Below are 127,933 nucleotides of genomic sequence, written 5' to 3' on the forward strand. Positions count from 1 at the left end.
GATTTAGTCTATAAATTTCAAAATGATGTAGATAGAACATAGCCTTTGAAACAAAGTATCTGACCGTATTATAAATAAAAGCAAATATTAATTTACACAGAAGACAGTAAAGTTTGTAGCTCAGAGCTCTCAAGAAGGGACATATTTCTTCTTTCAATAATATTTTTTGAGCACATAATTCCTCCAGGTATTTTTCTAGACACTGCATCTAGATACACTGTTTATAAATACAAGGTATCTAGAAACAGCAGTAGGCAACAGACAATCTCAAAATCTCTGCTCTCTTGTGGAATTTATGCTCTAGGGGAGACAGACAATAGAAAAATAACATAGAATAACATAGGTAGAGCTACCATATGATCCAGCAATCCCACTCCTGGGCATATATCCAAAAAAAGCAAAAACTGTAATTCAAAAAGATACATGCACCCCAATGTTCACAGCAGCACTATTTACAGTAGCCAAGACATGGAAGCAACCTAAATGTCCATTGACAGACGAATGGATAAAGAAGACATGGTATATATATATATATATATAGAAGGTATATATAGACATGGTATATATATATATATGATGGAATATTACTCAGCCATTAAAAAGAATGAAATAATGCCATTTGCAGCAACATGAACGGACCTAGAGATTGTCATACGAAGTGAAGTAAGTCAGACAGAGAAAGACAAGTATCATATGATATCACTTATATGTGGAATCTAAAAAAAATGATACAAATGAACTTATTTACAAAACATAAAAAGGCTCATAGATGTAGAAAACAAACTTATGGTTACCAAAAGGGAAAGGAGGAGGGAGGGATAAATTAGGAGCTTGGGACTAACAGATACACACTACTGTTCATAAAATAGAGAAACAACAAGGACCTACTATATAGCACAGGGAACTATATTCAATATCTTGTAATAACCTATACTGGAAAAGAATCTGAAGAAGGATCTGTACACCTGAAACTAGTACAACATTGTAACTCAACTATACTTCAATAAAAAAACAACAACATAGGTAGAATAAATTATTTGGAACAAGAAGGATTTGAAAAATCGAGAGTGGTAGATTCAATGGTTGCCACTACCCATTTCTCATGCTATTAGGGAAGCCATCACTATTCAAACAGGGCATTTTTTTCCTTCTAAACCCAATATGTCCTCATAATTTTTCTTAATGCACTGCTTTAGGCACAGATATTGGAAGGTATGGAAACCCCTAAAAGTGTCTGTAAAAGGAATACGTATGTATGCAGTGTGTGTACATTTACTGGGGGAGGAGAGAGAATTCATTCATAGCTTTCATCAAATTTTCAAGGAGGTCCATGACCTCAAATGAATTAAGAGTTGCTAATGTAGAATAGAGTCTCTTCTTGATGATATAATGATGGATTTTCAGTAAGTAGGAGGACAGTTGCCATATCCTTCTAAAATATCTTCCAGCATCACAGTCAGGGTTGGGATCTACCTGAAATTACCATTTCTCATTTTCTTCTGTTGCAGTTCATTTTTCACATGTATTTTTATCTGATGAGAAAACTGAGATTAAGAGATTCCGTCAAGAAGATTAACATGGCAGACACCCCCCTTCTAGCCCATGCTGACAAAGGTGTGTTATGTACCAAGGCTCCCATCTCCATATCTGAGCTTCTGCAAGTGTACAAAAATGCCTGCCATGGTAGTAATATGCTCTTACTCTAAGGACCTTAGCTCTGTAATGCCAAATAAAATCAATGGAACTGGGAAATTTGCACAGGAATTTCCGGAAAACAATCAAAACTTTTAAGTATTTTCCAGCTTTCCTTTGCTGCTATAAGGATACTGAAATGTAAATTCTAGGCAAATTTTCCATGGTACCTTCGCCGTGAGCCTGAAAAAGTGACGGATGACTGCAGACTGTTGAAACTTCCCCTTTCTGCAGACACATATTTCATTTTTTTTTTAATTTAAAAAGCATATATTAAGCATTCTGTTAACCAGCATTTTTAAAGAACCTTCTAGGGGCATCATATGATACTAAATGAGGCCTTCCACAGACTTAAACTAGATGCATTTGAAATTAAATAGATGTAAAGTTCTATATCTAAATAAATAGAAAAAAGAAAAGGAAGTTCTAAATGTTGAGAATAAAGAGAGTTGAGATTGTCTTGGCAGTTACTCCCAAGGCTGTAGAAGACAACAGATTTAGCAGACAGTCAATAGTGTGATGTGTCAGATGGTGGGAGGGTGGACAATTCAACTTTGGACTCTCTCAGTAATACTGTCCTGATCACATGTATATATTGTACTATTAGAATGTGGGTTAGCCATGCTAGATGACACATGGAGTGTTATGTTAATGCAGACACAGTATTTCAAGAAAAATGTTGGCTAACTACATACGTTCTAGATGAGACCAACAAGCTTGGTGAGGATGTGGAGGAGGGCTGACAAGAGGGAAAATTCTAGAAACTATCAGAATAATTACTGAAGAAACTAAGGATGTTTAAGCCAGGAGAAGAGAAGTTCACAGTGTTGGTGAAAATGCTATTGACATTGCAGAAATCACCAAAATCAAGTCTAAATACATCCGTCATGACCAAAAATTGAGCTCAAAACTAGCATTATTCTCTCATCATTCGATGGAGTAAAAACTTGAATGTTTTATTTCCCTCCCTTCCCCCCAAATTAGACCATGCACTGCTAGGTCATAGCACAGGGCCTGGGGTCTAACGGCTTCTTGCCTTCAGAGGTGCCATCAGGATCTGTGTCTGAGGACTGAACTTGTTCTTAGGGAGTCTTCTCTCTTGGCCTGGTGCTTTTATATTACACAGAGAAGAAGAATGACAATTCAGGGGGCTAACCTCCCCTGCAGGGAAGAAATTTCTCTCTGCCAGTGACAAGTTCTGAGAGAGTCACAGAGTGGTAGGCACTGTCATTTTGAACCAGAGCTTTTACCTCTTTGGAGCAGTTCCTCAGAGCTATGTGAGAGGCTGACTCCCACCCTACAGTCCTCAGTAAGATCCCCGGATAAAACTTAACTCACAAATCTTAGTCTGCACAAATTTTCTTCAGTTGACAGACATCTCAAAGGAACTCTTCAACTTCAGTCCTCAAAGAGATGTGGGATTTGCATCCCACCATTGCCTCCACCCACCTGCACAGATATATTTCTTGGAGGCTACAAGTAGGGAAAATAAACTCTCAGGGGAAGACTTTCTGCCCCAAGAGCTATTCATTCTGCAATGTGTCCTTGAGGCCCAAACAGCACCTGGGGTGGACGGGAGAGCTGCAGGTCAGGCAGATATGCTGGATCTGTGTCTCCCTGTCCTTGTATCCTTAAGACAATGGTTTCACTCCTCTGAGCCTTAGTTTTCTCTTCTGTAAAAGAAGGCTGATATCAAACTTCGGCGTTCCTGGAAGGGTTGGAAATAATGTGTGAGAAATCATATAGCAGCATCCCTACTTCAGAGTAAGTGCTCAATAAATGGTCCAGCCTAAGAAAATCATCACCACCATCACATTCTGATCCTTATTACTGCAGAGCAGATGTTAGAATAACTAGAAAAGAGTCAGTTTCATCTCAGTGCTTATAATCAGCCTGCATGCATATCCAATATTACCTCTTTCGTTGAACCTTTCCACTGCTGAGCCAAAACAAGTGTGTAGTTTTTTTCTGAACCCCTAGAGTGTGCACTGTTTATACAAATATAATTTAGTACCTTAGTAAACACTGCCGTGTGTTATTTAGTGATTATTTTATGAATATTAGTCTCATTTCTCCACCCAAATACAAATTGCAGGAGGAAAGGTCTGTGTTTTACATAACTTGCAGTCTTTGGAATGCCCAGTGTAAGACTTGACCAAATCATGCCAGAATTGAAGTTCTTTAGTAGAAGTATATCTATCTAAACTAGACAGAATTACCTGCATTCTACCCCTGATTCCATCTCCTTCCTGTGGTGAGAATATTGCCTTGCAGAAGGATGAGTATGAGTATGGTCACGTGTCTGCTGGGGTCAATGAGACCAACCTTTCTTTTTCTTCCTTTCTTTCATATATATGACATTTTAACTACGTTATTCAGGGTTCCATAGCCTTGGCATAAAGACTCATTTCTTTTTTTTTTTTTTTTTAAAGATTGATTGATTGATTGATATGTTGGGTCTCCGTTTCTGTGCGAGGGCTCTCTCTAGTTGTGGCAAGCGGGGGCCACTCTTCATCGCGGTGCGCAGGCCTCTCACTATCACGCCCTCTCTTGTTGCGGAGCACGGGCTCCAGACGCGCAGGCTCAGTAGTTGTGGCTCATGGGCCTAGTTGCTCCGCAGCGTGTGGGATCATCCCAGACCAGGGCTCGAACCTGTGTCCCCTGCATTAGCAGGCAGATTCTCAACAGCTGCGCCACCAGGGAAGCCCCAAGACTCATTTCTTAATTCCACAAACCCTTAATCTTTCCCAGTCCACACCATGCCACGACCTGTGCACAGGTACAGAGATAAACAAGACACAGAACTAGACCTGTGCAGCTAGTTCTAGTTGCCAGCGATGTAATGGGGGAAAACAGAAATAAACAAATGGAAAACTTTTTGTGAGCTTAGGAAAAGTAATATACATGGGGTATTATGAGAGCACTAAGTAAGGATATCAAAGAAGGCTTCTTGGAGGAGGTGACTACAATGCTCAGTCTCAAAGGATAGTAGGTGTTGGGGTGTTGACATGGGGAGGGTTGGAAGGGGAGGAGCAGGCATTTGAGGAAAGCGGAAACATGAGCAAAGGAGTGGCATCCTAAAATAATGTGGTATGTGCAGGGGATTACAAGGAAGCAGCTCAGGGTGGCTGGACCTCAAAGTGCACATTACATAAGGAGGAGAAGCGTGCCTGGAGCGGGGTAAGTGCAGGTCCAGGTCACAGTGGACCCCTTACACTATGTAAACAAGGAGCTTGGCCTTGATCCTGTCCGCGATTCAGAGCCATTGAAAGTGAAGGAGGGACAGGATCGATTTTGTGTTTTCCTTTGCAGTTTACTCTGGTAGCTGTGTAGATGGATTCGATGAGAACAAAACCAGTTTGGAGACTGTTTAGGCCTGAACTAGAGACAGAGGTGATCAGACTCGAGAAAGATTTAGGTGAAGTTGGCATGGCTTGGTGATTAATGAGACGTGAAGGATGAGGGTGAGGAGGGGTGTGGAATCACTGATGACTTATGAGTTTCTTGCTAGGATGAGTGGGTCCTTGGTAGGAATACCAGCTGAGATAGAGAACACAAAGGAATGAACAGAGGTATTGGGGGAGTAATGACTTGAGTTTGGACATGTTGAGTATTGAGTTTGAAAGACACTGGGTCATTTCTAGGAAGTGATTTCAGAAAGTAAGTGTGATGTATAAAACTGGATTTCAACCTTAAGTTAATGATTTACACTTCATCAGGCTATGGGCAGTAGTTTAAACCAGGTCACGCAAAGTGCGGTCTGAAGATCAGCAGATCAGCATCACCCAGGAATTTGTTAGAAATGCAAATCCTTAGGCCTGATTTCAGAACTATTGTATCAGAATCTCAGGGGTTGGGGCCAGGAAGCTGTTTTAAAAAAACTGCAGGTAAATTGTAAAGTTTGAGAAACACTGGTTTAATTATGTAAATGGATGAGATCTCCCATTGCTGAACTCACTTATTAGTTTTAGGAAGGTTTTAAAATATAAGTCCTTAGGATTTTTCTAACCATGTCATCTGTGAATAGAAACAGTTTTTTTCCTTTGTTTCCAGTCTTTGTGGTTTCTATTATTTTATGCCTGATTGCACTGGCCAGAACTTTCAGTACCGTGTTGATAAGAGTGATGAGAGCAGACATCCTTGACTTGTTCCCCATCTTAGAGAGAAAGCATTCAGCCTTTCATAATTAAATATGATGTTAACTGTAGGTTTTTTGTAGATGGTCTTTATTAGTTTCCCTCTATTTCTAGTTTGTTGAGAGTTTTTATCATGAATGACTGCCGGATTTTGTGAAATGGTTTTTCTGCATCAGTTAGTTTGATCATAGAATTTTTCTTCTTTAGTCTGTTGATATAGTGAATTATGTTGATTGAGTTTTGGATATTGAACAAATCTTGCGTATATGGAATAAATCCCACTTGGTCTTGATGCATTAGTATTTTTATATATTGCTGTATTGGATATGCTAATATTTTAAGGATTTTTACATCTAAATTCATGGGAGATATTGGTCTGTATTTTTCCTTTTTACTCTTTTTGTTTGATGTTGGTGTGAAAAAGTTTCATGAGGGTATGGGTGAAGGGGTCAGTTGTATGGTGATAGATGGTAACTAGATAACTAGACTTGTGGTGATCACTTTGTAGTGTATACAGATGTTAAACTATAATTCTTACACCTGAATCTTACATAAAAATAATTTTAAAAACTCATGAGGGTAAAACTGGCCTCATAAAATGAGTGGGGGAAGTCTACCTTTCTTTCTATTTTCTGAAAGAGAATATTGTGTTTTTAATGAAGTTATTTTTTCAAGATTAATAACGTTGTTCTGGAGAATCCCTTAGCATGGTAGGGTGTTGAGGGAAGGAGGGACCGGCCTTGTGCATTCCTCCTTCACATTTAGCGTGTTCCTCTCTAGGGTCCATTGTGCATTAGTAGAGTGGGAAGCTCAGCCTAGGGGATTCAAAATGTGGAGGAGATGCATTTTTGACGTGTGTCTTCCGACTCACTGGTATTTTAAGAAACACTAAAGAAAGATTCGAGATTAGCACTTGTGTAAGCAGCTTATAGGACAGCTAAAATCTTAATTACTTTCTAATTACTTAGTACTTGCCCTTTAACTCTTTTCCTGTATATAATTAATAAGACTTTCCCATCCATCAGAAAGGATTAAGTACCAAAGATTACAGAGCTATGGAACAAAGATTATTTTTTTAAAAAGTATTTTATGATATTTAGATTTAAAATTGACATATAGGAAGACTCACTCTCTGTGGTGTACAATTCTATAGGTTTGGCCAAATGCATAGAGTTGTATATCCACCACTATGATCTAGATACCAAATCATTCCATAACCCTTCAAAAATTCCTTTCATTTCCCTTTTTAGTCAACTCCTCCTCTCAACCCCTGGCAACCACAAATCTGTTCTCCAGCCCTATAGTTTTGCCTTTTTGAGAATATCATAAATAAAATCAGACAGTATAGAGTCTTTTGACTTTGGATTCTTTCACTTAGCAAAATGTGTTTAATATTCATCTATTAAATAATGTTATTCCATTTATGTCACTCCATCCATCTATAAATCTTCTCTCTCTTTTTCTTTTCCCCCAGCAAGGTTCCTGCTGGCTTTGTTTCTTTTGTCTGTGAAATCCAGGCACACCCAAGGTTCTTCCAGGAAATTACTTGGTTATTGATCACCTTGTTTATAGCTGTGTGACCCTATTACCTGATTGATAAGATCTGAGATAGATAACTGACCAAAAGTTCACCACACTAGGCAAGGCAATGACCAATGAAGTGACCTGGTAGAAGAGCTCTGTCCAACAGAGGCAGGGGGTGTTGATTGACTGGCTAGTCTACTCCAATCCTCTAAGACTCAGTAGAAGTAGAGTCTACTCTACTTCTACAGTGGAGGCAGAGCAGAAAGTGCAGCCACTTGGAACAGGGAAACACGATGCACCTCCTTAAGATACCAGGTGACCAGGTCTTTAGAACTGCAGGGTCTTGAACAATGTTTCATTCTCCACATAGCCTTGCTGAAGCTGACTGTGTTCCTTGTCTTTCATACTCCTCCTTGTATCCCATACTTTTACTCTTTTCATCCTTGTTTCTTTCTAGATGTTCAACATTTTCTTCTTCTGTCATTTCCTTTCTGTTTCAAGAACTTCCTTTACTATCCTTTTAAGGTATTTTGATGACATATGCTTTTAATCTTCCTTTGTCTGAGGATGTCTTTATTTCCCCTTCATTCCTGAAGGATCAATTCACTTGATAATAGAATTCAGAGTTGACAGTTCTTTTCTTTCAGGATGTGAAAAATGTGCCACTTCCTTCTGGCTTCCACTGTTTCTGATGAGAAGTCCTCTGTCCTTCACCAAAGAAATGGAGAATGTGGGAGGGTTTGACAGATAAGCATCAAGACATCCATGGGTCTGGTGTGTAGGGGTAGAGAAAGATGTGAAAAGTAATGGAGACAAAGGAGGGAGTGGAAAGACCCATCCAGAGACAAAACACCCTGCTGGCTCTGCAAGGTGTTTGCTGTCTTCAGAATTCCTCTAATTTTGGTAAATACCAAGGGGAAGATTACTGAAAAAAACCCTTAAGCTGGTTAGCTGCCTATGTAATCTGCTTGGGGCTGCAGGTTAAGAATCATCCCCTGCCTAGAAAGGATAAATTGACCTTCTTTCTCTATAATCTCATGGAGTGCAATTCTCCTATAAGTAACAATTTAGAGAAGCGCACTGTAGTTCACTAGCAATGCATGAGAGTAACCAGCAACACAGGCATCTCGGTCCAGGTCTGCTTTGCTGTAGTAGAGTAGAAAGATAGCTGAATAAACAAGATATTTGCAGGGTTGGGCCTTGCTCCTGGCTCCCCTACTCACTTTATATGCAATCTTGAATAAATCATTTAATTTCTTTATGACAAATTTGTCAAAAGAGCTTAATGATGCTGGCATATTAGTTAAGGTCTATTCAAAACTGTATAAAGTGATGTACAAATTCATATTAGTGGCTCAATGCAATTGGAAGTGGTGTGTCAAGTGTCCCACTGAAGGGGATTGTAGTCTGGACCCTACACCCTGAAGCATTTGGTGTGAAAGATCCAGCAATCAATTCTCAAATAAATATCATGAGTTAAGAGTTCCCAGCTATCACTTGTGCTCTTTCTCTGTCACGTATCACTGAATTTTAGGTTATTCCTGATTTGTGGTTTCATCTGTCTGAGAAAATGCATATAACACTGATTAGGGAGAGATACTGGTATTTCTCAATGGCACTGCTCACATGATCAATGTCTCCAATGAAGCAGGGGACACTGTGAGAATTACGTGATCATCTGTGTGCGTATATGTGCGTGTGTGACAGAGAGAGAGAGGAGAGAGAGAGACAGTATGCAAGGGCTTGTGTGTGTCAGGAAAAGGGAAGAATGGGGGGTAGGGACTAAAGGTAACAATGGAGAAGGAAAAAAGATTTTGAACTACAATCTGCAAGTCTCCCCTTGGAAATCAACACTTTGTGTGTGTTTGTGAATTCAATATCTATTTATGGGCAGGAGAGAGCCCAAGTCAGTTTGTAAGAACATCCAATTAACAGAAAAGCCTGTCCCAGTCTCACCCCACACTCTTCCAGCTTCTTTGTACCTGGGCTTATGCTCCTAAGCCTATGATGATGCACTTAGATAGCATGAGTGTATTACAGAGAGATAAATCAGGATGCAAAGGTCCTTTATTCATCTACTGTGAAGAAGGCAACCGGATAGCTCATTGGAGAAACACTCAGCTCTGTGAGTATTCCTCAACTTCTGGAGAGTTTAAGCAGGATATAATCAAAGGGCTTTTGTTTGTGGGGGCAGGGGGGGGTTTGATTTGGCTGTAAAACAAAGAAATGGAAGAAAAGAACACACTGAACCTGTGGGCCTGGACCAGGTCTGGGGATGGAAATGGGAGAAAACATGGAGGAAATACACCAAAACTTCCTTATAATGCCATGTGACAAGCTCATAAGTGAAATTTGATTATTACAAGGTCATTGCAAACCTTGATTACTAAATTCACTTAGAAGCAACCCAAAACTGACCCTCCCTTTTGGTGGCTCCATAGCAAACAGTTTTCTGGGAAAAGAGGGATCTGGGGCACTAAATGACCACAGAGCAAACAGTTCTTTACTCCCAGGGTGTGCTTGAAAACTTAGTCCAGGCACCAAGAGGCTGATGTGGGAGCGTAGGATGAGGGGAAGGAGCCCGGAACCAGGAGGGGAATGACCGCAGTGCAGGGCAGGTGTGCTAAACCTTCTCCCTCCGAGCTTAAAATGTTTGTTTGTTCCTAGCTGAAGCAAGGTACTTGCTGGAATTTTGTTTTTGTTTTTTTCACGGCTTTGGTTTGGGTCTTCCTTGGCTCTCCAAATTATTAGATTCTCTCTGCCTCAGTGGGACCCTGGGTGACATTTATAGGTCCAACCACATCAGTGGAGGAAATTGCTCCTTCGCCTATATTCTCCCCATCCTCATCCATCAACAATGGAATCGTCTATCTGCCCATATCTATGCTGAGAAAGAGGGAACTCGAAGCCTAGGGCGATAATAGTAGCATTAGAGAACCTGACTCAGGAATCTTCAGAAACTGCCCTTCCTTAGCTGGAATTTATGAAGTATCATCTGTAGCTTCCTACAGCCGAGCTCTGCTGCCTGGGGTCTAAGGCAACAGTAACCTTAGTTCCCTCAAACCTATGCCTTGAAAGCTTACATTGCTGCATCCACTTTCTGCAGAGGAACAGCTTGTAATTTTCAAAAGGGGAAGGGCTAACAGTGTTTTAAAAACAGGGAAAACATTCTGTCTCACAAAGGAATGAATTACTAGATACTTGGGGAGGCAAAAATGTGAAACCTCTGCTTGCAGCTAAAATCAAGTCTGATACTAGATTCAGGATTATTCAGCTTCCAGGGATGCCCTTGGAGTTCTTCGGAAAGCACGGTCAGGATAAGTTCAGCTGTAGGTGATACCTGTGGCTGACAGGACTGATTTCCAAGGCAGGACAAGGTCATATTTGTTCTGCTCATCCCAAAGATGTTACAGGGAACACTGGAGGGTAAATCTATGACAGAAACACCCTAGGGATTGGTTGACTGTCCTAGGTACTCAAAGATGAAATATTGTACACGAAATGCTCAGTAAATGTAAAAACAGTTATTATTCATAGTGCAAATCCCGAGGGCCATGAGGATTCAGGGATTAGCCAGGCAACTGTTACGTAACTCTTTCCAAGGACAATTCTTTTATGTAACGCATCACACTTGGAATTAGACAGGAACTTGGTCCAGGCCTAGAGAAACTTGCAACTGCAACTTCAGAATTATATAAACATGCAAAAGAAACTCGCCAGAGAAAAGGGGAAGTGTAATCAGGGGTACATAGAAGTCAAGTGTGAATTTTAAGTTCTTTGGGGTTGCTGTTAGGGTTGTCAAAGGGATCCAAAGAAGTCTTCTTAAGACAGAATTTTGAGAGCAAAAATAAGTTAATAGTTGGGGCATTTGAAGGATGCAGAGGATTACCCAGCAAGTGCAGGTAGCAATTACCTCTCTGGTGCTTGACAAGGACCCTTCAGCAGATGGCCTGGAGGAAAGGGTGTGGGAGTCCAGGTGAACCTATGTCGAAACCATAAATTTGTTTGCAGGGCTTCCTTGTCTGCCAGAAGGTCTACTATAAAAAGGTTACTCCTTTTTGAGTATTTTTCACCAAACACTCTATATTATTCCCTCTTATTTTCCCCATTACCCTAAAAAGAAGATATTATTTGATTCATTTTATAGATGGAGTGAGACCTAGAGAGGTTTTGCAACTTATCCAAGGTCACATAAACAGTTTTGTGGAGCAGGAATTTGAGATTATTTCTATTTGATTCTAAAGCATCTACTCTTTACACTGTTTTGCCCCCTGAAGGGTGATTTGACTGATTAAGGTTACCTTAGACCCTCACATTACAGACTTTGGATGTAACATAGTAGGATTTCAGTTAGAGTTGCCAGATAACATAGAAGATGCCCAGATAAATTTGAATTTCAGATAAACAACAACAAGACAAGTTTCTAAGTATAAGTACGTACCATGAAATATTTGGGATATACTTATACTAGAAAAAAAATCATTTGTTGTATAGCTGAAATTCAAATTTAACTGGTTGTCTTATATTTTTATTTGCTCAAAGTGGCAATCCTAAGCCTAGGAGGCTCTCTAGATTAAAGAAAGGAAAGTTTGTAGTTTCTTACTGCTTTGAAAGAATTGGGAAGTCCAAAAGCTTGATCTGAGGGAAATTCTCCAATTTTCCTCTGTGGCTTTGGCAGAGTTGGGATGTGTCAGTTACTGGTGGCACAGTCAGAGAGTAACACTGCTACTGGCTGCCCGCCAAGACATTCCCATGGTCCCAACCACACTTGGGAGAGGCACAAACTTTGCCTGTTTACCAGGGAAGTAGAGGGCTCGCAGCACAAGAACTGGATTCAGTGAGCAGAGGAGTTGGCAGCATATTTTCTAAAGCCACTGAGGGCTTTATGAGGTGAAGATCAGCTGATGCTTTACCTACGGTTTGACGGAGAAGGTCACAGGGTCAGGATCTCAGGACCCAAGTTTCAAAGCATTAGTTCTCTTTATTTATTTATTCACTCATCTGACAAATATGTATATGGCGTACCTACTATGGGCCGGGTACTGTTGTAGGTTCTGAGGCTACAGAAATGAACAAAGACTGAAAAAGCAGCCTCCTGGAGCATATTCCAGTGGGGGATTAAGACAAGGTCCATTGCATGTGAAGTTGATCCAGGACCCTGGCCAGTTTCACCATCCCTGGTTCCAGCTCACAGAGTAGTCAATGTGTTTTTATTGAACAAGTTGAGGACTGGCCAGGAGAGAATTAAAATAGTAATTGGGGAAGAGAAAATAGGGAAAAATATCTTGGAGGCAAGGATTTATTAATAATTTTACATGATTTTGAGAGTAGTAAGAACAAGTTGATAAAGTTATACAATATAAGTTTTGAAGGATGTGCAGTGTGGCAGAGAGAGAGAAAAGATGGTTAGCGTGAGCCAAACATTGTTGGGAACAATTGAAGTTAAGAATATTAGCATAAATCTATAATGAATGAAATATGGAATTCTATGAAAACAAGCTCCCAGGCGGTAGATTATGGACGGTTTGGCTCCAGGTGGGAGATTAAGGCTGTTTGGAAGTTCTGTGGAGTTTTTTCAGAATCTTCCTTCCCAGATTAAGTGCTATCGACTTTTGTGATAGAAAAGGAGAAAGAAGAATATTCTTTAGCTTAGCATAAATCATGCTAATTTCTTATTACATGTTATTGTAACATGTAATAAAAATCTGTTATGTTCTTTTATTCGTACTTGAAGAATGACTATGTACATTTCTGTAGCTAAAATGAAAGTCTGGGAAAATCATATTGGATAGCTCCTTGATTTAGATAGGAGAAAATGTTGAAGATTTCTGAGAAATATGTGGCTAGGAAACTTTATATCTGGATGTGGAGTTAAAGCACACACTTACTACTTAATCACCCCACACTGTCTTCTGTGTGTTTGTGTGTGTGTGTGTGTGTGTGTGTGTGTGTGTATTGGGATGTATTGAACACTTCTGTGGTGTTGGTATACCAGGTTCAGAGTTTCCCCTATCCAGACTACTACACTGTCATCTCTAGAACTAGGAAAGAAGTCTCTGGATCACATGAGAAGTAAATAAAATAAGGACCATAAAGAACAAAGGCCATAAAAAGTGGGTCAGTAAACATTTAGAGTCAGGTTATTTTATAGCTAGATGGAAAAATATGTAAAGCTTAAAGAATTTTTCAGTGCTGCAAAGACTATAGATATTCTTTAGTTCATTTCTCTCCCTTTATAGATGGTGGAACTGGTGATCAAACAGAAGGACATCATTATAATAAATTCACATAGAAAGTTAGTGGCAGATTTATTGGAACAACAAATCCACCTAGATTTTTGAACTCTATCAGGTGCCAGTTTATATCCCACTATACTGAGCGCCTCCCTTGATTTATACCACATTCTCTTAAAAATCCCTTTAAAAGATGATAACTTCTCCCTTTTGGTGTCAACACAAGATACTGAGCTTCTTTATCAAGGTGCTTTTCTCCCCACCTCCAGTTTATCATCGGGGTCCAATAAGTAATGGTTCTCATACCTCGAAGGGTCTTCTTTTTTTCTCTTACTGTCTAAGGAGCCTGAAAGAAAACCATCAGCCCCCCAAGGACCAGCAGAATGAGTGACAATTCTACTTTGGCCCCTCCAACTTCAAACCAAGGTCCCACCACCCCACGCAAAGGACCCCCCAAGTTCAAGCAGAGGCAGACACGTCAGTTCAAGAGCAAGCCTCCTAAGAAAGGTGTGAAAGGGTAAGACCAAGATTAAAAAGAAGACTTTCTATTGTTTTTATCCCTCCATATAGCTGATTCACTTTGTTGTACAACAGAAACTAACAGAGTATTTTAAAGCAATTATACTCCAATAAAGGTCTATAAAAAAAAAAGAGTGCTTTGGTTTTAAGAAATTAATGCTCACAATATTAAATAGACTTATAAAAATTTCCAACCCCACCCTCTGTTTTCCTATCTAACAGAATCTTTGCTGAATCATGTTTTCAGTCCTGGAATCCTTTCTCCGTCAGCTCCCAGATCTACAGTCAGAATTAACATGGAAAATGGAAACTTCACAGTGACCTTCGACTTGACCTTTCAGACTTTTCTTGACCACTCTCCTTCGTTGATGTAATCTGTGCTTTAATCTGGAACACAGAAACACTGGCCACTTTTAGAACACACCGTCTATTTTTATGCCTTCAAATCTTCTCTCTTCAGTTCTTTGTTTTTCTCTTTCTCTTCTTGGCAAAATCTTGCTTATTTTCAACACACACTCATGTTAATTTCTTCTGAAAGCCATTGCTGACTCCCTTAGACAAACATTATCATTACTTCCATGTTTGCATTTTCTACATTCAGCGATGGTAACTTGTGTTATTTTATATTACATTTATTTCTTGTCATCTGTTCCCTGAGACTGAGATCCCTCAGAGAAAATTTGTGTGTTTGTTTTTTTCCTTAACTCCCAGGGCCTAACACAATGCCAGGGACATAGTAGATGCTTAATATGTACTTTTGGATAAACTAAACAAATGGATAAATTAATCATTTTAATGACTTTCATATTGCTTTCTCATTCCAATTTCTATTTTAAAAAGTGGAGCTTAACTAAATTGCCCCACTGATTTCTTTTTTTTTTTTTTTCTGGCTCTCAATTGTCTTGAGTTAAATTTTTACAGAGGGGAAACTATCCCTCCTCTGGGACACATTGTCTAAAACCTGCCTGAGTGCCATTTCCTTTGCCCCAGTTCAATGCAGACAGAAGGGGTTTCTCAAATACAAAAACTTAAACTTCTTCTTCTTTCCGTTTGAATCTGGAAACTCTTCACATGACTTATTCCAGGATCCTTTGGCTCCGATATCAGCTAATTTCTCTTGTATTTTTTTCCATAGGTTTGGAGATGACATTCCGGGCATGGAGGGACTAGGAACAGGTGAGCCACCCAAAGATTTCAGTGAATTTTACCCTTGGACTTTCACCCTTTTTTCTACTTCAGGCCACATGGGGCAGTTGAAAGTTACCAGAAATACCTCAGGCAGCAGATTTTTAAAGACCTAGAAAAGTGGGGTTTTAATTTAACTTCCTAAATAAGTATGTGTGTGCCCAGAGGCTAAAACTCTAAAAGAAATCAGACTTGCCCCAAAGTTTAATGAATCTTTGTGTTTTGTTAAATACTCTTGAGGGCGTACAATGATGAATTGTAGTCTTTCACGGTAGAAGGATTCTTCGAGTGAGTCTAGACCAACTTTATTTTTCAGAAGAGAAATCTGAGACTTAGAGGAATTAAGTGACAATCTGAGGCCACAGAGTGAGGTACTGGAAACAAGGGTGGGGCCAGGAGAGCCTTTTCCCTCTACCGGGCCAACAACTCCCTCACCTACTTCCTTTTTTCACACATCCTCTGGCACCCAGAACAGGGCCCTGCATACTGAAAGTATCCGGTACAATATTTTTGAATTGGCTAGAATTTTTATTTGTTGGCTAATGCATGCAAATTACTGCATATCCTTTTTAAAAATTTTATTTATTTATTTTTGGCTGCACTGGATCTCTGCTGCTTCACACGGGAGCTCTCTAGCTGCGGCGAGCGGGGACCACTCCTCGCCGCGGTGCGCGGGCTTTTCATTGCGGTGGCCTCTCCCGTTGCGGATCTCGGCCTCTAGGGGCGCGGGCTCAGCAGTCGTGGCTCGCGGACTTCAGAGCTCAGGCCCAGCAGTTGTGGCTCAGGGGCCCAGTTGCTCCACGGCATGTGGTGTCCTCCCAGGGCTTGAACCCATGTCCCCTGCACCTGCAGGCGGACTCCCAACCACTGCTGCAGCAGGGAAGCCCCCTGCATATCCTTTTGAAAATTAATAGACGTTATTTTTTAGAGCAGTTTTAGGTTTATAGGAAAATTAAGCAGAAAGTACAGAGTTCCTATAGACCCCCTCTGCCACCTTCCTCCCCCTGTACATCGTTTCCCCTATTATTAACATCTTGCGTTATCGTGGGGCATTTGTTATATACTTCATGAACCAATATTAATACATTGTTATTAACTGAAATAGCTTGTTCATTCTTTGTGTTGTCCAGTTCCATGGGTTTTGACAAATGCACAATATCCTGTATCCACCATTACAGGTTCATACAGAATACCTTCACTAGCCCCCCAGATCTCCTGTCCTCTACCTGTTCATCCCTTTCTCCCCGTAAACTTCTGACAACCACTAATCTTTTTACTGTCTCTATAGTTTTGCCTTTTCCAGATGGTCCTACAGTTAGAATCATATAGTATGAGTTCTTTCACTTAATAATAGTTATCTAAGCTCCCTCCATGTCTTTACATGGTTTGATAGTGCATTTCTTTTTATCACTGAATATTTCATTATCTGGTTGTATCACAGTTTATTTATCCTATTGATAGGCATCTTGATTGCTTCCAAGTTTTGGCAATTATGAACAAAGCTGCTATAAACTTCCTTGGGCAGGTTTTTGTGTAGCCACATTTTTCCAGCTCATCCAATACACTTTTGATAAATGGTGGCACTCAGAGCAATCAGTGTCCTTTCCGGGCAACTCTCAGCATATCTACTTTTTATTGTCTAATGCCACTCCTCGGATCTCAAATAGAATTTCTAGCCACTTTTATAAAGCTCATATGCTACTCTTTTAAATCAAATGCTTCTCTATTTTGGCCAGGTGTGTATAAGACCAGCAAGTTCACTTTTGACTCTGGAATATATCCTTAACTCTGCCAACGTCTTTGGAATAGTGGCAAAAGGTTTATACTGATGGAAATTCTGAAGTCTTTGATCTGGTTCTAGTTCAGTCTCTACAACTGTGAGATTTTTTGCTGGGTGTTTAATCCCTCTGGGTATCAGCCAGCTTCCTTGTAATTGAGGAACAATAATATCTTATTGCTGATGCAAGAGACTGGATGAGATGATGCCTTGAGATCACTTCCCAGTAGGCGGTGGGATATAGGCATTTCAGAACGTAAAGGAGCTTAAGAGCAGTCAGAGAAGCCCAAGGAACACATCTGGATTGGTAAGGAGTAAGGAGACTGGATTTCCAGACCATGGGAATTTAAAGTGGCCCTATTTCTTTCTTACTTTAACCCTTGGCCTAACTAGAATTCCACCTCTGTTCCCTCTTGAGTGGTTTTGTGAGACTCCGTGTGATCAGAGAGCTACACTCCCCCAGGATAGACCTAGTCAAAAGCCTTGAATCATGTCCCCAAAAAGGATGCAGAATAAAACCAACACAAATACCTTGGGAGCCTGTTCTGGGGGAATCAGAGCCCTGCAGAGGATTAAACAACTGGTCTGATCCTTCCTGGGCTGAAGGGCCATTCTAGAGAACTTCCCCGTCATCTGGACAGCATATGGAAGGGAGGGGTGAGGGGTCTCTGCCTGAAGGATGCCCTTTTGAGCAGAAGAGGCTCTCCTAGGGGTGAGATTGGCTTATAAGTTCTTCTTTTTTCCCTTGCAGATATCACGGTAATTTGTCCTTGGGAGGCATTCAGCCACTTGGAGTTGCACGAGCTCGCTTAGTTTGGGATCATCTGAGGCACCAGAGGTTCCGCCACTCTCAACAGCATCTGCTGTAACTTTGGTTACTTCTGCCCTATTGACCTGCCAGAGTCTTGACATACAGCTGTCGGAAATGGTTTCTTTGGCTTATGCAGTCATTTCCCTTAAGTTACTACTAAGAGTTCTCTTAGTGTCAGACTCTCTCATGCAGTATAGTTTAGCTCAGAATAGCGGGTGAAATCAACTTTTGATAGGGCCTTTCAAACATTACCACTTTTTCCTATCAGCTGGTTAGAAGTCATCCGTACTTCTCTAAAGTTTAAGTCCTTCAAATCTGTTTTTGCTAGGCATTCATTATGATTGGTATTAGACTTTTAAGATACCATTTATGTCACTCCTCTACCTTTTTCTTTAATAAAGGAGATACCTCGAATCTCATGATGAAGTTCTATTAAATGTTATATGCAAATATCTGATGCCCTGTTCTGAGACCCAATTAAACAAAGAAGGCACAATCACACAGGAAATAAGCACAGTGCATGCAAAAGAGCATAGGATTAAGAGTCAAGTTCTGATTCTGCTTTGTAACTTTGTAAATCATGGCCTCTCTGGGTCTAAATTTTACTGGACTAGGTTATCCCTGAGATCTGATGCAGCTTTAAATTGTACAGTTCTGAGTTGGTGGCAAACTGGAGATTTAAACTCAAGACTCTGAGCCTTCTGAGTGCCTTGATTCAGTTGATTGAAAAGATTTGTATCCTTTAAAGTTTAGACTCAGATGCAAAAGATAGGTAGTGGAATCGGAAAAATAAAATAATGGTTTGCTTCACCACTGAAGTAGTGTCAAATGTAATGTACACATAGCTATCTTTCCCCGATACTTTCAGGGCAATTGTGCAATTCAAGGGCTGCCTCTGTCTGACTTGGTTGCTTTGGGTACTAGCAATATTAACTTCTTCATTTCAGTTTTGTAATTTGTGGCAAAAGAATGGAGTAAATTAACTGAAAAGAGAGGCAGCATGATAGAGGGGAAAGAGATTTGGGTTCTAATCCTGGCACCATCATTTTGGGCAAAGATCTCACTCTTGGGATCCTCCAGTTTGCCTGAATTAAGTAATCTAAGGTTCACGGTAGCAATAAATCCTGTGACTTTGTCTGAGCATGGGAATGAGAGATGCTCAGCCCTGGAGAACATTTCTTCGGCTGAAGGCTCTGCACTCACTGTTTTGCACAAATGACATTGTTGCCTTCCGGCCAGAAATCTAAAAGCCCAAGGGACACATCTGGATGGGAATGGGGTAAGGAGACTGGGTTTCCAGATCATGGAAATTTAAAGCATGCCTATTTTTCATTTTAACCCTTGGCACACCTAGAATTCCACTTTGTTCCCTCCTCGTGTTACCGAGTCCAAGCTCGTGTCGCTCACTGCATGACAGGCCAAAAAAGGGGCAAGGAAGAGCGACTTTATTCAGAAAACCAGCAGACCTAAAAGATGGTGGACCAGTGTCCCAAAGAACTATCTTGTCCAGGTTTGGATGCTAGTTTCTTTTAAATTGGGGTACAGTTGTTTTACAAGGTTGTGTTAGTTTCTACTGTACAGAGCACTGAAGTGGAGTTCCCTGTGCTATACAGCAGGTTCGCATTGGTTATCTATTTTATACGTGTTAGTGTATATATGTCAATCCCAGTCTCCCAATTCATCCCACCGCCTGCTTTGCCCCCTTGGTGTCCATACGTTTGTTCTCTACATCTGTGTCTCTATTTCTGCCTTGCAAACAGGTTCTTCTGTACCATCTTTCTAGATTCCACGTATATGGATGCTAGTTTCTTTTCTAGAACAAGGTGGGGGAGGTGTGAGGAGGTAAAGTAAAAGAGGTGATAAATTGTTGCAAATATTTTCTGGTCCTGGCCAGACTCTGGAGGGGATTGTTAATTTCTTCTTTCCTGTAGCCATTCACAGGTGGCCTAGTCAGGATGTTTCCTCTGAGCTTAAACAAAGGCATTTTAGCCTAACATTCAGGCATGGGAGCCAGGGTTCGGAGACGGGCCATTATGCATACTTTAAGTTATAGGCAACATCCCTTTAGTGATGAACTTGTAGCAAAAGCAATAAAATACAAAGGTTAAAGTAAAAGAAACAGATCCAGTATGGAGTCAGATTTGTTCTTCCCTATAACACTTAGTGAAAAATAGAAAGTATAAAAGAAAAAGTAGGGTATAAATTCAAAAATGAAACCATGACGTGCAAGGAGTGTAGTGGTAAGGATGTTTTCCCCCCAGCAGGAGCTCACGCCTCCACCCATGTGCCTGTCTTTGAGCAGCTGCTCCGTTTGGCAGCCGGAACCTTCAGTCTGCCCTCGCTCATCCCAGTGGAAGGGTGTGCCTTTCACTTAGGGATGCCTGTGCTCTTCTCCAGCTGGGGAGATCTGTCCACATTTGGCTTACTTTGCAAATGTTTCCTAAACATCAAGCAATAATGCTGACACAATAGAATTCACCCAAAGGAACGTAGCCAATGGCCAGGATGGAGAAGGATCTAGAAACCATGCTATGTGAAGAACTGTTGAAGAATGCATAATATTTAGTCTGAAAGAGAAAATGTTCATTGCCAATAAATTTTTTAAAAGTTGCACTGAACAGGATGGAACAGACCTATTTCATGTAGGATTCTAGTATTTAGTAGTAAGCTAGAATAGATATAATTATTTATTTGTTTCCAGTTTTATTGAGATATAATTGACATACAATAATGCATAAATTTCAGGTGTACAGCATAATGATCTGACTTACATACATCATGAAATGATTATCACAATAAGCTTAGTGAGCAGCTGTCATCTCATATAGATAGAAAATTAAAGAAATAGAAAAAAAATGTTTTTCTTGTGATGAAAGAACTCTTAGAAGTTACTCTCTTAACAATTTCCATGTATAACATACAGCAGCATTAATTATATTTATTATATTGTACCTTACATCCCCAGTACTAATTTATCTTATAACTGCAAGTTTGTATCTTTTGACCACCTTCATCCAATTCCCTCTCCTCCCATCCCCCCACCCCCCCTTGGTTACCACAAATCTGATCTCTTTTTCTATGAGTGTGTTTGCTTGTTTGTTTGATTTTGAAGTATATTTGACCTACTACACTATGTGAGTTCCTGTTACGAAGCATAGTGTAGAATAGACACAATTTAAAGCTTATTCAAGCACTAGAATTTCGTTCTTTCTATTCCTAAATTCTAATTCTATCTTTTCTATTATTTTTAATAAGATACAAGAAAACCTTTATTACACAAATAACACATGTGAAAGAGATAAAGGTAAATTATTATCCCCATCAAAATCCCGGGAGCAGAGATACCATACTCAAACAGAGTAATTGGGGAAATTTTAACAAAGGGACTATTTACAAAGGCTTGGGAAGGATTAAGGAGAATCTACAAAAGCTAATAGAGTAACTTGGGGCTAGCAACAATTTTGGGGCTACGTGACCAACCTAGATCTGGAGGAACCCTAAGAGGTCAGCTCTAATCATAAGGAAGTGCACCCCCCAACCCCGAGAGGGAGGTGGTCTTCAGTAGTAAGATACAGCCAACCCACCGTGATCCCATGGATAATCAAGAGGGGTGGGAGTGAGGCTAATTAATACCCCAATGTTGTTCTCCCATTCTCTACTTTTCTGTTGATGCCTTCCATTGGATAAGCCTAACTTGAAGTCAGGAGGCAAAGGAACCCATTGCTGTGGTGAGTAGGGTTCACCTTCAACACCAAAGATCAGGTGGAGAAGGGTGGAGAATGGATGTAAAGGGGCAAATTGGACATAGCCAGCAGAGCAATAGTATCAAAGAACAGACACTCTTTGTCAACCAGTGATCTTTACTTAGAGCTGGGAAATAGCATGGATACATTTAAAACCTCCAAAGTTGATTCTAATATAAACCCCAGAAGCGGAGGAAGCACAATGTCAAATAGTAAGAACACAATAGATGAAAAAGAGCAATTGCAGAAGGGAATTCTCCTAGAAGTTTAGGGTTTGGAGGATTTTTTGAAATCTCTGACACTTCCTTGATAATAACAGCCACTGAGAACCTTTTGTTACAAACACATGCAATTTGAACCTCACACCAGGTTTTCTGAATAAGAATTTCCAAGGAAAAGATCTTAGAATCTGTATTTTTAATATGGGTCCCCAATGATTCTTCATTTGTGTCAGTTTGAAAACACTGATGTGGTCCAAGCCTATATTTTAAACATTGGGAATTAGCGAATTCTTAGTGTATTGCCACCCAGTGACTGATTTAACTGGCTCTGAGGTAGTAGGTAGATGTGCCCCTGGGCTGAACAGCTGGTGTTTGTCAGGTGGAGTAAAATGGAAGCTTTGTTCGCACCCAGACACTCCAAGGACAAAGCTAGTGGCAGAAGCTGAGCTCTGCTGAAGTAAAGAGATAAGGCGCCCACATCTGGGGTCAAGGAAGACTCCCCCGTCTGCCGATGCACAGGAAGCCTCCTTGGGGGTCAAAAAGAGAGGGAGCGCCACCCCATAATAAGGGTGGACATGCACCCACAGGCCTCTGCGGTGGGATCCATCCTAGCAAAAAGTTGTGCATGCATGTTGGGGAACATCCTAGGGCAGGTCAGGTGTGAAAAAAGAAACAGGATAATTGGCCAAAGGTAAACAAAGACCTGGAAGAACCGACCTATATAAGGGATTTAAATCACCTCTTTACTGCCCTTCTCCTCATTAGGAAGGACGCCCATACCCTTTCTCTCTGGGTGTGTATTTCTGCCTAGCTTCTGACTTTAAATAAATAAACTGCTTCTCTGTGGGCTCTTGTGTATTTCTGCCTAGCTTCTGACCTTAAATAAATAAACTGCTTCTCTGTGGGCTCTCCCATACATTGTGCTGTGTCTCTATTAATATACTTTGTACCTGTTTTTACAGTTTTTGCCTTCTTGAAATATTCTTACTTTCCCTTGGGGGTAAGAGCCAGGGGAAGTTTGCTTCAAGCCTCTTGCCCCTGGTGGTCTAGTGGCTAGAATTCCTGGTTTTCATCCAGGCTACCCAGGTCCAATTCCCAGGCAGGGAACTAAGATCTCTCTTCAGGAACGCTCACTGCTTTCTCTCCGAGATCAGTGCCACTTGCCCCCCAAAACATATGTAATATGTGTGAGAACAGGGGCTAATAGTCGTGTGTTCTGACTCTCAGCCCGTTGTGTGGACTAATAAGATAGACGATGCCTCCCTCCTCCACACCTAACCCAGTTAAGTGCTTCTTCAGTTGCAGAGAATGTCAGAGAGTTCAGAGTCTAAGTGCTGGACAAATTCCAAGAAGCTAGAGCCAAACAGCCACCATTATTCCCAGGGGTGACTTCTTGCCATTGCCTGGCGTGGCCACCCTCCCTCTGCAGCCTCTGTCACTCCCTGTCCTCATCTGCTTCCTCTGACGGGAGTAGGTAGACCAGGGAGAATGAGAGCTTTTTCTGGGCAGGTGAGGCAGTGACCTTCACTTACCCTCCACCCCTTTCCTATTTGTTTGCTTCCTTGGGTAGAAGTTGGGGTTGATGGTGCTGGTGATGTAGACACCAACCCCCATTCCAGAGCTCCTAGCATTACAGTTAGAGCAGAAGACTGTATATAAGGAGAAAGTGCTCCTCTGGTGTACACACCCTAGGCAAAGAGACACAGTTGCTATTAAACAATTGCCGCTGTGCTGTTGTAAAAAGATCAAGAATCACCATAAACTGAGGAAAGGAGAGCGTTTTCTCGACAACTAGAGAAACGAAGGGAAAAGATACACAGACAAGTATAACCAATAAGTCCAATATTTAGCGCAAGGAAAAATAATCACACAAGACTGAGCAACATAAAAACTAATATTATGAGAACTGAGCAGATATGACACTGAATTATTTCAAAGAGAGAAACAGAAGAGAACTTCTGTTTTATAAAAGGCCAGAGGGGAAGGCTTATACAGGCCATAAAAATTGTGTGTTTGTGTAAACTAGCATGTATTTTTTTTTAACATCTTTATTGGAGTATAATTGCTTTACAATAGTGTGTTAGTTTCTGCTGTATAACAAAGTGAGTCAACTATACATATACATATATCCCCAAATCCCCTCCCTCTTGCGTCTCCCTCCCACCCTCCCTATCCCACCCCTCTAGGTGGTCACAAAGCACCGAGCTGATCTCCCTGTGCTATGCAGCTGCTTCCCACTAGCTGTCTATTTTACATTTGGTAGTGTATATATGTCCATGCCGCTCTCTCACTTCGTCCCAGCTTACCCTTCCCCCTCCCCGTGTCCTCAAGTCCATTCTCTAAGTCTGCGTCTTTATTCCTGTCCTGCCCCTAGGTTCTTCAGAAGCATTTTTTTTTTTTTAAGATTCCATACATATGTGTTAGCATACGGTATTGATTTTTCTCTTTTTGTAACTTGAAATGAGCTGCTTGACTTCTCGCTTCATTAGGGCAGAATCAGGCTGCTGAAAACTGAAATTTAAAGGCGAGAATCGTGTGGACAATTGTCCACACCAGTGGACACCATCTCCTTGGGGCAAAGCAGTCAGGAGCCCTCTGTTGTGCCTGGCCCTGCCGCACAGCACCTACTAGGTAATCAGCTAATTTACTCGTCTTCTTGGGGCTCAGTGTTTGGGGATTAAAGCAAGGATATTGGATGAAATAATTGTCAAGGACCCTTCCAGTATAAAGCTCTAAAACTCAGGTAATAAATCTAAACATATTTCAAACATGAGCAAACCATTCTCTTTATGGCCAGAGGTCCAAGGCACTGAGACTGTTTCCAGCTTTTTTCAGAATGAGTGGTTAACTATTTTCCTTTCACATTTCTCCAGGGTCCCCTAAACCAAATCATGCATAGTGCTGCCACCTGCTGTCATGAATGAACACTTCATGAACCTTGGGAAGACCATTTCTATTAGACTTTGGAATCCATTGAGCTAATTCTGAATTCATTCCCCCTTATTGACCAGTTTAAACTGTTGTGCTACTTGGCTGTCCATGTTTATCATGTACATGTTTGCCTACGCACAAGATAAACATTAAAAGAGTATACAAGTGAACATAGTACAACGTTAAGTCTCTTTTCTACCCAATGCCCTATGCCCATAATCCAATATGACTGTTGTCCTCAAGAAAAGGGGAATTTGTGGCTTAGTAGTATTCCATTAAATATATATACTACATCTTCTTTATCCATCCATCGGTCGGTGGACATTTAGGTTGCTTCCATGTCTTGGCTATTGCGCTGCAATGAACGTCGTGGTGCGTGTATCTTTCTGAACTATAGTTTTCTCTGGATATATGCCCAGGAGTGGGATTGCAGGATTATCTGGTAATTCTATTTTTACTTTTTAAAGGAACCTCCATAATGTTCTCCATAGTGGTTGTACCAATTTACATTTCTGCCAACAGTGTAAGAGAGTTCCTTTTTCTCCACACCCTCTCCAGCATTTATTATTTGTAGACTTTTTGATGATGGTCATTCCGACCAACGTAAGGTGATACCTCATTGTAGTTTTGATTTGCATTCTCTAATAATTAGCGATATTGAGCATCTTTTCATGTGTTTGTTGGCCATCTGTTATGTCTTCTTTGGAGAAATGTCTATTTAGATCTTCTGCCCATTTTTTGGATATTACTCAGCCATAAAAAAAGAATGAAATAATGCCATTTGTAGCAACATGGATGGGCCTAGAGGTTATCATACGAAGTGAAGTAAGTCAGACAAAGACAAATATCATATGATATCGCTTATATGTGGACTCTAAAAAAAAAGCTACAAATGAGCTTATTTACAAAACAGAAAGAGACTCACAGACATAGAAAACAAACTTATGGTTACCAAAGGAGAAAGGGGGGGGAGAGGGATAAATTAGGAGTTTGGGATTAACAGATACACACTACTGTATATAAAATAGTTGATCCACAAGGACCTACTGTATAGCACAGGGAGCTCTACTCAATATTTTGTAGTAACTTATAAGGGGAAAAAAATCTGAAAAAGAATATATATATATTTATATATATCTGAATCACTGTGCTGTACACCTGAAACTAACATGATATTGTAAATCAACTCTACTTGGATTAATAAATTAAAAAAAACAATAGAAAAGATTAAGAAAAATTAAAAAAGGGAATCGGGACACAGACACAGACATACACAGGGAAGACGGCCATGTGGCAATAAAGGTAGAGACAGAAGTTATACTGTCATAGCTAAGAAACATCTGGTACTATCAGAATCTGGGTGAAGCAAGGAAAGATGCTTCCCTAGAGGTTTTGAGGGAATATGGCCTGACCAACACCTTCATATCAGACTCTAGCCTTCAAAATTGTGAGAGAATTAATTTTCATTGTTTTAAGTCACCCAGTTGGTGACGCTTTGTTACGGAAGCCTGATTTGCCTTTGTTATGGCAGCGTCGTAGGAAATGAATATACTTGGTTAAGTCTTGAAAGGAATACAAAAGATAATTATTTCTTCAGTCACCAAATTTTTCGGGCACCAATTTATGTCAGGTGCTCTTGCTAAGTGCTGCAGACATAATAAGGAACAAAACCAGACATAGTCCCTAGCTTCGTGGTAATTACCCTCTAGTTGGGAAGAAATACTTGAAACAAAATTGACATAAAAAAATATTTCAACTGTGGTAAGGTCTGTAAGTATTTGTGGCACATAAATCTATAGGTGTATATAGTGGGGAAATAACCGGGTAACGTTGTCAGGACAGACTTTCTTGAAGAAATGACAACTGAAGTGAAATCTGGAGGGAAAATACAATTATCTAGATACCGGGGTAATGAAGGCGTGGCTGATGGGAGCACACCAGACAGAGAGAAGAGCACGTACAAGGGCCCAAGGCAGGAGAGAAGCTGGCAACGACAAGGAATTGAACAAAGCAATTAACCAGTGTAGGGGGGGCAGTGGGAACACAGTGCAAGACCAGACAGAAACAGAAAATGTCAGACACTTTGTGTCTCATAGGCCACGCCAAGAGTTAGACCTTTATTTATCCATTCTAAGAGAATGGAGGAGAAAGTCAAGGTATACAAGTTTAGTCTCAAGAAAACAGCTGGTGGCTGAGGGTGGGTTTGTACATGAATGTGTCCTGGGTTCTTCTTCCCACTCAGATTATCCTGTGTCCTGAGAGCCAGGGAAGAGAGGCCGTAACCAAAGACCATGTTGCTGAAATCTGGGTGAAGAAATTAAGAGGACAGGGAAGCACGAGGATATTCAAACCCTTGGGCGCTGCAGCTTCAGTAGTTCAGAAGGAGAGCTCCAGACACCCCCAAAGTAAGCAGCACCAGCAACATCTGCATCTTTGGGAGCTGACATTGCCCCCAAAGAACCCATCCCCCCCAAGAGGGAGGAAAGGAAAATGGTACAAAAACTGTGATGGTCAGTTTTAGGTACTAACTTGGCAAGGCTACAGTGTTGAGTTATTCAGTCAAACACTAGGTATGGCTGTGAAAGTATTTTGTAGGTGTGATTAACATCTACAATCAGCCGACTTAAATAAAAGAGATCATCCTTGCTAATTTAGGTGGGCCTGACCTAATCAGTTGCAACACTTTCAGAGTAGTAGTGAAGTTTCCCTGGAGAAGAAACCTGGTTGTGGACCTGCTTTAGAGTTTCTAGCCTGCCCTAAAGATTTCAGTCTTGCTAGTCAACTCCCACAATCATGTACATTAATTTCTGCCATAAAACTATTTATTTATTTATTTATTTATTTGAAATACAGTTGATTTACAATGTTGTGTTAGTTCCACATGTACAGTGAAGTGATTCATATATATATATATAACATATATATATATATACACATATAATATATATATAATATATATATATTCTTTTTTAGATTCTTTTCCTTTATAGGTTATTACAAAATATTGAGTAGAGTTCCCTGGGTTTTACAGTAGGTCCTTGTTGGTTATCTATTTTATATTTAGTAGTGTGTGTATGTTAAACCCAAACTCCTAATTTATCCCTCTGTGTTTATATCCTAGTCGTTCTGTTTCTGCGGCAGAACATTGGCTGATACAGAAATGAAGGTGTAACAGGTTTGGCTGATAAAGCACCTGCCAGGAATCTCAGAAATAGCTGGAAGGCATAGGGGAATGAGTAGCAGACTGCATTTCCTGCTGTGATAGTGGAGGTCCAAAGCAGAGAATTTGGTTTTGTGATCGTTATTTAGAGCATGTTTACACTCAGGCTGTTAGGACTTGGGACAATGCAATTCACATGCCGTTGGAGAGGTTTGGTAAATGGTTGAAGGTTGGGGGAGGTAAGCCTGGTCTCTGGGTGTGGTTGATGGCCATACTGAACTTTTCCTCAAAAGATTTCTCTTGGTTCTTTACGCTGTGTACTTTCTACCAGCAAGTCTAAGACAATTATAAAGCAAAATAAGGGCAGATTCTTTATAGAACTGGACTTATACTGCCATCTTGTGGATGTTTAGATTTGCAATCTAGTGCTGACGAAAACAAATATGTAGACAAATAAATATGCACATACCTTCTTAAGATATGTGAAAACTGGAAGAGACTTTAGATTATTCACTGATGCCCTCATTTTACAGAAGAAAAAGCTTGAGGTCCAGAGGGTGAAATGACTAGTCACTCATGATATTGAGTTACATGAAACATTTAAATAGCAACGTATTATAGTTTTTGTTTGTTTGTTCGTTTGTTTTTTGGCGACTTGCAGGATCTTAGTTCCCTGACCAGGGATCAAACCCCTGCCCCCTGCAGTGGAAATGTGGAGTCCTAACCACTGAACCACCAGGGAATTCCCTTAATACATTATTTTACTACAAAATTAGTGTTATAAAACCAGTGTAAAAATGCGTTTCATAAAACTAAAGAGCTTATTCCAAACAACAAAGTACCCATTATACTCTTTCTGTTCTCCACTTCCTAGAGTTGACTCTTTAACTGCTTCTATTTTTCATCTTCTTGTAGTTACCACAACTTTAAGTAATAGATTTATACCTTTATTTAATTAAACAACATTTAGAGACTCCTTGCTATAAAAGATGAGATATTAACTTATAACACTGGCGACTTTCCCCATCCATTCTTGTTCCCTAAATTCAATCCTTATTATTTTTAGGTCTCATTGATTATCACTATAATTTTGAAAATATAGTTCAAGTGGTATTTCTTCTTCCATCAGCTTCAGTCATTGTCTTGAATCTTTGCTTATTTAGGACGAGACTGTTAGTGTCTTTATGCCTCCCTCTGACTTTCCTTCCTCTTTTCCCCATTCCGTCGCCACAACTTTTCTTTTACATTCTCACGGTTTTTAGCATTAGTTTTCTGTTCACTAGCCCTACATGAACCTTATATATTTTTTCCTATAAATTGATTCTAAAAGCAGAACTAATCAACAGCAGTTCCATTATTAGGACCATATAATTTTATTTGTTTCAAAGCAAGGCCAAGTAGCATGCTTTAGAAAACATTCCCTCCTCCATCCATTCAATGTCTACATTTCCAGGCTGCTCAGGGGAACATCTTCCAGGACTAAGGTCAAAAGGACTCTCTTTCCTTACATGTCATCAATTACTTAAAGTCCTGTAAAGTTTTTTGTTTTGATTACTTGTTTATTTCTCATGTTTTTCTAATTTTTTTTTTTGGCAAAAGAATGATATGCCTTTGTCATACCCTCAAGTTTATCTGGCTTCATGATTATTTTGTTTATTGCACCAAGTCTTCTGACTGTTTTGGGGAAGTCACCCCTACCGGAGCCTCTGTCCTACTGGACCACTCTGGACTCATTGTTTTCCAACTTTGTTGCATTGCTATGTCATCCCAAACACACTCTTATTTTAGATCACACTTGTGTTTTCCTTTCTGGAAATGTTTACAATTATCTTTTATCATTGGTGCTCTAAAATTTACAAAGATTTTTCACAGATCCCACTCAGCTATCCGGGAACCCTTCTAGGTTGAAAAGTTCTGTCTTTCTAAGTTTGGGAATCTTTTTTTTTTTTTTTTTAAACTGTTTCTTTGATAATATCCTCTCCACCATTTTCTCTGTTCTCTTTTCTCTGGGATTCTCAGTCAAAAGATGGGTTCTCTATTTCTCTTATATTTTTTCTCATATTATATTTCTCTTTATCATTTTGCTTGCATTTTTGGATGATTCTCTCTTTTATTTTTCTACTATTTTATTGATTTTTATTTTTTGCAATCCTGTTTTTAACCTCTTTAGTTTTCTCTGCTTGCTTCTTTTTCTTCACATCCTATTCATAGATGTAAAATCTTTTTGAATACGCAAATTCTCTTTTTTTTCCCCCGTTGGTTATGTTTTTCTTTTTGTTTATCTTCTTTTTTTTCTTTGTAACGCTGGTTGTTCTCTCATGTCTGGTTATCTTTGGTTTGTCTCTTCATATTTAAGAATGAAGGATGAGATCCGGTATAGGCATCTCCTCTGCTATACTGGTTTCCAATGGCTTTGCAGATAGGCTGCTCCATGGAGTGGAAATTCTGAGACAGAGTTCTGTTTACACAGGCAGGAGCTTGTGGAATGGCAAGCTCAGCTTTAACATGAGACGACGTGGAGATGGCTCTCAGGTGGGGTTCCTTTAAAAGTCAGAGTGAGAAAACTTTACTGTGGGTGCCCACATCCCACTAGAAGCCCCAGCTCCCCAGATGGCTTGCAAATGTCAGCAGGGAGGGAGGTGGAGAGAGGAGAATTGAACCGGCATACCTCTTCTCTGTTTATAGTTTCAATACTCCATCTGTTTCTAGGCCCCAGACCAGTCCCTCCCCCTGAGTCCAGAGTGTCTCTGAGATTGTAGTTGGCAGATCCTGGCACCCCCATTCCCCTCTCAGCCCCTTCATGGAAATTTCCAGGCTATGACTTCCTTCGCTGTGGTCCATCCATATACTCCCACCTGTTTTCTGTCTTCCAACCGCTCATCTCTCGGTTACTATTGTCCCTTATCCCTGCTATTTTCTTGAGAGTGTGTGTGTGGTGTGTGTGTTTCTGAACTATGTCAGTGTGTTCTGGGAGATACAGCATATAAATGCGTGTACCTAGTCCAGCATCTTGAATGGTTGAATGGTTGCTAGATTCCCTTTCATGTTAAATTGTTCGACTTTATTAGCACTAGTGTGGTTTTCTGATTCTCAGTAAAATATTCGTCTTCTCATTTGCTTTTTAGGATGTTGGATTCATGATACGGAAGTTATTTCACATCTACTTTTTAGAGTAGGGATTCACAAAGGAACTTGGAGATAGTTTCTGTTTCTTCCAATTAACAAATCAAGGACTGGCTGAGGACCTTCATGTGCTCTGGAACAGGATGTGCACTTTGGTTCATAGAAAATATAGCATATTGTTATCGCCTTCTGGGAGTTTGAATGACAGCAGGGACAAAATTATTCAAGAAAACCAGAAATTAATAAAAGAGATTATGTAATTAAATCCTAAATTGTATGAAGTAGGCTGATTGTCCTTTGAGCTCTTTTAGCAGAGTGAGAACCATGAGGCCTGGAGATTGCATGGACAGCTCCTTAGGGGAGCTAGAACCTGAGCCGGCAGGATGAGGGACCGTAGTCAGAGAGAAGGTGGACAGGTGTGAATGATCAGGGCACATTCAGAGGCCCATGAGGCCCATGAGGACCCAGTGGAGGCCAACCTATTATTGTCTGATGAATGAGACAAAACCCAATCAAATCTGTGGAACCACTTTTTCAGTCAATGAACATTAATTGAGCATCTACTATGTGTAAAGTACTGTGTCAGGCACTGGATAATTTAAGCTGAAAAAAGAATGTGAGAAAGCAATCTCTGTCCCTTATTAGTTTATGTAAATAAACACAGATGTTGGAAACATGAAAACATACACAAAGATGGCTCTCATTTTAGGTCTCTTGGTTTCCTCATTTGCAAAATAAGATTGTATCAGGTGATAGAATCTCTAAGCCTCCTTTTAATGATTATTCAATAAGTTGTTGTCCTATTTTATTTTGGATCCAGAAGTTTTCAACCTGCTAGAAATGAACGGCAAGGACTTGCAGGGTTGAATTAATCAATATTCATTAGTTTTTCAATGATAAATACTAATGGATAGCAATATGATTAATCTTTTAGCTACTGTAATTGCTTTTATAACATTGTAGCAGGGCAGTAAAGCACATCTTACTAAGATAGCTTTATTGTGAAAATACAGAAGGACTATAGTTTTGGATGGGGCTAAACTTATTATTCTTAGTCAATTAAACAGATGCAAAGGCCTCTGAGGACATGGGAAAGGGAGGGAAATTGTACCCAGAAGTTTAGCAACCTTCTCTACAGTGAAAAGGAACTTAATTAGAGGCTTCCATCTCAGAGAAATGGAAAAGTAAAGTTCTACCTTTTCATTTTCCAGAAGGGTAGGTTAATTCTTAGTGTATGTCTAGGAAGGAAATCATCTAAAGATGGTAGAGAAAATTCAGAAAACGTACCTTGGTTTCTAACACCCCAGTCTTTCAGGTCCTTGGATTTAAATACATTTATATTCCCTATTCCTACAATGTGCTTATCAGAGAGACTATATTCCAGAGTTGTATAACTTTAACATTTGTTATTTATTGATTAGTAATGTGTTCAGCTGCAAGTCACAGCACGTTTGTCTGTTAGTTTAAACCTTTTTTTTTTTGAACTTCACATTTTTTTTCATCATAAAAAGGAGAGTGAAAGTATGTCGATTCTAGTGACAGTTCAATTGCTTAAAGATGTCAGGGCTGCTCAAAGATGTCCTGGCCTGGATTTTCAGGTCCTTTCTTTCATGACTTCAAGATGGCTGCTTCAGCACCAGCCATCACATCCATGTTTAAGATAGGATGAGGAAAATAGAGGAAAGTTCCAAATAGCCAGAGAATAATACACTTACGCCTATCCTCATTCCAGTAGACTTCTGCTTATGGATCAGAACTGTATTACATGGTTACCTCTAAGCAAAGGGGGCCATAAAGATTTCCAGCTGCTATACAAGGAGACCACTAGGATGAAGGGGCTGGGAATGACTTTTGGGTCCAGTCACTAGGGTCTGCCTCATTTTCCCATAAATTAGCAACATAATTTAAACAAATAAATGCCTAAGCTTACAGATTTTCCCCACAAGTATTTGCCAAGATAGTTTATGGATTGATATTCATCCCCTAATTTATTCAACGAATATTTTAAGCCTTACTCTGAGCCAAGTGCTATCACAATGATAAGTAAATAAGACATAGTCTTTTCCCTCAGGGACCTTCCAGTTGAGATAGATAAACTGGAACAAAGGGAGAACACCTAAATCAGGTTGAAGCTGGAAGGGCATGGGAGGAAACACACCATGTGCCAGGCAGTGTTTGAAGTACAGGAAATACAAAGACAAGAGAGACTCTTAATCCAGTGGAAGGAGAAAGATAAGTGGGATAAGAGATCTAATTGAGATCTTGTTGCCTGAGTTTTTTCCATTATAAGGCCTGCAGGCCCAGGGAATCATTGCTTTTCTTATCCATTTTAAGACAGGAGTCTCTTAGATGTTTTGTAGGTCAAGCATCTTATGTAGTTCAAAGCTCAGAGCCTCAGAAATAGTATTCTTTCTAATCTGTACAGATTTCCTTAGTTAGGTTTTCTGGTAGAAACACACACACACACACACACACACACACACACTTCCTTTATCCTCTAGTTTTATGTCTTCTTTCTTCATTCTACCTTTTCTTTCTCTTCTACATCTTCCCTTCCCTCAATAGTTACCTTGAACTCATGGAGTTTCACTACTCCTTCAACCTAAAGTGTTCAGCTAGGTCTGATATTTAATTGATATGGCCATATGGATTGTTCAGATATTGATATTTCCACAACATAGGCAAGTAACGACCTCCTGAGCCCCCTAAGTGTTCCCTGCACCCCGCCACCCTAGCCTCTTCTCCACACAATCATAAACCAAGGGGTGAATGCCTAACATTGCCTGAGACCTTTAGGAACTCACTCTATTGTCCGTGCCTTACTGGGTATTAAATATTTTTAATACTTCTTCTAAGCTCTTCAGTAGAATGCAGAGTCTGCAAAGCTCAAATGCCTCCAGGGGCCAGTATGTACAGAAACTGGGTGAAGCTGCCTGAGCAGAACCAGAGACTGTGCTACATTTTACATGACATCAACAAAGCAGTGGCCACTGGGAATTCGGGCCCAGTATTCCTAGATTCTCAGAAGAGGAGTCAGAATATGAGTTTTAGTGTTAGGTATGAGAAGGAAAATGGTGAGAAGAGTTTTTTTTTTTTTTTTAATTTATTTAATTGATTTACAGTGTTGTGTTAATTTCTACTGTACAGCAAAGTGATTAGTCACATATATAGATATTCTTTTTTATATTCTTTTTCATCATGGTGTATCACAGGATATTGATATAGTTTGTGTGCTATACAGTAGGACCTTGTTTTTTTTAATCTATTCTATACATAATATTTTGCACCTGCTAATCCCAAACTCCCAATCCATCCCTCCTCCAACCCTCCTCCCCCTTGGCAACCAGAAATCTGTTCTCTACGTCTGCGAGTCTGTTTCTGTTCTGTAGATAAGTTCATCTGTGTTGTATTTTAGATTCCACATATAAGTGATACCATATGGTATTTGTCTTTCTCTTTCTGACTTATTTCACTTAGGATGATAGTCTAGGTCCATCCATGTTGCTACAAATGGCATTATTTCATTCTTTATTATGGCTGAGTAGTATTCTATTTTATATATATACCACATCTTCTTTATCCATTCATCTATCGATAGACATTTAGGTTGTTTCCATGTCTTGCCTATTGTAAATAGTGCTGCTATGAACATAGTGGTGCATGTATCTTTTCGAATTTGAGTTTTTTTCAGATATATGCCCAGGAGTAGGATTGCTGGATCACATGGCAGAGAAGAGTTTTTTTTAAGTGCTCTAAAAATAATTAAGATTTATATCCATGGCATTTAAAAAAGTTAGTATACATAATCTGTGGATATTGCATAGAGTTTAAATTAGTTAAGGATTAGTAAATGTACGTTATAACCTCAGTTATTTTTTCTAACAGAGGTTACCACAACACACATACACACACACACACACACATTTATTAATTTTCTCCATATTTTAATAGTCATGGTGCCTAGAAGAAGCAAAACAAGTTGGAGTGAAGGCATCTGTAATATATCTTTTTCCCACGGTAAAAATAAAGTTAAAAGAATCATCTTATGATATTATTTTATCTAGGCAACTAACTGTACGCTAAGCTACAAATAGGTGATTTGCCACTGAAGCTTTAAAAGAAGGATCAGTCCCTGAAACATCTCCTCTAGGTTCTAATTTCTCCTACAAAATCTGTGCCTGCAGCTCATCGCTAAATCTCTTTGAGAGGGATCATTTCAGACACACACAAGATATGTCTGGGACACCAGAACATCTTCAAAGAGAGTTTCCTGCAGCCCACCCACCTCAACGAGCTGCATTTGAGCTGATGTGTCAGTATTTTGGCTCTTCCCAGAAAGCAATAAATCTTAGATGTTGTTTTATCAGGTACACGATGTCAGTCAGGCTGCTTAATATGAGCCACTTGACAGTTGAAATGATGGCTTATGACAGAGAGAATGTTAATGTAAAATGTCAATCCAGGTAAAATGGAGCAATTATTTATTTTTATAAAATCTTCTGTGTGTTCATCACATTAGGAAAAGAAAGTGGATTGAATACCCTCTTTTCCCCATGGACCTAGCACCACTGGCCATTGGTTATGTATTTGTTTGTGGTCCATCTACCCCACTGGAATGTTAGCTCCATGAGGACAAGGAATTTATCTGTCTTATTCACTGTTATAACCATCTCAGCACCTTGAAAAATGCCTGGAAAGAGAAGGACGTCAATAAATACTTCTTGGGTGAATAAATACAAGAATAAATGAATGAGATGATTTTGTGCATGTGAAACCATGCACCTCAGATTGGGACTTGAACCCATGCAGCCAGGACTCGAATCCGGCCAAAACCCAGCTTGGTACTTGAACCCATATGGCTGGGACTCAAACCCGGCCAAAATTCACAGTCTTCCAACTGAGATCACACACCTGGTTTCAGGACTTAATGAAGCTCAGGTTCTTGATGTCTCATTGCAGAAAGAATTCAGTGAGAGACAAAGTGATAGGTAAGAAGTGGATTTATTTAGAGAGAAACACACTCCACAGACAGAGTGTGGGCCACCTCAGAAGGTGAGAGCGGCGCCAGGGTATGGGGTTGTCGGTTTTTATAGGAGTGGGTAATTTCATAGGCTAATGAGTGGGAGGAGTATTCCAGCTATTTTAGGAAGGGGTGGGGATTTCCAGGAACTGGACCACCACCCACATTTTGATCCTTATGATCGATCTTGGAACTGTCATGGTGCCTGTGGGTGTGTCATTTAGCTTGCTGATATGACCGTATACTGAGGCTCAAGGTCTAGTGGAAGGTGACTTGTTCGCCATCTTGGACCCATTTGGTTCTAATCAGTTTAAGTCATGTCCTCGGGCTATGTCATTGTTTCAAAGGTTGTGCCCTGACTCCTTCCCTCCTGTTTTCACATGGATGGTTGTGAAGCCGAATCTGGCCTCTGTACCCCAACACCAAATTAAATCTCAGAGACAGTTTTGGGTGAAGTAGAAAAGAATAGTTTTATTGCTTTGTCAAGCAAAGGGGGTCACAGTAGGCTAATGCCCTCAAAACTGTGTGTCCTGACCTAGAGGGGATAGTGAGGAGTTTTATAGTAATGGTTCAAAGAGGGTGTGATCAGCTCTTGGACATTCTTCTGATTGGTTGGTTGTGAGGTAAGTGGGAGTCAGCCTCATCAACCTTCTGGTTCCACCTGGTCTGGGGTTTAGGGGTCTACATGCTTGTGGGCAACATACAGTTAATTTCTTCCACCGGGTGGGGTTTTCAGTAACTGCAAAACAGCTCAAAGATATTGTTATGTATATCCCTTGATGGGGAACCAGGACCCTGCCCCAAGGCTGCACTATTGTTTCTCTTGACTGTTTGTTTCTCCCTTGTCTCTGCATCCTCTCCCTTCCCTAATTAATGGAACTCAGGGAAGGTCATGGAGGCCGAATGAAGCCTATTTCCTGTCGTCAAGAAATGGGGGACACAGAAAGGCTTTTGTGCCCAGGAGCCCCACAGGGTCCTGCTCGGTTTCAGTTGCAAAGATCAATATGGCATAAACAGTGGCATTCCTTCTCTGGATACAGCAATGCAAACTGCAGATGCCGGTTGAATTTTAACACATTTCAGTGGGATCAATGTTCTCTTACTTTTACTCCTGCTGTGATTTGTGATTCTGCCTGAGTTTACTTGAAGGGGTTGCTAAGAAGATACTGTGCTGATTTATGAAGTTACTGTCTCTCTACTCTAAACCCACCATTCTGTCCTCAGCTTTGAGTGATGCAGTGGGAAAGTTCAAGCCATCAGAATGGAGTGCTGCTTGCCCAGTGGAGCAGGAATCAATTCACTTCTCTCCGTCGCACCAGTTATTGTAGCTCCCATCCTTCAAGTGCCTCTTAGGTGCAAAGCACTATCCTAGGCGCTTCAGACTCCTGTCTCTGTTGATTCTCCACAAACCTGTCTTGCAGGTGTTATGATGACATCATTTATCATGAGACTTGAACCCAGAATTTAATGCCCCACAACTAGAAAGTGGTGGATCTAGTTCTTGGTGAAATCTAAGTCTAAAGCCTGATGGTTTGCCTTTTTTCCTTCTTCTACTATGTGCACAAGAATAATCTTGCAGTGGCAATTTTCCTGTTTTCCATTAATGAGGGCTGCAGAGCACTTATGTCTTCACTGCTTCTAATCTGCATGTCTCTCACGGCTTCTTTTTTATTTGCATCATCTTTCCATTTTCAAAAACAGCTATCATGCCATTTCTTATATTTTCCAAAAAATTTTATAGCCTCAGTCTTGATTCTTAAAGATGTTCCTTAGAGTTTCAGGTCTGAAGCTATTGATCACTCAAAATTCCTCCTCTATTTAATTTTAGTGCCACATTGGTCTTTGGAATTTCAGGTTTCATGTTTCCTCTATAAGTAGATTTCCAGTGGAAGACGGGGGCTTCCTTTACTGTTTTTCTAAAATTATGTAATTTGGGGGTATTTTGCTTTGCAAACATTGATAGAACATTTATTGTATGTTTGATACTGGTGTGCAGTTCTTACGGCAATATTAACCTAAAATAGGTAAAAACAGCTGTTTATAAATAAGAGAAACTGAGGCTTTCGAGGTAATTAATCAATGTAACTAACTAGATGAGAAGACAGTGGAGTCATGCCTCCAATCCAAGTCTATTCGAAGCCAGAAGCCTGTCCATCAAAACATTAAAATCCACTGTGTTCTCACCATCACCCAAAACTTGTCTCAGAGCCATAGTTTACAGAGCACATTGCTGGTTCTCTGGTGCCTCTGTTCACTCCAGAGCCAATGGTACCATGTTGATGCCTGCAGAGCACTGATCTGACTCTACTGTAAATGACTGTTTACTTCTGTCACCCCAACTTGACAGGAAGGGTCTTTTTCACTGTTTCCTTCCAGCACTTGGCATAGTGAGGGGCACGTAGCTGGGGTTTAACAAATATTTATTGAATCAATGGATGAATGATTCTGGGCTCACCAAACATATGCTCAACTTTGCCTTCTGTGCCTGCATCTACCTTGGGGAATTTCCATCTGCTTCAACCCCGTCAGATCTCCATCATTAAACATGTGGTGGTTGTCACGTCGTTAACAGATATTTGTTGTTGACGAAGCTGATAAACTGATGTGGAGAAATAACTTCTCTGATTACCTACAGGAGCAGTGAGAAATGCCCTCGAGTGGACATTGTTATAACTGTACATTTTACTGAGATTATACTGGCTGTGTCGTCTCTTGTTGCAAGTGGCATCAACCCAATTCACACTAGCTTAGCCAAAAGTATATTTATAACTTTTAATATATAACTGGAAAATGGAGTGTTGAAGCTGGCTTCAGACCCTGATGGGTCCCAGAGCTGAACAATCTTGTTTCTGTTTCTGTTGGTGTGGCCAGTCCTTTCTCTTGATTTTGTGTGTCTCACTCTGGTTTCATTCTGCAGAAAGGCTCTCCCCGTTTGAGCAAAAAGGAGGGAGCGGGGTAGGAAGACCATAAATCAGTGGTTCTCAAAGTGCTCCCAGCACAATCTGCATCACCTGGATTCTGGTTGGAAATGCAAATTCTCAGGCTCTAACCCAGACCTATTGGGTAAGAAACTCTGATAGTGGGAACTAGTAATCAGTGCCTTTTCAAGCTCTCCAGGTAATTGTGATACACACTAAAATTTGAGAAGCACTGGTTTAAGAGTGGGAACTGGGTCCTGAAATAAAAGGACTTCACCCAGTGAGCTTTAATGTACAGAAATGGAGGAACACAGAGGTGGCCCCAAATGAGAGCTGTACATCTGGAATTCATCTGAGGTACACGGCACGCATTTGCGAAGAGCCTAATTCATTCACCCTAATTATGTCCTTATCCCTATTTTGAAGAGTCTTTAAAAAGAAAAGGATTTGGAGAAGATTTAGTGATGGATGCTATTTTGGTAGGTTCCACCTTTAAGATGGACAGAAGAACTGGAGGACAGAGGGGTCTGTATTCCATGCAAGAAAGGCATTCAGGGTCAAAACCCCAGCATTTCATAAGAACTTTGAGAGCACTGCAGCTTCCCAATTTTACTTTTTGTTTGAGAAATGTTTTTTAAATGTTTTAAAAATTTAAGCACCATTTTTTTTTTTTACTCTATAGTAATAGTAATCAAATTCTTGGATGAAAAAGTGTTGTTTGTTAATTTGGGGAGATAGCACAAAAAGGGAAAGTTCGGGGAGAATTGTGATCCACCCTGGAACCAGTCTTGAGGAAACAGAAATCCCAGTAGATGAAAACAGAAGCCACAGATCAGAGGAGGAGAAAACTGCCTAAATTCCTTGTATTTCCAGAAATAGAGCCTCCCTCTCCCCAACCCTGCAGACGCCAAAGGCTCCCTGGGGACCTCAGTTTCCTTAGCACTAGTAACAAGTCACTTTGGAAGGCTGTGTTCTGAATCATCTTTCTTTTCAGATTTAACTGTTTTTATTCTTGTTTGGTCTTTTAATGAAAAAAAAAAGAGATTTTCAGGACAGTAAAGATGATGGCAGCAGCTTGGCAGTAGCTGAGCTGAAATAAAGGTTGCAAGAGCTAAGAGAGAGCTAAATAATAATTCTAAATAATAGAACAATTCAGAATGAAATAACTCTAATAATTATTCTGAAGAAAAATAACTCAATAATAATAATAATAGTAACATAATAATTGCAAACACTCATTGATCTCTTATGATGTGCTAGGTCCTTCTGTTGTATTAACTCATTTAGTCTTCGCAACTACTGCCTGTTTTGCAAATGGAAAAGACTGACACAGCTTGTCCAACTCAAAGAGTATTTGAATATAAACCTGTGAAGTTCTGTCCTCAGAGCTTATGCAGTTTATCATTCCATAACGTTATCTCTTGAGAGAAAGTGAATCTCCTCATAGTATACAGAAGTTTCCCAACATTTCACGCTCTTTAGTGTTGGGAAGGCCACTGCACACAGTTTACCTTAGGAGTTCCTCCAGATGAGGACGGGATCCAACAACTGTCCTATCCTCATCCTGACCCTGTCATTACAGCTAAGACATCAGAGTGGAAATTAACTTCTTACTGAGAAGCATTTCCATCTGCTGACCTTCTACAGGGGTCAGTAGAGCTACCTGTGATTTATATTCTTTTTACAGTTCCTTGAACTCTTCGCTGTGAGGATTAAAGGCTCTTTCTATTGAAATGATTTTTTTTTTTTTTTATGGGAAAAGCTAACTTGAGCCTAATTTGGGGAAAAAAAACACGTGAACCTTTGGAGGCGGGATAACCTGCAACCTGACTGCTTCACAAAACAATTGACATTCACATGTTGAGTTTCACTGTTAATCTATCCTGATTCTCCAAGACTGCTCAGAATGTTCATTGTATTTTTGATTTCACTGCTGGCTTAGCTGAAGAGCTTGATTGTTCTTATCTGAGCGGCATTAGAGTCTAGCAAGATCTTACATCATTCTACAGGAATCAATTTATAAGCTTTGTTTACGTCGAGATTCTAGTTGACACATAACTTTAGCAGCTACAGAATTACAGATAGCGTTACCAAAAAGCTATTAGCTATTCTCTTAGAGATAATATTTATAAATGAAATATAATTACTGCCTAAAAGCACGCTGTTTCCAGAGCTAAAAGCAATAAAGCTAAAGTAATAAAGAGTTTACAGTTAGTTCTCCTGGGAGAAGGAGGCCTCCAGCAGAATGGGAAAGAGGCTGGGGTGAGGCCTGGGGCCAGGAAGGGGAAAGTAGAAAGAAGAGAAGGGGATCACGAGAGGAGCTAGGCTTTTCCAGACAGTGGGTATATTTCAGGCTGCGCTAAGAGAGCAGACACTGGCGCCCAGAGAGACTGAAAGTTTTCTGCCCTCACTGGGGGGAAGATTTTTTAAAGTACTTTTCCAACCTGATAGAAACTTTCTCGTGGGAATGCTTTCTTCACAGATGTTTTCCCCAATGATTTCTCTTATTTTTCCCGGACAACAGGATTTTAGAAACATTTAAATGAATGCAACTCCAGCAACCTGTAGAGTATATAGCCGTTGTCCTTGATGTTTACGTTCAGGTCAGTAAATAATTATTGAGCAACTACTATATGCAAGATCCTTTTCTAGGTATTTTGAGAGATACCAAGATGAGCAAGATATGATCCTTGTCAAGAAGCTTAAAATTTCAAAGGGGAGAGAAGACATGTAATACCGCAATCACTGATATTAGTTACTCTGTGCCAGGTATTGTTCTCAATGCTTTAGATATGTTAACTCATTTAATCCTCATAGCAGCCCTACAAGAAGATGGCGTTATTTAATTTAATTGCTGAGGAAACTGAGGTAGAACGTTATTATATAACTGGTCGAATGTTACACAGCAGAAAGTAAGTTGAAAGGTGAGACAGCGGGAGATGAAATATTTGCCTTAAAGTCATACAGTAAATCACTGTCAGATCCTGGGCTATAATTCAGTTGGAGTCTTCTGATTCTCTGCACAAGGCTCCTTTTATTAAACTATGAAGTCCTTTTGTTTTTTCCTTAATAATGAATGGGACTAGAAAGGATTTCCATACTCCATCCAAGACTCCTGCTTGCTTATTCTGAGAAAGCAATTAACTTTAACTCAAACTTTGTTTTTCTGAAGAGCCCCGAAAAGTATCCACTAAGGGTTTTATGAAACCTTAAGCAAAGAACTGTGTGTACTAATACCATTTTGAAAGTGTTTTCTGGCTAAAACTAATATAAACGTACATTTACTGTTGACTTTAGGAAGGTCTTCATATGAATATCGGTTTTTGAAGTTTATTTATTTAAAAAAATATCACTCATTTATCTAAAAATGTATGTTTTGGTTTAGCATATTGGAATCAAAGTTTGTTAGATAATGTTTTTATTGGGAAAACTGGTTTTATTTACATAAAATATCTAAAGCATAACTTAAAAGAAATACACTAATTTTAAAAACATCCTCGGGGGCTTCCCTGGTGGCGCAGTGGTTGAGAGTCTGCCTGCCTAATGCAGGGGACACGGGTTCGAGCCCTGGTCTTGGAGGATCCCACATGCCGCGGAGCGGCTGGGCCCGTGAGCCACAGCTACTGAGCCTGTGCTCCGCAGCGGGAGGGGCCGCGATGGCGAGGGGCCCGCGCACCGCGATGAGGAGTGGCCCCCACTTGCCGCAACTGGAGAAAGCCCTCGCACAGAAACGAAGACCCAACACAGCCAAAAATAAATATAAAAATATATATATATAAAAGTCCTTTAAAAGAAAAAAACGAAAAAAAAAATCCTCTAAGCGGTTATTATATTTAGTGAAATAAGTCAAAGACAAATACTTTGTTATCACTTATATGTGTAATCTAAAAATTAAAACAAATGAATGAATATAACAACACAAAAAGGGACTCACAGATATAGAGAACAAAGTAGTGTTTACAAGGGAAGCGGGGAGGGGTGAGATAGGAGTATGGGATTAAAAGACACAAACTACTATGTATAGAATAAATAAGCAACAGGATATATTGTACAGCACAGGGAAGTATAGTTATTATTTGGTAAGAACTTTTTAAAAAATTAATTATTTATTTTTGGCTGCACTGGGTCTTCGTTGCTGAACGTGGGCTTTCTCTAGCTGTGGCGAGCAGGGGTTACTCTGCGCTGCAGTGTGTGGGCTTCTTACTGCAGTGGCCTCTCTTGTGGAGCACGGGCTCTAGGCGTGTGGGCTTCAGTAGTTGTGGCACACAGGCTCAGTAGTTGTGGCGAACAGGCTTAGTTGCTCCATGGCATGTGGGATCTTCCCAGACCAGGGCTCGAATCCATGCCCCTGCATTGGCAGGTGGATTCTCAACCACTGCGTCACCAGGGAAGTCCCTTGTAATAACTTTAAATGGAGTATTATCTACAAAAATATTGAATCACTATGTTGTACACCTGAAACTAATATATTGTAAATCAACTATACCCCAATACAAAAAAAAATCCTCTCAGCATGTTAATTTTCCTAATTTATTTTTAGGAAATTGGTAGGACTGATTACCATCACCTGGGACCCTTAGACAAAAGTGAACAGCAAGTGGTTTCACGTCAATATCGTATTTTTGACCTGTCCTTTTCACCTTATCTGCTTTCTCAGTTCCTGGATCGCTGTATTTCCCCTCCAACCATTTGGCATGTCTTGCTTCTGTGCTTTCAGCAGCTACTGAAACTTGACTATTTTCTATTTCAGTCTTTCACATTCTATGCTTTTTCAGTGTTCAAGGGGATAACTATATGGATAAATCAATTAGTGATGAAGGTTCTGTTAGTTCTCTAGGTCTGTCGTAACAAAGTACCACAAAATAGGTGGGCAGAGATTTATTCTCACTGCTCAAGAGGCTAAAAGTCCAAAGTCAAGTATTGGCAGGTTTGCAGTCCTTCTGAAGGCTCTAGGAGAAGAAATTTCCTTGTTTCTCCCTAGCTTCTGGTGGCTGTCAGCAATCCTGTGTTCCTTGGCTCAGAGAGATCACTCCCATCTCTGTTCCCTAAGTTCCATGTTCCTTATGCCTCCTCTGTGTTTTTGTGTCTGAGTCTCCTTCTCTCTTCTCTTATAAAGACACCAGTCACTGGATTTAGGGCCCGCTATAATCCAGTATGACATCATCTTAGCTAATTACTTCTGCAAAGACCCTATTTCCAAATAAGGACACATTCTAAGGTTCCAGATGGACATAAATTGGGGGGACACTATACAGCCCAGTACAATGGGTTAGTAAGACAAAGCAGGAGGGAAAGTCTGCTCATCCAAAGAAATATTGTTTAATTTGAGAGGAATTGCAAGGTTTCATCTGCCCAGAATTACTTCAACTATTCTGTCATAGTTTTAGTTTCCCTTTACGTCTGATTAGAAATGTCCAATGATCTCCTTGAACCTGACACCATCTCCAAAAACCATGGTGACAAATGCCCATATGACTCGGGAGAAGAGGGAGGGTTACTTTGCTCAGATTAGATCAACTTCGCTAATTATCTTCCTGAAGAGCAAACAGAATTTTGTATGTCTTGAAAGGAAATGATTGTTAAAGAGGAGAGAAGGCAACTTGAGCATAGTGAAAAGACTCTAGTCTTTAGTATCAGACAAAGCAGTTCGAGTCTCAGTACTGCCATGTACTAGTTTCCTAATCATGGGCAACTCTCTTGGCAGCAATCTCTGGGGAATTAAATTTACATCTAGGGTTGGTTATTTTTAGGATTAAAGAAAGACACAGTAGGTATTCAAAAACAATGTTTCCTACATTAACAGTAGTAATACTAGCAGTAGTAGTAGAGCAAGGCTGCCAAAAAGGGATAGGCTGCTAGTTAAAGAGATGACATCAAAAATGTATTTTACCTTTATACAATTTTGAAGAAGTTAAGCTTATATTCCATACCCAAAAAGGGGACAGTAGGCTACCTTAGAATGCTGAAACAAAAGATTCAGTATTTACTGGCATGGTCAGACCTCCAAACTCCTCATCCTTTGTATGCTGGATTCAGCTTACCCACATCTCATCTCTGGCAGAGCGCCGATGTCGGACCTGCGAACTCCCAGGGCCCAGACTCAACCCTTCCCAACGTGGCACAAATTCAACACCTTTTCTCACAATAATTTTGTTGTGCAGAGAAGGTAATGTGTCGAAGTTGGAGTGTTTCTCAATAGCCAGCCAGCTCTTTCAGATAGCACCTTTCAGGATTCTGATCATATGTAAATTTCAGGTTTGTTTCTTTTTTTACCACCAGCTGGTAGGCCAACTTCTTTCTTACTGCCTCTCAACCCCTCCCATTAGCCCCTGCTGTCCAACATAGAGTGCTGGGGTGATTGTTGGAACTTGTCATGGCTTAAGCCTGGCTGGCTTAGTCCACAAAATCTATGAATGCATCAGAGAAACTTCTGAGAAGTAGCCATTCCACACCAGTTTTGGTCTCTGTATATCTGTCTCAGTCTCCTTGGTGGATTTCTTGCCCCTCCACATCTCCCGCCAACATCAGCACCATCATCACCACCAACTTGGCCCCATGGGCTGTGGCCCCACCTCCAGCTTGTGGTAGAAAACGTTCAGGCAGAGATGTCTTTTTAGCAAATGCTCACTAGGGAGCAGCACATTGAAAGGTTTAAAGCCTTTGTATATACTTTCACTGGGTGGATCCCTTTAACCTTCTAAACAGTATTTTATTATAAAGGTGAAATGTATACTTTCTCATGAAGTTTTCTTAGACTTTCAGGACAAAAACAGACTGGTGATAATACTGAACTGACACTGAGTTTTTATAGAAATTTAACGAGGCTCTGTGGGACGGTAAAGTACATACAGTGTTTACTTTGTAGAGGTCAAAATACACCTTATTTTTCTCATCCTCAGTGACCCATATCCTTCCATTTTGAGGAAAAAAATCAAGAAAAATGTTCTGTCACATAGTTCTCTCCACTTCCTTCAGAGAACTGAAATATCTGCTACTGCCAACAGCAAAGGATTTTCTGAACAAAACAAAAACTTGTCCTTGCCAAAGGATAAAAAATAGTTGACCATTGGAAGAGACTCCAGTAGTGAATGGAAACTAACACAGCCCTAAATCCCTCTTCTCTTAGCATGATCCTTATAAGCTTGGGACCTTGAAGTGGAAGAGCAGGGGGTCATTGTGTTATGTTGTATATATTACACTAGCCAGTGACACAGGTAGAAACTTATTTAAGAAAAAGGACTTCTATCACCTTTAAATACCTGAAAATAATCTTCTTCTTTCTCTCTTTTTCTGATGGTCTCACACACACACACACACACACACACACACACCCCACAAGTAGTTTTGCTTTAAATTGATTATGGAAAGGAGAAATGTAGAAGAGCTCCAGCCTACTTATCTCAGTCGAAGAATCAGTGAATCAGACTGTGACAGGTGGGTTGTAGTTAATTGGGATGAAAGCTCAAAATAAATGCAGTTTTCCATGAGTAGTGGTGAGTAGAACTTTTATACCCATATAGTTTCAATCCTATAATACAAAAAGAAAAGAAGTGATGTGTGTACATGTAATGTTCTGGTAACATAAAGAAGCAATAAGAGAGGAAAGATAAAAACTAAATGCCTCTGCAGTTGAAACTGGAAAGCAGTTAGGTAGAGAGTATGGAAAAGCATCAAATGTGAAACAGGGGTCAAGAAGGTAGACAACAAAGATTGGTCCCAGGATTTAGCTAAGTGGGAGGGAAGAAATTACTTCGGATTGGGAGAATTGGAGTCAGAAAATAAGAAGTTTAAGGAAAATGTTCTTTGAAAAAACGTTAGAATTAAGTAATCATAGCGCATTCAAAATATTGTGAATACATGTCATGAACACGAAAGTGGAGGGACAATGGGGTGAAAGGACATCTTTGTCCTTTGAGCTGGTTCCACATGAAGGTAGACAGGAGGAACCAAGAACAGAATTGATGATGTCAGAGAAGGAAGAAAGGATGCTTGCGGCTGAGAGTAAATTGTTCTTTGTTCCTGAGATGAAATGGAATTTTGCACTGCTAGTTAGAAATTTATATGACACAGGTCTCAGAATGAATTTTTATAAATATTTTATTCTGTAGATGGAGTGGAATTAGATGACCTCCGGCTCTGATAGACCCAGCAAAAGCAGACCATAGATTTCACATTCAAGTTCTCATGTCTGGTATGTGTTCCTCACCGTGGGATACTACATCAAAAATAATTTTTGTCTTTTAATTCTCAAGGCTTTGCCCATCAAGTAATCATTTCCTGTAGTTGCTTGGGACTCATTTGCCCAGAACTCACCTCTGGAAGCAGGAGATCCATTGCGAGACTCACACAACAAACCTTGAGTGTCTCTGAGATGGAGAACTCCATGGTCACATTCCCTTTTTTGCTTTCCTCTCATGGCAAGGCTCTGCTATGTTGCCAGAAAGCAGCCCTGCAAGTTTAACGTGGCTTTATGGTGTCAAGAGCGATCAGTTCATACAATCCAACTAGGCTACTACTTCCGTGACCTCACTGAAAATACCACACCCTCTTGCCACTCCCACTCCCCACTCCGTTGAATCCTATTATCTTCTCCAACTACCATGGTGACAGAAAGTCCTGATGTTGGTCATTCTTTTGGGAAAATGGTTGTAATAAATATTGTGGGGTGGGTTATTGCTCTAAGCCAAGGTTTTTCAATCTTGACATTTGGGGTACTATTGACATTTGGGGCACTATTGACATTTGGGGCACTATTGACATTTGGGGCTAGGTAATTCTTTGTCCTTGGGGGTTGTCCTGTGCATTGTAGGATGTTAAGCAGCATCTCTGGCCTCTACCCATTAGATGCCAAGAGCACAAAATGTCTCCAGACACTGCAAAGGGCACCTAGGGGATAAAATCACCCTGATTGAGAAGCACTGCACTAAACCACTACCTCCCATTAATTACTTATGAATTGGTCCCAACAGTCTAGCAGGGCACTGAGAAAAATGAGAGGTATCTAGAGCTCAGGAAAATCATCAGCTCAGGAAGTCTCAGGGAGTGGCTACAAAGGGTAAATATGCACTGGCTCTTATGAGGCAGAGGTAATTTCCAGAGAAGCATAGAAGACTGATGAAGGGAAGACAGAGATGAGGGGTATAGAGAAAGACAGCTGAATGGAAGAAGAAATATGAAGAACAATGTTGCTTTCACTCTAGGTCTTACACAGATAACGAGAAGGAAAACCACAGTCAGGAAACCAAGGATCTGGTCTCCACTCTGCTCACCTCTTTGTTTTTAGACCTTGGGCTTATCCTTAGTTTCCCGATCTATAAAATGCGGCTATGTTTCCAGACCTGGGTATCTCAGATTGTTGTGTTAAGGTAACACATAAGAACATACTTCGTAATTGTGTTCTCTTTAAAAGTGTCAAGAATCACTATTTTTGTACAGCTGTGCCTCATGTATAAGTCAGAAGGCTGGGAGGATGTTTGGCAAATCTGTAGAGGGCTTGGGGCTAAAGAGAGTCAGTTTCATCCTAGAGCAGAATCATGTAGTTTGGCAAAAACCCAAGTCATACTTCATAACCTAACTCTGGATTCTTGGGCATAGGGAACCATTATGAAGGGCATTAAAGAGCATATATATCTGAGTAGATAGGATAGTAAAATTCAACTGTTAACATCTTCCATATAAAGGAATATCTATTAATTTCAATGTACACTTATGGGTCTTCTCAAAGGGAAAACCTTAGTAAATACTAGTACTAAGGCCGCAATACTGTTTGTACTGCTTGTGTTCTATGGTAGAAAGAAGAATACTTGCCTGGCAAAAACTTTTTAAAAAGATAGTTTAAAAAAAAAAAAAAAGATAGTTTAAGTAACTGTATACAGAGTAATTATGGAATTTTTTCTCTTATTTTATATGGAGAGCTGATAAAATCTTTCTCAAAACAATTTTTTTTTAAAGATGAGGATTGCTGGTAGACAGCAGGGGAACAAGTGAAAACACCAGATTGAAAACTTAAGGCAAGAAAACCTTTTGGAACTTCCTAAAAGGTTATGTTGAGGATCAGCTCAAGTTTTAAAGAAAGATTTAGTGCTTATTTGTTCAACCCTGGTAAAAATAACTAAACATGTTTGCCTTCGGGAGACTAGACTATTGTACCTGGCCAAAAGGAAGAACGACATTAGCTAAGATTAACCCAGTTCTTTCTGGAATATATGTGTGGCAGAATTGAGAAGTGTAGGTAGAAGCACAATGACTGGATTATCTTCATCTTCTATTTACGTAGGAAGTTAGACATCTTCCTTTCTCATTTTCAGCTTTTCTGTTGACCAAACTACAAATGAAAATGTGTGGAATATGCTTTAGGCTTTCTGTATCCGAAATACCTTTGGAAATTGCAGTCATGCTAAATTGGATACTGAGAGCTTAATTATAGTAAAATCTGGTAAAGTAGGAGGTAGCCTTCAGCAGCTGAGATAGCAGACAGCTTTTTGTTTCTGTCTGGTCTTTGGGGATAAATTCAAACCTTCCTCTCTTATACTTCTCTCTCTTTTCATTCCCCCAAGCCAGAAAGCTTAAACTTTTTGCAAAACATTGTTACTTCAGTCATCTCATGGGGGATGATTAATCAGTAACCCCAGTTTAATGATACAAGGAATAGAATGGCTAGCTGCCAGAAAGACAAAGGTGACTTGAAGGATGTTATGAGGTTTTGAGGAAAATCAGTGCTCTAAACTGGCATTAGATCGCTGCTTTATTTCTGTCAGATTCTAGGATTTCAATAAATGCCTCTCCAGAACAGTATAGAGAGTAGAGTAGTGGTAACTTTCAATGGTGAGGTATATTAAAAAATGGGGTAGGCACCCTCAAAGTTTGTGGGTTCCCTATCACTGAATGATTTCTGATAGGAAGAAGAATTTCTTTCCCTGTTCAAGAAACACACAAAACAGATGGACAAACCCTCATGATTCCCACTTAACTTGAAATTGTATAATTTATATGTGGTGTTAGATTCTTAGAACTTTTGGGAGAAAAGTACTGAAGCTATGTTTAAAAAAACAGGTCCATTTTATGGGATACAGCATGGTTGACGCTTGAGGACAATAAGCCCATCACAAAAAGACAAATACTGCATGATTCCACTTATATGAAATACCTAAGTAGCCAAACTCATAGAAACAGAGAGTATAATGGTGGTTGCCAGGGGCTGGGGGAGGGGGAAATAGGGAGTTGTTCAACTGATAATAGAATTTCAGTTTTGCAAGGTGAAAAAGTTCTATAGCTCTGTTGCACAACAATGTGAAAACACTTAACATTAGGGAACTAAGACATAGAAAAGTTAAGATGGTAAATTTAATGTTTTTTTTTACCACAATTAAAAATTTTAAAAAGCATTAAAAATTTATTTTAAACTGTTTGGCAAAGAAAAGGCCTTTGTTTTAAAATTCTATCAAATAATTGAGTAGGAGCACAGAATGCAAAGTGTATAGCTGAGCGCATGTGATTATGTTAGTCTAACAGATAAGCTTTCAGATCAGAGAAGGAGAATCCCTAAATTTTGAGTACAACAAAAGAACAACAATTCTGCTGCTTCCTGTCGGTTAAGTGACTTAGAAAAAGATACATCATGCAGTCATTCAATAAATATTTACTGAACAAAGAGGAGGGCAAATCATTGTGCTAGGTGATGGGGATTCAGTGATGAATAAGACTGATTTCAATTTCATACCTCAGTCTACTGCAAATTCCCCTTGCTGAGGCTGTCAATGACCTTCTAGTGAGGAGCTACATTAGAAGCATTTTTTACAGAGCCTCATTGATTATTTCCTTGTTCTTTAAACTTTCTTCTCTATTGGCTTCCTTGACTTCACCTTCACCTGGTTCTTTTTCTACTAGAGCTGTTTCCTCTAGCTACTCCATAAATATTGGTATTCTTCAGGGTTTTATCCTAGACCCTCCCCTTTATTCCAAGTACATACACCCTAGGAAAACTCTTCAACTAGCTAATGACCCCCAAATCTTATCTGCACCTTAAACATCTTTCTCTGGGCTCCAGAATGTTACATCTTATATACTATTAGATAGCTCTACCTGAATGTACCAAACTCAACATATTTAAAACTCAACTTACTCTCTTTTCTGATGTTCTTCTCTCCTTACATGCTCTTTATTGGGAAATGACATCATCATTAATTTTATTGCCCAAGTCAGAACCTGGGAGTCATTCTATATTTCTTCCTCTATGCTGTCCTCACTGAGAATGACCCAACATGGTCTGTTAATTTCATCTCAAATAATTTATAAATATGAGCCATCCTCTCCTTCGTTTTACTGTCATTGCTTAAGTTCTCATTTGAATGATCACATTTGAATTATTTCAATAGACACATTAGTTTCCACTCACCTAGCCTTGACTTTCCTTAATCCATCTGACACATTACTATCAGAATGACCTTACCATACGAATCTGATTATGTCATTTTCTCTGTGCAAAATTCTTTAATAGTTTCCCATTACCTCTAGGACAAAATCTTTGCACCTTTTCAATGTCTTTTGAGTTCTCTCTCTCCTTTTCTTAAGCATCATCTCTTACTTATGTTACCTTTGCGTCCTACTCTCAAGCAAAATTGAACTCTTCAGCTTGAGACCATCTCTTTTACAAGAGAGATGCACTTTTCTTAGCCAGTTGGAGTCATATTTGTAAGTGGCTCACAACTATTATTTTATTGATTTTAAAAGTACACAATTATATGATAACTCTCTTCTTTCTGTTCAATTTTTCCATAAACCTAAAACTACGCAAAAAATAGTCTATTAATTACATGTTTTAAAAGTACACACAAGTCCTGAAAACAAGGAAGTAATTAGTTTGCTTACCACTTATGCCTGCTTTATTAAGCCCCTTCCCTGATGATAGGGAACACAAGAACATTAAGAAACTAAAGTAAAGATGATATTAGGGAAACACAGGCAGACACTTTTTTCTTGGCATCGTTAGTGCCAAGCATTACAGGTGAAGAACTGGTGATTCTTGGGACACTCATGAAAATTTTTCTGTGGAGTGGAATAGATTCTCAAATGAGCCAGCATTGCTGTACCGTTGGAAGCAAATGAATAATCTGTTATTTAAAGAAAAGAAAAAGTAGTTAACAGATGTACATCTTCTAAGAAGAGAATCTTAATGACCATAATGTTACTTTTGAAAAAATAATCTTAATGCTACTGATGATGATGGTAATGATAGCAGCAGTGAACATTTGTTGAAAACTTACTCTGTGCCAGGAACTGAGCATTTTTACCCCTGAGGTAGATGTCATCATTATTATACCCATTTTCCGGATGAAGGTTCACAAAGGTTAAGTCTCTTGCTGAAGGTCACACAGTTCTTAAATAAAAGTATAACGAGAAAGCCTCTTTGGCATTATAGTTACTACTGCCTCTAAGAGAATGTAGAAAAAGAGAATTTTTTCTACATGTTCCACCAAACATTTCTCATTTCTTTACTCCGAAAGCTTTCCCTCATTTAAAAGATCTGCACCACTTCAGCCAAGATGGGTGAGAGAGACCTTTGTCGTTGTTATTTAAAACCCAGATTATATGAGAGCTGTAGCTTCATCATCTCTACATTAAGCCACAGCAGGGGGAAAGCTACATGAAAAATGAATATATGATAATAAGTAGTCTCTGCCTTGGGCAACATCTTCCCTTTGAATTTAAAAGAGAGAGAAAATAGTATATCTCTGTTATGAATGTGGGGAAGGGAAGATTCATAAAACTCAGATCCCTTTGTTAGAGATTCACACAAAACAACAAAGGGAACATGTAAATGCTTTTTACAGAATGGAAGCTCCTTTGCTGGCTTAGGCTGAACACAAAACGATGTTGCGGCAGGGTTGGTGAAGAGGAAATTAGATATTTTGCAGTTCCTAACAAGATAGAACACAACCAGACTTATACTGCTTACAAAAACCATTTGGCGCTAGTGGAATGCAGAGAAAGCCTTGAAGGGGAAGGTTCAGTGGATGATTCAGAGCCTCTCCCCTCTCTGCATCCGGTCACACCAGGGCAGTGGGATCACAGAGAGAATTTTCCCTGGGAAAACAAAGGTATGGATGTTCTGACTTCACATGTTATCGTGTTTTATTCTTTCCCAATCATGTTCACGTTTTATCCTCGAGACAGATTTCTGGGGGCAGTAAGGCGGGTACTGTTATCCCTATTTATTCAAGAAAAGAAATTCAGAGCCAATGAGGTTGTTTGTCTGGGCTATGTTCAGGGAGCTAATAAGGGACGGGAAATGTACTAGAACCAGGGATGCTTAGGCTGGTTCTGTACTCATTGCTCATGAGGTCAAAGCAAACAGAGGAAAAGAATGAACCTCAGATCTCCTCCTTCCAAGGTCTAGGTAAGGGCATGTGAAGTACAGAAACACACAGTGGAAGAAAAGACCATCCCAAGCTCACCAGAATTAACTCCTAGATTTGTGGAGTGATTGTCTTGTTTTGGGTTCTTCAGGAAAAGATCCTAACACAAAGATTTTAACGCAAGAAATTTGATTGGGAGGTGGTGACTCAGGAAAAGCCAGCTGGAGAGTGGGAAATTGAGAAAGGGTAGGGAAGTCAGTCAATAAAAGGGTACATAATCAAACCAGTTACTGCTGTTTGTGACTGGAGCTTAATTCTCCCAGGATGTTGAAAATGTACTTCATAGTTCGCCCATCCAAAGGGCAAGGGTTAAGAAATGTTGCAGAGGTGGGTGTAAAGGGGGGAACACTGATTCCCCAGCACTTCTAGCCAGATTTATGCAGGCTCTCACCTGCAGAGAAAGTCCTCAGAAAGTTGAAAACTGGCTGGTTTTCACTCCAATGATAACATCAAAAGGGGTGTGGGTGGGGACAGACAGCATCTACATCGTATTACCTCCAATAAAGGTCAAGAGTGGAAGAGAAAGATTGGAAGAGTAGACATAGAAAATTCTCATTCTTGGATAGAGAAGGATACTATCATTGACTGAGTTTTCTCAGTATCAGAGGTAATATCAGAAGACCACTTTTTAAAATTTTTAATGAACCTCCCTCCTGCCTCTTCCTTAACCCCTGGCAACCACTAATCTCTTCTCCATTTCTATAGTTTTGTCATTTTAAGAGTGTTATACAAATGTAATCATATAGTATGAATCTTCCGGAATTCGATTTTTTAAAATCAGCATAATTCTCTGGAAATTCATGTTGTTGCACATATTGAGAGTTTATTCCTTTTTATTATGAAGTATAATCTATGGTACGGATGTAACACACTTTAACTATTCAGATGTTAAAGACATTTGGGATTTTGCTAGTTTCTTACTATCATGAATAAAGCAGCTAGGACCATTTCTGTATAGGTTTATGTGTGAGCATAAGTTTTCATTTCTCTTGGATAAATGCCCAGGAGTGCAACTGTTAAGCTATATAATAGTTTCACGCTATTTTTTTTTTTACTTAATTGCCAAACTGTTTTTCAAAGTGGCTTTTACATTTTACATCCACATCAGCAACGTATGAGTGTGGGATTACAGAGAGAATTGCAGTTGCAGTTTCTTTTCATCCTCACCAGCGTTGCATGTTGTCATTATTTTGTATTTTTAGCCATTTTGATAGGTATGTAGTGATTCTAATTGTGATTTTTATTTTCATTTCACTAATTATTTATCATGTGGAACATATTTTCATGTGCTTCTAAATATAAAACCTTGGTTGGATATGTGATTTACAAATATTTTCTCTGAGTCTGTAATTTGTCTTTTAACAGGATATTTTGCAGATCAAAGTTCTTGATTTTGATTAGATTCAATTTATTACTTTCTCCTCTTATGCATCGGGCTTTTAGTGTCAAGTCTGAGGACACTTTGGGTAGTCCTAAGTCCCAAATATTTTATCCTATGTTCTTTTCTAGGCATTTTATAATTTTACATTTAAGTCCATGACCCATTTCTGTATAAGTTAAATTTTGTGTAAGTTAATTTTGTATAAGGTGTGAGATGTAGGTTAAGGTTCATTTTTTGCCAATGAATACTCAGCTGTTCCAGCACCATTTATTGAAAAAGTAATCCTTTCTCCAATGAATTGAATTGCTTTTGCTTATTTGTCAAAAATCAACTGGACATGTTAATGTGGGTCAATTTCAGGGTTCTCTATCTATTTCATTGATCTTTGTGTCTTTCCCTCTGTCAATAATATACTTTCTTGCTTATTTCAACTATATACTAAGCCTGAACATTGGGAAGAGGGATTCCTCCCACTTCATTTTTAATTTTCAAAATTATTTTGAAAAATAAAAGTCTAGAGTCTTTCCCCTTCTGTATAAATTTTAGAGTAAGTTTGTCAATGTCTACATAAAACTTTCTGAGATTTTGATAGGAATTTTGATAAGCATATACATAAATTTAGGGAGAATTGATATTTATTATGTGGAGTTTTCAAATCCATGAACATGGCATGCTCTCTCCAAGTATTTAAATTTTCTTTGATTTTTTTCCTCAGCATTTTCTCATTTTCACATACAGCTCCCATACATGTTTTGCTACATTTATATCTATTTCATTTTCTTTTGGGCAATTATAAGTGATATGCATATTTTATTTCAGTTTCTACTTTTTCATTGTCAAAATCATTGTCAATATTTTTGTGTGCTGATCATTAATCCTACTAAAAGGTTCTAGGTGGTTTTGTTTTGTAGATTCCTTGGAATTTTCTAACTCTACATGATGCCATTTGCAAACAGAGGTTGTTTGATTTCTTTTTTTTCCAATTTGTGTGCCTTTTGTTTTTTTTTTCATGCCTTATAATTGTGACAGAGAAGAACAAACCTGACTCCATATTGAATCTGTTTCTTTAACTCTGTTGCCTGTGCTTAGTCATGCTGGCTCTGCACCTTTTTAAAAGAATGTTGCCTGTAGACTGATATGTACATGATAGCCCATTTTCAAGGCTCTGACCTTTAGAGGTATAATACTTTTCTATTCATATAGAGATAAAAAGTTGCAAAACAGAAATAAAAATTGTCTTGTTGCAGGTTTATAGGAACATTGTGACCAGACCTACTTGGACAGCTGCAAAAACAAAGGATTCCTGCACCAAGAAGTCTGTAACACCAGCCACACCCCCATCACCTTTTAGTATAAAGAAGCCTGAATTCTAACTCAGGTAAGATGGTTCTTTGGAACACTAGTCCACCACCTTCTTGGTTTGCTGGCTTTCCAAATGAAGTCACTATTCCTTGCCCCCAAAACTCATCTCTCGATTTATTGGCTTGTCATGCTGAGAGCGCTATGAGCTTGGACTCAGTAACACTATTGCCGTGACTAAAACTTCCAGTTCTATGTTAAATAGAAGTGAGAGATCCTTGCTTTGTTTCTGATCTTAGAGGGAAAGCATTCTACCTTTCATCATTAAATATGATGTTAGCTGTAGATTACTTATTGATGTTCTTTATGAGGTTGGAAAAGTCGCCCTCAATTCCTAGCATACAGAGAGTTTTTATAATGAATGGAAGTTGAATTTTTTTTGGTGTTAATTGATATGATCATATGATTTTTCCTCTTTAGCTGGTTGTTATGGTGAATTAGATTGATTAAATTTTGAAGATTAAACCAGCTTACATATGTGGAATAAATGCTACTTGGTCATGATGGATTATTCCTTTTATACTATGTTTGATTAGATTTGCTAAAATTTTGTTGAATTCCCAGAATTCAACATCTGAGAGTTTCAGATATGTGGATCTTATGACAAACAGATTTTATCTTTTCTTCCAGGCTTGGTCTGTCTTATTTGTGTGAAGAAAATGTGATTTTAGGAGTACAAGAAAGGGTTCCACCATACATGTTCTCATGCTTGTTGATGACTAAAAAATTTTAAGAGGGGACAAATCATTTTATTCTACAATCGAAAGTAAACAGCTTGAAGTGCAAAACACCTATGGGAAAATACATCAGCAGATTTTAACCTTGGGGAAAGTAGTGATACAGACGTCTCTAATTTTGCCCACCTTGAACAGCAACATGTACAAATGTTGGGCATTTACCATTCCTCCTTGGTATCCATTATCCCTGCATTTCCCATCCCCACTCTTTATTAACACACCACATCAAAACTCTGAGACCAATCTTCACAATGTTTAAAATCTTGTGTTTTTTTGTTTTTGTTTGTTTGTTTCTTTTTTTTTTTGAACATGGATGTGTAACATAAATGATGCCTATAGATCTGAGTTGTTCTCCTAGAAGTGAGATATCTGGCGGAGAAGACTCAAGCCCAATCTGTTTTTCCATGCCAACAGTTTAAAAACCACTCTCCTAACCCTAACCCATGTTTCCCTGAAAAATATGTAGGACAATTGCTTGAGGGGAGAGGAAATACTCAAGTAAGTCACTTTCTTTTTTGTTGAAATGATGTAGTTCCAAAAGTCTGGATGTGAGAGGCTAATCAAAGTCACTGCTACTTTCACTCTCTCTAGTTACCTTTAGAACCAAACCAAAACAAAAGGTTATGCAGGACTAGAAAAGGAGAATGTCTCTGCAGAAATCATGTTGATATCACTGTAATTAAAAATATGCTCCAAATCCAAGTTTTGACTACAAACAGGAAGTTTTCTTTGTGAGCCTCAAGACTCTCTTTCCCTCTGATGCTGTCCTTCTGTATCAGTGTGACTCCAATGACTCTCCTGTCACCACAAACAATGTTTTTGGAGGGGAGATTTTGAGCAATTCTTGGAGCTAAAGCTTTAGTAATTGTCACTATATAAACATATGTAATACATGTAATACAAAACCTAGAAGTGACACTACCAAAATAGAAGTTGTGGTAGGGTAGTGAGGTTACAGGATTTTATTCACCCATGAATTTTGAAAATAATGTTTAAATCTAGAGTTTGGTGCTTAGTGTATTTTATACCTTATTGCTTTGATAGGAGAAAAAGATGTAACTGGGATTTCAGTTGGCCCAATTTACCCTCTTCCAGAGAGAAGGGAACACAAGACTTTATGGAAGTGTGGTCTTCTGCTCACCTCCTCACATTTCTTCCCCACCAGGGAGCAATGAGGGAGTGAATTTTCATGACTGCAAAAGACAAAGAAGGAAACGACCGCTCTGGCATGGTGGGAAAATTACTGTATTTTGAGGCAGGATGCTCAATCCCTGATCCTGGAATTACTAACAATGTAATTTTGAACAAATCACTTTATATCTCTAGCTACAATTTTCTCTTCTATAAAACAGAATGTTTACCTCTAAAGGGTACCTTGTTAATTTCTTCAGAGGTGCATCTACATCTCTCATGTTAGAGGAGAGTCATTTCCTAAATGCAGATAAATAGCTGTTCACGCTTGATGGAATTAATCTCTGTGCATTAGTGATGAAAACATTTTATGCATTGGTTCCTGAATTTGCCCAAGCATTGGAAGTTTTAAAAGCTGAGATTTAAATCCATCCCAGACTAAGTGAATCAGAATTTCCATGGGCAAGATCCAAGGCTCATATTTTCAAAAGCTCTTCACGGTGATTTTGATGATGGGTCGGATTTGGGGAGACCAGTGCTTTTCGAACTTTAAGGTGCATGTGATTCACTCAGAGCTCTTGTTTATATGGAGATTTTAATACATGGACCTGGGGTGGGGACTGAGACTCCGCATTTCTGAGACCCCCAAGATTCAGCTCTCAGGGGACGCAGATGCTGTAGATGGGAACAGGAACACCACTCTTTAGGTAGCAAGGGGTTAGATCTCCCTTTGGGTCTTCCTCTCTTTGGAAGGGCAGGTCACATACTGTCAAGGAGGTTCTTTCTAGGAAAAGAGAAACATGACTTCAGCCCAGAGACCCTTTTCGTTATGAGGATTTCAAATGGTAAAGGAACCATAAATTATTTCCGGCAGGACTAAAATATAAATGCTGGAATGTGTAATTAAAATGTCAACTTTGAGAAGACATTAAAAGAAAAAAGGCAGTTGATCAAATATCATTCCTTGTTTTTATGAGATATTCTGGAAGATAGAGGCAGGAGTCATGGTTTGTTTTGCAAGTTCATAGATCGGGAAACTTGATTATTATAACAATTTAGAATCAGACAATGTTCCAGGTAATAAAATTCCATTTTTATTGGAAGATTTCCTCAACAATAGATACTTACTGGGAAATTCCATGTTTAATCATTTAAATTCAGACTTCTCATAAATACTGAAATGGGGTCAGGAAACATTTTTAAAAATCCAAACAAACTTTTAATGTTTTAAATTAAGTAAACATAAAAAGCAATCTCACTTGATCAGTTTATCAGGATCCAAGATCTCACCTTCAACTTTGTATGTTCAAGACACTGTATTATAAAAGTTAACCATAATATCAACATTATTAATTTACACTAAAAATAAAGCTGTTTGGTATAACAATTGTTTCCTTCTTCTAATCAATATATATTTTCCTATAGGCAAATTGATGATGATGTTATCCAGAGGCATGGTTTCAGAATGAAGGAATTAATTATATGATCTAAATACTTAATATCATCAAATTCTGATAATTTGCTGCTTCGATCTCCATACCAGAGTTGCCTTTACGATAGGTAAACGCACACCTCAACCCACATGAATGGATACTGTCCTCAGTTGGGACTCTGGCTATAATCCACCAAAATGGTGCATACATGCTGAATACCAGCCCCACTGTGCAAGGTGCGTGGGACTTTTGAGCCCATCAGGATACTCTAATCTTGAGACGGTGAATGATAAAGTCAGTGTTTCTTATTTTATGCTTTTATTCCTGATCATCACAATCTCTCTTCCTAGTCACCCACTGAATACTACTTTTCTCTTCCTTTGGGAGAATAGAAGAAAATTGATCATACTCTTCAGTTTATGGCTAATTATGGCCATGTTTATTTTGTGATATTTATTATTTTCCTTTACCAGCCCCCATGCCCAATTCCATTTTCTTAACCCCTCAGTAGGTACCCACTTTGTATTTGTCATATAAGTCTTTCCAATCTGCCTTCCATAACGTGCTTTACTCTTTGAAAAATATAAGGTGTGATTTTCTTTCAGTTTAATGCATATAAATTTAATGCTGTAAAATAAACGTTATAATTGCATTTGCTTTCTTACCATTTTCACACAACATTTGTGTTTTGATGACCATCAATGTTACGAAGTCTAGTTCATGGCTTCTGTCTGTTGCAATAATAATTCCACTCTATGTATTAATATATATCGTTACTTAGCCATTCCACTGGTGAGACCATGTTAGACCATGTCCACCTCTGTTACCACGAGCACTACTCAGTGCATATCTTGATGCACTCAACATTTTGATTGAGTTTTTGGTGTATATGTCCAAGAGTAAAATCGCTGAATTAAAAGGTATAAGGACCTTACATTTTCTATTGGGTTTCCAATATTTTCCTTGCTTATTTCAAGAGTTCCTTGTATATTCTCAATATTAACTCTTGTCAGTTATAAAAATTACAGATACTTTCCCCAGTCTGTCTTCTATCCATTTACTTTGTTTAAGATGTCCTTTATTTAAGAGAAGTTTCAATTTTTGACGTAATCTAATGTATATATTTAATTTTCCTCTTATGTCTTGTACTTTTAGGATGTTAGTTAAGACATTTTACACTTGTAAAGTCACAAAGATATTCTCTTGTTTCTTCCTCTTTACTATTTTACATTTAGATTTTTACCTATCTAAATTTTATTTTAGTGCATGGTGTGAGGTAGATATCCAAATTTATTTTTCTCCCTATAAAGATCAATTATACTAACAGCATTTACAAAATCACTCCATTCTCTCCCATATATCATATATTAAGTCAAAAGTCTACAAAAGACATTTATGAATTCTGTACTTGTTATCTGTTCTTGTTCTAGTGGCACACTATTTTAATTATTTGGCTTTGTAATATTGCTTGCATGCAAACATATTTGCTTGTCTTTTTCCAAAATGTATTAGTTATGCAGGGATTTTTATTCATTAGTATCAATTTTTGAATTAATTTGTTAAATTCCTTCTTTTCAAAACTTTCTGAGATTTTAATGTAATTTCATGGAATGAAAAATTCATAAGTTATTTTAGAAGAGAACTGCTGTTAACACATACACACACATGCACACACACACACACAATCTTTTATATCCTCTAATAAAATATTAAATTTTTCTCCATAAAGGTCTTATGATCTCTTTGCTAGGTTAATTCCTAGGAACTTCATAAATGTTGTGGAATATTATTTTTTTATTGTTGATTATTGCTGGAATAGAGTAGAGGAACAGAATGAAATCTTGTATGTGGCTCTTTTATTAAGTAAAACAAAATAATTTCTTATGTTCAGTAGTTTATATAGTAATTCTCTTGGGATTTCATTAATAAATAATATCTACTTGTCATTATAGCTTTATTTATGTTTTATTTCATTTACAAGACCTACAATACTTTGTTGAGGAGTCACTGTAATGGCAAAAATTCTTACCAGGTTCCTAAACTTATATAAAGTTTGTCTAAAGTTTTTATATTACAGATGTTTGGAAGAAAGCCATAAGGCTAAGAAAGTTCTATTCATAATTTTCTAATAATTGTTATTATTAATAGATTTTTAACATTGTAACAGGCTTTTCTTCCTCTATTTGATATTTTTCTCTTTCATTCTGGTAACATGGTGAATTACTTTGACAGATTTTCGGATGTTTAACCTCTTTGTATTATTGAGTTATACCCTATATTACTACGCATTAAAAAGAAAAGAAACATTGAGGTATATGGAGATTGATTCTAGTAATACCTTTTTTTCCCTGTTAGTTTGAAAATGGTTACAATAAGATATTAAACTTAAAAAAGTTAAATAATAACCTGTTCAATAATAGGGACTTAATATTTTATTTAGGAGTTTTACATCTATGTGATTTTTCTTTAAATAAGTTAATATCATCAGTCACTCTCTTTTATGGCAGGACCGTTCATTCTCTGAAAGGTAATTTAAAAAATTTAATCTCAAATATATTATAGCTTTATTTTTTAAGGCTTAGAGGGAAATCTTATTTCTCTGATCTCAACCCATTGTCACTTCACATATGCTCTCAAAATTCTGTTAAAAGCATACAACATGGAGAATGCTTCCCTTTTTTTTTTGCCTCTTTATGGCAGAAGCTGTGAGATTTGGAGCCCTAAGATAAAGAAAGCAAGGTAGCTTTTAAAAAATCTTTTAAATTCTTGTTTTATAAACCAGACAGATACCCTAGCTTCTGGTAATGGCAGAATAGCTTAGTCAAGTTAGTTCCTCTAAGATATAAATTGTAAAGTGTGGACAATACATAAAAGCAACTATTTGAGGGCATTGGAAAGTGACCAAATTCAGGCTAAAGGGAATGTACCCTTGAAAGATGGAAAATGCAACAGGTTAAGATTTGGAAATTTACAGCTTTTTGCTTGAGCACATTTCCCACAAAACTTGGAGTAGGAGACAGCCATAGCCCATTGAAAATATATGAATTAAACCTTCCACTCAAAAAGTTAGAAAAAGAATATCAAAATTAACTTTACAATAAGCAGAAGGAAGTAATTAATAAAGATAAATGCAAAAACTAATAAATTAGAAAACAAAAACTAAATAATTAATAAAGAAAATATCAAACATATTTTTGAAATTATCAACAAAATGGAAAACACTTTTCTAGTTTAGTTAAAAAGGCAAGCTCTGATGCACAAATACATGATAAAAAGTTGGGGAGTGCATAGCAAGACTAAAGAATTTTAAAATATCATATGACTACTTTATACATCTTTTGGAAAAAAATTGTGAACCTAAATGAAGTAAATAAGTCTTTAGGAAAATACAATTTATTAAAAATGACTGCAGTTGAGATAAGACAGCAGATTCAAGAAGACCAATCCCCTTAGAAGTAATAGAGAAACTTGTCTAATAGCTTCCCTGCACAAGAGCACTTGTTTAGATGATTTCACAGGGAAATTCCACTATACCTTTAAAGAGCCAGGTAGGCTCAATGCTGATTAGGCTATTCCAGTACATTAAAGAAAACCTTTCCAAATTCTTTTATGATGTAAATATAACATTAGTACCAATATCAGACAAAAACTTCACAAAAGAATGACCAATTATGCTTATAAATACTGATGCAATATTATCAATTATAAAACCATAAAGCACACAGAATTCAATATACGTTACCTTTGTATTCAATAAATTTATTTCAGCAATGCAAGGAAGGTTTAATATTATGGGTTCCATTAATCTAAATTGTATATTGATACATCTAAGGAGAAAAATTATGTGGTCATTGCCATAGACTCTGAAAATGCATTTCACAAAAATCAATGCCTACTCCCAATTAAAATAAAAAATATAAGAATAAAACAATATAACATGTATACTCCAATGGCAACATTTTATTTAACAGGAGTGCCTGAAACACCAGACATATTTCTCCCAAAGTCAGAAACAAGACAAAATTTCCTAAATCATTGATAATATTTAACATAGTACCAGAAGCATTACTAATAAAAGCAGACTGTTAAAAGTTATTAAAGACCTAAGAGTTGAAAAAGGAAAGGTAAAACTGTCTATATCTACAGATAATGTGATTGTATATCAAAAAAATGCAAATAATAGAAAACCTTCTACAAAACTAAGATTCCTTAATAAAGTAGAAGAATACAAAATTAATAACTCTATATCTATCTATCTCTCTATATAGGTTTATACTTACAAACAGTAACTAGTTAGAAGATATAATGGAATAAAAAATCATTTATAATCATAATAAGAAATATAAAATGTGTAATCTGTTTATGAAGTAAGTTTTAAAACATTCCTGAAAAACATAAAAATTGACTTAAATGGAAAGATACTAAGAACATTTAATATCATAAAGATGTCAACTCTTTCTAATTTATATATTTAATAATAGTTCTAATAACCATACCAAAAAGTGTTTTTCTTGAACCATATAAATTGATTCAAAAGTTCATATGGAAGAGTAAATAAGCAAGAATAACCAGAAAAAATTTTAAATAGAAAAAATTGAGGGAGATTAGTTCAACCTTACTCATGGTAAGAGAAATGAAAATTAAAACCACACTGAGATACTGTTTCTTGCCATCAGTTTCACAGCATATTCTGTTGGTGTGCTCTGGGAAGACAGGTCTTCTCATACTTTGCTAGCAAGAATGCAAAATGGTGTAACTCTTATGTAGGAGAGTTTGCTGCAGTTTGTAAAATTCCCACTAAATTTCCTCCTTTGATTTAGCAATCTCACTTTTGGAAATCTATCATAAACATAAATTTTCAAAAATGAAAAATGATATATGCACAAGGTTACTCATTATGGCATTATTTGTAATAGCAAAGACTAAAGAAAAAACTCGCATGGTTATCAATAGGCAATTGGTTGAACAATTAGAGTACAATCACGCAACGGAATACTATGCAGTTTTTTGAAGGATTAAAGGTTTTAGAAGACTGTGTACATTGAAGAACAGTCATCTCCAGAAAATATGGTAAAGTGAAAGAGCAAGGTACAGAAGAGTGTATATAGAGGGCTTGCTTTTGTATAAAAAAGGGAAGTGGGAAAATATATGCATTTACAAAAAGAAACACTGGAGGGAAATTTAGCGTTGATGTAAGAATTCTTTGAATATACCTCATTGAGTTTTTGGGTTTTTTTTTAACATCTTTATTGGAGTATAATTGATTTACAATGGTGTGTTAGTTTCTGCTGTCCTCATTGAGTTTTGAGTTTGGAATCATGTAAATATTTTACATAGTCAAAAATTAAGTAATGAAGAAAAGTAAGTCTTTGGTATTGCTGAAACTTGAAAACAATAGAAACAAATGGATGTTACTATATACTAAGTTGGTGGAAAAATGTTACAGAGAAAAGATTTATTCCACCTGATCCTAGAACACAATGCTGTGACTGTATATAACTTAAGGACTAAAAATTGCAAAAAAACCTTGAACTTCATTATTTATTTATTTATTTTTTAGTTTATTCTAGATCATGAGTGTATAGTTAATCTCATTAACAATTAATGACCTTTTGAATTTAGAGTACCTTATGTATATATTAAGTACTGAATTTACTTTTCAAAATGGATTACTTTTCTTTTTTCTAATTAATTTATTTTTGGCTGCATTGGGTCTTTGTTGCTGCACTCGAGCTTTCTCTAGTTGTGGTGAGCGAGGCTACTCTTCCTTGCAGTGCGCAGGCTTCTCATTGCGGTGGCTTCTCTTGTTGCAGAGCACAGTTCTAGGCGCATGGGCTTCGGTAATTGTGACAAGTGGGCTCAGTAGTTTTGGCTCACGGGCTTAGTTGCTCCTTGGCATGTGCGATCTTCCTGGACAGGGGCTCGAACCCATGTCCCCTGCATTGGCAGGTGGATTCTTAACCGGGGAAGCCCTTGAACTTCATTTAGAAGCTTAATTTTAGTTAAAAAAAAACTGTATTATTAATTTGAAAGTATTATATGTTTACTGTGTAATAAAGCATAGAACTATGTTAATATTGTTAGGAAATATTTGGATATTATTTAGAATAAGAGATACAAATATAAAATCAAGGAGGTTAATATTAAATTTGAATGGTAAATATCAGTGAAATTCATATTTTTTCTTTATAAACATGTATTTCTCGACTCTGCTTGACAAAAAGACCTAAAAACAATGAAAACTCAGGAACAATGAACATACATAATGCCCAGATTGTGGTTTCTAATTAATATTTCCCACTACAAGGGTCAGGGTTCTTTAGAAAAATGACTAATTCCAGCTCTGGGACAGTAAATGTACAAAATAAATCTGTATATCTTAAGCCAGAATGCAAGAAAACTATCAAATCTTAATGATGTTGTATCAAAAAGACAGAAGCCAGGTTGAAGGGGCTTCTACTGGCCAAAATAAGACCATTTTAGCACTGCCTCCACCCCTAGTAACCGAACCTGATTAAAACATATTGAATATGTAAATGCCATGAATTTGTGTGATATGAACCATGAAGACAAAGATACCAATGGGGAAAAAAAGGCACAACAGAAAACTCTTCAGCCACTATTGGTTGCTAACAACTCTTAATAGTGAAAACCAATACATAAAGGGTAAGAATTAAGTATTTATCCTTTCTAGTTATTATTTTTGTGTATGTGGAGTATAATTGTTTTACAATGTTGTGTTAGTTTCTGCTGTACAATAAAGTGAATCAGCTATATGTATACCTATATCCCCTCCCTCTTGGACCTCCCTCCCACCCCGCCCCCCATGCCACGCATCTAGGTCATCACAGAGCACCGAGCTGAGCTTCCTGTGCTTCATAACATGTTCCCTCTAGCTATCTATTTTACACATGGTAGTGTATATATGTCAATCCTGATCTCCCAGTTCGTCTCATGCTCTCCTTTCCCCACTGTGTCCATATGTCTGTTCTCTACGTCTCCATCTCTATTCCTTCCCTGCAAATGGGTTCATCTGTACCATTTTTCTAGATTCCACATATATGCGTTAATATACGATATTTGTTTTTCTCTTTCTGGCTTACTTCACTCTGTATGACATACTCTAGGTCCATCCACATCTCTACAAATGACCCAGTTTTATCCTTTCTAGTTTGAGATCTGTTTCAGGGTAGTTGAATAGCCCAAGTGAATGAAGGCTAGTTCTCAATTGAAGAATTCCAGGTAATAAATGAAGAAGGAACTGGAGTTGGAAAAACACAATTTTGTAATCCCTAATTTAAAAAAAATGATTCAGGCAAAGGTTATCAATGATCGTGGTATCATTAGGGGAAAGAATGATAAGGAACTTTACTGATAAGGAAGTTTACCTCCTGAATTTACTGACCACCCTTAATGTTATTAAGAGGAAAAATAAATTATATGCTTCCTGATGTCATGCTATATGAATTATACAGCACCACTTAATTTTTCTTGTTTACCTCCCAAAAAAAGTAAAAGGAAAAATTGAAACTGAATTGAGCCTTTACATTTAACTTCTAATATAATGGAAATGTGGAATACGAAGGACACGTTAAATGATATAAAGAAGCTATCTGCCAACTGAAGTGATCTTGTTTCTTAAACAAGCCAATGGCATTAAAATAATAGTAACATTGTTGAGACTATTCTAAATTAGTAGACTTAAAAAGACTTTAGAGGTAACAATCAAATACATTGACTAAGTCTGCTTGCATCTGATAAAAACAACAAACTCTAAATTTATTATTTAGAGACAATTAGACTGAAAATAGACTGGCTATTAGATAATATTAAGAAATTATTGGTTTTTTTTTTAAATATAAAAATGGTATGTCTTTTGGTAAGAAAATGTCATTCGTGTTATCATTACTATTGTCATTACTATTATTTTGAGATTCATTCTAAAGTAGATAAAGATCAAGTCTCCTGGAGTCTGGGATTCATTTTAAAAATAGAAAATCTTGTAATAAAAGAAGGTATATGGAAGAGAGGAAAGACATATGGCCAAGTGTTGATGTGGGTACTTTGACTCTTTATTTTTGCTGTACTCTGTATTTTTGTGTTTGAAACTTCCTTTAAAATAGATGTCACCCAGTAAGACTGGCCAGAACATGGGGACTGTTACAAGAGGCCAGCAGGAAGCTAGGAAGCAGGGACATAGACTGACCGCAGGCCCAGAACGCTGCCTGGGCCTGGGACTGCACACCACGCAGGCTACTGAGCATAAACAGGGCTAAGCCTGGCCACCGCCACCAGGGAGAGAGTGAAGGGAATCAGCTGCCGGTGAGGCAGTGAAATACAGAGAAACACCAACGTTCCAGACAGAAGTCATCACTGGAAACCAGGCCAAAGCTGGTCTCAACAGACCACATAATTGGAGGCAGGAAGAGAATGTTGCCAAGCTTAATATGAAGTTTGCTCCTTGTTTGATTATTTCAGGATAAAATAAAATCAACGAGTAGTTATGCATTCAACCCATAATTGAAGCAAGTCACAGTTGTTTCTGGCATTTATTCAGTGTGAGAGGAAAAAATGTATGATCGTTATTCCCTTATAATAATTTCTTATACTACATTGAAATACGTGATGAATACTTCTCAGATTCATGAATACTTCTACTCAGATTCAAAACTCAGAATTCTGTTAGCGTTTCCTTATGTTTCTTTTGCAATCCTTTCGTTAATTTTCTTCTTGTTTTCAAGTCTCAAGACCTACATTTTAATTACAGAGCACATTGAAATACCATATAAATATCAGTAAATTTTAAATGATAGGAACGGGGACCCAACACAACACAAGAATTCTGTGCATTAAATAGGAATCACATGGACTGATGTGGCATGAAATTGACCTGCGACTAAAGATATTGGTTCAAATTACACTGGTATTTTCAACAAAATGAAGCTGTCTGTAAAGAAGTTATAATGCTATGTCCTGCATCTAGAAAGGGAAAATGATCTCTCTCTCTCTCTCTCTCTCTCTTTTTTTTTTTTCCTTTTTAAAATGGGAACACAGAAGTCTGAAGAAGAAGCTTTGCTGGTGTAAAATCCTTGTCAGGCTCAGAAGGCTTGTCAATTGGATTAGCATGTGGGAAGGACTCCTTCCAAATGTGCAACCCCAGCCTCCATCTGCAAGAGAGGACTTTTTATCCTTCCATTGGATCAAATTCAGAAACGTCTTCCTCCATGGAGTGTTCACTTACCCATCTTGATCTCTTTTCCTTGCCTCTTTTTAAAATTCAAGGCACTATGAAGCCCAAGCAAATAAAGCTTCCTCAAAGTTTTTAGGCTGGGAGACAGAGTTTTCCAGATGGTTCTTATTTCTTTGCTTCATGGAAATGGAAAATTGCAGATAGCTTGTCTCTGCTTAAGAATGAGAAGTTACATATAGACGAGAAGAAAAAATGAGGGAGGGGAACCCAAGTCATTAGTCTGTTTTTTATTGTGTTCAGAAATAAGAGCTAGGCTCTGTTAAATATTTGTAGGTGTGTTCTTAGCCATTATACCCTCAGTGCTCCATTTCTGGTGTATTTACGTGGCTTGACAAAGACAAAAATTAGAAAAATGGATTCTCTCAGCTTGGTATGTGTAATTTTATACATTAATTTAAAATTTTTATTTTGGTACCTGTATATGGTTTGGAAAGTTTGATAGCCTCACAGCCTTATATTAAACACACATACACACAAACATGCAAGGAGTAATCACATGACCCATCTGTCATCCCCGTGTGCTACTCCCCAGGGAAAATTGTTTATCAACATGTTTGGATATGGCTTCTAGTATTTTTATCCATGTTTGTGAGTAGTATGCTTATTGGCTATTTCTTGATTTTTTTCAACTTAGGATATTGTGTGATGGCTTCCTACTCTGGAAGATGAAGATTTAGTCCTTTTATATTATATCCTGCTCCCATGCACTTCCATTTTGCATCCTTCCATCACATTTATTCAACACATTTGGTTAGATCAGCATTAGGTTTAGATTATTAGAACCACGTACATGTTGCTCACTGAGGCATTTGGTGTATGGAGGTTACATTTTTTTCTTGTAGGAGTTAATAATTGACTTTTTTTTCATTTGCTCAGTTTTCTATGTACTATCTAGAAAGTTTAGAAGGTGAGGGAAAGCCTTGAACCTCACGGTGCTTCTGAGGGCATGGCCTTTGGAAGCACCAACAGCAGCTTCATTTCTGGAATTTTCTGAGAGTAGCTCTCCAGCTGGCATGTATGTAGAGTCAATGGGGGAACCCTTCCTAGGAGACAGGATTCACAGGCTGCATGTAGCATATAGCTGCAAAGCCTTGGGATCTTACTGGGATGCAGAAAGGGATAAAAAGGCTGCAGAGAAAGAAGGGTAATAAGTGTTGCTTGGAGAAGTTGCATGTTAAAAATGGGAGAAGCTCTACTTATAACAAGCACCAGTGGTTCCATGAGAGATAATTGACACCAAATTCATGGCCAGGGTACTAAGTATGTTTTCTAAGGGAAAATGGAAATTAAGACTTTTTAAATATGTGGGAATCAAGGGACAAAAAGAAGGCTTATGGAGATTGAAATGTCTCAAATGCTCTGTCTGAGAGAGAAAGCAGTGCGTATGGATAAATTTTACCCCCAGGATGCGGAAAGCATATTATGACAATTTACTCCTCAGTAGGCAGTTTCTTAGAAATGAGTTTCAGCTCACAGATTGTGAGCTTCAGACTGTTGTTCATAGACTGAATGGCTTCCTGATCCACTGAAGGCAAGACATTTCTCCCTTTATCTCTTATACTTCCTGTCTACCATTCTTTCCAAGATAATACTGGTACTTTTGTAGGTATGGGTAGTCTTAAATTCTGGAATATAATTTTTCCCCCTAGGAATATACCCACAGGGGTCAAAGATTTGTTTTACAAGTTTTATGGGTATGAGGATGGTGATGTGATAGTCTGTATCCTATTCAATGTGACTGGAAAACACACGAGTTTTAAAGTTGAAATAACAACAGTTTGGGAGTTGCCAATGGAAGACAGGAACCAGAATCAACAAATGGCTGAAGAAACCCAGATTAGGTGAGTATCTTCTGAGCTGAACTAAAGAGAAAACTGATTTTGAATTTAAATTTTTTAGTGCATGAAAAGGATATTCCACTTAGGAATTTAATCTCTCTGGCAACTTCATATTTAGACAATCTATGTTATTAATTTTTAGGGTATTGTATTATTTGAGATATTATTTATGTTGTCACATATAATCTTGGATGGATTATAGTGAGTAAAGTTACTAGGGAATTTGAAATGAGAAATTCACATCCTTATTTTCTCTTCCCTTTAGATGGAGGGTGGATAATCAGAGTCTGTGCATTCAGTGGGTCATGTCTTTTTACTAGTAAGTAGGGAACTTTGCTTTAATCGAGGAAAATGACACCACTCAGTCAAAAAGGCAGTTGAGTCTTCTAGTTGAGGAAAGAGAAAAGGACTTTTCCTAGAAGGCTCACCTGTTCCAACCAGCTCTATTCCAGCTTTTTGGCCTGCAATTGCGTAAATTCATCAGATCAGCCCTGCCTGTTTTTGATATCTGCAGTTTGGGGTTGGGGAAAAAATGGCCTACTGTGGTGTTAAAATCAATTTTGCCAAAGAACATTGTGCTTTACGAGAGAAATGAGCACCTGACTGACGTTAAATAAAGCTGACATTTTGAGTCTCATTAACTATAATGTCCTTGTACCAATTCTCTATTAACTATGGGATGGTTGAGTCTTGCCATTCCCTCCTTTGCTAAGCTTCCAAACCAGTTGAGTGACTGTGGAGTCACTTGAGCTGTGGCACCTGTAGCTACCAACCATGACCACAATCATAGGCTCTTTGGTGGAGCCAAGCTGACAAGCACATGGCAAAGTGGGTCTCAATCCTGGACTAGAATCCCCTGGGGTATTTAAAAAATTATGATGCCCAGTCCTACTCCCCAGAGATTTGCTTTAATTGGACTGAGTTGGGGGTCATAGTATCAATGTTTTTATAAAGCTCTAAAAGTTTCTAGTTTCTAGAGTTTCTCAGAGTTGAGACCTAAATAAAATGAGAAGCTGAACAGCAAATACTGTTACTGCCCCCTGAAACAGACAAGGAACGGGCTTCTCAGTACTAAGAATGCTCCTTTAATTAAGACTTCTTTTTTCTTCTCCCATTTCTTCACTCTAGTGTCCTCAAGGAAGAGGGGAAAAACTATCATTAATAATTTAGAGACATTATATGTTCCAAGAGCAATGGGTATAGTTTCAGGTGTTTAATCCTTATCACAATAGTTGTATTTTCATCTAACTGAAGAATTAAACACTAAAGGTAGCATAACTTTTCTGAGACCACACTGGTAAGTGAAAAAATAGGATTAGAACACCAGTCAGTTTGAATTACTCCATTATTTTATTGCAAACTTATTTGGTAAATAGTTTTTAAAGTTTACATTTTTGGGTTGTTGTATCTTTATTTAAATTCTTCTTATTTGCAGCTGTTTTAAGAGAGAGGAATAAAGATGCCTTTGCTCCACTGTGTTTAGTTATAAGTCAAGGGTGCAATTTCACCCTAATTATTACCTCTAGTTCCCCAAATGCCAGAGGTGGTATAGTTCAGTAGTTAAAAGGGCAAGAGTTTTGGAGGCAGACTGCATCGTTTCAAATCTCAGCCCAGCTATCTTATAACCTCAGTAGTCTACTTAATGCCTCTCTGCCTCAGTTTCCCCATCTGAAAAGTGGGGATGATATTTTTTGCTTTGTCCTGTTGATTGAATATGTTAGTTCAAATTAAGTGTTGAGAACAGCATCATAATTAATCAAAAGTCAGCTATTATTTTGGTATTGATGAGTAATATCTGAACTAGTGAAAGTACTGTGTTGCTGCAATGGTGCTTTACTAACATACTTTTAGCCAGAGTAGAAGACACTCTAAGGTCGATTCTAGACCCCCATTAAAAGGGTTTGTTCATTTAAAGACTTATAAGGAATTTTAACTTTCTTGAGCATTTGCTATATGTCTGGCACCATATTAAGTACTGATATCATTTTGTTTATTCCCTACAACAATTCTAGGACATATTATTTCCTAATTGTATATATTGGAGGAAATATCTTTGCATAGTATATTATTTAAAAGACTTAGAGAAGAATCACTTATATAGTTTCTTTTTCACATTTGCTTAAGTGTTAATGTTATTAATTGGATTATCGGAGTATTGACTTTAGGTATTGGAACATTCGTTTTAGGTATTGTATAGTAAGGTTTTCCCACTAATCCACCTATGCTCCAATCTTTTGCCTTACCCCATTGCTCATTTTTATCCCCTCAGGCAACAGCTGTTATAGCCTAGTAGCCTAAATAATGTTTCCTAGGCTTAATGTGTTGTAAGCTACCCAAATATTTTTTCTTTAGGGTAGAACGCAAACTAAACCTAGTTTGACTGCAGGTGTTAAAACTTGTGGGTCTTGGCAGAATTAACAAATTCTTGATGCTGGTGGATAAGCGGAATGCTTGGAACTCTACCCCTTGGGTAGGTTTGTGGCTTGGGAAACTCAAAACCTGTAAAGATGGCCGCATGCCAGCCCTTTGAGGTAGAGGCTTTGAATGTTTCTATAGAACCTCTGTTGACCAGCTTCACAGCTCCAATGGCTGCCTGCAAAATAAATAAATAAGGGCTGATGTGCTGTACAAGTTACAAGTACTGTAACTTGCTTATCATGCTGGTTTGAAAAGTAAATGTGTGCATTCAAAACTTGTCACATAGCACACTGTGAATTCCTTTTGAGTCTGGACCATTGTGAGAGAAAATAACTCAAATTTATCTTGGCAAGAGTACCAGTGTGTACCTGTGATTTGTAAAATTATTCTTATCTGCTTTGCTGCAACAATGTCATTACCTGGGTTCCTAGCTATTCATTTACAATCAATTTTCATTATCTTCTGTCACCCTTTTCAAGATTACATGGTAATTACAGAAATATAAAATCATTCAAGTAGACTGAATATTTGTTTATAAATTTATAATATCAGTGAGTAGATAAAAATATCTGCCCAACAGGAATTTACAGTTTAGATAACAGGATAACACGTAAAATATGGACAACATACAGGGCAGTATATAAGTATTCAATGCCACAAATTTAACAGACAAGGCATATGATCAGATAAAGCTTCATGGAAATGGAATGGCTTGAAGGAAAAGCCCTGAAGAAGGTTTTATGTGTTTGGCGAGATTATTGTCATATGGGAATGACTTGAACTAAGGTATTGTCATAGGATTAAGTTAGGTATGATCGCTAATAATAAGTAGATATGTCAATTGGAGGAAAGGTTTGGGTTCAATTTCAGATCGCTTTTGAGAAAAACACATTTATCTGAAAAAAACAAAAACAAAAACATTAATTGGAAAAGATACATGCACCCCAATGTTCATAGCAGCATTATTTACAATTGCCAATATATGGAAGCAACCTAAGTGTCCATCAGCAGATGAATGGATAAAGAAGATGTGGTACATATATACAATGGAATACTATTCAGCCATAATAAAGAATGAGATTTTGCCATTTGTAGCAACATGGATGGACTTGGAGGGAATTATGCTAGGTGAAATAAGTCAGACAGAGAAAGACCAATACTGTATGATATCACTTACATGTGGAATCTGAAAAATAAAACAAACTAGTGACTATAACAAAGTAGTGGTTACCAGTGAGGAGAGGGAAGCAGGAGGGGCAATAGAGGGGTAGGGGAGTAAGAGGTACAAACAGGTATAAAATAAGCTATAAGGATATGTTGTACAACAAGGGGAATATAGCCAATGTTTTATAATAACTATAAATGGAGCATAACCTTTAAAAATTGTGAATTATTATATTTAAAAAAACACATTTATACATTTACTTGCCTTTTTGATGAAATTCTATTCACTAACACAAAAGTCATGTTGAAGTTGCTCCTTTTATGTACTTTAAGCGCATATCTCTTATTTTAACTTGTGTCACTGAATGTTTATAGTGGTAATCAGTACTGATTTCTGAGATCATCCCTTTCTGGTAATGGTAGAAGGCTGAAGACTACATTTTCACTAGTTACGGTTTATCATCAACGCACTTTTTTGTGTTTGTCACATTAACGATGCTGGAGAGCTTATTCTCAATGCTACACAGTGCTGCTTACTTCCCTTTGCTGATAAACTAAGGTTCTCTTGTAGGAAGTCATATGTGGCATTTGTTTGTTTCAGCTCTTCCTACTTCTAATAACTGAGTGGAGATGAATAGTTGGTATAAGAAGAATTGAAATAATTCTTAGGTTTCTGAGGATGGGCCATCTATTCTATTGCTCTGGATAAATTGTGACCTTATCGACACATTTAAACTCCTGTCACAAATTGATCTGTTACAAATTCCCAGTTGTCAATGTATTAAAATGTAAAATATATAAAGAAAGACCCCAAGAAATATAAATATCCAGATTTTTGCAGTACAATGCAATGTCCTTTTTAAAAAAAGTTTGTTGTAATTGTGCATTTAATTCTGAGAGCAATTCAAAACACGAAACCACATGTTTTCCTACCCTTCCCCCAAACCTGGGACTGCAGTACTAAAGAAGTATGCTAATTACTTTTACTATTAAAGTATGCTAATTTACTTTTACTATTACTTTCTCCTCTCAAAGTAATAGTAACAGAGACTTGATCAGTTCAGCCTTTCCATGACATTGTGGGTAGGGGTATGAATTATGGAGACAAATTGCCTTAGTTTGAATCCTGGCTCCCCCTTTTTCTGGCACTCTTGACTTGGTCAAAATATTTAGTTTTTCAGTCCATCTGTACTGTTATCTGTAAAATGGAAATGATAATAAATATCTACATCTTGGGATTGTTCTGAGATACAACTAATGAATACATGCATTTTAAAAAGTGCTAGACACAAAGTAAGAACACAAATCGTTATATAATTATGGTTAAACATTACCTATTTTAGTTTTCCAATATATATCTATTTTAATCACTGAAAATTTACCACTATACAGGCTTAAAAAACTCCACCCTATTATATACACCCCTTTATGGAATTGTGGTGGTTTTCCATTGCTCTGGATAAATTGTGCCCTTATCTTCAACTATCATCTAAAATGTATATTCTACTGGACACAAAGACTTGCTTTGCTACAAGACTCTTAGCATTTTACCTTGTTTCCCCATTTGCCAAGGAGGGAGAATGAAAAACAAAAAAGGATTTTCTCCCTGCCCTCTAATCCTTTTTCATGACCTCCCACCCCCTAACCCTGCCACACACATAGACATACTGGCACTGATTTATCTTCAGGAGAATATAATAAGAAAACATGAATCAGGACTTTTAGTCTTCCGCATTTGAACTTTTGGACACAACTTTAAACAAATTTGGCATATGTTAGCCATATGTTTAAATGTCAGCCAAGTACTTAGATGTCTAATATTCGAACATAAACGGCAAAGTTTAGAATTCCAGTAGAAAATTCCCTTTTTGTTCAGAGCTGGACTCACACAGTGGAGTTTTATGTTGTACGATTTGAAGGGCACCAGACAGCCTTTTTCCTGTGTCCAAACAATATCCCCTTTGCCCCTCCTGTTCTCAATGTCCCTCCCTTTGCTGATTATTTTTGGGGAAAATGAGAAAGACTTGCATGCTAAAGCAAGTTGGATTACTTTCTGTCCAGGGAGGATTAGGAAGCATGAAAACAGCCAATACATTGGAACACTTCGGTTGAGTAAGAGAAAAGATGGGGAAAAAAAAGAGAGATGGCCCTGAATTAATCTTTGCTCATATGATTCTCTTGCTTAAAGAGTTTCTGTCTTCACTTATTTCTAAAATTCTTTGAAGGCAGATTGGTTCAGTATAGGTCCCCCCTATGTTACCAGGTAAGTCATGGTTATATTTTTAAAAATGAAACCATCAAGGCTGCTAAGAACAAAACAGCATTAGCTAGATCCAAGGACTATGCCAATATAAACAAGGACAGGGACATTTTCCTTTGACAAATGATCTAACACTTAATGTCCATGATATTGAATGAAAAATATGTTTACTGAATGGAAAACAAGGGTAGAGTAACTACCCACTGTTTAAGCATAAATTATACCTTTGTTTCTTCAAAAGTGATGCTGTTTATTTCTCTCTCTTGTTGTTGCCAAATAAGTGCAAATCTAGAAGGAAATTCACAAAGTATCTGCAAATCCCATGTTCAGCTATGAGAGACTGACCTGACCAAATATCATGATTCCATATGTTTTATTTCTGTTTGTTCTCTTGCACCAATAATTAAGAATGGCAACAGACTAAAATTTTTCTTATTTCAATTTAGCCTTTGGAAAGCATTTGTATTTTGGTATAAGTGTTAATTTATAATATATCTATTGGTCTTATCTCTATATTAACCTGTTTTTTGGGGTCTTAGGACTTTTTTTGTTTTGTTTTGTTTTAACTTTAAGCTAAGGCTGTCCTGACTAGGGTAGGACAACAGACTTTTTGAATCATTATGTTCTCATGCAGATAGAAGAGATTTTTAGTCAACTAGCTACATGTAATCTTTCAGCCACTTAAAGAAACACTGCCATACATAGGGGACTGATTCCATTAAGATTCTTAAGCCAAGGTATGATAGGCTGGCTTTGCTTTGGGGATATGAATTATTTATAAAATGAAGAAAGGGTAGACTATAAACACTACAGGTTAAAAACTTCATTCAGCTGTGGATGTGGTAAAAACACAAACAGAAACCATGGGTCTTGAAGTCTGGCTGACTTTGGTTTAAATCTTTAACCTCTGCCATTACTAACTTTGGACAAGTTACTTAAATTTTTGAATGCCAGTTTCTTTTCTTTAAATGGAGATATGAAAATATTCCTCGAGGGCTAGTGTAAGGGGGTAAAAAAATAAAGCACGTGAAATAAAAGTTGGTTGTAGACCATCAATAAATAGTAGATACTAATATTAAGATTATAGATTTCTAAATTTTCTTTAATCTACTTACTATCACCATCATGATTATTCTATATATTCCCTACTTGCCTTTATCCTTGCACTTGATGAATTAGATCTCATTATCCTGAAAATGTGTAAAAACAGATTCAAACTATTTTTGTCTGCCTTTCTTTTTATAAGTTTGCTATGTTACCAACATAAGGATATTTAATAATCAAATGGAATTCTCCAAACCCCTTGCTTTGTAAAACATTCATTGGGGGTACTGTCCCATTGACTTTGGGTATCTTCTAATAATTTATCTTATTTTAAATTAATAAGTTGGTGGATATTTCTGTTGGAATCTTTCTTCAGTAGCTGTTAGTTTTCTAAATTCACAGGACACCCCATGACAGACATTGCCACCTTTATGGAAAACAAGATTTAGGCATCAGTTAGATATATATAAATATAAATAATGTACCTTTTTGTAGGATTTATCACTCACATTTAGTTTAGAATATTTACTGTAAGAAGAAAGCCAGGAAAGGCCAGGGAAGGGAGCAGTACCTCAATAATTCAATTCTCCATTTTGAAATAGATTCTGTCTTCATGACTGCCTCATGTCCTATCAAAATTATTCAGTGTGTTTGTCAGAATGAAATTAAGAATGATAAGAATCTTCATTAAAATAAAAATGACTAAATTAATGTAAGTGATAAAAACTATTTTAAAAATTCAATTTAGATCCCAAGGACCTCAGTTTGGGAGGATTTATTAAAACATCTAGAGGATGGTTCAAGATGTTGTCTTGAATCATCTTGTCTCTTACATTTTAGGCACATAAATTGATATTTTCATTAAGGTTCAGAGCTAAGTGGAAGTAGCTACCATGGGCTATAGATTTAAACTACATATTTTCTAACTTTAAACAATTCTTAAAAAATAAATTGTTATTCCTGTTTAGAGAATTTTATATTTTAATTTATTGTACATATGGAACAAATTTAACATGGATAAAAATAAGACTGATCTATTCAAATTTTGGTTTTACCTCCATTTTCTTATTTGGAATATTTCCTTCTCATTCATTGTGGGTCAGCTCTTCTACTTCAGGGATTTAAATTCTTGATCTTTAGGCTTTTGATATTAAAGGCTTTTAGGTTTGCTATTTTCCTTGGCAACCAGCTTTAATTGCACAAATAAGAGTCCTTTCTGTGACCATAAACTAAAAGGGCTGTTTGTAGTTTACTTTTTAAAATATTCCCTCTCATGTAAGATCTCTGATGTTCTTTTATGTTAAAAAAGTAGAAATTAGTCACTGCTACACAGGATTTGAAGCCTTGAGTATATCTTTTTTTTTCTTGTGGCGTCGTGTCTGTTACTTTACTCAGTAACAAATCATAACATTTGTATTCTGTCTCATCACTTATACATCACTTTAATATTCTCATTTGAACTTTATAATAAGCCTATAAAATAGTAGAATTGTTTAGTGAACCCCTGGCCTGTAGTAGGTTCTTAAACATTGACTGAATGAAATGTAGATATTAATGTCTTATTTTTTAAAATAGGTATTTGAAGCTCTGAGAAGTTAAAATGATTTTCTAAGGTCACTAGGTAGAGTTTGGACTCACTTTCAGCTTTTCTAGATCATAGGGCAAGGTTCTTTCAATCGTATTATGGCTTTAGTTTCAGTTATTGTTTTTTAAAGTAAAATTTACAGAGTGAAATGTTTAGATGTTAAGTGCACAGTTTGAGTTTTGAGAAATACATTTATCTATACAACCAACACACAATCAAGATATTGAATATTTCTGTTTCCCCAGCATTCCCAGGGGACTTTTCCTGTAACTCCCATTACAGGCAATTGTAACAGAGAAGAGCAAACCTGACTCCATATTGAATCTATTCCTTTAGCTTTAACCTTTGAGCGCTTGTTACCTGTTCTTTAGTCATGCTGGTTCTGCACTTTTTTTAAAATTAAAAAAAATTTTTTTTAATTTTTATTTTTTTATATTTATTTTTAATTTATTTTTTTCTTATTAGTCATCCATTTTATACACATCAGTGTATACATGTCAATCCAATCTCCCAATTCATCCCACCACAACCCCTACCCCCCGCTGCTTTCCCCCCTGGTGTACATATGTTTTTTCTCTACTTCTGTGTCTCAATTTCTGCTCTGCAAACCGGTTCATCTCTACCATTTTCTAGGTTCCACATATATGTGTTAATATACAATATTTGTTTTTCTCTTTCTGACTTATTTCACTCTGTATGACAGTCTCTAGATCCATCCACGTCTCTACAAATGACCCAATTTCATTCTTTTTTATGGCTGAGTAATGTACCATTGTATATATGTGCCACAACTTCTTTATCCATTCGTCTGTCGATGGGCATTTAGGTTGCTTCAATGACCTGGCTATTGTAAATAGTGCTGCAATGAACACTGGGGTGCATGTGTCTTTTTGAATTATGGTTTTCTCTGGGTACATGCCCAGTAGTGGGATTGCTGGGTCATATGGTAATTCTATTTTTAGTTTTTTAAGGAACCTCCATACTGTTCTCCATAGTGGTTGTATCAATTTACATTCCCACCAAGAGTGCAAGAGGGTTCCCTTTTCTCCACACCCTCTCCAGCATTTGTTGTTTGTAGATTTTCTGATGATGCCCATTCTAACTGGTGTGAGGTGATACCTCATTGTAGTTTTGATTTGCATTTCTCTAATAATTAGTGATGTTGAGCAACTTTTCATGTGCTTCTTGGCCATCTGTATGTCTTCTTTGGAGAAATGTCTATTTAGGTCTTCTGCCCATTTTTGGATTGGGTCGTTTGTTTTTTTAATATTGAGCTGTATGAGCTGTTTATATATTTTGGAGATTAATCCTTTGTCTGTTGATTCATTTGCAAATATTTTCTCCCATTCTGAGGGTTGTCTTTTCATCTTGTTTATGGTTTCCTTTGCTGTGCAAAAGCTTTGAAGTTTCATTAGGTCTCATTTGTTTATTTTTGTTTTTATTTCCATTACTCTAGGAGGTGGATCAAAAAAGATCTTGCTGTGATTTATGTCAAAGAGTGTTCTTCCTATGTTTTCCTCTAAGAGTTCTAGTGCCTGGTCTTACATTTAGGTCTCTAATCCATTTTGAGTTTATTTTTGTGTATGGTGTTAGGGAGTGTTCTACTTTCATTCTTTTACATGGAGCTGTCCAGTTTTCCCAGCACCACTTATTGAAGAGACTGTCTTTTCTCCATTGTATATCCTTGCCTCCTTTGTCATAGACTAGTTGACCAAAGGTGTGTGGGTTTATCTCTGGGCTTTCTATCCTGTTCCATTGATCTATGTTTCTGTTTTTGTGCCAGTACCATATTGTCTTGATAACTGTAGCTTTGTAGTATAGTCTGGAGTCAGGGAGTCTGATTCCTCCAGCTCCGTTTTTTTTTCCCTCAAGACTGCTTTGGCCATTCAGGGTCTTTTGTGTCTCCATACAAATTTTAAGATTTTTTGTTCTAGTTCTGTAAAAAATGCCATTGGTAATTTGATAGGGATTGCATTGAATCTGTAGATTGCTTTGGGTAGTAGAGTCATTTTCACAATATTGATTCTTCCAATCCAAGAACATGGTATATCTCTTGGTCTGTTGGTATCATCTTTAATTTCTTTCATCAGTGTCTTATAGTTTTCTGCATACAGGTCTTTTGTCTCCTTAGGTAGGTTTATTCCTAGGTATTTTATTCTTTTTGTTGCAATGGTAAATGGAAGTGTTTCCTTAATTTCTCTTTCAGATTTTTCATCATGACTGTATAGGAATGCAAGAGATTTCTGTGCATTAATTTTGTATCCTGCAACTTTACCAAATTCACTGATTAGCTCTAGTAGTTTTCTGGTGGCATCTTTAGGATTCTCTACATATAGTATCATGTCATCTGCAAACAGTGACAGTTTTACTTCTTCTTTTCCAATTTGTATTCCTTTAATTTCTTTTTCTTCTCTGAATGCCATGGCTAGGACTTCCAAAACTATGTTGAATAATAGTGGTAGAGAGTGGACATCTTTGTCTTGTTCCTGATCTTAGAGGAAATGCTTTCAGTTTTTCACCATTGAGAATGATGTTTGCTGTGGGTTTGTCGTATATGGCCTTTATTATGTTGAGGTAGCTTCCCTCTATGCCCACTTTCTGGAGAGTTTTTATCATAAATCAGTGTTGAATTTTGTCAAAAGCTTTTTCTGCATCTGTTGAGATGATCACATGGTTTTTATTCTTTAATTTGTTAATATGGTGTATCACACTGATTGGTTTGTGTATATTGAAGAATCCTTGCATCTCTGGGATAAATCCCACTTGATCATGGTGTATGATCCTTTTAATGTGTTGTTGGATTCTGTTTGCTAGTATTTTGTCAAGGATTTTTGCATCTATATTCATCAGTGATATTGGTCTGTAATTTTCTTTTTTTGTAGTATCTTTGTCTGGTTTTGGCATCAGGGTGATGGTGGCCTCATAGAATGAGTTTGGGAGTGTTCCTTCCTCTACAATTTTTTGGAAGAGTTTGAGAAGGATGGGTGTTAGCTCTTCTCTAAATGTTTGATAGAATTCACCTGTGAAGCCATCTGGTCCTGGACTTTGTTGGAAGATTTTTAATCACAGTTTCAATTTCATTACTTGTGATTGGTCTGTTCGTATTTTCTATTTCTTCCTTGTTCAGACTTGGAAGGTTATACCTTTCTAAGAATTTGTCCATTTCTTCCAGGTTGTCCATTTTATTGTCATAGAGTTGCTTGTAGTAGTCTCTTAGGATGCTTTGTGTTTCTGCCGTGTCTGTTGTAACTTCTTCTTTTTCATTTCTAATTTTACTGATTTGAGTCCTCTCCCTCTTTTTCTTGTTGAGTCTGGCTAATGGTTTATCAATTTTGTTTATCTTCTCAAAGAACCAGCTTTTAGTTTTATTGATCTTTGCTATTGTTTTCTTCGTTTCTATTTCATTTATTTCTGCTCTGATTTTTATGATTTCTTTCCTTCTGCTAACTTTGGGTTTTGTTTGTTCTTCTTTCTCTAGTTCCTTTAGGTGTAACGTTACATTGTTTGAGATGTTTCTTGTTTCTTGAGGTAGGATTGTATAGCTATAAACTTCTCTCTTAGAACTGCTTTTGCTGCATCCCATAGGTTTTCGATCGTTATGTTTTCATCGTCATTTGTCTCTGGGTATTTTTTGATTTCCTGTTTGATTTCTTCAGTGATCTCTTGGTTATTTAGTAACGTATTGTTTAGCCTCCATGTGTTTGTGTTTATTATGTTTTCTTTCCCTGTAATTGATTTCTAATCTCATAGTGTTGTGGTCAGAAAAGATGCTTGATATGATTTCAATTTTCTTAAATTTACTGAGGCTTGATTTGTGACCCAAGATGTGATCTATCCTGGAGAATGTTCCATGCGCACTTGAGAAGAAAGTGTAATCTGCTGTTTTTGGATGGAATGTCCTATAAATATCAATTAAATCTATCTGGTCTATTGTGTCATTTAAAGCTTGTGTTTCCTTATTAATTTTCTGTTTGGATGATCTGTCCATTGGTGTAAGTGAGGTGTTAAAGTCCCCCACTATTACTGTGTTACTGTCGATTTCCTCTTTTATAGCTGTTAGCAGTTGCCTTATGTATTGAGGTGCTCCTATGTTGGGTGCATATATATTTATAATTGTTATATCTTCTTCTTAGATTGATCCCTTGATCATTATGTAGTATCCTTCCTTGTCTCTTGCAACATTCTTTATTTTAAAGTCTATTTTATCTGATATGAGTATTGCTACTCCAGCTTTCTTTTGATTTCCATTTGCATGGAATATCTTTTTCCATCCCCTCACTTTCAGTCTGTATGTGTCTCTAGGTCTGAGGTGGGTCTCTTGTAGACAGCATATATGTGGGTCTTTTTTTGTATCCATTCAGCAAGCCTGTGTCTTTAGGTTGGAGCATTTAATCCATTCATGTTTAAGGTAATTATCAATATGTATGTTCCTATGACCATTTGTTTTTGTAGGTCCTTTTCGTCTCTTGTGTTTCCCACTTAGAGAAGTTCCTTTAGCATTTGTTGTAGAGCTGGTTTGGTGCTGCTGAATTCTCTTAGTTTTTGCTTGTCTGTAAAGCTTTTGATTTCTCCATCGAATTTGAATGAGATCCTTGCTGGGTAGAGTAATCTTGGCTGTAGGTTCTTCCCTTTCATCACTTTAAGTATGTCCTGCCAATCCCTTATGGCTTGTAGAGTTTCTGCTGAGAAATCAGCTGTTAACCTTATGGGAGTTCCCTTGTATGTTATTTGTCGTTTTTCCCTTGCTGCTTTCAATAATTTTTCTTTGTCTTTAATTTTTGCCAATTTGATTATTATGTGTCTCGGCATGTTTCTTCTTGGGTTTATCCTGTATGGGACTCTCTGTGCTTCCTGGACTTGGGTGGCTATTTCCTTTCCCATGTTAGGGAAGTTTTTGACTATAATCTCTTCAAATATTTTCTCTGGTCCTTTCTCTCTCTCTTCTCCTTCTGGGACCCCTATAATGCGAATGTTGTTGCATTTAATGTTGTCCCAGAGGTCTCTTAAGCTGTCTTTATTTCTTTTCATTCTTTTTTCTTTATTCTGTTCCACAGCAGTGAGTTCCACCATTCTGTCTTCCAGGTCACTTATCCGTTCTTCTGCCTCAGTTATTCTGCTATTGATTCCTTCTAGTGTAGTTTTCATTTCAGTTATTGTATTGTTCATCTCTGTTTGTTTGTCCTTTAATTCTTCTAGATCTTTGTTAAACATTTCTTGCATCTTCTCGATCTTTGCCTCCATTCTTTTTCCGAGGTCCTGGATGATCTTCACTATCATTTTTCTGAATTCTTTTTCTGGAAGATTGCCTATCTCCATTTCATTTGGTTGTTTTTCTGAGGTTTTATCTTGTTCCTTCATCTGGTACATAGCCCTCTGCCTTTTCATCTTGTCTATCTTTCTGTGAATGTGGTTTTTGTTCTACAGGCTACAGGATTGTAGTTCTTCTTGCTTCTACTGTCTGCCCTCTTTCTGCACCTTTTTAAAAGAATGTTGCCTATAGCCTGAAATATACAGGATAGCCCATTCTCAAGGCTCTTACCTCTAAAGGTATAACACTTTACCATTCATATAGAGATAAAAAGTTTTGGAACAGAAAATAACAATTGTCTTGGTGGAGGTTTATAGGAACATTGTGACCAGACCTACTTGGACAGCTGCAAGAACAAAGGATTCCATCACCAAGAAGTTTGCACCCCCTCCCTTTTTACTATAAATAAACCTGAATTCTAACTCAGGTAAAATGGTTTTTGGGGGGCACTAGTCCACCATCTTCTCAGTCTGCTGAGTTTCTGAATAAAGTAACTATTCCTTGCCCAGCAACTCATCTCTTGCTTTATTGGCCTGTCAGGCAGTAAGCCATACAAGTTTGAACTCAGTAACACTGTTCTGCCTTTTTTTTTTTTAACCAGCATACCATAGTTTTGTCTGGTCTAAAAATACATTCTAATAATGTATGAATATTCTAGTTGTTCCACATCCTCCTTGTTGATATTTAGTATTGTCAGTGTTTTAAATTTTAGCCATTGTGGTGGGTATATAATGGATCTCATTGTGTTGCAGTTTGCATTCCCTTGATTAACTTGCTGAGCTTTCTTCATGTGCTTATATGCCATTTGTGAATGTTTCTTAGTGAAGTGTCAAACATTTCCCTCATTTTTATTTTTTTAATTTTAAAAAAATATTTATTTATTTATTTATTTGGTTGTGCCGGGTCTTAGTTGCAGCAGCCGGGCTTCTTAGCTGTGGCTCTCCTGCTCCTTAGTTGTGGCTTGCTGGCTCCTTAGTTGCAGCATGTGAACTCTTAGTTGTGGCATTCATGTGGGATCTAGTTCCCTGGCCAGGGATAGAACCCAGGCCCCTTGCATTGGGAGCACGGAGTCTTAACCACTGCACCCCAGGGAAGTCCCAAATTTCCCCCATTTTAAAATAGGATTGTCTTTTTGTCATTGAGTTGTAGGCATTCTTTATATATTCTGGATACATATATTTTGTCAGATGTATGTGTTGTGAATGTGTTCTCTGAGTTGGTTTGTCTGTTCATTTTCTAATGCTGTCTTGACGAACAAAAATCTAACATTTTTTTCTTTTGTTGTTATTGCTTTCTGCATTCTGTCTAAGAAATATTTGCCATAACCCAGGTTGCACAGATATATTTTTTTCTAAGTGTTTTATAGATTTAGATTTTACATTTTGGTCTATAAGTTTAGCATTTATGTTATGTCCATTTTGTGTTAATTTTTCTGTGTGGTGTAAGATAGGTGTTGAGGTTTAATTTCTTCCATGTGGATAGACAGCTGTTTCACCAATTTTCATTGAAAAGATGTTTATTCCCTTTATTGAATAGCTTTACTTTCTTTCAAGTCAATTGACCGTGTAAGTGTGATTATTTCTGGACCATCTCTTCTGTTTGATCCTTATGCCAACACCACAATATCTTAATTACTGTACCTTAATAGTAAGTCTTGAAATGACAGTGTCTTCCAATGATTTTTGTCAAAATCACTTTGACTAATATAGGCTCTTTGCATTTCCATTTAAATTTTGGAAATAGCTTGATAATTTTGATAAAATCCTTCTGGGATTGTAATTAGAGTGTATTCCAATCTATTTTGGAGAGAATTAATGGGTTAACAGTATTGAGTGTTTCAATCCATGAATTTGATACATCCCTTCATTTACCTAGTTCCTTAATTTCTCTGGGCAATTCTTTGTAGTTTTCAGTATATAAGCCTTTGGATATTTGGTTGAATTTATTCCTAAGTATTTTGTTTAGATGTTATTGTAAGTAAAATTTTTGGATTTTATTTTATAACTGTATGGTGCAAGTATGTGGACACAAATTGATTTTGCTTATTGACTTGTGTAGAGAACTTGCTAAATTCACTTAGTAGTTGTTTCATAGATTACCTCAGATATTTTCATATAAAAATTCATATCTGCAAATAGAGACAATTTTACTTTTTAATGCAGTTTATATTTTTCTTGCCTTGTTGCATTATATAAGACCATGGAAGATAGTGAGTAGAAATGATATATGGTAATGAATAGAAATGATGAAAGCACATACCCTTTCTTTATTCTTGATCTTAAGATAAAAAGTGTTCAGTGTTGCACCATTAAGTAAGTTGTAGGTTTTTTATAGATATGACTTATCAGATTGAGGAAATTCCATGTTATTCCTAATTTGCTGTGAACTTTTATCATGACTGGTACATAATTTTGTCAAGTCCTTTCTATATCTGATGAGATGACCATGTGGCTTTTCCCTTTAACCTGGTATTGTGCTGACTTACACTGATTTTCAAATGTGAAGCCAATTTTTCATTCCTATGATAAACACCATTTGGCTAAATTAATATGCTAAACTTGTTAAGGATTTTTATATATGTTCATGATACATATTGGTCTGCAGTTTTCTCTGCTTGTAATATCTTTGCTTTTGGTATCAGAATTATGCTGACCTCCAAACAGTCTGGGAATATTCCATCCTCCCCACTTCTACTGAAGGACATTATGTAAAATTGGTATTATTTCTTTCTTAAGTATTTGATATAATTCACTAATTCTGGATGTGGTGTTCTCTTGGTGGAAATTTTTTTATTATTGCAGTTACCATAATAAGAATAAGTCTATTTAGATTTTCTATTTCATATTTTCTCAGTTTTGGTAAGTTTTGTCTTTCAAGGAATTTGACCATTTTTCTAAGTTGTTAAATTCATTGTCATAAAGTTATCCATAAGACACCCTCATTATCCCTTTAACATCCGTTTAACATCCATGGCATCTGCAATTATTTTGTCCCTTCTGCAGCATAAGCCTGACAATTGGTTTTTCTTTTTTGAAAGGTTGTGTGTCTGACTTATACTTTGATTGTTGAGGTATCCATTTCATAGATGGCTCTTTCAAATAAACACAATATCAGCCACAGAACTAGATAAAGAGGCAGTAACCACCGCTCCCTCCATCCAGCCCCCTAATCAGGCTTCTTTGTTTTAGAGATTTTGGTTGATTTACGTAACTCACCACTTGGGGTGCTTGTTTTTCTCTTTTTGTGTTTTAAATTCCCACTCTTATGTTTTAAATTCACCAACAAAAAGTGAACCTGCAAAACTCTTAGGCCTCCACCCTCAGCCTCAATAAAAGAACCAGAAGCCCAAGCTCTCTTTCTCTCTACCCACAACCTTGCCCTGTGGCCCCAGGCATGCCATGGTACTCTCCAGGGCCTGTGAGTAATAAACCTCATCCTTTTTTCAAAGTTTCCTGATGGTTATTGCTGAGGGCCACTTGCAACTGCAAACAAGAACCTGAAGGGCCAGTCCAGCCACAACACTGGTTATCAATAGGCTAAAGCTGGCACAACACCCTCATATTGTTCAGGTCGGCAGTTAACCTCACTGGTAACTGATCTTTTGAAGTTTGTTTTTAAGCTTTTTAAGGGTGCTTTTAGAGTAGCTCTTAATTTAGGCCTGTGTGTATTCAGCAAGGTTTCTCTGTTCTGGCTCGTTAAAATTTCTCTGTCTTCCTGTACAGCTCTAGGATCTCCATTCAGATCATAGATCCCTAGAAATTAGTCCCTGGAAGACCTCACTTATCTTTGTCCTATGCATGTGCATATTAGCATTTGGCTGAAATCTTAAGAGGAGTCATACAAAGATTTTTTTTTTTTTTTGGTAGCTCTCTTCTCTTTGATAACCTGCCCTATTCAGCCAATGTGGCAATATCAGTATGATTTCTGCCTTATCAGCTTATTGAGACCCATAGGGCCACCTTACACCTCAATCAGGAATGTGCCCCAGCCAACAAGTTAAGGTCATTGTCTGGTTCATCTCATGTATTTTCCTCTCTGAGGGATTTTCCTCTCGAGAGATAATAATCTTATGCTGCCTGTTGTCCAACATCGGAAAATATTCCTCATATATTTTGTCACATTTTACTATTGTTCACCTTGGAAGAATTACTTGGGTATCAGTTATTTCATCTTGGGCAGAAGTGGAATTGGTTCATGGGCAGGAACAGAAGTTTTACTTAATGACTGTTTTTGAGCTACTTTGTTTCTATTAGATAGCCATAGCTTAAAATAAGTATATAATTGTACTTTATACTCAGCTTTCCCATATCATATAACTTAAATAAGCTTAAACTTCTAGGAGAATTTCCTTGCTTCCTTAGAAAGTGCTTCTCAAAGTGTAAGTCTAAGTTGAGCATCATTTGGGGAATTGTTAGAAATAAAAATTTACTGGCCTCATTCAAGACCTGCTACATCAAAAACAGTGAGTTTGGGGCTTCCCTCGTGGTGCAGTGGTTAAGAATCTGCCTGCCAATGCAGGGGACACGGGTTCGAGCCCTGGTCCAGGAAGATCCCCCATGCCATGGAGCAACTAAGCCCATGCACCACAACTACTGAAGCCCATGCACCTAGAGCCCGTGCTCCACAACAAGAGAAGCCACTGCAATGAGAAGCCAGCACACTGCAAAGAAGAGTAGCTCCCACTCACCGCAAATAGAGAAAGCCTGTGTGCAGCAACGAAGACCCAACACAGCCATAAATAAATAAATTAATTAATTAATAAAAACAAAAAACAAACAAACAAATAAACAAAAACTGTGAGTTTGGGGAACATCTATTTGTGTTTTCTTAACAAGTCCCCAGTGATTCTAATGTGCAATAAAGTTCAGTTACTACCCTGTCAGGTTTCTGGCTATAGTTCTCCATACAGCGTCCTTTTTTTTTTTTTTTAATTCAAGTATAGTTGATTTACAGTGTTGTGTAAATTTCTGCTGTACAGCAAAGTGACTCAGTTACTTTTCATATTCTTTTCCATTCTGAATAGGATATTGATTATAGTTCCCTGTGCTATACAATAGGACCTTGTTGTTTATCCATCTTATATATACTAGTTTGCATCTGCTAATCCCAAACTCCCAATCCTTCCCTCCCCCACCCTTACCCCCTTGGCAACCACAAGTCTGTTTTCTACGTCTGTGAGTCTGTTTCTGTGTTATAGGTATGTTCATTTGTGTCATATTTTAGATTTCACATATAAGTGATATGGTATCTGTCTTTCTCTTTCTGACTTACTTTGTTTAGTATGATAATCTCTAGGTCCATCCATGTTGTTGCACTTGGCTTTATTTCATTCTTTTTTTTATGACTAATATTCCATTGTATACATATATAAACCACATCTTCTTTATCTATTCTTCTGTCAATCGACATATAGGTTGTTTCCATGTCTTGGCTATTGTAAATAGTGGTGCTATGAACATAGGGGTGTGTGTATCTTTTTGAACTATAGGTTTGTCTGGGTATATGCTCAGGAGTGGGATTGCTGGATCATATTATAACTCTTAGTTTTTTGAGGAACTTCCATACTGTCCTCCACAGTGGCTGCACCAATTTACATTCCCACCAACAGTGTAAGAGGGTTCCCTTTTCTCCACACTCTCTCCAACATTTATTATTTGTAGAATTTTTAATGGTGGCCATTCGGACTGGTGTGAGGTGGTACCTCATTGTAGTTTTGATTTGCATTTCTCTATAATTAGCAATGATGAGCATCTTTTCATGTGCCCATTGGCCATCTGTATGTCTTCTTTGGAGAAATGTCTATGTAGGTCTTCTGCCTGTTTTTTCATTGGGCTGTTTGGGGGTTTTTTGTTGTTGTTGAAATTGTATGAGTTGTTTGTATATTTTGGAAATTAAGCTCTTGTCGGTTGCATCATTTGCAAATATCTTCTCCCAGTCCGTAAGTTGTCTTTTCGTTTCCTTTATGGTTTCCTTTGGTGTACATATAGCATCCTTTGTTCTAATTACTGGACTACTTGTTTAGCTTCCTCCTAAGTTCTGTGACAACAGGAAATGTGTCTCATATTTACCTGATTCCATATTTACCTGATTCCATAACTTATGCTTGACAAAAAATTTTAATATCTGTGCTGTAGTTGGGTCACTTGCTTTGCCTCCATTTCTTAGAACAGTTCTTTTTCTTTATATTCCAAAGCCCCATATGTCTTCTCCCAAGGTTTTTTTGGACATGAAAAATTGTGTTTTTCAATGACTCTAACTGGTTTCGTTTCATGGGATTATCACAGTTTATCTTTCAGGGAGAGAAAAATTGACTAAGAAATCTGATACATTTATTTATGGAGTAAACCTGTTTAAAGAAACATTATCTTTGTCGTTTCAAATTTGATTACTCCTTTCAGGTTGAAGTAGATGGGGGAAAGTTCCTTTTCACTGGAATTCTGCCTTTAGGAACCTTATCAGTTGAGTTTTGTAGCTAGACCAGGCCCTGGTGGAGAAAAGAATGCCTTAAGATATAGCTGTTTGTTTTCCTGCCTCAGAAGTAAGATCATAACATCCTACTGTCTCAGGGACTAAGAAAGTTAAAAAAACAAGCAAACAACCCGCCCCTCAAAAAAAAACAACCCTTTTGCTCAGTGTAATTACAAGCACATTGAAGTAAGGATTGTGCAGTGAGGGTTCTAGGACTATTTCTGGAGCTAAGCTATATTTCTATGGTTTCATTATCTGCAAACTAAACATGATGTACCGGGTCCCTTCTACATGAGAACTGTTTACTCCTACTTGTCTTACAGTTTCATTCTGTCTTTTGCATCATAAGGTTCTTCTTCTTGACTGGAATATTCCTATGAACCTACAGATATTTCAATGTCCTAAAATTTTTTCATCTCTTTTCTTGATCCACACACCTCTACAGCCACTGCAAGAAATAGCTCATCTTTCAGTTAAAAAAAAAAAAAATCTTTGTTCTACTAAGCATTCCATTAGAACTTACTTTCTTTTCCTGCTCCATGGCTTCTGGGATCTTTTTGTTTTAAAAAATAATTATTTATTTATTTATTATTATTTTGGCTGTGTTGGGTCTTCGTTTCTGTGTGAGGGCTTTCTCTAGTTGTGGCAAGCGGGGGCCACTCTTCATCGCGGTGCGCGGGCCTCTCACTATTGCGGCCTCTCTTGTTGCGGAGCACAGGCTCCAGATGCGCAGGCTCAGCTGTTGTGGCTCACGGGCCCAGTTGCTCCGCGGCATGCGGGATCTTCCCAGACCAGGGATCGAACCCGTGTCCCCTGCATTAGCAGGCAGATTCTCAACCACTGCGCCACCAGGGAAGCCCGGCTTGTGGGATCTTAATTCCCCAACCAGGGCTTGAACCCAGGCCCTCGGCAGTGGAAGCACGGAGTCCTAACCACTGAACCGCCAGAGAATTCCCCCATTAGAACCTATTTAAAACAGGAAGGGATGGGGGTCTTTGGATACATAGCATACATTTTATCATGAATCCTAATAAATCCTAAATTTGTTCTAAGTTTTAGTATTTACTATCCTTGTGCTAACCTCATAGCCTCAGAATTTTATGCATTGCTATGGCATTTACCAGTTCTCTTTAAGGATATATATATTTAATTTAAGGATATATACAATATGTAATATGCATAATGTAGTATATGTTTAGATGCCATTAGAATGCTGCTTTCTCTATGTGGCCTATCTGAATGTCCAAATCTACCTTTCATCTTTGTCTTTTCTAAATCTAAGCAGAAACCTTTGTTTTATAGGTAGACTCGTCACACAAATTTGTTTCTAATATCAGCAGATTCAGAAAACACAGCTTGTGATCCTAGTTTGAAATTTTATGCTTTGTAGTTTAATATATGCCTATTTACTGCTTGGAAAAAAATAATCAGAGTGTACAGTGGTTAATCAAATATTCACCATTCCTACAGACATCTTCAGTATCATTTTCTCAATAGCAAATATTGAAAACATTAGCAGCAAATGCTTGTTTATGTCTGTCTTGTCTTATGTGAAATCTAGGCTGTATGAATAAAATGAGAGCTTTTACTTTTTCAGGCAAATCTGTTTTCAGTATAGTCATAGAGAAATCAGTTACCATGACTGCAAGATTAGTTGGCCATTTATTCACTTATTAAATTACTGTTTAGCAATAGTCATTCCTACTTCCTCGCCCAGGGACACGATTTGACCTTTCATTTTGAATTGCTAAGTGAAATTATAAATTCATGTATTCAACTTCCTACTTGAAAACACTGGTTTTTATGTTTCCTTGGTTATCAAAGTTAATTTTTTTAGATTGATTTTACTCAATCTTGTTACATGAGCTCTTGGGGGTGGAGTCAGAGGTTTTATTGGTGTCACAAGAACTCATAAAAGTTAATTGACTGCCCACAATGGAAACTGAAGTCTCTTTTCTTTGAAAATTATAGCATGCTGATGAATGTCTGATACTGACATTGCTACCGCTCACCTATGGGATTGCTTGAAATGAATTCAATCCAATCATCTAGCAATGACCAGATGCATTCTACTTACTGCTAAAAGAAACCCACCCCAATTAAGTTTGAGGTAGAATTGTAGTAGCTATTCATTTTTGCTCTGATGGCCAAAAATTTTTACATTAAAAACAATGCCTTTAGAAGTAAGAGACATGCAATATTTTCACATTATTTCTGTCAATGAAAAAACGTTGCCTGCCATATCAGTAAACAAAGGATGTTACAGCCATCAAGCCATCATATTACAGCCACTTCGACGGTGAGCCCTGAGGGAACTCAAGATAGAAACAGGATGCCCGCCATCAAGCCCTCGGCCACTGCAGCCCACCCGGCAATGACCCTGAGGAGACTCAGGATGGGAAAACACAGGATACTGGCCCAGATAGCTGAGGTGCACATCAAAGGAATGATTTCAGTGAGCCCAGACTTTTGTATTTTACCATACACAGAAAAGGGCTAAATTCATTAACCTGAGACGTCTGGTTTTCTTTAATTAACAGTAATCTTTTGATGTTCCGATTACGTGGTCTTTGTTGCAAAAACTCCTGTATATCCTGGCTCCTCCCTTACCTCTTCAGAGGAGTCCCTCAGAGCTACCTGAGAGCGTGAGTCCCAGGCTTAAATCCTCAGTTTTGCCTGCCAGATAAAACATAATTCTCAACTTTTAGGTTGTGCATTTTTTTCAGTTGACATTTCAATTGCTTAATACTTCGACTCTCCTGTATGGAGTCTTGTGAGGTACTTAAAGAAAGGTATTGGAATCTTTGGGGCCTCTGGAAGGAAATATAAAATTAATTCACTAAAATAAGACATACTATAATACACTATAACTCTCATAAACACTGAAAGAATGATAATGATTGAAATAGCGTGGATTTAGGTGATATTGGTACCGCAAGAAGTAAGGAACACTTGGTGTGATTGCCTTCATACAATTTAAAGCTTTTATTTTCTGTGTATGTTAATCTCTTCTTTTGCAAAATGCCTTTGTATGTCATTAGACCCTTCTGAAGAATTGAAAAGGAGATGACGAATGGATAAATGCAGTGCTGCATATTACTTCTAGCCACCAATATTTGTAAACTAATGCTAGTCTAATGTGTGTATACCAAGCACACTAGCTCAAAGGTTAGGTTATGGAATCATCCAGCATCCTAACTCAACCACTGTGACATTTGAAATATCACATATCCTTTCTGGTCGGTTTCTTTACTTACAAACTAAGGATGTTTAAGGAGATGATCTATGATTCTTTCCGGTATGTAATCTATTTTGTGTTTCACTGATCAGCTGTCTGTTATCCGTTCAGTCACAGCTGTGATCATTTAAAGGTACACAGTTCTTCATGACAACTGGGTTCAGAAATTTCAAGAATATTTGAATAAATATGCTAAATATGTTAGACTTCAAATCTATCCTATTCCTTTCCTAATTTTGTTAAAAATAACAGTAACAACAACAACAACAAAACCCTTTTCAAGCCAGAATGGCAACATTTACCAATCCTGAAAGCAGGATTGCCATTTTTCTATTAGATGCATCTGATTATACAAATAAAATGTAACTAAGAACCCAGTTCTGCTTAGAGCTGGTGATTATGGTAGTGGAATTTATAGAGAAAGGAATCACAAACTATCCTAAACATAAACCCCAGCGTTAAATAGAAGGGCTTGATCATCTGAAAGTATAAAGTGCCTCTCACTCCTGCCTTTATCCAGTGCCACTCTATCATTTATCTATTCTGGCAACTTAACTTTTTTACCTGAATGGTAAGCAAATTGAGTTTGAAATAGGAATGTAAAGGGACTTGTGTTTAAGTCATTATGAATAACAATGGTTGGCAGGTTGCACTGATTCTTACTATTTTAAAAAAAGCAGTGTTTACCTTCTCCCCGATGTTTAGGAATAAAACAGCTTTCCATCAAATACGGACATACATCTGTGACCCTAAAATAAGGTGGTTTGAGACAAGGGAAAAGCTGTGGGAGCTGGGTAGTCTTCTGTTATTAATCAAAAGCCCAAATGGAGCAACATCTAGGTTACCCAGGAAAACTACAGAGGAAATTGATGTTTCCTTGACTCCCAAGAGGTTCAATCGTAATGACTGTGGAGAAGTAATAGTGCTAAGTACTTCCTTCCACACATGAATAACCTTCAATATTTGTATCGCAATTTACTATCTTGAATAGGACCCTTGCAGTCCTCTTACTTTATAAAGAAGGTAGTTACAGTGTATAACTAGATGAGTGGAGTATTTAGCATGATTTACGACAAAATCTCTATCACAGGGTTTTAAAAGAAGGTAGGTTGGAGAAAATTTCCAGAGCATCTGAAAGTTTTATTCATTGCAAACATATTGTGTAATAGTCACATTATACTAGACTACGGTTTTGTTAGCCAGTATAGACATATGTATCTATATCATTCCATGAATATTTATGTTGAACGGTGGCAAAATTCTATGCCAAGCCAGCTTTGGCCTATATGCACCTATTTGTTTGTTCCCAGCTGACAGACTATAATAGATGGCCTACCAGTCTCCTTCTGTATGTTTTGTGCATGATCCTTCTTGAAACGGTTACCCTTCTTTCAACACGCCACCCCTGCGCCCCTCCGCCAGCACTCATACTGAGCTGGCTTTTGCTCAGCCTTCAAGATGTAGTTCCAGTGTTCATTCTTGCCATGGAGTCCTGAGTCCTCTCACACCCATCCTGCTGGATCAGGTGCTCTGTCTGTAATTACCTCTCTCAAAGCACAGCATTACATCAGTATCAATAAAATGTTATATAATATCAAATGTTATAATTTGTCTTTCTCTTCCAGTAGACTCTGAACTCTGAGGGCAGAAATTTGTCTCATTTATCTTTGTACCTTGTATAGCACTGTGGCCAACATAACATATAATAAGAGGTCTGCAAACAAAATGAATAAAAATATCAGAAATAACACTTTTTCCCAGAGGGACTATCAGAGGGGTGAAATTGTGGCCAGTGTCAAATGTTCATACCACTGGTTTCTCTATGTATAATAGATGTACTACTACAGAGGTAACTTAAGTGTCTTCAAACAGAAACATATGGTATAAATAAATTGTCTAGGATTATCAAAGAAACAATATAATTAAAAGCTAACAATGAGTTATTGTAATATAAGTTTTCAACTTTAAAAAATCTAATTACCTGTATTATTTGTGTGTGTGTGTGTGTCATCTTAGCTTTAAATTAAAAAGAATCCTGGGCTAAGTATAATCTATAAAAATAGTGAATCAATATTTTTACACCTGAAACTAATATAATATTGTAAGTAAACTATACTTCAATAAAAAGTAAAAATATTACTCTATAACTAAACTCGGAAGTTTGAACCAATGTACTCTTTTCAGCAGGTCCAAATTTACTCTGATTATTCTGGGAGAGACCCTCCAACTGTTAGTCATATTACTGCTATTAGATACTACTAGCATGAGATGGTGAACTGTCTTCTTTTCTCTGATATTCAAGCCATTTATGTTCAACTATATTCTTTAAAGATTAAGATCAATCTTAGTGATGCTTCCTCAGTCTCTACTGTTTGAGGGCAAGATCAAAGAGCATGTAATACCATGGGTGGAACTTCAATTTAAAATTTTTTTGCCATTCCACCACTCCTCCCCCGCCATTTTTTAACTTTAAAGAATGTGCCTTGCCAAGTGATTTGCCTTACATTGAAAGACAATTTTAAAGCAATTTCAAGTACATGACAAAATATCTAGAAAACAATTTCCTTGCTTGAAATGTGATTGTCTAGAAAGACAAATTATAAAAACCTGACATTAAAAAAAATGATTTATTATAATATTTGCAAGTGTCAGACAGATTTCCATATCAGGTAGACTCTTATTAGGAATCTTGATTTCTTTCTCATACAAGTCTTTCAGAATGGATTTAGAGCACTTATAAATATTGTTTTATAGTATTTATATAATGTTTAAATGATGTTTATAGTGTTAAATAACGTTTAATAATATACTCCTGATTTATAGTACAGTTTACTTCCGTAATTTTTGGTCATAGTCTATTAGACTCAGATTTTAATACTCATCATTCATTTCATAATTTAAAATTTGATGGAATCATCCCTCCATGGCCTATATTGTCCTAGGCACTAGGTGAGTGGCCACGGACAAAGGTGAACTTGTGAAGCTTGCGGCCATCTGGACTGAAGCTTTCTGGTCCAGGAATATTTCTTTAGTCTTCTCATTTTTCTGTCCATCTGTCTTTGACAAAATCTTTAAAATGTGGGGCCTATGAGGACAAGTGATATCGGAGAATTATTTGCTAGTGAAAGGGGTGGGGATTGTGGGCTGCCCAGCACAGGGGGAGGGAGGAAGAAAATAGGAGAAGATGGGGAAAGTCAGTCGTCTTCCGGCTCCTTTGGAAGCACTCAATACTGTGCCTCTCTTCCTGGTTGCTTTTAAGATTTTCTCTTGTTTTGATTTTCAGCAATTGATTATGCCGTGCTTCGGGGTGATTTTGTTTGTATTTGTCCTGTTGTAGAGTTCAGTGAGCCCGAATCTGTAGGTTGATATCTCTCAGCAGACTTGAAAAATTCTTTGCTAATATTTCTCAATTGTTCCTTCCGTCTCCTCTCATATCACCTTTTGGAACTCCAGTGAAAGGTGTCAGACTTTGAGAGAATGTCCTACATGATCTATTCTTTCCATTCTTTTTCTCTCTGTGCTTCAGTTTTGACACTTTCTATTAAACTGTCTTTGCATGCACTAATCCTGTCTTCTGTGCTGGTCTACGGTTCAACTTATTCAATCAATGAGTTCTTCATTTTAGATATTTTTTAGTTATTGCAAGATGCAGTTCTAGAATTCCCATTTAATTTTTTTAGATTCAAATTCTGCATTTAAATATTCCATTTTTTATCTAATTTGTCTACATTTTCCTTATCACATTGTTTCCTTTATCACATTAATTATGTTACATACTAACTCCTACACATGCATCATCTCTGAATCTCATTAATTTTTAAAATCTCTTTTATCACCCTTTCCTGCTTAATTACATTTTGGATGATATTGTCAGGCTCCACACTATCATGTCTTCCTTTTAAGAGGTATAAATCTTGTTCTGACAGTCAGTTAAATTATTGGCAGATCACTCTGATTTTAGACTTTGTTGGAGCAAGTCTGTTTTGTTTTGCCCCTTCTTCTAAGGTGTGACCTTTCTGGGCTTGGAATCAAAGACTAGATTGTTCACTAAGGTCTCTGCACCTTGGTTTAGCCCAAACTCCAACCTCTATCTCCCCAGACTTGTGTGGTGTTCTCTCCTGGGCCTCTTGGAATTTTGCCCAGTGGCTATACAGCTTAGAGGTCAGCCACGGACCTGAAGGGAATTGTTAACACAGATATTTGGAGTTCCTACTCTAGTGTTCTCTATTGTTTGAGGACACTCTCTTCAAATCCTACCTGCCCTGGAAACCCCAAAGACTTGCATCTTCTTGCCAGTAAGAACCACTGCCCTTTGTTTGGACTCTATTTTCCTGCACTGAGGTTTGGAAGATGCCCTCCAGGAGAGCTAGGAAGAGCATAGGGCTGACCTTCTCTTCTCTCCTTCTCTCAAGGATTGCAGCTATGCTCCAGTTGCTGTTCAGTGCCTGCAAAGAGTTGTTTACATGTTTCGTGTTTTGTCTAACTCTTAACTATTGATGACGGGTTTTTTTTTTTTTTTCTTTTCACTTTTTAAAAAGGATTTAATCAGAAACCTCCATCAAGAGCTCTCTGAAATATGTTTTACGTTATAAAGTTTTAAGCATTCTTTCAAACCAACTTTCTTCAAGTAAAAACTTGATGGCGTCATCAAAGCCACGTTGATATAGTGATTCCATTATCCTCTTGCTTGGTACGAAAAGGGCTTGGTTAAGCCTCACCTAGTTTGCCATGGACAACGGTATGTCCTGGTTGGCTTTTGATAATATAAATTATTTCAAAAAATTTTGTCAAAAAGCCTTTTTTCATGGAAAATTCATTATCTTTAGATTATTAGGCAATCAAATTCCTACCTTATCTCCCAAGAGTGTTAAAGTGGGGATTGGGCAGAATAGGGTAAACTTACTGTTTTTGAGTTTTTATTTCCAACCCATTAGCCCTGCCAATATGATTTTCAAACTCTTTGCTCTATGGTACCTTCTGTACAAGTTCAATGACTTTCAGTTCATTTGAGACAATAGATTTCATATGGATTTTCAGTCTCCTTAACCTCTGCAGCATTCATCATTAGGAACAACTGTGCTATTCTTAATATTATCCTCCTCGTATTATTTTGAATTTGTACCTCTGATAATATTTCATCGGCTCCTTTACTTCATATCCTCTGTAGATAGAGCGTTTCTTTCCTCAGAGCACATTCTTTCTATATTCTCTCTAGCCATTTGAATAGACTCCTGTGGATTCAACTATCACCACTAAGCAAATGGTCTAAATTTGGAGTCCTGAACATTTTCTCAGCGTCATGCTTCAAACACAGACTTCTTTGAAGCTATGGAATTATTGAAATATGTTGGGAGGTGCATTTCTGTTATTATTTTGTAGAAAATTCATAGCAATTTACCCAACATTTGTGGGAATCCCTTTCTTCCTCCCAAATCCTTTCCCAGTAAGTACTTAACTCCTTCTTAAGCTCTATAAAAGCAAAGGCAGTATCTTATGCATCTGCATAGACTCTGCTGTACTCAGGACACAGCTGATAAAGATTTTCTTGAGTAAGTGTTTATCAATTTGTCCATTTAAAATTCCTGTTAATATCTCAAGTACAATTGTTCTTCTAATCACCAAGTGGATTTTGAGTATTCCCTTTTTATTTGTTTTAAGAGATGAATCTGTTTATTATGAACATGTAGCACAAATATATCTCTTAGAGAAGATTTACTTGTTTACAGAAAAAAAAAACCTTGTTCGGGGTGAGGAACTGGAACTCGTGGGCATGGTGGCAAGCAGGAAGATGAGCAACAAAGGAAGCAAAAGAAGGGGTAAGTGTGAAGTGAGGGGAGTCAGGAGTCTGGAGGGCTGGGTCCTGGGAGGGATAAAGTCAGAGGAAAACCATAAACACTTTTTAGGTACAGGAAAATCCTTTCCGTGGCTGGAATCTCTTTGCTTCAGTATAGAACCCGTTTTCATCACCCTCAAATCTCCAGCTGAAACTAACTGCGTTCATGAATAACATGGGCAAGTGTTTTATATTTTACTTTACTTTGATCTTTAGAATTTGAAGGGCACTGTGTTTCACATCAAGACCAAACGATCAAGGACTGGAGAGATCAGCTATCAAGAGACAGACGTGACCACAAGAACAATTTTCCGGAATCTTGGGAAGAGCTGGAAGCTTTCATAAGCTATGGAATTCTAAAGTATCTTACCTGGAGGATGGCAGGGAGGGTCTCAGTTAATGACTAGATAATAGTGGCTTTACCAAGTACCACTTTGAAAGTATTGTTAAGTGTAGTTTCTTCTTTATCTTGGTATTACTTGAGCTCCTCAAGGATGAAATCCTACCTTATACTTTCTTTTGGTTTCTTCTTCCCCCATCCCTAAAACACAGACAGGTGACTTATAGGATGAAGTTTAGAATTGGTCAGTTTGAATAAATGAAATGGATAAATGATGAATTTCAGCTATTTCCTCACCCTTTAGACCCATTAAGTGAGCAGATTACCCTGATTTCAAAGTTGTTTCTTTTTTTAAATTAGAGGTGGGAAGGGACTCTCCTAAATATGTTGCCAATCATATAGGTACTGGGAAACTAGTTCAGTAGTTTTCAGATTTTAGCATGCTTCAGAATGAGCTGGAATGTTCGTTAAAGCAGATTTTGGGGGCTCCACACAGAGATCTGGGAGGGGGGGCAAAACCTTTGCACTTCTAATAAGTTCCCCAGAGATGTTGATGCTGCTGGTCTGGAGACCACACTTTGTGAACCACTGATCAAGGTGATATATTAAAACATACAATGTGCTCTTCACCGAAAACATTGCAGGAATGTTCTTGAAATGCCGAAAAATATCCTTCACTTCCCTGTAGCGTAACAAAACAGAAGGTACCCATATTGTACATCCTTAGCTCTGCCACACACACAGGGTGACCTTAAGTAAACCCGAAATCTATTTGTACTTAAGCTTCTTCTTACAAAGGAGTGCATGGTAACACTCCTATTCTGCAAGCTCTTTCCAATCTTTCTAGAATGAAAACTCTCTGACTACAGAATTGAAAGTATATAAGCCTTTTGTGAAGAACATTAACTAAGCTATAGTGATTCAGTTACATTTTCCCCCAGAAGCTATTATAATATTCTATCATCAGCCAGACCCTGGAATAGTAACAACTGATACTGAGTGTAACTAAAACCGGAAGTTGACCTTGACAAGTCTTTTATGCCTTCTCTAGTACAAAGATATTGAATGTGCCCGATTTAGATTGGGATCTAGTCTCTCTCCTTCTGCATCACAGGAGGCGAGGCTACCCAGGAGAATGGAGTCGTTGCCTTCTTTTGTCTGTGCCTCAAGAGCACCTTAGCTCTTGAGACCTGTGCACATTCATTTGGACAGAACAGTCATCCAAAACGAATGCAATAATTTCCCTGAGGTCTTGAAGCAAAAGCATTTCAAACTCGATATCTTTTTTTCAATTACAAAACAAGATTCATGTTTTAAATTCAGCTATGTGGGATAAAAATATTTTTACTCTATTTATTTTCCCAAAAGATTCAAACTCTAGAATCAAAATGGCTTTTGGGGGCTCTGCCTATGCAGGGGTTGTGGTTTATAAAAGCCACCTACGTTGAAGGCATTAGCAAGAATTAACATTAATTTTGAGCTTCTCTATGTGGTGATATGTGTGAAATTAGTTAATTGTGAGCACTTCAAGTTCACTTTCTCACTATTAGTTTCCACGCTTGTTCATTTTTTAATGGATGACATTGATTGATACTGTCTAGACAAAACAATTGATTCTATTTCTCACTCTATTGTTTGGGGTGGGAGAGATAGAGTGTTGAAAGAGGTCAAGTTCCCCATTTGGCATCCTTTCTCTGCATGCCTTGCAGGACAGACTCCGGCAATATCAGGAAGTCACATCCAATGTTGGACAGCTCAGATTTTGAGTTTTCTGTTGTGCATCTTTGTGAGTTCTACGTATTTGACTGACATTTGGATTACAGCAGTCAGGAGAAAGTGATGCAGACAGTAAAAGACTGCAAAATTTTGATGAAAATCATGGTACTCTTAGAGCAATAATATACTTTTAGGCACAAATTACCTTTCCTTGATATTGTGGCAAAAGTGTATTTATGAGTAGGATGACCATGGAAGCCATTTTGCCTGGGACAGTCTTAGTTTATGCCTATTTTCTTGGTAAACTTATTAATTATCCTTTCCTTTGCTCCAAAGTGCTTCAGTTTGGATGGTAAGCAAACTTACACTTGCTAACTTTATTAGCAAGTGTAAACCATACTCAAAAGACTACTTTTTGGTGTGTTTTTAAAAAGTAAGTTGGAAACATTTCCTGATTCCTTGTAGGCTTATAGTCTCTAAAGCATTGGGACAACAACAGGCGTTTACTTCAGGAAATAATTAGCCTCTGATTCCAAGAGGGTCCGCCATAGACACACTGAAGGTATAATGGTCCCGAAACACAAGATGTGGCATCTGGGTGACATCAGTCCTTTCATCAGTGATGACTGGAAATTCATCACTGGTTGTTTCTATATCTGGAAGAAATGACTTGACATCATACTAAATACATTTTGGATTGTAATTTTTGCTGTCTTCAGTGCAGATAAATTCTAGTAAGTAATTTTGAATTATTCAGGAAAAAGAAAGTGTTATGGGTTATATTTATAGGTAAGTGGGTCCATTATGTAGGGAAGGGCAGAAAGATTTCAAGTGAAAGGGGTTTTCCTCCTGCTGTTCATTACCCATTTGTGTTTATCATTATCTACTTATGTTCATTATCTATTTAAGTCATAGTTACTATTTCTCAATACTAATAAACATCATAAGTTTGTCATAAAAATTATATTCTGACAAGCGCTTTTCTGGTTTCAAGTAAATGAAATATGTGGCACCAACTTTGTTCTCAGTACTGTCTTAGGTTCAAGAGTATATAAAGACATAATTTAAAGTTCAGTAAAGAAGCATGAGACAATTATACAGATGTAGATTCACAATAAACAGGACATAAGATTATGTGGCAGAATGTATGACTTGTAAACATTTTAAAGGCATTTAAGAGGAGGCAACTAGAGTCTGACTGCTATTTGGACCTTTGAACGATGCACAGAATACCTGTGCTTGGAGCTTATGTGCCAAATATCAGCACTTTACCAGCACTCACACTGAGTGCTTGAACAAAGTGCTGCCGAATTTGCAGTCCGATGAAACAAATGGTGCAATAAAGAACCTCCTTTTTATGTATAAGTCAGTTACTCAGACTTAGGGGCCATTCTGCTCTCCATGGAACAAAGCTGCTCTCTGGAAAGTCTGGGCATAGAAACAGAGAGGGAAGAAAAGATTGAAGTAATTAATGCTCTGAGAAAATTAGAAGAAATTGGATTGATACGACTGGCATTAAATAACACCATTCTGAAAAGTCCAAATAACTACCACTGTTAGAACTGTCTTTCTTAAAGCTACAGATTCAATTGGAGAGCAAGTGAGTATATGCTGGGAATTTATTAAAACCCCCTTTCCCCTCAGGAAGATACTAAAACAGAAAGGAGCTTGGAACTATTGCTATCTTTGCCTTCCATGTTCCTAGCAGGATGAAGGTAGCTGACCTTGACCATGCAAAGAACTTGGCATCAGCTGAGTGGCAGCCTCTAGGCTCCTTATCCTCTCTTCCTAGAAGTACTCATTTTCCTCTTTTCATTTACCCACACCAGAGTAGTAAGTAGAACTTTTCATACATGCAATTGTCATAAATAACTATTAAAATAATGATTTTTCTTATAGCATTCAGGATATACTCGCTGAGAAAAAGGGTTGCTATTTGTAGAGTTTCAGGCAAGAAGGGGAACTAGAAAATGTCCTATTGAAGGAAGCAAGCTTTTCTTTTATTTATTTTTCTTTATTTTTTTTAACATCTTTATTGGAGTATAATTGTTTTAAAGTGTTGTGTTAGTTTCTGCTGTACAGCAAAGTGAATCAGCTATACGTATACATATATCCCCATATCCTCACCCTCTTGCATCTCCCTCCCATCCTCCCTATCCCACCCCTCTAGGTGGTCACAAAGCACCTGAGTTGATCTCCCAATGCTATGTGACTGCTTCCCACTAGCTATTTTACATTTGGTAGTGTATATTTGTCAGTGCCACTCTCTCACTTCGCCCCAGCTTACCCTCCCGCCTCCCTGTGTCCTCAAGTCCATTCTCTACATCTGTGTCTTTATTCCTGTCCTGCCCCTAGGTTCTTCAGAACCATTTTTTTAAAAAATATATATTCCATATATATGTGTTAGCATACGGTATTTCTTTTTCTCTTTCTGACTTACTTCACTCTGTATGGACAGACTCTAGGTCCATCCACTTGACTACAAATAACTCCGTTTTGTTTCTTTTTATGGCTGAGTAATATTCCATTGTATATATGTGCCACATCTTTATCCATTCATCTGTCGATGGACACTTAGCTTGCTTCCATGTCCTGGCTATTGTAAATAGCACTGCAATCAACATTGTGGTACATGACTCTTTTTGAATTATGGTTTTCTCAGGGTATATGCCCAGTAGTGGGATTGCTGGGTCATATGGTAGTTCTATTTTTAGTTTTTTAAGGAACATCCATACTGTTCTCCATAGTGACTGTATCAATTTACATTCCCACCAACAGTGCAAGAGGGTTCCCTTTTCTCCACACTCTCTCCAGCATTTACTGTTTGTAGATTTTTTGATGATGGCCATTCTGACCAGTGTGAGGTGATACCTCATTGTAGTTTTGATTTGCATTTCTCTAATGATTAGTGGTGTTGAGCATCCTTTCATGCGTTTGTTGACAATCTGTGTATCTTCTTTGGAGAAATGTCTATTTAGGTCTTCTGCCCATTTTTGGATTGGGTTGTTTGTTTTTTTAATATTGAGCTGCATGAGCTGCTTGTATATTTTGGAAATTAATCCTTTGTCAGTTGCTTCATTTGCAAATATTTTCTCCCTTTCTGAGGGCTGTCTTTTTGTCTTGTTTATGGTTTCCTTTGCTGTGCAAAAGCTTTGAAGTTTCAATAGGTCTCATTTGTTTATTTTTGTTTTTATTTCCATTACTCTAGGAGGTGGATCAAAAAGGATCTTGCTGTGATTTATGTCATAGAGTGTTCTGCCTATGTTTTCCTCTAAGAGTTTTATAGTGTCTGTCCTTACATTTAGGTCTTTAATCCATTTTGAGTTTATTTTTGTGTATGGTGCTAGGGATTGTTCTAATTTCATTCTTTTACATATAGGTGTCCAGTTTTCCCAGCACCACTTATTGAAGAGACTGTCTTTTCTCCATTGTATATTCTTGCCTCCTATATCAAAAATAAGGTGACCATATGTGCATTGGTTTATCTCTGGGCTTTCTATCTTGTTCCATTGATCTATATTTCTGTTTTTGTGCCAGTACCATACTGTCTTGATTACTGTAGCTTTGTAGTATAGTCTGAAGTCAGGGAGCCTGATTCCTCCAGCTCCATTTTTCTTTCTCAAGATTGCTTCGGCTATTCAGGGTCTTTTGTGTTTCCATACAAATTGTGAAGTTATTTGTTCTAGTTATGTGAAAAGTGCCATTGGTAGTTTGATAGGGATTGCATTGAATCTGTAGATTGCTTTGGGTAGTATAGTCATTTTCACAATGTTGATTCTTCCAGTCCAGGAACATGGTATATTTCTCCATCTGTTTGTCTCATCTTTAATTTCTTTCATCAATGTCTTATAGTTTTCTGCATACAGGTCTTTTGTCTTCTTAGGTAGGTTTATTCCTAGGTATTTTATTCTTTTTGTTGCAATAGTAAATGGAAGTGTTTCCTTAATTTCTCTTTCAGATTTTTCATCATTATTGTATAGGAATGCAAGAGATTTCTGTGCACTAATTTTGTATCCTGCTACTTTACCAAATTCATTGATTAGCTCTAGTAGTTTTCTGGTAGCATCTTTAGGATTCTTTATGTACAGTATCATGTCATCTGCAAACAGTGACAGTTTTACTTCTTCTTTTCCAATTTGGATTCCTTTATTTCTTTTTCTTCTCTGATTGCTGTGGTTAATACTTCCAAAACTATGTTGATTAATAGTGATGAGAGTGGGCAACCTTTTCTTGTTCCTGATCTTAGTGGAAATGGTTTCAGCTTTTCACCATTGAGAATGATGTTGGCTGTGGGTTTGTCATATATGGGCTTTATTATGTTGAGGTAAGTTCCTTCTATGCCTATTTTCTGGAGAGTTTTTATCTTAAATGGATGTTGAGTTTTGTCAAAAGCTTTTTCTGCATCTATTGAGATTATCATATGGTTTTTCTCCTTCAATTTGTTAATATGGTGTATCACATTGATTAATTTGCATATATTGAAGAATCCTGGCATTCCTGGCATAAACCCCACTTGATCATGGTGTAGGATGCTTTTAATGTGCTGCTAGATTCTGTTTGCTAGTATTTTGTTGAGGATTTTGGCATGTATGTTCATCAGTGATATTGGCCTGGTGTTTTCTTTTTTTGTGACATCTTTGTCTGGTTTTGGTATCAGGGTGATGGTGGCCTCGTAGAATGAGCTTGGGAGTGTTCCTCCCTCTGCTTATTTAGAAGAGTTTGAGAAGGATGGATGTTAGCTCTTTTCTAAATGTTTGATAGAGGTTGCCTGTGAAGCCATCTGGTCCTGGACTTTTGTTTGTTGGAAGATTTTTAATCACAGTTTCAATTTCACTGCTTGTGATTGGTCTGTTTATATTTTCTATTTCTTCCTGGTTCAGTCTTGGAAGGTTGTGCTTTTCTAAAAATTTGTCCATTTCTTCCAGGTTGTCCATTTTATTGGCATATAATTGCTTGTAGTAATCTCTCATGATCCTTTTGTATTTCTGCAGTGTCAGTTGTTACTTCTCCTTTTTCATTTCTAATTCTGTTGATTTGAGTCTTCTCCCTTTTTTTCTTGATGAATCTGGCTAATGGTTTATCAATTTTGTTTATCTTCTCAAAGAACCAGCTTTTAGTTTTATTGATCTTTGCTATTGTTTCCTTCATTTCTTTTTCATTTATTTCTGCTCTGATTTTTATGATTTCTTTCCTTCTGCTAACTTTGGGGTTTTTTTGTTCTTGTTTCTCTAATTGCTTTAGGTGTAAGATTAAGTTGTTTCTTTGAGCTGTTTCTTGTTTCTTGAGGTAGGATTGGATTGCTATAAACTTCCCTCTTAGAACTGCTTTTGCTGCATCCCATAGGTGTGGGTCGTCATGTTTTCATTGTCCTTTTTTTTAGGTGTTTTTTGATTTCCTGTTTGATTTCTTCAGTGATCTCTTTGTTATTTAGTAGCATATTGTTTAGCCTCCATATGTTTTTATTTTTTACAGTTTTTTTCCTGTATTTGATATCTAGTCTCATAGCGTTGTGGTCGGAAAAGATACTTGGTAAGATTTCAATTTTCTTAAATTTACCAAGGCTTGATTTGTGACCCAAGATATGATCTATCCTGGAGAGTGTTCCATAAGCACTTGAAAAGAAAGTGTATTCTGTTGTTTTTGAGTTGATGTTCAATGATTTTAGAACAGCCATTGAAGTCTATTACTAACGTCATTTTTGTCTGTACTCTCAAGAAAAGGTGAGGGTATAACATTGAAGGAAATGTAGAACCAGGAAAGTTAAGTAGACTAAAGCTCACCCAGAGGGGAGCAAAGTCAGAACTTAAACTATTCTCTCAACATTTAAGCTAACAACTTCCCTTTAGTGAGTACCTTCCATAGCTCAGATGCACAAAATTTCTCTGTAGAAATACTTGCACAGAAACTAGGTAAAGCTAATTTCCCATGGTTTCAAAAGCTAATACTGCTTTACAGAATATTCAAATAAACATTTTGTAAATACACTTGAATTATTGGATATTATTCTTCTCCATCTATTAAAGATCTTATTTATCTGTAAAGGACCAGCTTTGCATTCTCAACAAACAGAGTTGATCTAAATTGAAACAGACAAAAACCTGGTACATAAGCCTCACTCAGACCAATTAAATCCATCTCTGGAAAATGGGAATAAGACCTTATTCCTGGGAGGGCATATATATTCATTTGTTATGGCTGCCATAACAGCTGTAACTGTCACTCAGCTAGTTTGTACGACTGGCTGCGTGACAAACAACAAAAATTTATTTTCTTATAGTTCTGGAGGTTAGAAGTGCAAGATCAAGGTGTGTTCAGGTTCATGTTCTTCTGAGGCCTCTCCCCTTGCCTTGAAAGTGGGCTCCTTGCTGTGTCCTAACATGGTCATTCTTCTATCTGTGTTGTCTGTGTCCTAATCTCTTATAAGGACACTGGTCATATTGGAGGAGAGCTCATTTTAATGACCTCATTTTCCCTTAATTACCTCTTTAAAGGCCCCACTTCCAAACATAGTCACATATCTGAGGTACTCAGGTTAAGAGTCCTACATATGAATTTTGGGGGGTGGCAGGGAACAGCATAATTCAACTCAGAACAGCATACATGGGTTAGAAGTCCTACTTCAGAGGGTCTCTGAGCTACTTAAAGGTACTGCACACCTGGGAATGTTTGGAACAAACTTCATGTAGTTCATCATTTTGCTAATAACAGGCTGAGTCGTGAAGGCAGCCTCTATTAGAAGTCAAAAGCCCTGAGCTGCAAAAAACTATGGGATGGTAGAAACCTACAGGATTTGTCAATGACAAAGACAGCTCTTTGGCTGATAGTTACATGAACATAGGTGAGTAATTAACCATTACTTTCCTTATCTGGGAAAAATGGGAATATCTATCTCATAGGTTATTTTATAGACCAACTATAATATTTGAAGTGGGAATATAGTGACTGACAGATAGCAGTACTCAAATATTAGTAAATACAGGATAGTTCTCCCTCTGCCATGTATTAACTGTGTACATGTATTTATTTTCTATTGAACAAATTACTGCAAACTTAGTAGCTTAAAATAATGTTAATTTATTATCTAACAATTCTGGAGGTCAGAAGTCTGACACTGGGCTAAAATGAAGGAGCCAGCAGGGCTGTGTTCCTTTCTGGGGGCCATAGGGGAGAGTACATTTCCTTGTCATTTGCAGCTTCTAGGGGCTGCCTGCATTTCTTGGCCCATGGCTCCCTGCCTCCATCCTCAAAGCCAACAATGGTGGGTTGAGTCCACATCTCTCTGACCCTGCTTCTGTCATTGTCACATCTCTTTCTCTGACTCTAGCCAAAGAAGGTTCTCTGCTTTTAAGGACCCATGCGATTAGATTAGACCCACCTGGACAATCCAGGTTACTTTCCCCATCTCAAGGTCCTCTACTAATTCACACCTGCCAAGTCCCCTTTGCCGAGTAAGATGACATATTCACTGGGTCACAATAATGAGGGTCATTATTCTGCCTGCCACAGTATCCTTGAACACAGTTTTCTCTGAGCCAATTTTTTTTTAAAACTTTTTATTTTATATTGGAGTATAGCTGATTAACAATATTATGGTAGTTTCAGGGGCATAGCAAAGTGACTCAGCCATACATATACATGTATCCATTCTCCCTCAGACTCCCCTCCCATCCAGGCTGCCACATAACATTGAGCAGAGTTCCCTGTGCTATACAGTAGGTTCTTGGTTATCCTTTTAAAATATAGCAGTGTATACATGTCAATCCCAAACTCCCTAACTATCCTTTCTCTCTGAGCCAATTATTTTATAGTAAGATGGACATATTATGGTCATGGCTCTTACCTTGAGAGGTTTGCGAACATTTAATACACGATTTTCTATTTGAGAATAACAATACTACAATGAATAAGATTTCTTATCTTTATTCTATAGCCATATGGAAAATAAAAACTGATTATTGGAATCATAAACAAAAGTCCTATCAATTCTCCTTACACTCTGATAAAATTCTTATCTTTTCTTTTTTTTTTTTCCCCTCCACATTTTACCTCACTGATTCCCTTTTACTTTAGCGCTCTAGTGATAGAACTCTCTTATATACCAAGTTCAAGTTCCAGTTATTACTTTGGAAGTGGACCACAATAGCTACCATATCTTTTAATTAATTAAAAAGCCTCATTTTCCAACTGTTCTACACAAAACATTTTTTAAAAAACTTGGACATTGTTTTTATATATTAGATACTAAACTTGATACTGAGATTAGTGCCATATTTTAAGATTCCTGAAAGCCACAATTTATTGAGGTAGTCCTAAAATAAACTAAATATATAATTTGGACATACACATGAATATTTTTCTTGGTATGTTACTCTTTTCCAATAGGCATGTTGAGTCCAGTTCTGCTCAATGCATGAGAAATAAGATATAACCAATATATATTATACTTTAATCTGTTATATTCATACAATATAAAACAGTACTTCAGAATTTGGATTTTTATGCTCAAAGATATAGGGGTTTAACCCTTGGTCTGCTAAATATTATTTACTAGCTGAATGGCTTTGGGAAAGTACCACCTTATATAAACCTTCATGTCCTCACCTGTTAAATGGTGGTAATATTCTAACTTACAGGTTTGATTTGAGGATTAAATAATGCATGAAATGTATTTATCACAGTGTCTAGCACACAGGAAGCACTCAATATTTAATATTGTTATTTTATTTTGTTTTCAGCTTTCCAAATGGCTGATATGAAGAAAATAGGACAGGGGAATAATTTAGATTGATAATAATAAGTGAAAATGAGTTTCTCTTTCCTATGTGAAGACCCAAAGACGTTTATAGGAAACAGACATGGTGAGTAAATTAAGAATATATAAACCATTTCCAGGTATCTCCTCTCTCCCTTGCCACCATAAATGGTTTCAGCTTTTCTCTGTCAGTTTCTTCCTCTTTATTGTCTACCAAAAGAAAAGCCTGTCAATTTTAGGTTTGTCCTTTGAGCTTCTACAACGCAGAATCTGGAGAAATGCGCAAATGGGAGGAGAAAGAAGGGGAGGAGTTTTTAGCTTTTTTTTTTAGGATTTGAGTAGGAATGTGCCAGACTATACGAGGAGTAAAAAGAAGAAAGAGGATTTTAAAGTGTATTATTGTGGATTATGTATTCACGTCAAGATGTTAAAAAATATAATTAAGACATTATTTTGAAATTAAGTTTTAGTTAAGAACATTGATTTGCAATACAGCAAATTGTGATAAGCTAGGGTCACAAAACTGCAGACATTGAGAGAGAAAGAGAGAAAGGAAAAGAAAGAGACTGAAAGAAAGAGTGGGTACGAATAGGGAAAGTGAAGGAGACAAAACAAACTGCTTATTTCCAAATTGTGACTGAGGTCGGTCCAACCCTGCAGTGTGAGTAAGGCAAGACCACAGATCAACTTAGTAACCTCAGATTTTAAAAAATCTTAACAACTGGTTTATTTTGGGTCCCATGGAAACAAATGACTGACTTTACTAACTGGGCACTTTTAAGCTGGTGGTTTTGGCTCCGTAGTCACGGCTAGAATCAAGGGTCAGAACCAAGTCTTGATCGTGACTGAGTGTATGCAGACGTGGCAAATAAAAAGTGACATTTTCATCTTGGAGAGATACCACGGATTATATGATCCCGAGGTTTAAATTTTGGTTTTGTCATTGGGCTATAATTCTACTTCTGGTATTTTGTCCCTTTACTTTCACTCTTTTCTGGGAACAATGGCAATTTTTCATCCAGAGACTGATCTTGTATTCAGGTAGCTGATATCTGATGTCTCTTGTTTGTGATCAGATGCTGGTTTGATTTTTTTTTTTTTTTATGTCCCTCGCTGCATCCTCAGAAGCTCATTAATATAGAAGGTAGAAGCCGTAGTAACTAAAAACCGAGGGAACTACAATTCTTACGCTTTCAATTTAATACAACATACTGCAGATGAGTAGTAAGGTTTTAGAAGACCCTGTCCTCAGGGCTATGGAAACCAAATTCAAACAAGGCACAGCTCCTACAATTAAATGAATGGTGATCTAGTTCATGAGACTGACAAAAACATAAATTACCACAACGCAAGTCAAAAAGGGATTGTTGTAAGCCAAGTAATCTGTTAATACAAAGAAGAAAAAGGAGAAAGATCAATGAAAGTTTCATTGAAAAGATGATATTTAAGCTGAATCCTTAAGATTAGGTTGTATTTATTTTTAATACTGTCTATAGGTTATTTTTCTTATCCTAAAAGTTACGCATATGCAGGTTACTTGACAAACACCCAAACTAGTCAGTCCTCCATAATCCAGTAAGAAATAACCACATTAGCACTTTATTTCAGTTTCTTTTTCTTTTTATGCATAGTTTTAACATGGTTGAGATTTATCTGAATTATTTATATCCCATTTATCTTTTAAAAAATGTCGTAAGCACTTTCTTGTATTTTTTAAAACTTTGTCAATAATATTCAATGCCTATATAAAATGTATTTGCCTACACTATAATTTTAAATAAATCTCATTACTGGATACATAAATGTCTTCCTTTTTTTTCTTTTGTTGTTTTTTATGTTGTTGTTATGAGACAGTGCAATTACCTTAATACCTTTGGTATTAAGTCTTTGCTGCATTTTTTTCTTTCTTTAAAATAGTTTTCTAGAAGTAGACTCTTGAGTGTAAACACTTGGAGGTATAAAAGGGCAGAGACAGAAATAATATTCTAGGTACAGGAAGCAGCATAATCACAGGCAGGCTATTTCCCTGGTTTGAAAATGACTGTGGAAATATAAACTTCGTCTAGAAAGATGACTCTGAAATGTAGAAGTGATTTTCCACATAGGTCCTATGTTAACATGTGAATATATGAAAACAGAAACAGAGCAGAAGTCTGCAGGCATGTTTTAAATTATAAACAGCCTTGTGAATCCCTGAATATAGTAACAGAGATAAGATGTCTCCAAATGGGAGAAAGGAAATTTACAGCTGGTCTGGGTGGGCAGAGTGTTGGAAATTGTAAGTAAAAAGTGATTTTAAGAGGAGGGAATCTGCTAGTTATATGACTTGGTAATAGAGGGACTCCAGAGAGCTAAACACACAGTATCCAGAGGCTCTGATTCAAAAATCATGAGAAGAAGAGCTAACGGTGAGGCACCGGTCAAACAAAATTCACACAGAGAATCTAAAGAAGATCTTATGTGTCTAGGGATGAAATGGTGGGACTAGAAGAGGAGATTTGGACTGAAACAACCCAGGCATGGGCCCTGGATGCCGTTTCTTTTGGTTAGAACAGAGGGATCACAGGAAGAACCTAGGAGGAATTTCTGGAGTGCTTTTATAGGAAGCTGAGCTTGGCTGCTGAATGACGGGAAACCTGTGCAAATCTACCGGGATATGTTTACCAGGTCAGGAAACACCAGTGTGCCCCAACCCATCCGCAAAGAATGGAGAGTTGAGAGTCCTTGCCTACCAGCTGGCGATGGCCATAATAGAGGAAAACACTAGGCCAGGCTATGTTCTTTAGCCAGAAATGGTCCCTTTTCACCACTGGGTGACAGCAGCAAAGAGAAACACCTCCACCAGCACACTAGCAGTTTCACAAGGAGCTCCATTTTGTTTGCTTCAATGGTTTAGAAAAAAACAAACAAAAATACCCAGTGCTAGATCCCCATTCACCTAGAACTAGAACCTCTCTTTCTTCTAGGGAAACCAGTGCATGTTATCTGGGTGCAGCTGATCTTTTCTCCAGCCAGAGGAGTTGGCAGTAAACATGATTGTGAGTAATTAGAGTACGCAACCTACCGAACACAATGAATGGTTTAAAGATGGGTCTAATACACACGCAATGAATGGTCTAAGGATGGGTCTAATACACACATCAGGATAATCAAGGTCTGCGGAATTTTTTCCCCAGCAGAAAATATCACCAAATACTCTCTTTCCCCTGGGCTGACCAGTAACTTTTTTTTTCTGTCTTGTGAATAGAAAATGAAGAGAGATAATTCCCTGGATTCATCAATGTGTGAAGCCCTTATCCCTGACATTTCCAATCATGCTTAAGCTAGATTGCATAGCTTCTGTCAGCTATGACTGAAAATGTAATAATCCAAGCTGTGTATTTCTTACGTGCCACAGAAATGAGTTTGTTAAAGACGAGGCATATTTATTTGGAAGACTCTGTGAAGGAAGAAAGTAAAATATATTGTACTCCCTTTTGAGCCATTATGTTAAAGTTCCTGAAAATCCCCATGATAGAAGAACTTGCCCTGTAAAAGTTCAAGGACTTTGTGTAACAAAAATAAGACTAGATGGTCAAACACACTTACAAGTACCTATTAAGTTAAAAAAAATCAAACAAATTTAACACTGAGTGAACATAATATTATTGATTTTTAAAGTTAGTTTTTGTATAATGGATATCAGTGAATTTCTATATACTATTGTTTGCTTGCTAGACATTTTTAGGTTTATCTCTCCTCTACACTTCCAATAAATAGTTGTAAATTTGTTTTGCTTTATTGCGTACTAAGAAGTATGAAGTCTAAGCCTCCTTCCAAATGGTCAATACTTTCTAGATTTTATAACTTTGAGTGTTGGTGCCTAGATACAAGATCCTTCTTGTTATGCAGAATAATCTGGATGTTTGAGATGCAAAAAGCTTCAGATAACATTTGTAATTATTTCTCCATGACTCTCCCAGTACCTGGGTTAAACAATTTTCCCTTTTTTCTTTAAGCTATAGCACAAATCCCCATTCTTTCCAGGTATGATTCGGCATTGGCAGCTCCTCGCATCTCTGGAGTGCTTTTTTTTTCTCTCTGCAGGGTAATGTGCAGAGGTCCCTATCCTTGTTCTGGTGTCCCAGGGTGTTTAACAGTTTAACTGTCTACAGGCTGCTGGGAGACACTGACCTCTTGCGATACTGCCCTGGAAGAATCAGAAATTAATGTATCCATCTCCTTCCCTGATAACTTGGATGCATTTCTACCCAGTTTAAGTAAGGACTGCCCATTAAGGGAACCTGATAAGTTGATGCCAAGGCTATTTTGAGACAATGTCTGTTCTGGATACAAAACAAAAAGATGAATAGAGAGACTTTGTTATTCAGCTGTCTGATGGTGGCCTTGTTCTTTATACCATTTTAATTAAACAAGTATTATTATAAAGTTGGTGGGTTGGCAGTCCAGAATGTAGTTTAGGTTTAGTCTTTGCAGAATTCAGATACGGCCATATGGTTTGTGGGCAGGTGCCCAGTAATTAGAGTTGGTGAGAAGAGTTCCAGTCTGCTTTAATTGCTCATGGTGTTTTATGGCCATGATCCGATCATTTATCAGCATCATTATTTGTCCAGCATAATTTCTGTTCCCCACCTTGAGTTGTGATTTTAATGGATTGTTTCTAGCCAAGGTGGTAGCTGGAGACAGGATGTTGATTCACTATTAATTTCAACTGGAAAGATAATCACAGCAGCACATCTCTTGTTTGTTTTTTTGTCATTATCCATGAGATATCTGGATGGGTAGTTCTTTGGCTGCTTTGTTCTCACATATCCTTGGATTATATTCTTTTTTTCCCATAAAAGCTTTCATTTGGTGCCCTGGTTGACTTGGGTGCTTCATATTGACTATTAACTGGAGATTACATTAATAACGCCAGAAGAGCAAAACTAGACACCCACTTAGCGCAGAAAGTCAATATGGATATGGAATGTCCCAATTTTCCATTAAGAATAGTTTGATAAAGATTGCATAGATAATGAAATCTCAATTTGCCTATTACATGTCTTAATTTTTTCCTGTTTCTATTTTTTCCCCCAAGGCCAGTAGAATGAGTTGGCCAGAGAAACTAGCAAAATGAATTTTAAAATTCAAATTTGAAGTGATATCACCTGGCTTAAGGACAGAGGCTGAGCAGATGAATGAAAGCTGGATGCCCTTCTCCTGAGAGAAGTGGAGAAGGACCAGCATATTGCTAATTTGGCTGTGGTTGCTGTGTTTATTATATGTTTGTACTGCTGGCTTAAGTACCTCATACAATAAAATGTAGCAACAGACAAGCGTTGCTTTTTAATCTAAAAAAGATTCCCTGTTTTTAGTTTGGCACTAAAAATGAGCAGGTGGCATCACTTTATGCAGTAGATGAAGTCTGGAAAATGTGTTTGCCAATTGAATTTTTATTTTAAAGAATCACGTATTAAATTTTCTGGAGGTGGACAATTTTTAAGGGGGATCCTGTAGTGATTTTTTTAAGTAAAGCCAGCAATTCTTTTTATAAATTCAAACCATAATGTTTCCATTTTAAAATAGTAGAGTATATCAGGGGCCAGGAGAATGTAACTTGAATTCCAATCCCATCACTCTTTCATTACTTTGCTGTAGAATTGAGAGGATTGCATTAAATGATTTCTAAGAACACATTCATGTCTAAAATTTAGGATTCTGATTTCAATTGTTTAGTGACTGGATTTGTTCAAAATAAAGGAGGATTAAGACTCAATAGATGTTAAACTATTTTAAAGCTGTACCATCCAATACGGTAGCCACTAGCCATGTGTTGCTATTAACTCTTAAAATATGATCAGTCCAAATTGAGAAGTGCTGTAAGTGTAAAATACACAGTGGATTTCAAAAACTTAGTACAAAAAATTGTGCAATATCTCATGAATTAATAATTTCATATTGATTGTATGTTGCAATGATCATATATAAGGATATATTGAGTTAAATAAAATATATTAAAATTAATTTCATGTGTTTCTTTTTTACTTTAAATGTAAACCGTTTTAATTTAAATAATTTAAATTTAGGCAATTAATAAGAATCTAATAAATTTAAAATAGAAAATTGTAACTTCCATATATGGCTCACATGTTATTTTCATTGCACTGGACTCCTTTAAAGGGACAGAACATCCTACAAAGGGACACTCCTGAAGAGCAGAGAACTCTCCATTATTGATGGAAAACCTTGATGATGTAGAAGACATTCTTTGAAGATGGGATGAAAACATTATTTCCTAAAGTATAGTTCACAGAACATTAGTCCTGTGAGGTGCAGCCCCATAGCCAAGTGAGTTTAGGCAACACTTATTGATTCACAACATTCATTAGCATAATATTAATACTTGAATGAATGAATGCTTTTCTTATATTAACATACCGTGTTCCAATCATTTGAAACATAATTCTCTTTTTTTTTTTAAATGATAATGAGTAGCAGTCTACAGACTCAAGAAAGTTGTTATTGTGGGAAATGCTGTTGGATTAGATGATCACCAAATTCCTTTTGTCTCCCCTATGTTTATATAAACTGTATGCATGCGTCTTTTCTAAAAAATCCTTCCCCTATTTTGCATAAAATATTTCCTTTCACTTTTCTAGGCTATTTGAAATATCACCAGTTGGATATGTTTGTGTAATGAATCATCCTCTTAAAAAATTCTTGATTTGCCCCACTCCCCGAAGAAAGTATATATAGTGAAGGGTTCAAGGGACAGGAGGACACCAAAATGTGTGGGAAAGATGAGAGGATGCAGAAAAGATAGTTATCTGTTTTGAAATGTTATGTTTAATGTGTTTCTCACCAAGAAAAGTGCTATGTTATCGATTAATAGGCTGCCATGGACAAGCTGGGGAACCTAAATGTGGTTTATAACTTTGTTTGCCAGGGAAATTGCATTCAGCATCCCAAAAAGCCAGTTTACAAGCAAATGTTAGGAACATAAATTGTAGTTGGACACTTCCAGTATATAGATTGACTCAGAAGCTCAGGGAAGAGAAGCAATCAATATCCTGTATTTATTTCAATGTCCTACCTTGTTTCTCTCAATCAGCTCTTTGCTTCTCCTAACAGTGAGAAGATGAAGAGGATGACAGAATAAAAGTTTTTATGGCAATGTTTATAGGATCACATAAATCTTAAAAGCATCAAGAAGGCATCAACAAGCACTTCCCTAGATTACTAAACAGTGAGGTTTTATTCTTAAAAATACTCCTTCATAGAATAAACCAAATTATTTTCTTCTCTCAGAAAACAGGTAAAGATTAGACAGACACATGTACATACGCACACTCCCACCCTCCATAAGCCCAAGCACTCATCTGTGTTTCCTAAGGAAAAATAAAAGGGTCTTTGGATTCACAAGAGAACAGAATGGCATTCCCTTGAAATGGGTCTCTGGTGGCTAATGGTACTTCAGGCCAGGGAGCCTGAAATGATACAGGAGCATGGAGAATTTCAATGAAACTATTATTTTAAGAAAAAAATATTGATACTTTATTAAGAATGGAAAAGATGAAAAATAAAAACCTCTTCTGAGATGTTGAACGTTTTTTTAATTTATTTTATTTTATTTTTTTTAGATTCCATACATATGTGTTAGCATACTGCATTTGTTTTTCTCTTTCTGACTTACTTCACTCTGTATGACAGACTCTAGGTCCATCCACCTCACTACAAATAACTCGATTTTACTTCTTTTCATGGCTGAGTAATATTCCATTGTATATATGTGCCACATCTTCTCTATCCATTCATCTGTCGATGGACACTTAGGTTGCTTCCATGTCCTGGCTATTGGAAATAGACCTGCAATGAACATTGTGGTACATGACTCTTTTTGAATTATGGTTTTCTCAGGGTATATGCCCAGTAGTGGGATTGCTGGGTCGTATGGTAGTTCTATTTTTAGTTTTTTAAGGAACCTCCATACTGTTCTCCATAGTGCCTGTATCAATTTACATTCCCACCAAGAGTGCAAGGGGGTTCCCTTTTTGCCACACCCTCTCCAGCATTTACTGTTTGTAGATTTTTTGATGATGGCCATTCTGACTGGTGTGAGGTGATACCTCATTTTAGTTTTGATTTGCATTTCTCTAATGATTAGTGATGTTGAGCATCCTTTCATGTGTTTGTTGGCAATCTGTATATCTTCTTTGGAGAAATGTCTATTTAGGTCTTCTGCCCATTTTTGGATTGGGTTGTTTGTTTTTTTGATATTGAGCTGCATGAGCTGCTTGTATATTTTGGAAATTAATCCTTTGTCAGTTGCTTCATTTGCAAATATTTTCTCCCTTTCTGAGGGCTGTCTTTTTGTCTTGTTTATGGTTTCCTTTGCTGTGCAAAAGCTTTTAAGTTTCATTAGGTCCCATTTGTTTATTTTTGTTTTTATTTCCATTTCTCTAGGAGGTGGGTCAAAAAAGATCTTGCTGTGATTTATGTCATAGAGTGTTCTGCCTATGTTTTCCTCTAAGAGTTTTATAATGTCTGGCCTTACATTTAGGTCTTTAATCCATTTTGAGTTTATTTTTGCGTATGGTGTTAGGGAGTGTTCTAATTTCATTTTTTTACATGTAGCTGCCCAGTTTTCCCAGCACCACTTATTGAAGGGGCTGTCTTTTCTCCATTGTATATTCTTGCCTCCTTTAACAAAAATAAGGTGACCATATGTGCGTGGGTTTATCTCTGGGCTTTCTATCCTGTTCCTTTGATCTATATTTGTTTTTGATATTTGATTACTGTAGCTTTGTAGTATAGTGTGAGGTCCAGGAGTGTGATTCCTCCAGCTCCGTTTTTCTTTCTCAAGGTTGCTTTGGCTATTTGGGGTCTTTTGTGTTTCCATACAAATTGTGAAATTATTTGTTCTAGTTATGTGAAAAGTGCCATTGGTAGTTTGATAGGGATTGCACTGAATCTGTAGATTGCTTTGGGTAGTATAGCCATTTTCACAATATTGATTCTTCCAATCCAAGAACATGGTATATCTCTCCATCTGTTTGTCTCATCTTTAATTTCTTTCATCAGTGTCTTATAATTTTCTGCATACCAGTCTTTTGTCTCCTTAGGTAGGTTTATTCCTAGGTATTTTATTCTTTTTGTTGCAGTGGTAAGTGGGAGTGTTTCCTTAATTTCTCTTTCAGATTTTTCATCATTAGTGTATAGGAATGCAAGAGATTTCTGTGCATTAATTTTGTATCCTGCTACTTTACCAAATTCATTGATTAGCTCTAGTAGTTTTCTGGTAGCATCTTTAGGATTCTTTCTGTACAGTATCATGTCATCTGCAAACAGTGGCAGCTTTACTTCTTCTTTTCCGATTTGGATTCCTTTTATTTCTTTTCTTCTCTGATTGCTGTCCCTAAAAATTCCAAAACTATGTTGGTGAGAATGGGCAACCTTGTCTTGTTCCCTATCTTAGTGGAAATGGTTTCAGTTTTTCACCACTGAGAACGATGTTGGCTGTGGGTTTGTCATATGTGGCCTTCATTATGTTGAGGTTAGTTCCCTCTATGCCTACTTTCTGGAGGGTTTTTATCATAAATAGGTGTTGAATTTGGTCAAAAGTTTTTTCTTCATCTATTGAGATGATCATATGGTTTTTCTCCTTCAATTTGTGAATATGGTGTATCACATTGATTAATTTGCATATATTGAAGAATCCTTGCATTCCTGGCATAAACCCCACTTGATCATGGTGTAGGATCCTTTTAATGTGCTGCTGGATTCTGTTTGCTAGTATTTTGTTGAGGATTTTTGCATCTATTTTCATCAGTGATATTGGCCTGTAGTTTTCTTTCTTTGTGACATCTTTGTCTGGTTTTGGTAACAGGGTGATGGTGGTCTCGTAGAATGAGTTTGGGAGTGTTCCTCCCTCTACTATATTTTGGAAGAGTTTGAGAAGGATGGGTATTAGCTCTTCTCTAAATGTTTGTAGAATTCGCCTGTGAAGCCATCTGGTCCTGGGCTTTTGTTTGTTGGAAGATTTTAAATCACAGTTTCAACTTCAGTGCTTGTGACTGGTCTGTTTATATTTTCTATTTCTTCCTGGTTCAGTCTTGCAAGGTGGTGCTTTTCTAAGAATTTGTCCATTTCTTCCAGGTTGTCCATTTTATTGGCATATAGCTGCTTGTAGTAATCTCTCATGATCCTTTGTATTTCTGCAGTGTCAGTAGTTACTTCTCCTTTTTCATTTCTAATTCCATTGATTTGAGTTTTCTCCCTTTTTTTCTTGATGAGTCTGGCTAATGGTTTATCAATTTTGTTTATCTTCTCAAAGAACCAGCTTTTAGTTTCATTGATCTTTGCTGTCGTTTCCTTCATTTCTTTTTCATTTATTTCTGACCTGATCTTTATGATTTCTTTCCTTCTGCTAACTTTGGGGTTTTTTTGTTCTTCTTTCTCTAATTGCTTTAGGTGTAAGGTTAGGTTGTTTATTTGAGATGTTTGTTGTTTCTTGAGGTAGGATTGGATTGCTATAAAGTTTCCTCTTAGAACTGCTTTGTTGCATCCCATAGGTTTTGGGTCATCGTGTTTTCATTGTGATTTGTTTCTAGTATTTTTTGATTTCCTCTTTGATTTCTTCAGTGATGTCTCAGTTATTAAGTAGTGTATTGTTTAGCCTCCATGTGTTTGTAGTTTTTACAGATTTTTTCCTGTAATTGATATCTAGTCTCATAGCATTGTGGTTGGAACAGATACTTGATACGATTTCAGTTTTCTTAAATTTACCAGGGCCTGATTTCTGACCCAAGATATCATCTGTCCTGGAGAATGTTCCATGAGCACTTGAGAAGAACGTGTATTCACCACCTCAATTTTGGGTTGATTCGTTGTCTATTCAGGTATTCCAGAGATGCAGGTACATCAAGTTGATTGTGGAGATTTAATCCGCTGCTTCTGAGGCTGCTGGGAGAGATTTCCCTTTCTCTTCTTTGTTTGCACAGCTCCCGGGGTTCAGCTTTGGATTTGGACCCGCCTCTGTGTGTAGGTCACCTGAGGACGTCTGTTTCCCGCCCAGACAGGACGGGGTTAAAGGAGCAGCTGCTTCGGGGACTCTGGCTCACTCAGGCCGGGGGAGGGAGCGGTACGGAGGAGGCGGGGCGAGCCTGCGGCGGCAGAGGCCGGCGTGACGTTGCAGCAGCCTGAGGCGCGCCGTGCGTTCTCCCGGGGAAGTTGTCCCGGGATCACGGGACCCTGGCAGCGGCGGGCTGCACTGGCTCCCGGGAGGGGGGCTGTGGAGAGTGACCTGTGCTCGCACACAGGCTTCTTGGTGGCGGCAGCAGCAGCCTTAGCGTCTCATGCCCGTCTCTGGGGTCCGCATTGATAGCCGTGGCTCGCGCCCATCTCTGGAGCTCCTTTAAGCGGCGCTCTGAATCCCCTCTCCTCGCGCACCAGGAAACAAAGAGGCAAGAAAAAGTCTCTTGTCTCTTAGGCAGCTCCAGACTTTTTCCCGGACTCCCTCCCGGCAGCTGTGGCGCACTAGCCCCTTCAGGCTGTGGTCACGCCGCCAACCCCAGTCCTCTCCCTGGGATCCGACCGAAGCCCGAGGCTCAGCTCCCAGCCCCGCCCGCCCCGGCGGGTGAGCAGACAAGCCTCTCGGGCTGGTGAGTGCTGCTCGGCGCCGAGCCTCCGTGCGGGAATCTCTCCGCTTTGCCCTCCACACCCCTGTGGCTGCGCTCTCCTCCGTGGCTCCGAAGCTTCCCCCCTCTTCCCACCACAGTCCCCGCCCGCGAAGGGGCTCCTAGTGTGTGGAAACCTTTCCTCCTTCACAGCTCCCTCCCATGGTGCAGGTCCCGTCCCTATTCTTTTGTCTCTGATTTTTCTTTTTTCTTTTGTCTTACCCAAGTACGTGGGGAGTTTCTTGCATTTTGGGAGGTCTGAGGCCTTCTGCCAGCGTTCAGTAGGTGTTCTGTAGGGGTTGTTCCACGTGTAGATGTATTTCTGATGTATTTGTGGGGAGGAAGGTGATCTCCACGCCTTAGTCCTCTGCCATCTTGGTCTCCCCTGAACATTTGTTTTAAATAGTTTTCAGGATGGCTTTCTTTGATGTGCCCTCCTTGCTGAATTCCCAACTGAAAGATATATTTCTTTTTCTGCTCAACATTTTTGAGATATAATTCACATACAATAAAGAAGCTAATTTTAAGTTTACAAATTGACGAGCTTTAGAAAATGTATGTAGTCATATAACTAGCACAGCAATCATAATAGGATAGTTCTGTCATCCTAGAAATGTTCCCTTGAAACCCTCTGTGGTCTATTCCCACTTGTTACAATTAATGTAGTTAAAAATATGATTAAGTTTAAAGCTACCATCTAGCTCTTATTTTCTATTTATCCCATCTGTTATTTGTTCCTTTTTTTCCTCTTTTTTTCTGTCTTCTTTTGAATTGTGTATTTCTTATGATTCCATTCTATAAACACTATTGACCTATTAGCCACATCTCTCTCTGTTTTTGTTCTTGCTTTTGTTTTTGTTTTTAATGGCCATTCTAAGATTTATAATACACTCATTCAACTTATCACTGCCTACCTTCAAATAATATAATTACATTTTATCAGCCTTTGTTCCACTGTACATATGTGTTTACATCCACTACCCCCTACCCTTGGTTGCTTTTAAAATGTTCTCTTTTTCATTATTTTTCAGGAATTTGATTTTGACATTCCTTGGTGTGTTTGCTCTGCTTTTTTTACTTGGTGTCTACTGAGTTTCTTGGAGCTGTGAGCTTATAATTTGAGAAAGTTTTTGCCATTATTTGTTCAAATACTTTCTTCTATCCCACCATCCCTTTCCTTTATTTCTGGGAATCTAATTATATGTATGTTAGATTGCTTGATTTTGTTTCAGATGTCACCGATTCTTTGTTTATTATTGTCTTTTTTCCTCTCTTTGCTTCATTTTGGATTGTTTCAAGTACTATGTCATTAAGTTCACTGGTAATATTTTTTAGGATCTCATCTGATGTTAATCCTACTCAGTGTTTTATTATTTCAGATATTGTATTTTCCATCTCTAGAAGTTACAATTAGGACTTGTTTATAGCTTTCATTTCTGTCCTCAAAATGTTCATGTCTCTTTCTACCTTCTTAGGCATATGTAGCGTATTTATAATAATTGTCTTAAGTTCCTTGTTTGTTATGCTATCATCTAGCATTTCTTGGTATGTTTCTATTGATTGATTTTTCTCCTATTTATGGGTCATATTTTCCTATTTCCAGCATTCATGGTAATTTTTGACTAGATGCTGGACATTGCAATTTTTGTTTTATTGGGTGCTGACACCACTTGTTTTATATATTTGAAAGTTGCTAAGACAGTAAACCTTAAGTAGTCTCACCACAGAAAAGAAAAGGTAATTATGTGAGGTGATGGACATGTTAACAAACCTTATTGTGGTAATCATTTGGCAATACACACATGTATCAAATATCATGTTGTACACCTTAAACTTGCACAGTGTTTTGTCCATTATATCTCAATAAGGCTGGGGAAAAAATAGACACTGGGTTCTAAGCACTAACAGAAAATCTTCCTTCTGATTCTATTTTTAGACCCAACAGTTATATAGTCCCAGAGTACAGTAATATCCAAACCAAAAAATTTATTCTTAATTTTGACCACCCCTGGGAGTATCATTATTCCAGTCACAAAGAAGCAAGTTTACCACCCTTACTACATGGTAATGCAAGGTGAACATAAAATTTACATGAAAATAACAAGCAAATGCTCTCTGAAAAAAAAAAAAAAAAAAAAAAATGTTATAACAGGAGTAATTATATTACCAGGCTCAAATTTTAAAATACCATGGTTCTAGAGCATGAACAAACAAACAGACCAATGAAACAGAACAAACAGTCTCAAAATAGACCCATATATGTGGGAATATAGAATTTGCTAAATGTAGCATGTCAAACCTATGGAGAAAAAAATATTTGTCTTTATTTTTTCTCAGACTGTCCCAATAAGTTATTAGCTCAGGACAACTTTACTCTGAATTCAACTTTACTCTGATTAAATTTGGCCAAGTGAACTGACGACTTTCTTATCCTCAAAGTGAGCATAGGCTGTTTTAATAAGAAAGCTTGGTTGGTACCATACTTAGAATGCAAGATGTTGTGTTTATCTTTGTATATGTACGTATTACACATATTATTTAAAAGAAAGGTCCTGACTAATGGGTCTCTTCTTTCAGTGCTGTGAGGCATATGAGTACAAACACAATATATAGAAAAAAGTCTTTTGACTCTTGAAAGAAAAGCAATTACCAAAAAGCAAACGTTGGTAGTGTGATACTAGCAACCCATCATTATTGTTCAAGAACACACGTTTCCATCAATAAAATACTGTGTGAAAAAAAACCAACTTGTTTATAATCTTCATTTGTGGATCAACCTGAGGCGTGAGAGGAATAACTAATTTATATTTGTGCAATCTCATGTTCTTCTGTAATTACCACTTGGTACTTTTGTCAGTGGTTCTATGTTTTAACAGGTCTGGATTTGTATGCATATGTCTAAGGAAGATGCTGGCGTTGGTGACTGTGAATTTCACTTCCTTAGTGTTTGACCTAAGGTAGCATCCAGGTATCACACTAGGCCTCCTTAGGAGCGTGCTGTTAATGGGCACTGGCTGAGCTTCATTCCCCAAGTATAGTATGAGAGAATGAAAGAGACTATGTTTCTAGAAGAGGACATTTTAAAAACAATTTTACTCTGCTTTCATTTTCCCTACCCTTGTCTAAATGGACTGAAAATGAATTACAGCTAAGTTACCTACTTGGTCCTTTAAGATGTAATTACCTAAACTTGTAGTTTTATGAATTTTTGATATTTTTTCTTACTTCCAAATCCTTTATCCGTTTTCTTTCTCTTAATCCCTTCTCTCTGCTTCCCTTCCATTTTCTTCCTGAAGAATGATACATGTGGCTCTCCAAACTCTTTTAATTACTAACTTACCATCACCTTTCATGTCTCCATCTTTTGGTTCCATGCTATTCCTTTTGCCTAGATATTTTCACCATCTTTCTTTCCTGGATAACTTGTACATACAGTTGGCCCTTGCACAACATAGATTTGAATGGCATGGGTCCACTTCTATGTGGATTTTTCTTTTCAACAAACATATTGGAAAGATTTTTGGAGATTTGTGATAATATGAAAAAACCTGCAGACAAAACTCATAGCCTAGAAATATCGAAATAATTAAGAAAAAGGTATGTCATGAATGCGTAAAACATGTAGATACTAGTCTATCTTTACATAGGCATAAGGTGAGTGATATTTAATATAAAATTAATAATGTGTTAGTTTTCTTACCATTTTATAACATTGTTTTCAAAAAATTACATTACAGTACAGTATACTGCTCTCTCGTAATTGAAGAAACTACCTGTCAGCCTATCGTCATGGGTAAGTGTTTTTTTAAAAAATGTAAATGTTCCCAATACTGTATTATGAATATGACTGTAATACTGTATGCCATACTATTATAACTATTCATTCATTAGTGTATAGGCTAGGCTATCGTGAAGCAATCATTTTGATTACACTAGGCTACCATAAAGCATTCTTATTGAAGCTTCCTCGTTATCAATGCATGAAATAGATATGAATTTCTTTTTCACATGGTCTTTCCATTTTTGACATTTAGTGTTAGTAATACGTATAACATCTACAGTGTTTTGTATCATATAAGACAATATTGCTGTAGGTACTGACAGATGATTCATCTTGTAAACCGATGATGTAAACTTGTGGTATTGATAGCTACAGTACAGTATTGTAAAAGTATTTTCTCTTCCTTATGATTTTCTTATTAACAGTTTCTTTTCTCTAGCTTACTTTATGTAAGAATACAGTATATAATGCATATAACATACAAAATATGTGTCAGCCGACTGTTTATGTTATTGGTAAGGCTTCTGGTCAACAGTAGGCTATTAGCAGTTAAGTTTTGGAGGGAGTCAAAAATTCCACACAGATTTTCAACTGCGTGGAGAGTCGGCGCCCCTAATCCCCCCCATTGTTCAAGGGTCAACTGTATTCTTCAAGGTTCAGCTCAGAAACCATCAAATGGACTAACGTGTCAAGTTACATGCCCAGTTTATCTGTAAGTATTTGTTCATGAATGAATGAAAGCATAAATGAAACAAGTCTTCCCTAAATTTCCTCCTTCCTGTGTTTTCATCCCCACAGCTCAAGAACAAGAGCCATATCTCAGCCTACTAATATACCATAGTGGATCATAGTATGGGCTCTACTGTCTGACTTTGCCTCTCTGGGTTCAAATCCCGGCTCTGCCCACTAAATAGCTGTGCAAACTTGTTTTCCCTTGTGGCTCAGTATCTTCATCCTTACAACTGTGATCATAATACTGTCTCTTGCATAGGGGTATTGTGAGAATATGATGAGATAATACATAAGGCGCCTAAAATAGCACCTAAGCGCTCTAAAAATGTAGTTATTATTATATTCAAGTGGTTCCAATTACCCGACCCACCTCCTCAGGACCTTCACGAGAACAGACCTGTTCAGGTGCTTCTTTTCTATATCCCATTCACTGATTCGTCAGCTCTGCAATCCAACAATCTCTTGAAGTCTCTCCTAAAACTACAAACTTTTTATATTATCACAAGAAAGACTGCCTGAATGTGACCGAATGTGAAAAATTTGCTTTTTATTATATTCACATAAAATAGTCAGTTACACTGAGTTGTCCAAATGCGTTGGTGAATTAAAGCCTCCAACTCTTACAAATTTTTATACATATATCTATGCATTTATAAATACACACATATGTAAAAGATATATATTTTCTTCCAAAATAAAGTGCCCAAATCTTGATATATGGGGGCATAATAGGGAAAAAAGAATCGTAAAGCTTTATCAGTTATAGACTGTACTTTTGCAATATAAGAATCTGTTTTATATGCATTTATTCGGGTATAGTGAACTCTATAATCACTCATTCTTTTCTGAATTCTCCTAAGTGGATTAATTTATCTGAAATATTAGAAGCCACGTAGCCAACTTAATGAATCAAAGGATGATTCTTACTGTGCCTGCCACAAAGCCTGGGATCCCCAACGGAAGGGTAGTTAAGCCTCATTCTTAATTTTCCTGTTGTTTTGAATGTTGTCTTTCTTCTAAGATGATAAGCAGAGAGAGAAATGAACCAGACACCTCTAATTCCAAATCCTCTATTAGCATTCAATAAAGTCAGGGCTTGGT

At 37.5% G+C, this 127,933-nt stretch overlaps 1 protein-coding gene across 1 annotated transcript; it reads left to right on the forward strand.

Moving 5' to 3' along the window:
- The first annotated feature begins 13,968 nt into the window (after nucleotides 1-13,968).
- On the forward strand, nucleotides 13,969-100,615 carry PDE6H (phosphodiesterase 6H). The gene is made up of 9 exons (XM_036866545.1): nucleotides 13,969-14,102; nucleotides 15,240-15,280; nucleotides 17,818-17,931; nucleotides 19,232-19,387; nucleotides 27,015-27,177; nucleotides 45,756-45,829; nucleotides 56,036-56,166; nucleotides 99,748-99,837; nucleotides 100,071-100,615. Exons 1-3 carry the CDS (start codon nucleotides 13,969-13,971, stop codon nucleotides 17,877-17,879), a joined length of 237 nt encoding a protein of 78 aa, XP_036722440.1. The 3' UTR covers nucleotides 17,880-17,931; nucleotides 19,232-19,387; nucleotides 27,015-27,177; nucleotides 45,756-45,829; nucleotides 56,036-56,166; nucleotides 99,748-99,837; nucleotides 100,071-100,615.
- The last annotated feature ends 27,318 nt before the right edge of the window (nucleotides 100,616-127,933 follow it).

Source organism: Balaenoptera musculus, chromosome 10, assembly GCF_009873245.2.
Source record: "Balaenoptera musculus isolate JJ_BM4_2016_0621 chromosome 10, mBalMus1.pri.v3, whole genome shotgun sequence".
NCBI lineage: Eukaryota > Metazoa > Chordata > Mammalia > Artiodactyla > Balaenopteridae > Balaenoptera > Balaenoptera musculus.

What these genes read in the sequence shown, in the direction of transcription:
- PDE6H (XM_036866545.1), top strand. Translation starts at nt 13,969, where the DNA reads ATGAGTGACAATTCTACTTTGGCCCCTCCAACTTCAAACCAAGGTCCC. An exon ending in CCTAAGAAAGGTGTGAAAGG is followed by an intron (nt 14,103 to 15,239) that starts GTAAGACCAAGA and finishes TTTTTTCCATAG; the next exon opens with GTTTGGAGATGACATTCCGG. An exon ending in CATGGAGGGACTAGGAACAG is followed by an intron (nt 15,281 to 17,817) that starts GTGAGCCACCCA and finishes TTTCCCTTGCAG; the next exon opens with ATATCACGGTAATTTGTCCT.